This window comes from Siphateles boraxobius, unplaced genomic scaffold (assembly GCF_051911475.1).
Source record: "Siphateles boraxobius isolate OS27281-9 unplaced genomic scaffold, OSU_SipBor_1 48, whole genome shotgun sequence".
Classification (NCBI taxonomy): Eukaryota; Metazoa; Chordata; class Actinopteri; order Cypriniformes; family Leuciscidae; genus Siphateles; species Siphateles boraxobius.
Window position 1 is genome coordinate 14,248,162 of NW_027509119.1, and position 144,179 is coordinate 14,392,340.

A 144,179-nucleotide genomic window follows, 5' to 3' on the forward strand; every position below is an offset into this window, starting at 1 on the left:
AGAGTTAGATCAATACAAGACAATTTGTTAGAACGTATGTCAATTCTTGTGCCATTTCCATTATTTAAACAAACTAGTTGTCTAACATCCATAAATTCTTCCACTGCTTCACCATTACTATCAGTATGTTTACTTCCCCACAGCCTATTATGTGAATTGAAGTCTCCGCACCATATTTCTTTCCCATTTCTCTGTCCCCTTATTATTTCCTCTAAGGTTTCTAGATTTAATGATTTACAAGGGTTATATACGTTGATTACTACTAATTGCCCATCTGATTTATAAATTTCAGTAATTACACATTCTATTTCTGTTGCAGTTTCTATTCTTCTAAATGGTATCCCATCCCTTACAAATGTTGCACATCCTCCACCCTGACTTTCACCTCTATCAAACCTAACAGACTCATAACCAGGTAAATTAAAGTCAAGGTGAGGCCGTAGCCAAGTCTCTTGAATGCAAATAATATCAGGTCTATCTTCAGACTCTACTACAAACTTTTTAAACTCTTGACCATTTGCAATCAGACTCTTAGCATTCCATTGCAAAAGATGGAACACCATTATAAGCTCAAATAACACTCTGAGACCCTCCATCTTCAGCTTTTAAATCTCGGATACCTAAAAACTCCTCTGCAGCTTCTACCACTGTCTTGATCCTGTCACTTTTCCTTTCTTGTCGTGTGGCAACATTCACAACTTTACATATAAAAGCTACAAAACTCTTCTTTTCTACCATCAAGGTATTTTCCTCCACTATACACTTATGCCTACATGCTTGCTGTGTGTTTACTGGTGTTATGTCTACCTGTACTGGCTGAATTCTCCTTATACCTGATCTCTGGGAAAGGCCTACTCCATGCATTCCGCTTTCATTCATGTTTTCATGACACACTATTGGTCTATTTTCCTTGCTTTCATAAGTGCCCATGCTTTTTAAAGCCTCTGCATATGACACCTTATTCACAACCTTGTACCTCTGTACTTCTTTAGCTTGTTTCTGTCCCACACATCCGGCATAGGCAGCGCTATGCTCACCTCCACAATTGCAGCATTTTAGCTTGGTATCCTTATTACATTTGCCATATTCATGTTCTCCTCCACATTTCGCACATCTTTGTCTCCCTTTACATTGTTGTGCTACATGTCCTATTCTCTGACACTTAAAGCACCTTAATGGTTGGGGAATATACTCCCTGACTTTGTAGTTTATCCATCCCAATTGAACTTCACCAGGCAAAGATTTTTCGAAAACAAGCAGTACAGATAAACTGTCAGATTTAACACCACCTTTATTAGTTTGAAGTCTTTCGACCTCTAGTACTTTCCCACCTCTTATCTCACTCTTCACATCCTCCACGGACATTTCCAGAGGAACATTTGAAATCACTCCTCTTAACTTTGCTGCCATTCCTGGTACATGCACTTTAATCTTTCCACCACCAAGGTTACTCATTTTTAAAATCATTTCCTGCTGCTTCTTATTTACTGCTGAAATTAGCATTCTTCTGTTATTCAATAATTTAACATATTTAATTTTTCCCATATCCTTCTCAATTCCTTTGGTCACCTGAACTGGATGAAAGTGACCTTTATCATTACTAAGCTTAATAATAACTTTCCATTCTTCCTGCTTCTCATCATCAGGCCTACTAACGTTACTCCCACTAGGTTTAGCCTTTATCTTTTTATTAACTTGTCTTGTAGTACTTTCTCCTCCACTACTCGCTTCAGACCAAGATTTTTTCCTTGCCTTTTTAGTTTGGCTGATATCCATATCTGAATACAACCCATTGTCGTCACCATCTGAACTATAGCCCATTGCTACACTCACGATACAGTTCGAATGCAATCTGCCTTCGGTCCGTCCAAACTATCGTCTCACGTCACTTCCGCTCCGTTACCGATTCTACTTTGCACTGTGTAAACAAAAGCTGTAATTAAGGCTTCAAGTAAATGATGCTAACTAGCTTAGCCTTAGCTGGATGAATGCTAGGTTAGGTTAGTTTAGCCTAAGCTGGATGGACGCTAGGTTAGGTTAACTTAGCCACCTAGGCTGGTTTGTTTACAAAGAGACATCACAAGTTAGCACTTCCTGTGACCAGTTGTTGTCATGGGAACCAGAGCATGTCAGAACAATTCAACAGTACCTGAAAAATGTCTACACATTTTACTGAGTTATGCATGTTTAAACGGGTTAAAAGGGGGCGCCTATACTTTAAGTCTTTCAAGAACTTGATGTTACATTCAGTAAAATACAAATGTGTTTTGGCATTTGCTAATTTTACTCATGGAACTCTTCTCTTTATTTTAAACAACTTATTATATTTGTTTACAGAGTAAGTAAATAGATTTGCTGCAAGTCAAAGCTTGTCTAAGCCTATATAGTTACGTCCCTCTCATGCATAAATGCTGACTTTTCAGCGAGTGAACAGTTTTGATCGCTAGGTAGCTCTCTGCTTGTAGATGCAGCTAAAAAATTAGGTGAATTACATCAATCTAACAATATTTTGTAAGGCCTTTACATTGTAGAAAGGGGAGCATCACCCAGGTCTACGTATATATAACACTGTCCTGAGCTTTCTTTGTCAGAAACAGGTTTAGCAATACTGCAATTTGGATTTCTTTAACCAAAGCAGGATAGATATCGGTACAGTTTACAAGCTGCTGAGATGAAATTCTTTTGTCAAACAGACTTACGCTTTAATGCTGAACTTACTGATACCAGTTAGAAATCTAACACTCTTTCACTTACAGTAGAGATGTCAATTCCAGCTATCGTTTTATCTGCATTAAGACAAGCCAGCAACCAGTGATCAAAATGCGTATCGCATGTTGTGTTCCAGTTGGACCGCAATGGTCAAATGAACGCCTGTAGGTTAACAGTAGTTTAAAGCTCAGGTGGTTTTCCTACACTCTGGCATCAAGGTGACGTATGCCCTATTTGGAGCTAGTGTTTCCTGTAACCCTTCACTGTCATGGAAACTAATGTTTAGCAGTGCCAATTCAACCAGTATGTAGCAAATGTTTGTTTCAAAAGAATCGTGCATAGTCTGTTGGCAGGTGAGGCTTACACGTCCATTCAAGATTTTCTTTATATCAGTAAAATTCTATTTTTACTAATGCAGAGTCTTGCTTCTCTTTGAGCACACATGTTCATCTACTTTAAAAGTTTTATGTCCTATGCTGACCAGGGACTTTTTAGCAGAGTCTTGCATTGTGTTCATGCTGTGTGCCTTCTGGTTTTGCAGTTCATAATCAATGGGATCTTAGGAACCCTTTCTGAGGAGGCCTTCTGTGTTAGAGGCCTTCTGTATCAGGTCACGCATCGTTGAGTGGGCATTGCGTGGGGGCAGGTGAAAATATTTCGAGTAACTGGTTTTGGAGGAAAAGTTTCTTGAAGCTGGTGTCCTCCTCCGTCACAGGTTCGTTGTAAGTTCCACAGAAAACTCGTTCGGAGTCGGTGGTGGTAGCACAGGCCCTTCTAGGTCTGTCCTGCTTGGTGTCTGGGCAGGGCCCAGCTGGGCTGTATGTGTCCAGATCAGATGGAGTCTCTCTCGTGTGCCACACCGGTTGGAGAAAATCAATGTCTCGTAGATTGGCAGGGATGTTTCTGACCTTTCACTTGAGATTGTTGAGTGTCACTTCATGTGCCATTCCAGGGTTTATCTGAGTTACCTTTTCCTCCAGCTGCAGGGGCTCTCAGGAAACTGGCTGGTGAAGTGTTAAGCCGAGGGCTTTGAGCTGCTCAGAGCTGTCGTCCGCCTTAAACTGATGATCTCTATCAGTTGCTCTGCTCTGTCAGGATCCTTGCATCTGTCCTGTGTCCTCTCACGCTGAGCAGGGTTTGTTCTCTGTGGAATTCTTTGGCTGGCAGCATTAGTTCATTTACCTCCTGTTTGAGGCCTGTGGGAGCGCGGCCAAGGAGAAGATGATTCTGGTCAGCTCTTGGTGGCTCAGGCCGGACGTCCGCTTTCGGTTTCGTCTAACTGTTCCTTTCTCTGCCTTGGCAGGTCGTTGCCTGCTTCAGGCTGAAGGATGTCCATGACACTGCTCTGCCGGGTCTTCAGGTGGTCCTGGTGGCAGGGCTGGGTGTCTGAGGCCTACTGGCACACTTTTGGGAACACGAGAGAGAAAAGGGCAAAGGCAAATGCAAGTTTCTACTGAGGTGGTGAGCTATCTGTGTGGGAGAATGGCTATGTGGAGCAGCTAAAATTTAGTGTTGGTGAGCACACACAACAAAAAAAAAGTTTTGAATATCTTAGTTGACGTGCTTTAAGCAGCATCGACTGATGACTGGGCTCTTACATGTCATAACCTATTACTCAAAAATGCTGATGGTTCTTCTCACATGTTGTGCTACAAGAGTAACAGATAGAGCAAAACCAAAATAAAACAATAGGATGAAACCAGAAAAGAAGAGGAAGAAAGGAGTGTTTTACCTATTTAAGTTTAGCTAGGAGACATAGGTAAACAGGAGTCACTTATGGGTTATGCTGCTGTTAGACTAAGCTACCAGGGACACATCAGACATCTCAAGGTCCAAAAGAAGAAGAAGAAACAATGGGAAGTGTTTCCAGTTCTGTCTGGGGCCTACTGTGTGTTTGTGTTTAGCCGTACTTCATGTACTTAGCTTGGTGCTAAGGAGTGAGGATGGGTAAAACACAGACAGGAAGTAGGATATTAATGACCTGTGTAACTCGCCATGGAAACAACAGTCGCTAGATATTGTAATCCTATAGAGAGAGAGAAGATGAGGATAGTGACTAGTGATCTAAAATAAGGTAAAGGTAAAGTAAGAACGTCCTTATAGCTCTAAGAAAACTAAAAGGAAAGGGAAGCGTATCAAGTAATTCAATTAAATTTCAAATTTAGTTAAGCCTTTTTTTTTTGCTGAATATAATAATTCAGGCTGAAACAAAAGTAAATAACTAAATTGAAATAAAATTAAAACAAATAATTATGTAAACATTGGGTGTTCTTATAGCTCTGGTAACTAGAGAGGAACTTGAATAAGCAAATTGATTTAATTAAATTCCCAATTTAATTCAATTCCACTTAAGTGAATAGGACTATTCAGGCTCAACGGGTGTAAATACACAAAATAAAATAGGGGTAGACTTAAGTCAAAATAAAAGAAACACAAATTAAAACTAGAAAAAAAAGATTGATGAGACAAACTTTAAGTTGGCTTGAGAAAGCCGGACCAGAGAGTTTGAATAAGTTTAAAATAGTTTGAAGTTTAAAGTAGTTTGAAGTTTGATAGTTGGATTAGTCAGAAAGAAAGAATAGTTAGAAAGAAAGAAAATGATTGGTTAGAAAGATAGATGAATGATATATAGATAGAAAGATTAATTTCAATGAAAGAAAGATTAGTTAGAAAGAAAGATTAGTTAGAAAGAAAGATAGATTAGAAAGAAAGATTAGTTAGAAAGATAGATAGAAAGAAAGAAAGATTAGTTAGAAAGAAAGATTAGTTAGAAAGATAGATAGATAGAAAGAAAGATTAGTTAGAAAGAAAGATAGATAGAAAGAAAGATTAGTTAGAAAGACATAAAGATCGATTTGAAAGAAAGATCAGTAAGAAAGAAAGAAAGAAAGAAAGAAAGATAGAGTAGTTAAGAAAGAAAGATAGATTAGTTAGAAAGAAAAAAGATAGATTAGTTAGAAAGAAAGAAAGAAAGATTAGTTAGATAGAAAGAAAAAATAGATTAGTAAGAAAGAAAGAAAGGATTAGTTAGAAAGAAAGAAAGAAAGGATTAGTTAAAAAGAAAGATGGATTTTTTAGAAAGAAAGAAAGAAAGGATTAGTTAGAAAGAAAGAAAGAAAGAAAGAAAGAAAGAAAGATAGATAGATAGATAGATAGATAAATATATAGATAGATAGATTAGTTAGAAAGAAAGAAAGATTAGTTAGAAAGAAAGAAAGAAAGATAGATTAGTTAGAAAGAAAGATAGATAGATTAGTTAGAAAGAAAGAAAGATTAGTTAGAAAGAAAGATGGATAAGTTAGAAGGAAAGAAAGAAAGATGGATTAGTTAGAAAGAAAGAAAGAAAGATGGATTAGTTAGAAAGAAAGAAAGAAAGATTAGTTAGAAAGAAAGAAAGAGAAAGAAAGATAGCTTAGTTAGAAAGAAAGATGGATTAGTTAGAAAGAAAGAAAGATTAGTTAGAAAGAAAGAAAGAGAAAGAAAGATAGCTTAGTTAGAAAGAAAGATTAGTTAGAAAAAAAGATAGATTAGTTAGAAAGAAAGATAGATTAAGTAGAAAGAAAGAAAGAAAGAAAGAAAGATTAGTTAGAAAGAAAGAAAGAGATTAGTAAGAAAGATAGATTAGTTAGAAAGAAAGAAAGAAACATTAGTTAGAAAGAAAGAAAGATAGATTAGTTAGAAAGAAAGAAAGAAAGATTAGTTAGAAAGAAATAAAGATAGATAGATTAGTTAGAAAGAAAGAAAGATGGATTAGTTAGAAAGAAAGAAAGATAGATTAGTTAGAAAGAAAGAAAGATATATTAGTTAGAAAGATAGATAGATTAGTTAGAAAGAAAGATAGATAGAATAGTTAGAAAGAAAGATAGATTAGTTAGAAAGAAAGATAGATAGATTAGTTAGAAAGAAAGATAGATTAGTTAGAAAGAAAGAAAGATAGATTAGTTAGAAATAAAGAAAGATAGATACATTAGTTAGAAAGAAAGATGGATTAGTTAGAAAGAAAGAAAGAAAGAAAGATGGATTATTTAGAAAAAAGAAAGATTTGTTAGAAAGAAAGAAAGAAAGAAAGATTAGTTAGAAAGAAAGGAAGATAGATAAGTTAGAAAGAAAGAGAAAGAAAGATAGATTAGTTAGAAAGAAAGAAAGATAGATTAGTTAGAAAGAAAGATAGATAGATTAGTTAGAAAGAAAGATAGATTAAGTAGAAAAAAAAGAAAGAAAGAAAGATTAGTTAGAAAGAAAGAATAGTTAGAAAGAAAGAAAACAATTGGTTAGATTTATTACACGAGAGTAGATGTTAAAACTTCATGCTGATTTGTACTCGGCTTTCGCCAAGATAATCACCAACTAAGACGTAGCTTTACAGTAACCTATGCTTCTCCATCCATTTACGCTTCTTTCCATCTGGTGACGTGAATCTTCTGTCTGGTGTTAATACAGTGTATTGCGCGTCAGCACACACAACGGCTGCAACCACAGTGCGGTCCCCCCATAACAACCCTCTGGATTGAGCGGAGTAGGGAACATCTCTAGGGTCTTCAAGTGGGCACCTTCCGTCCTCAGTGTTTCGTCGACTAGCCCACGACACCTCAAGAGGGCTCGACAGTGACTCTGGCGTCCCAGAGTCACCCCCCTCCGTCCCCCACTCAACTCAGCCCAGCTTACTGACCTCTACTTCCCTCTTGCTGCTGAGACCTAACCACAATCTCACAATCTCTCCGCAACCCAACCATACGCGCCAACCCGTTTGACTAAGGCTGTCGAGCCCCACTGGTGCGTTAATATGCAGTTTCAGTGGCAACGGTTCCGTATGGCATACCACCTACCACAAAACACAATATCTGCCCAACCACCCGTCATTCACGCAATATACACAGGAACGTAATGACTGTAAATACTATACAACCTATACAAATTAACCAACAGTTGCTGCTGAGACCTAACCACAATCTCACCGCAACCCAACCATACGCGCCAACCCGTTTGACTAAGGCTGTCGAGCCCCACTGGTGCGTTAATATGCAGTTTCAGTGGCAACGGTTCCGTATGGCATACCACCTACCACAAAACACAATATCTGCCCAACCACCCGTCATTCACGCAATATATACAGGAACGTAATGACTGTAAATACTATACAACCTATACAAATAAACCAACAGTTGCTGCTGAGACCTAACCACAATCTCACAATCTCTCCGCAACCCAACCATACGCGCCAACCCGTTTGACTAAGGCTGTCGAGCCCCACTGGTGCGTTAATATGCAGTTTCAGTGCCAACGGTTCCGTATGGCATACCACCTACCGCAAAACACAATATCTGCCCAACCACCCGTCATTCACGCAATATACACAGGAACGTAATGACTGTAAATACTATACAACCTATACAAATAAACCAACAGACCTTTCAAGTTTTCAAGAATTCTACGAAACCGTAGCATGGCGGCCTGTACACAGCCAGCTAGAATCTTTCCGTCTCAACCACAGCCAGTTGCTGCTCCTTTCTGCTGCTTCAGATAAGTTCTTTACTGTACGACGCAACTCTTGGCCACTGAATCCGACGTCTCTGAGGAACCGGGTTGTAGAGTGTGCCACAAAACCACGACAACCCACTTCCACTGGATAAACCTGGACTCTCCATCCTCGCTGTTCTGCTTCAGTGGCCAGATGAGCATACCGCAGTTTCTTCCTCTCATATGCCTCATCTACCGCATCCTCCCATGGCACTGTTAACTCTATCAGTTGAACAATGCGTGCTGATCCAGACCACAAAACAATATCTGGTCGTAGGTTAGTGGTGGCAATCTCAGGTGGAAAAATAAGCCGTTGATCAAGATCAACCAGCATCTTCCAGTCCCTAGCAGCTTCCAGTTGTCCTGGGCGAGAATTGGTGTTAGCACCTTTTCTTGGTGGTTGCTCGCCTGGGCGGAGGAATATTGTCTTCTGCGTGTAATGTTTTGCTAGAACAGGCGGCAATTTATTGGTCATACTACGCTTGCCTTCCAATGCTAAAGCCAAACATCGCAATACTTGGTCATGGCGCCAAGTAAACCGACCCTGGCTAAGAGCCACCTTACATCCTGTCAAAATGTGCCTTAATGTGGCAGGTGATGAACACAAAGGACAAGATGGATCCTCTCCTACCCAGAGGTTTAGGTTCTGCGGTGATGGGAGAACATCATATGTTGACCTAATAAGGAAACTGATCCTACTCTCTTCCATTGACCAAAGGTCTTGCCAGCCCATTTTGCGTTGTTCCACACTCTCCCATCTCATCCACTCTCCCTGCTTGGCCTGGGAAATGGCCTTTATACATCTCATCCTCTCCTCCTGCTTTCGCACCTCGTTGACTACCAGCTTCCTCCTTTGGGCTGGGCCTGCCTTGTGCCATTTAGGAGGAGCTAAACTGAGCCCAAAACCCCCTCTTCCCTGCTGTACCTGTCCCACGATATCCCCAATTTGAAGGTCAGCCTTTGCCTCTACTACAGATTTCTTTGCTGACCACTTTCTACCAGTTTTTACCACAGGGGCTGTCTCCCTTACACATTTGTCACGTGACTCTGCTAAAGTCATTTCCAGTCTGACCTTGGCACACTTAAACTCCTCGGTTAAAGCAGAGACTGGCAGCTGCAATACTCCTTTACTATAAAGTCCCACTCTGCTGAGGCAGCGTGGAACTCCCAACCATTTCCTGATGTATGAACTTATTAACGCTTCCAGCTTATCCACTGTTGTCAAAGAAACCTCATACACAGTCAGTGGCCACAGCAACCTTGGCAGTAGACCAAACTGAAAGCACCAGAGTTTCAGTTTGCCTGGTAGAGCACAGCTGTTTATGCTCTTCAACCCTTCCACTGCTTGTCGTCTAACTTCTCCCACTCGAACTGTGTCCTTTAGATCCCCATCGTACCATCTCCCTAGACTCTTCACTGGCTTCTGAGAAACTGTTGGTATTGCCTCACCTTTAATGAAGAATGTTTTATCTACTACCTTGCCTTTAATTATGGAGATGCTCCTTGATTTAGAGGGCTTAAATTGCATTCGTGCCCATTCAATATTATCTGTTAACTTCCCCAATAACCGATTAGTGCAGGCTACCGTTGTAGTCATGGTTGTCATGTCATCCATGTATGCTCTGATTGGTGGTAGTCGCATCCCAGAAGCCAAGCGCTCTCCTCCTACTACCCATTTTGATGCCCTAATGATTACTTCCATTGCCATGGTAAAAGCCAGTGGAGAAATGGTGCATCCTGCCATTATTCCAACCTCTAAGCATTGCCATGTAGTGCTGAATTCTGGAGAGATAGATAAATAATAGATAAATAGAAAGATTAGTTTCAATGAAAGAAAGATTTGTTAGAAAGAAAGAAAGATTAGTCAGAAAGAAAGAAAGATAGATTAAAAAGAAAGATTAGTTAGAAAGATAGATAGAAAGAAAGATTAGTTAGAAAGATAGATAGAAAGAAAGATTAGTTAGAAAAAAAGATTAGTTAGAAAGACAGAAAGATCGATTTGAAAGAAAGATCAGTAAGAAAGAAAGAAAGAAAGATAGAGTAGTTAAGAAAGAAAGATAGATTAGTTAGAAAGATTAGTTAGAAAGAAAAAAGATAGATTAGTTAGAAAGAAAGAAAGATAGATTAGTTAGATAGAAAGAAAAATAGATTAGTTAGAAAGAAAGAAAGGATTAGTTAGAAAGAAAGAAGGAAAGGATTAGATTGAAAGAAAGATGGATTTGTTAGAAAGAAAGAAAGGATTAGTTAGAAAGAAAGAAAGGATTATTTAGAAAAAAGATGGAAAAAAGATGGATTTGTTAGAAAGAAAGATAGATAGATAGATTAGTTAGTTAGAAAGAAAGATAGATAGATCAGTTAGAAAGAAAGAAATATTAGTTAGAAAGAAAGAAAGATTAGTTAGAAAGAAAGAAAGCTAGATTAGTTAGAAAGAAAGATAGATAGATTAGTTAGAAAGAAAGAAAGATTAGTAAGAAAGAAATAAAGAAAGATAGATAGATTAGTTAAAAGAAAAAATATAGATTAGTTAGAAAGAAAAAAGATAGATTAGTTAGAAAGAAAGATTAATTAGAAAGAAAGAAAGATAGATTAGTCAGAAAGAAAGATAGATTAGTTAGAAAGAAAGAAAGATAGATTTGTTAGAATGAAAGGAAGACAGATTAGTTAGAAAGAAAGAAAGATAGATTTGTTAGAATGAAAGAAAGATAGATTAGTGAGAAAGAAAGAAAGAAAGACAGATTTGTTAGAAAGAAAGAAAGAGATTAGTTAGAAAGAAAAAAGATAGATTAGTTAGAAAGAAAGATAGATAGATTAGTTAGAAAGAAAGATAGATTAGTTAGAAAGATAGATAGATAGATTAGTTAGAAAGAACGATAGATTAGTTAGAAAGAAAGAACGATATATTAGTTAGAAAGAAAGAAAGATGGATTAGTTAGAAAGAAAGAAAGAAAGATTAGTTAGAAACAAAGAAAGATAGATAGATTAGTTAGAAAGAAAGATTAGTTAGAAAGAAAGATGGATTTGTTAGAAAAAAGAAAGATTAGTTAGAAAGAAAGAAAGATGGATTAGTTAGAAAGAAAGATGGATTACTTAGAAACAAGGAAAGAAAGAAAGATGGATTAGTTAGAAAAAAAGAAAGGTTAGTTAGAAAGAAAGATTAGTTAGAAAGAAAGGAAGATAGATAAGTTAGAAAGAAAGAAAGAGAAAGATAGATTAGTTAGAAAGAAAGAAAGAGAAAGAAAGATAGATTAGTTAGCAAGAAAGATAGATAGATTAGTTAGAAAGAAAGATAGATTAAGTAGAAAAAAGAAAAAAAGAAAGAATAGTTAGAAAGAAAGAAAACGATTGGTTAAAAAGATAGATAAATAATAGATAGATAGAAAGATTAGTTTCAATGAAAGAAAGATTTGTTAGAAAGAAAGAAAGATTAGTTAGAAAGAAAGAAAGATAGATTAGAAAGAAAGATTAGTTAGAAAGATAGATAGAAAGAAAGATTAGTTAGAAAGACAGATAGAAAGAAAGATTAGTTAGAAAGAAGATAGATAGAAAGAAAGATTACTTAGAAAGACAGAAAGATCGATTTGAAAGAAAGATCAGTAAGAAAGAAAGAAAGAAAGAAAGAAAGAAAGAGTAGTTAAGAAAGAAAGATAGATTAGTTAGAAAGATTAGTTAGAAAGAAAAAAGATAGATTAGTTAGAAAGAAAGAAAGATAGATTAGTTAGATAGAAAGAAAAATAGATTAGTTAGAAAGAAAGAAAGGATTAGTTAGAAAGAAAGAAGGAAAGGATTAGTTAGAAAGAAAGATGGATTTGTTAGAAAGAAAGAAAGAAAGAAAGAAAGAAAGAAAGAAAGAAAGACAGGATTAGTTAGAAAGAAAGAAAGGATTATTTAGAAAGAAAGATGGATTTGTTAGAAAGGAAGATAGATAGATAGATAGATAGATAGATAGATAGATAGATAGATAGATAGATAGATAGATAGATAGATAGATAGATAGATAGATAGATTAGTTAGAAAGAAAGAAAGAAAGAAAGAAAGATATATAGATTAGTTAGAAAGAAAGAAATATTAGTTAGAAAGAAAGAAAGATTAGTTAGAAAGAAAGAAAGATAGATTAGTTAGAAAGAAAGATAGATAGATTAGTTAGAAAGAAAGAAAGATTAGTTAGAAAGAAAGAAAGATTAGTAAGAAAGAAATAAAGAAAGATAGATAGATTAGTTAAAAAGAAAAAATATAGATTAGTTAGAAAGAAAAAAGATAGATTAGTTAGAAAGAAAGATTAATTTGAAAGAAAGAAAGATAGATTAGTTAGAAAGAAAGATAGATTAGTTAGAAACAAAGAAAGAAAGATAGATAGATTAGTTAGAAAGAAAGATAGATTAGTTAGAAAGAAAGATGGATTAGTTAGAAAGAAAGAAAGAATGATGTATTAGTTAGAAAGAAAGATTAGTTAGAAAGAAAGAAAGAAAGAAAGAAAGAAAGAAAGAAAGAGAAAGAAAGATAGATAGATAGAATAGTTAGAAAGAAAGATCAATTAGTTAGAAAGAAAGAAAGAATGATGGATTAGTTAGAAAGAAGATTAGTTAGAAAGAAAGAAAGAGAAAGAAAGATAGATTAGTTAGAAAAAAGATAGATAGATAGATTAGTTAGAAAGAAAGAAATATAGCCAGATTAAGTAGAAAGAAATAAACATTAGTTAGAAAGAAAGAAAGATTAGTAAAAAGGATAGATTAGTTAGAAAGAAAGAAAGATAGATTGGTTAGAAAGAAAGAAAGATTAGTTAGAAAGAAAGATAGACAGATTAGTTAGATAGATAGATAGATAGATAGATAGATAGATAGATAGATAGATAGATAGATAGATAGATAGATAGATAGATAGATAGATAGATAGATAGATAGATTAGTTAAAAAGAAAGAAAGATTAGTTAGAAAGAAATAAAGATTATTTAGAAAGAAAGATGGATTTGTTAGAAAAAAGAAATATTAGTTAGAAAGAAAGATAGATTAGTTAGAAAGAAGATAGATAGAAAGAAAGATTAGTTAGAAAGACAGAAAGATCGATTTGAAAGAAAGATCAGTAAGAAAGAAAGAAAGAAAGAAAGAAAGAAAGAAAGAAAGAGTAGTTAAGAAAGAAAGATAGATTAGTTAGAAAGATTAGTTAGAAAGAAAAAAGATAGATTAGTTAGAAAGAAAGAAAGATAGATTAGTTAGATAGAAAGAAAAATAGATTAGTTAGAAAGAAAGAAAGGATTAGTTAGAAAGAAAGAAGGAAAGGATTAGTTAGAAAGAAAGATGGATTTGTTAGAAAGAAAGAAAGAAAGAAAGAAAGAAAGAAAGAAAGACAGGATTAGTTAGAAAGAAAGAAAGGATTATTTAGAAAGAAAGATGGATTTGTTAGAAAGGAAGATAGATAGATAGATAGATAGATAGATAGATAGATAGATAGATAGATAGATAGATAGATAGATAGATAGATAGATAGATAGATAGATAGATAGATTAGTTAGAAAGAAAGAAAGATATATAGATTAGTTAGAAAGAAAGAAATATTAGTTAGAAAGAAAGAAAGATTAGTTAGAAAGAAAGAAAGATAGATTAGTTAGAAAAAGATAGATAGATTAGTTAGAAAGAAAGAAAGATTAGTTAGAAAGAAAGAAAGATTAGTAAGAAAGAAATAAAGAAAGATAGATAGATTAGTTAAAAAGAAAAAATATAGATTAGTTGGAAAGAAAAAAGATAGATTAGTTAGAAAGAAAGATTAATTTGAAAGAAAGAAAGATAGATTAGTTAGAAAGAAAGATAGATTAGTTAGAAACAAAGAAAGAAAGATAGATAGATTAGTTAGAAAGAAAGATAGATTAGTTAGAAAGAAAGATGGATTAGTTAGAAAGAAAGAAAGAATGATGTATTAGTTAGAAAGAAAGATTAGTTAGAAAGAAAGAAAGAAAGAAAGAAAGAGAAAGAAAGATAGATAGAATAGTTAGAAAGAAAGACCAATTAGTTAGAAAGAAAGAAAGAATGATGGATTAGTTAGAAAGAAGATTAGTTAGAAAGAAAGAAAGAGAAAGAAAGATAGATTAGTTAGAAAAAAGATAGATAGATAGATTAGTTAGAAAGAAAGATAGCCAGATTAAGTAGAAAGAAAGAAACATTAGTTAGAAAGAAAGAAAGATTAGTAAGAAAGATAGATTAGTTAGAAAGAAAGAAAGATAGATTGGTTAGAAAGAAAGAAAGATTAGTTAGAAAGAAAGATAGACAGATTAGATAGATAGATAGATAGATAGATAGATAGATAGATAGATAGATAGATAGATAGATAGATAGATTAGTTAAAAAGAAAGAAAGATTAGTTAGAAAGAAATAAAGATTATTTAGAAAGAAAGATGGATTTGTTAGAAAAAAGAAATATTAGTTAGAAAGAAAGATAGATTAGTTAGAAAGAAAGAAAGAAAGAAAGAAAGAAAAAAAGAAAGAAAGAAAGAAAGAAAGAAAGATGGATTAGTTAGAAAGAAAGATTAGTTAGAAAGAAAGAAAGAAAGAGAAATAAAGATAGCTTAGTTAGAAAGAAAGATAGATTAAGTAGAAAGAAAGAAAGAAAGAAAGAAAGAAAGAAAGAAAGAAAGAAAGAAAGAAAGAAAGAAAGAAAGAAAGAAAAATTAGTTCGAAAGAAATAAAGATAGATTAGTTAGAAAGATAAAAGATTATTTAGAAAGAAAGAAAGATTATTAGATAGATAGATAGATAGATAGATAGATAGATAGATAGATAGATAGATAGATAGATAGATAGATAGATAGATAGATAGATCTACATATAGAATGGTTGTTTAATTGAATCTAGGGCTTCAGGGAGTTTAGATTTGAGTTTTTGTGGTGTACACTACTGGGCCACCGTAGCCTTGGCTCAATTTGAACTGTTGCAATGAAAGTCAATGGGATTTTTATGGTTTTTAATATTAATTTTTAAGAAAACTGAAAGTCAAATCAGTCTGAAAAGATATAGCAACTCGAGTCAGAACAGTCTGAAGGTCTGACCCGAGTTTGGAGTTTGTAGTGTTAGAGGAGTTAGAGTCAGAAAATTTTGGTTAAGAAAAAGAAGAAGAAGAAGAAGAAGAAGAAGAAGAAGAAGAAGAAGAAGAAGAAGAAGAAAAAGAATAATAATAATAACTAGAATGTACATTTCCAGAAGAAAATGTGAAGTGGTGCTTGCAGTGGCAAAACTCGCCACTCGGTTGCTAGGGCGTTGTTAGGCGGTTGCCAGGGTATTCTGGGCGGTTGCTATGGTGTTGCTAGGCGGTTGCTTGGGTGTTCTGGGTGGTTGCTAGGGTAGTTGCTATGGTGTTGCTAGGAGGTTGCTAGGGTATTCTGGGTGGTTGCTAGGGTGTCGCTGGGCGGTTGTTATGGTGTTCTGGGTGGTTGCAATGGTGTTGCTAGGCGGTTGCTAGGGTATTCTGGGTGGTTGCTAGGCAGTTGCTAGAGTGTTCTGGGTGATTGCTAGGGTGTTGCTAGGCGGTTGCTAGGGTATTCTGGGTGGTTGCTATGGTGTTGCTAGGTGGTTGCTAGGGTGTTCTGGCGGTTGCTAGGGTGTTCTGGGTGGTTGCTAGGGCGTTTCTAGGCAGTTGCTAGGGTGTTCTGGGTGGTTGCTAGGTGGTTGCTAGGGTGTTCTGGGTGTTTGCTAGGGTGTTGCTAGGGGGTTGCTAGGGTGTTGCTAGGGGGTTGCTAGGGTGTTTTGGGTGGTTGCTAGGGTGTTGCTAGGGTGTTCTGGGTGGTTGCTAGGGTGTTGCTAGGCGGTTGCTAGGGTGTTCTGGGTGGTTGCTAGGGTGTTGCTAGGCGGTTGATAGGGTGTTCTGAGTGGTTGCTAGGGTGTTTTAGGTGGTTGCTAGGGTATTCTGGGTGGTTGCTAGGGTGTTGCTAGGCGGTTGCTAGGGTGTTCTGGGTGGTTGCTAGGGTGTTGCTAGGCGGTTGCTAGGGTGTTCGGAGTGGTTGCTAGGGTGTTGCTAGGTGGTTGCTAGGGTATTCTGGGTGGTTGCTAGGGTGTTGCTAGGCGGTTGCTAGGGTATTCTGGGTGGTTGCTATGGTGTTGCTAGGCGGTTGCTAGGGTGTTTTGGGTGGTTGCTAGGGTGTTTTAGGTGGTTGCTATGGTATTCTGGATGGTTGTTATGGTGTTACTAGGTGGTTGGTAGTGTTCACATTTGGTTACTATAGAGTTTTTATAATGTTCATGGCATGATTTAGCACTTAGCTAATCAATATTAGCATGTAGCTATTCACAGCTAGCATGTTTAGCATGTTGAAAGTCCTGTGTGCTAGCATGAGTCAAAAGACCCAGCCCCCATCTCTATACGATGTTCTGATGCAGAGATGTAGGTCTTGCAAAATGGTTGCTTCCCCCATCTCTATACGATGTTCTGATACAGAGATGTAGGTCTTGCAAAATGGTTGCTAGGGTACTCTGTTTGGTTGCTAGGGAGTGGCTTGGCAGCTGCCAATGATGAAACTCCAAAGGCTGCTTGTCAGTATGAATTATATAAACCAACCCCCATCTCTATACGATGTTCTGATATAGAGATGTAGGTCTTGCAAAATGTGACCAGTCACGGAAACTAGGGACACAAGTCGGTTCTGGGGCATTTTGAGTTATTCATAGATTCTGAGAGTGTAATATCCAAGCTTTCCAACGATGTGTAACATGTGGAAATCTGATAATATTTGGAGAAGTTGTGGCCATTTTAAAGTAGGCACTTAAAAAAGCTCAAAGAGGAGAAAACGAGCTAAAGATTGTGCAGTTCTCACCTGTCTCTGCTGCTGGGGGTGACAATAGGGCTCATTTACATCTCATTTAGATAAGCCATACCCCCTGTAAAGCTCCTCCATGTGCTTTACAGCTTTTTTTACACTTCGAATGAGTGCACTTCTGCCGCACTAGGCGAAAAACAATTGTGCTGCCCCTCTATTTGCAACGTACCAGCAACAACACACAAAGACCAATAATGCCATATAGCCTGCATATAACGCGAAACCAGCAACAACACATAAAGACCAATATGCCATATACATATAACGCAAAACCAGCAACAACACACAAAGACCAATATGCCATATAGCCTGCATATAACGCAAAACCAGCAACAACACACAAAGGCCAATATGTGACCCGTCACAGAAACCAGGGACACAAGTCGGCAGCACAACTTTCGAGCAAAATGAGAAAGAAGAGTTTTTTTTCAAAATTGGTGATTTTCAATTTTTTGGAGAATCTGTTAATTGAAATCACGAAGAAGCCTCTCCATGTTTGAGATAGCAGTATTGGTATATTTAAAAGCTTACATTTTGAGGTTGAAATCGGCTTGTTTTCGGAGATTCTAGCATGCAGTAGGGGCGTGGCGTGTCATTGTCTGTGTGTATTTCCATACTGAATAACCCGGCGCTTTTGCCCCCGCCCTCCAAGTCAACCACATGGCTACTTATTATGCTGTGCTCTGGCCAGCTCTCTCTGATATCAAAATTCAATGAAGATGGATGCCGCAAAGATTGTCGCAGACGAGATGAACCGTCTGGCAGTTACACCGAAAATGTTTTCGCCGCACTTCGTGGGCTCGGGAAACTGAACCGGAGGTATGGGCGCAGCGCGCTCGCCCTCAGTGCTTCAATACGGCGGCTCGGCTCGCTGACAGCGGTGGCTGGCTGTTTCATATGTGACGGAGAATCGAAATAGAGGATGCAGTTAAGACCTTTGCTGCTGCGATGAAGGCCTGCCGTGCGTGTTTCTGAAATGTAAGTTAAGCTTCATTTGCTCTTTAGTCGTTATTTAAGATGCTGAACCTGCTGATGATATAATGTGCTTGCGGACATTTCATTTGTGTGTGTATACGCACATAAGAAAGTGGTGTAAAGAGATTTGCAACAGTAATTTGAGGAGGTGAAATGTGATTATTTGGAAAATTGCAGAAATGACTGCTTAAAGAAAAATGCCAGCAGGCATTTGCCTCCTACATAAACTTTAATATTGTTGACATTTTGGGCACACGAGCGTTGCGTACTATTTGCGCTATATGTAGGCCTATGGCTTATTGGTCTTTGTTTGTTGTTGTTGGTTTTGCGTTATATGTATATGGCATATTGGTCTTTGTGTGTTGTTGCTGGTTTTGCGTTATACTGTATGTATATGGCATATTGGCCTTTGTGTGTTGTTGCTGGTTTTGCGTTATATGCAGGCTATATGGCATATTGGTCTTTGTGTGTTGTTGCTGGTTTTGCGTTATATGTATATGGCATATTGGTCTTTATGTGTTGTTGCTGGTTTCGCGTTATATGCAGGCTATATGGCATTATTGGTCTTTGTGTGTTGTTGCTGGTACGTTGCAAATAGAGGGGCAGCACAATTGTTTTTCGCCTAGTGCGGCAGAAGTGCACTCATTCGAAGTGTAAAAAAAGCTGTAAAGCACATGGAGGAGCTTTACAGGGGGTATGGCTTATCTAAATGAGATGTAAATGAGCCCTATTGTCACCCCCAGCAGCAGAGACAGGTGAGAACTGCACAATCTTTAGCTCGTTTTCTCCTCTTTGAGCTTTTTTAAGTGCCTACTTTAAAATGGCCACAACTTCTCCAAATATTATCAGATTTCCACATGTTACACATCGTTGAAAAGCTTGGATATTACACTCTCAGAATCTATGAATAACTCAAAATGCCCCAGAACCGACTTGTGTCCCTAGTTTCCGTGACTGGTCACATATGCCATATACATACAGTATAACGCAAAACCAGCAACAACACACAAAGACCAATATGCCATATACATATAACGCAAAACCAACAACAACAAACAAAGACCAATAAGCCATAGGCCTACATATAGCGCAAATAGTACGCAACGCTCGTGTGCCCAAAATGTCAACAATATTAAAGTTTATGTAGGAGGCAAATGCCTGCTGGCATTTTTCTTTAAGCAGTCATTTCTGCAATTTTCCAAATAATCACATTTCACCTCCTCAAATTACTGTTGCAAATCTCTTTACACCACTTTCTTATGTGCGTATACACACACAAATGAAATGTCCGCAAGCACATTATATCATCAGCAGGTTCAGCATCTTAAATAACGACTAAAGAGCAAATGAAGCTTAACTTACATTTCAGAAACACGCACGGCAGGCCTTCATCGCAGCAGCAAAGGTCTTAACTGCATCCTCTATTTCGATTCTCCGTCACATATGAAACAGCCAGCCACCGCTGTCAGCGAGCCGAGCCGCCGTATTGAAGCACTGAGGGCGAGCGCGCTGCGCCCATACCTCCGGTTCAGTTTCCCGAGCCCACGAAGTGCGGCGAAAACATTTTCGGTGTAACTGCCAGACGGTTCATCTCGTCTGCGACAATCTTTGCGGCATCCATCTTCATTGAATTTTGATATCAGAGAGAGCTGGCCAGAGCACAGCATAATAAGTAGCCATGTGGTTGACTTGGAGGGCGGGGGCAAAAGCGCCGGGTTATTCAGTATGGAAATACACACAGACAATGACACGCCACGCCCCTACTGCATGCTAGAATCTCCGAAAACAAGCCGATTTCAACCTCAAAATGTAAGCTTTTAAATATACCAATACTGCTATCTCAAACATGGAGAGGCTTCTTCGTGATTTCAATTAACAGATTCTCCAAAAAATTGAAAATCACCAATTTTGAAAAAAAACTCTTCTTTCTCATTTTGCTCGAAAGTTGTGCTGCCGACTTGTGTCCCTGGTTTCTGTGACGGGTCACAAATGGTTGCTAGAGTACTCTGTTTGGTTGCTAGGGAGTGGCTTGGCAGCTGCCAATGATGAAACTCCAAAGGCTGCTTGTCAGTATGAATGATATAAACCAACTCCCATGCCTCTGTGACATTCAGAATGGACGATATTCCTCTTTGGATTTTGGTTGCTAAGGTGCTCGACAATGGTTGCTAGGGCGTGGCTAGGAAGTGTTGAGGTGATTCATGATTGGCTGTTTGCTGCCCCGAGTCAAACGAGACCACCCTCATGTTTCTATGACAATTCAGTCCAGAGATATCCCTTCGATCTCTTTCAATGGAAGTCTATGGGAGTTGTTGCTAAGGTGCTCTAAATGGTTGCTAGGGCGTGGCTTGATAGCTTCACAATGATCCTGAGAGACTGATTGGTTGTCTGAGTAAAATGAGCCCGCCCCTTTGTCTCTACGACACTGTGATCCAGAGTTATGTTCAATATAAAAGCGGTTTCTATGGTGTAGGACGGCCCATGAAATGCCTGTCAGCCTCTTCAAATGTGGTAAATTACACGTTTCTGCGACATCCTCGTTCCGAGCTACGACTCGTCAAAGTTTGACGCAATGTTAAGTCTATGGGATTTTTCGGCCGGTTTTTCGCCCCTGGGGCGAACATCGTACCCCCGATCCCTTATAAAAGTCATAGCACACCATTCCCGAACAGGCCGCACGTTTTGACGCCTCATTCGTGGGTCTGTGACAAAAACTGCGGGAGGAGTAGCGCGTCAAAAAGTGGCCAGAAGAATAAGAATAAGAAGAATAAGAAGAATAAGTATGTGAGATAACAATAGTGTTGCTTTGCCATAGGCAAGCACCACTAATAATAAGTATGCACAATAACACTAGTGTTGCTTTGCCATAGGCAAGCACCACTAATAAGAATAATAAGTATGCACAATAACACTAGTGTTGCTTTGCCATAGGCAAGCACCACTAATAAGAATAAGAATAATAAGTATGCACAATAACACTAGTGTTGCTTTGCCATAGGCAAGCACCACTAATAAGTATGCACAATAACACTAGTGTTGCTTTGCCATAGGCAAGCACCACTAATAAGTATGCACAATAACACTAGTGTTGCTTTGCCATAGGCAAGCACCACTAATAAGTATGCACAATAACACTAGTGTTGCTTTGCCATAGGCAAGCACCACTAATAATAAGTATACACAATAACAATAGTGATGCCTTGCCTTTGGCAAGCACCACTAATAAGTATGCACAATAACAATAGTGATGCCTTGCGTTTGGCAAGCACCACTAAAAAGAATAATAAGTATGGACAATAACAATAGTGTTGCCTTGCTTTCAGCAAGCACCACTAAAAAGAATAATAAGTATGGACAATAACAATAGTGTTGCCTTGCTTTCAGCAAGCACCACTAAAAATAATAATAAGTATGGACAATGACAATAGTGTTGCCTTGCTTTCAGCAAGCACCACTAATAATAAGTTTAAATAGGATTTCAGTAAGTTGGCTTTCACAAGCCAACTTAAAAAACCAAAGTATCTGGGTTTCAATTGAAAGTGAAACCAAAAGGAAGGGGGTCAAGCAAGAGAGAGAGAGAAGAGAGTGGCTTAACCCACTAATGGGTAGCTTTGAGACATGCTTCGTGAAGCTCTGAAACGTGTGTATCATGTGACTCAAATCAGGGGTGTGGAGCGTGTATCACTGCTGAGGTCACGTGATTTCCGTAAACAGGGCTTCGTTGCCGCGTCATAGCTGTTTCGAAACTGTTTTAACTTTCAACGGTTCGTTAACCAGTGTGTATCTGGTCTTTATGTGATCTCGTATCACTTTATAGATTCGTACACATTTAATGACGCATTTGATAAAGGATATGATTGACCAAGCTTTCATAAATAGAGCCCTACAGTTTACTAAGATATTGTGCCTCGAAAGACACCTCATATTAAAAGGTATTAGGTAGTTCGCGGATTGCCACTACCTGCTTACACCTTTTGATTAAACCTTTGAGATTGGTTAAAAGGTGTTTCATTGATTTGAGTTTTCGCTACACTTACACTGTTCTGACCAGCAGGGGTCGCAAGTGAGGACGTTTCAAAACAAAGAATCATTTGTGACGCAGTTGACTCATTTGATTCAAAGCTTCGAGGAGCTTTGACTCTCATTACTCGTGTTCAAATCACTCAGTTATCCCTTGGTTCGCAAGGGCCACTGGCCCAAAGCTATAGTCTTTGGTTTAAAGGTTACACTTTATGCTCTAGCGTTTCCAAGTTTTAGGCGGTCATAACTATCACTCGAGGTAGAGGGTTTTACTTGTATGCTTGTAAGTTAGGATTGAGGGAGATAACTTTGGCTACAACAGTCACTTGTTTACACGAGGGTCTGTGAGATTGGTGCTGTTCTCTGATAAATACTAAATAGAAATGCCTGCACGCATTTCGACACAATGCCAACCAACAACACAGATCGGCCGGAGCAGCAGTCGAGCTGTGCTGACAGTTTGCACTGAGTCTCTCACTTAGACACGACGTTGCGTGTGAGTGTCTCTTTTTAACAAATCAAAACAGCACCGTTCTTTCACAGACAATGGCAAATTACTAGTTAGCTAGGCTAGAATTTATACCACTAATCTGATGCGATTGTTTCATATGAGCGCTTCAGCGGTTTAATATCCATACAATGACGTAACGAATAATAAGGCCTTAATCGGTGATTGAGGAACATCGCTCAGATCACATTCAAAAATGCTGAAAATTGAGATTTATTCGTCCATATTAGGTTAATATTTTCTGGTACCATTTATACGCGCGGCTAATCTGAGATTTCTTCGTCAGAGAAGGCTTATACTCGATTTATATCTGAAATTAGGCTTTCTTCGCTAATATCAGGAGTTTTTTTATTGTACGATTTAAATATGCATTATAGCATTTGTGAAACTTTCTGCCATTCGTAGGAAGGCATATTCAAGCTATAGTTTTGATGATTTACTCAGAAACTTGTACGTGCATGTATGAGATGTTAATAAAAACTTATGGGACAACATATGATTGATTGCTGTCTGCTTGCATACAATGTTTAATACGATGCCTTAAAATTCTCCACCATATATGTAAGGAACCTAGCTATATGAAATATTAATTATCAATAATATTTTGTTATGATTAATTATGAATATTTGGGTCAGTTAATTGGATTAACTTGGCATGGCTAAATTAATATTACAATCAATTAATCAGTACGTCCAACGAACTCTTTTGATTATTAATTTATTCTAAGAAAAGGGTATCTTCCCTGGCCACAGAAGAATAATTATTTCTTAGCATGTACAGCGTTTTGAGCATGTAGCAAGAACAAACCGTAAAGGGACTTCGTATTGCAAGCGAATCAGAACCAAATACATAAAGTGCATAAGTTTGATTAACTAAATCATAAACATAAATAAACTAAACACACATATATACAGAAATAGGTTAGTGATAGGATTAAATTGGAAACCGGAAAAAGGGACTATGAGAAGAACCATCAGAATTTGGTTTTCACATTTCATTGAATTGAAAACTTGCATTTGTAGTGGGAACAATTCTTGAAGTTGTTGAAAATGTAAGTCGTTGATGGTTCCAGCAGTGTCAAGTGGAGGTTGGTTGAGAGTTCTCTTTCTCCAGGAACGCACGGCTTGTTTGGTCAAGGCCTGGGGCCCAGTTTGGGGCCATGCCGAGCACCCAGGAGAAGTGAGGAAGTCGGAAGAGTGGGTGATTGGAGTCGTTGTTGGTTGGAGTCTTTGTTCCATAACTCCTAAGATTGTCCTTGGTTCTTTGTGAGAGAGTCTTCTCTCTCCTGCCTGAGCCCATATCTGGTTGGATCGAGGCCTGCTGGGCCCTGGGGCCCCCGTGGAGGGGGAGGGGGTTCCCCAGGATCACCAGAGCAGTGTTGCGGCTGGATGAAAGAACTAAGAGAGGGAGGTCACATGAAGACTGTCTCTAATAAAGCCTGGAAAAGATCCTCCCCTAAGGGTTGAATTCGACCAATCAGAAAGGTGACATGCCTGAGAAGGAAAGTGGCTCTTAGTTGATTTACGAGTCTTTTGTCCCTAGCATGGTTATACCTTCATTAATGCTCAGATAGCTATAACACATCCACACTGCATTCTAGAAGAAGTTGATATACATCAAAGTGTGAGTCATTAAATGAGGATTAATTAGGTATGAGGCATGATACAGGTGAGGTTACATTGATCGTTAGTTGGTTGTATACCAGGATACATACCATAATATATACCTAATAGTACACGAGACAATAAACCATTTACACTGTTTCCTTCACAGTTTTATGCATGTTCATTTATAGATCAGTTAGTCTATGATTAATGCAGCAAAGTCTGTTTTAAAGAGGGTTTCGGTGTTCCCATTGTATCTCTCTCTTGTGCATGTGGCCACATTCCTCTGAGGTCATAAAATCTCCTTGTCAGCCCTGTAACATGACACTGTTTCTGCCCTTGTGTTCGTTTATTTGGGCTGTTAGTCTTGGAGTTTCATAAACCTTTGTATATAATGAATAATTAGTGTGTGTCTGATTGGTCCATACCCTACAGAGTCATTCGTTAAACATTAGTAAATAGTTAATTCATCAGTTATAAAGCATTAGACATTAATTTCAATTTCAATTTTCAATTTCAATTTATTTATAAAGCACAAATAAACACAACTTCCGTTGACCAAAGTGCTGTACAAAGAAAAAATAACAATAAAAACAACAACAGGACAGCTGCTTCAACATTCAATTTGCATACGACAGATCAAATAAAAATGTCTTTAACCTCCCTTTGAAGATGCACAGGGTTGGTGCAGCTCTGATTTCTAAAGGGAGGCTGTTCCAGAGTCTAGGAGCGGCACTAGAAAAAGCCCTGTCTCCTCTAGTCTTAAGTTTTGCTCTCGGAACCACCAGAAAGCCTAGGTTCAAGACCTAAGAGCTCTTGATGGTTGATGAACAGTCAATAGGTCTGTGAGGTATGATGGAGCCATCCCATTTAATGACTTAAAAACTAATAATAAAACTTTAAAAGTGATTCTATGTCACACTGGCAGCCAGTGAAGTGACTTAAGAACAGGAGTTATACGATCTCGTTTCCAAGTTCCTGTCAGAACTCTTGCAGCGGCATTTTGGACTATTTGAAGGCGGTTAATGGATGATTCACTGATCCCCACATGGAGCGAATTACAATAGTCCAGCCTTGTAGAGATAAAAGCATGTATAACTTTTTCGAAGTTAGAGACAGAGAGTATAGACTTAATTTTTACCAGCGTTCGTAGCTGGTAGAAGCTTGATTTTACAACTTGATTAATCTGTCTATCCAGCTTTAGGGAACTGTCCAGTACCACTTCTAGGTTTTTAACATATGGCTTCGCATAGGGTGTCAAGGTACCAAGATTTATATTTGTTGTATCATGTAAGCTGGAAAGTAAGCAGTTTATAAATACAGCTATAAATGCTTTATGTGAGAAGTTAAGCAAGAAGTTATAGCATTCTTTGAAATTCAGCAGATCAACCGCCTTGAGCAAACCATCAGTTTTTTAGTTCTAACACACCCTTCTTTAAAAGGGGTAGGGATACTTAATGTATCAAATAATGAGACTAAGTGTCATACTTGCATGTCTCGCCCCTTTAAATAAAACTGTCCTGATGAAATGTGTTGAGGCTCCAGTTGATCTTTGCTGATGTTGTCTTGATGAGAGAGAACCAGTTGGAGTCAGAGGATCTTTGGTGAATGGAAAGACAAAGCCGCAGCCTGGCAAAAACGTAGGGGTCCTTAGAAGATTTCTAGCACAGCATCATCTTCACGTCAGAATTCGTGGAAAAACCTGGGTGATCTTGTGATCAGTGATATTTTAACAGTAGAACCGCCAATGGGTAATATTGACCCATGGCTGTTTTTCAAATAAAACAGATTTTCAATAAAATATCCAAGTCTTCCGGTTATTTACTTTTAGTAAAATTATGTTATTTACAGTCCCCTGTTGTTAAAATTTAGATAAAACCAGATAAAAAACGGGGCATTTATACCTGCCAGCAGGTCAAGTTTACCTATATAATGCCTTTATTTCCACCCCACTTATGTTTTAACATTCTATGTTACTAGGCAATGCCTTTTGCCCACTGAGATAGCAGTAATCCGTTTTAGTTACAATGGATAATATTACACCACCCAAATATGCATTTATTTCCTTCTAAATGGTCATTGCAGTCTAGCCTGCTTAAATTAGCCTTGAACATAAAACAACAGGACAAAAACATAGTTGATGACAAAAAATTATAATTTCATGACTCTAGACATTACTTTGTGAAGACAGTGGCATAATACAGTAACATAAATATGTTTTTTAGCCATATCAAAACAGTAGTCATGTGCATGGGTAAATTTTACCTGCTGGCGGTTTTAGGTATACAATGACCTCCTGGCGGTTCTAGTGTTAAAGTGTGAAGATGTAACACCCTCTGGAGGTGGGCGAGTCCATAAGTTGTTTCTTTGGAGGGGAAAAATTGGTGGTCATAGATCCAAAACATGCTACACGTGATTTTAGTTAACCATAGTTTGCAATTCTGAAACATTAATCCAAAAGAGTTTGAATTAATATATAGTCCAAACCCAAGGAAAATTGGATACGATTATACATTTCTCAAGTGGTTATATCTAGAAAAAAAATGTATTAAAAGGTTTATTTGTCCTTTTCAACAAGAATTAAGTGAGAGTCACAACTCTCTGTAAATTCCTTCTGGTCATAAACAGTCTTCATATGTCCTGTAACCAGACACCTGGTTCTGCCTGTGTTTTCGCTTCAATTGGGATGTTAGTTGCAGTTTTCGAGGGATGGTTCCCACATAGAACTCTTAACACAGTTTGTTGGGAGAGTGGGTTTACCGGATTGCACATTAAATATAATGAATAATTTGTGTGTGTCTGATTGGTGCAGACGCTACATCATCATGTGTTGAATGTGTCCTGGTGAAGGATGTGTTATCATATTGTGGGGATATACAGTGTATATGAACATAAATATATGTACTGTATATATAATATATGTATACATACCCTTACGCTGGAGATTTTAATAGGTCTGTGATAAACAAATACATAAAAGTAACGATTTAATTACTATATGTGTGTATAAAATGCTTTTAACATACATTTCTTTCATTGTACATATTGAAGGAAAACCTTGAATGAGCCTGGGGACATAATTCTATATTCTAATTCTAATAATGTCTATGGTAGATGCATACAAATATGTGTAAATGTGCAGGAAGAACATGTAGGGTATTATAAAGCCAAACATCAAAATCTTAGAATATTTTGCCCAACATTTAACAATATATATACATTTTTATTTCAAATGTTGTGCTCTTTATGTTTTGGAACTCAGCAGTTACAAATAATGCACTGTTTCAATATTTGCTTTCTAAGATGAGAAACCTGTATTTTATATCCCCCAACACTACCCCTAGCCCTAAACCTGCACCATCACAGAAAACTCTCTGCATTTTTTGATTTTTTAAAACATTAAATTTAGTATGATTTATAAGCTGTTTTCCTCATGGGCACCAAAAAAAAAAAGAAGTCCCCATTAGGTCAAAGTGTACTATCCTTGTGGACACATACTCTTTCTCACACACGCACGCACGCACAAACGCACGCACGCACAAATAAAGATTCTTAATCAGTGACAATTTCTTTATGCTTCTTTAGCACACACACACACACATTCTCATTAGATGTTACATGGGCAGAAAAACTGGTGCAGTGATCCCCAAATACAATGTTTGTTAAGTTTTTTTTTTCTGAAGGATGAGTATATTGGTGCAGAGTAGTTACAATAAACAGCGAGACGAGACAAAATGTGTCTCAAGTCCTCCAGACTGCAAGACAGAACAGCTCAGTTTGAGATGGCATGAATATGGAGAGACTGAGTTCTTAATGTCACAAACATGCGCGTGTGACAGTGAAGAGATGCCTGAGATAAAGGTAAGAATTTATTCATCATCCTCATCATCATCATCATCTTTGTCATCATCATCATAATCCTCATCCTCATCTTCACCATCAGCGTCATCGTCATCGCCATTTTCATCATCAGGGTTGATTTTGCCAGCCATCACGTCTTCGATCCAGGTGTCGAGCTCATCAGCGGTGGGCATGTCCTCTTCATCATCCATCTCCAGCCACACACTGTTAGCCTGAGAACCAGACAGACAAGATGAATCCGAGACAGTTACTGAGAAAGAGACAGACAGACCTTTTCCTTTCAAATCATAGTGCTTTAAAGGGTTAGTTCACCCATTTAAGACATGAAGTTGTATGCAATCCTTACCAGCACTATAGTGCGTACACACTGACCCACTCTGTAGTCACCTCCCTGGTCAGAGTTCTGGCCGCTGGAAGTTTTTCAAGAAAGTACTCCCGGTTACTTTCCGGGGCCTCAAAACTGCATTTTTATGTGAAAAAATTATTTGCCTTTCAAAGCTTGATTAATTTACCACACAAAAAACACGCCAGACAAAATTCATACCTCAGTTTTAATAAGCACTATTTTCTTTCCACTTCTATCAATCCGCGCTGCTGTCAACGTCAACAGTACGCACGTTCCATGGGATCATAATGTTAGTAAATAGAGCTTACCCGTTGTACTTGTACAGCAAAACTCTTTAAAATCTGTTTTTTTCTTTTTCCTCCTTGGTTGGGGATGTAATCGCCTTCGCTGAAGTGAGCACTGCACACACGATAATCCTTGATTCTGGATATATTAGCTCCCGCAGAGTAGCCGATGGCAACCAGGCAAAGCTGTCTCGTAGCTATATCCGAAACAGGAAAACGATGGAATCTGAACGGTGATCCTGGCACATTCTTGTGGTCACAGCCTGGGAATTTACAAGTTCGCACCATTGTTCATTTTCTACTTTTTACGTCGTTGTCAATCGATTGTGTAAACACTATGGAACAGCTGATCGGAACGTGCGCACTGTTGACGTTGACAGCAGCGCGGATTGATAGAAATGGAAAGAAAATAGTGCCGATTAAAACTGAGGTATGAATTTTGTCTGGCGTGTTTTTTGTGTGTTAAATTAATCAAGCTTTGAAACGCAAATAATTTTTTCAAGTAAAAACGCACAGTTTTGAGGCCCCGGAAAGTAACCGGGAGAACTTTCTTGAAAAACTTCCAGCGGCCAGACCAGGGAGGTGACTACAGAGTGGGTCAGTGTGTATGCACTATAGTGCTGGCAAGGATTGCATACAACTTCATGTCTTAAATGGGCGAACTAACCCTTTAACGTCAAGTACATCCCTCTTTGTAATGATGGGAAACAATACATAGTTATTGTTATCAGTGTTTTGTCGATTAGTGATATTTCTCTTGTAGCAAATGGCACCAAAATTAATAAAATGCCCTCAAAATTGATTAGGTGGGGAAATGTCCCTAGTATGAGTACTTTTCATAGTTAAATAAATATAACATACCGGTAGTTAAGTAATTGCAAATGTGTTTTATACAACAGTTCAATTAAAAAAAAGTTAATATTAAGTGACATTTTAGACATAATATTGTCAGTATTGTCTGTTTTTGCTCTATTTCTCCAACTAAAATACACAGCAAAAACGTTTGAGCAGCACACAGTGGTGTTTCATTACTGAACATATCGGTTCAGTGATTCAATGAACCATTCATGAACACAGTATTCCTTGATTTACAGTATTTTTCGTGAAGAGATCAAATAAATAACTAGAATGCAGAAGTTGCTTTAAATAACCTAAAAGCATCTGCCAAATGCATAAAATGCAGATGCAAATAGAAAGGTATTGCATTTCCATTCCATTCCAAGTACTTAGTTGCAATAAACTAGAACTGTGAGTTTTGTCCTTTTGTGTTGTTGTGAACTGTTTTGAAAATGTATATTTGTTTTGTAAACAGCAGTCTCTCTTATCTGACGCACTCAGTTCAGATCAAGTAGTCTCTCCTAACGAGCTATCTAAATTGCACTTTCATGATCACCGTCATTAGAGACATTAAAGAAAATGATGTGCTCACATCCTCAACGTCCACCACACCGATTTGAGGGGACGATAGGTCAATGCCGAAGGTCTTCTCCCAGTACGGCACCATCTGCAGGGATAAAGAGGAGTCAAAGGTCAAACCTCAGTTCATAAGGTACAGTACAGTACTGGTACAGTAGGTCATTGTGAAATGTCATATTTGTAAATGAGCGTTCACTCTTGCTAAACTTTAAAAGGTGGTGACAAAAAAGATGGGAATGGATTTTTTTGTTAGAAATTACACTGCTCCATAAAAATTCCAAAAAGATAAATAGCACTTATTTGATTGCCATATCTTTTTGAAAAAAACAACAAAAAAAAACACAACTTTTTACTAGGAGGTTTTTTGAGCTGATATGTGCTACATACAGTACTCATTAAACTCATTCAGTGGTCACTTTTATCCTATAGAGGGCAGCAGAGTCAAACAAAGATTGGCAGAGTGCCGAAGTACCTGCTATCAATTTCATTTATAAGAGTTCATAACATTATCATGAAATTTTAACAGCTGAACATATTATGCAATGTATATTTGATATAATGTATTGTGAATGCCATTAAATTTATTTTAGGAATTATGAAACTATGTATCCACTAAATCAACAATAGCACAGATGACAAATGTAAGAATGAAAAAATATAGCTCGGTTCAGATCCTACAGAGAAAAAAAAAATCTGCATTTTATCCAAGGCATCTGATCTTTCAAAAACATATTCTTGGAGTTATCAAAGTTATATTTAATGTTCCTGGATACAGTATTATAGTGTTTTTTTTATACCAGTGGGAAGTCGTCAGGATCAATCCAGATTATGCTTAAATCTGGGTTCTCTGTGTTTTCTTGAGCCACTTCCTTCAGGATCTCCAGGAACTCATAACCATCTGGAAAAAGTCAACATTCAATAATTTGGAGTCATGAAAAGTCAATATATGAAATCCTTTAAAAGACTTAAAAATAGTGGCTTCTTATACTCAAATCAGTGTTTACCAGGGTCAGACTCCTCAGCAAAAGCAACAATATGCTGTCCGTCAATATCATCCTCCTAAGGCCAACAGAAAACAGTAACGCTCTTGATAATGATAATTACAGGTGTTACAGAAAATAAATGAGAAGACATCAACATTTTCTGAGCAATCACTGGATGCTGCCATATTGACTCTCTACTACCCTTTTCTAATTAAAAACCATTATAAAAACCAGAAACATTACAAACCAGAAATATTTAAATGTAAGTTTGTGTAAATAAGTGAAAATAATTGTTCCCTTTTAAGGGAACTCGAGTTGCGTTGAGACGCGGTGGGAACATTCTGCGTGATTGTGTCGTGAAGCACGTGTATAATCAGTCCAATGGAAGAGCGAGACGTCATAGGCGGGTGACGTCATAGACCAGGAAGCTATAAAGCACACCAGAAAACAGACCGCGACAGCTTCTGTGCCTTCAGCAAGCGATCTGTGTATTCTGTCCTTGTCATATTTATTGTTGTCTGTCAAGTTGCAATATATATATATATATATATTATGGAAAAAGAGAGCAAGCAGCTTTGTGTTGTTCCCTGCCCACGTTATATCACGGGTGGGGACACACACATCAGCTTTTTGTTACTATTGGCGCTTTTCCACTACACAGTACCAGCTCGGCTCGGCTCGACTCGACTCGCCTTTGTTTGGTTTTCCACTGTGTAAAAGTTGTACCTGTACCTGCTTTCGGGTACTTTTTTTCGTACCACCTCCGGCGAGGTTCTAAGCGAGCTAAGGCGATACTAAAATGTGACGTGAAAACAATGCCGACTGCTGATTGGTCAGAGAGAATCATCACTATTCACTGCGTCATCATTGCACGTACCAGATGGAGTATCCAGAATAAACCCCGCCTTTTTTAAATAGTTTAGCCAGAAATAGTTACTAAACTTACTACTATTATTATGGCAACTCGGAAGAATACGCCGTGGTCAAACGAGGAGGTGCAGACATTCCTTTGTTTGGTTGCCGAAGAGAGGATCCAGCGAGAGCTTGATGGGGCAACGAGGAACGAAAGTCGTCGCTATGACGACCGGGTACTATTTGTGGCGATACTTTCTGCAATGGAAAACGGAACGAAAAGCGAGCCGAGTCGAGGCGAGCCAAGGCGAGTCGAGTCGAGTCGAGCTGGTACTGGTAATGGAAAAGCGCCATATTTGGGAGTAGGGTGACCACCCGTCCCGCGTAGCGCGTGCGCGCACAGCGTTTGAAGCCCAATTCATGCGTCCCGCAAATTGAGACCGTGTCACGCATAATCAATGCTTGCTCAAAAAAAAAGTCGGTCGCTCTATATCCTCGAGCCCCAGGCACTCAAACGAACATTACTTGACAGTTCAGCACGCTACTGTTGCCACACCCACGTGACCTCAGTTGAATTGCTGACTAGGTTGTTGTCAACTTTTTCATTGTTGTCATGACAGCTCAGTGACTTCTCGTTCCGTGAACCTCTGGAGTTGTGAGTTAAGAATTTTTTTTAAACTGTTCCTGTGGTGTTGAGCAACTACAATAGGTTGTTTGCAGTCACGTGACTGTGTTGACGCGCAAAATTCAGATGGAGGGCAGGAAGTGAAGAACGCAATGGACGTGATGGAGGAAAGTTCGTACTGTACTAATTTAGACGCTATTACAAGAGAAATATATAAACAAAAAATCTAAACATATGTTGGACGTGATCCATACGTTATGAAGAGGACCGATTTTCAACTGAATTGAAAGATTTGCCTGCCATTGAGGCGGTAGATATCAGCAACTACCTCGTCTCACAGACATACTTTGACTTTACAAAGTTCAAAAACTGGTACGTTACACAAACAGACACATAAGCTGTATTAACTCAGCTTTGACGAAGTGATCACTGACACACACGGGCATTTTCCCATTCGGCTCCTCCCGACCGGCAATTTTTCCGATGTTTTTCTGTCAATTTCTTGTATTTTCCCCCCTTATGAACAACAAATTTTGGCACACGATAAAAACTACTCGAGGTTTGATCGATTTGAGCAACCATAAACGACGCAAAACATAGGCATTTTGAGTTTGTTATAGTGAGTCCTAAATATAGAAAATCACTTCCTGCCCTCCATCTGTATGTATCGCTATGGCAACGCAGTGACGTGACGTCATGTGAAAACAAACTATTCCTGTTAATCCTATAATTTTATTTCATTATTTATTTAAGGTGAATAAATTGTAATGAAAAATAAATAAAATTAAATAGCTAAAGTAAATCGTAAGTGGAAGTGCATCTGTCAATTCATTGAATGTTCAAAATATTATGAATCTTTATTTAGAAAAAAATACACATTGGTTGGCCTATTCATGAGCATACATCAGCAATTACACATGTTTAGGGGAATAGGGCATTATTAATATACCATGTAAGGTGGTATGTGCTAGAAATGGGTAAACCACTATCAGTGAGTCTGTCCGTGGGGTGGGGGCACCGCCGCACCAGGCAGTGTCCCACATTGTCCCTCAGAAACATACCCCTTGTCCCACCTTGGGCTTATTAGCAGGTGGTCACCCTATTTGGGAGTGGAGCATGCCACAGTCAGTTCTCGAGTGGGCTGACTGTCAGCATTCCGAGAAGCTGTCCGTGAGGACGCTCCGCTCCCGCCGGGCGTTCTTCGAGGAGGACGGTTCGGTTTTGGGACGGACCTGACAGCGGGGGTTGGGACGGGCTCCGCCCTATCTTAGCTTTCACCTGTCAGATCCAGTGCTGGCGATTTTCAGTTCGAGGAATTGGTATCATTAGTGTTTTGTTTAGAAAAAAGAGAACAAAACAAATAAAGACATTAAGAAAAAGGCAGATGTTTGAGTTTTCAATAAATAAATAAATAAGTCAGCTCATAACTCTGTTGAATAAAGAGGAGCTTTACAAGGAGGTTTATCTAGTGATGTTGCTAGTTAAATATTTACTGGCCAGCTGAACATTATGAGAGTGAAAATAAAATGAGTTTATTAGATGAAATATATCTAAAAAAACAGGAAAACTCTGTATCTCAGCCTCCTCGTTGGGGACTGCTGTTTTTCCCTATCTCCACACTGAGGTGTCGAGATCGTGGAATAAGCCGGTTTCTATTTTATGTGTTTACTGCCCAAACGTCTAACTATAGTAATGCTTTGGGTATTAAGTATGATGGTATGACAGTGCCTCGGGTTAAAGAGACTCTTGCGAGCTTTCTCTCTCCCGAGTCGGCGTCATCGTTTTTAACCCCGACGTTACCCACCAGCCATCTTAAATAAATAAATTTTATTAGGCAGCGCTGGTGGGTAAAGTATAAGGACATGGATGAATGTGAGGATGTCAGCACTGACGCTATTCGAGAATTGCGTCGTGCAAAAACAGATAAACTATACTGGGGAGGGATTGTTTCAAGAATTCGTTTCTCCTCTGCGCCCTCTGGGGGGGGCGACTCTCTGAGGGGGGTCGCAGCACGGCCAGTTCGGTTGTTTTCCTGCTGGTTGCCACGAAGTGATATATTTATATATATATATATATTTATATATACATATATATATATATATATATATATATATATACATATATATATATATATATATATATATATATATATATATATATATATATATATATATATATATATATATACGTTTTTCTGATTTAAAAATAAAGAAAAATAAGATAAATTATGTGTGTTCTTCTGGACGCACAACTTTCAAAAAAACGAAGAAATAAACCATCCAGCCGTTCCAGAGGTTTCTTCCTCACCAAACTAATGTTCCCGAGACTGCTGGGCGGGAGCAGTCTCGGTCTACTAAGCTCCTCACAGCACAGACTGCAAAACGTGCATCACCATTTGGGCTCCTCCACAATCGAGGGGGACCTGGGTGGCAGTAGCATCTCTAAAATAGCGTGGACAAAGAGAAAGCCCTGACGCCGAGGCTATCAGGCTTCTAAGGGTGGTCCCCTCCGGGGTAGGGATGGTTTTGAGAAATCGTTTCTCCTCGGCGCCCTCTGGGGTGCGACTCTCTGAGGAGGGTCGCAGCGCTGCCAGTTCGGTTTTCCTGCCGGTTCGCCGTTCAGGGCACCAAGGTGTCAGTGTCCCCAAACGATCCTCCGAGGGGGGTCGTAGAGCAGTCAGTTCGGTTTCCCTGCCGGTTCGCCGTTTCAGGGTGCCGAGGTGCCTGCTTTTTCCAATGATCCTCCGAGGAGGGTCGTAGGAACTAAGCTATTTAGAGGTAGGCAAGATCTGAGGATTATCGTCATCTCTAATAAAACTTAGACAGGAAGTCCTGTCGCAAAAAACGAGGGTATCAGGCTTCTGAGGGCTCCTCCGGAGGAGGGACAGTTTTGAGAAATCGTTTCTCCTTGGCGCCCTCTGGGTTGCGACTCTCTGAGGAGGGTCGCAGCGCTGCCAGTTCGGTTGTTCCCTGCTGGTTCACCGTTCAGGGCACCGAGGTGTCAGCGTCCCCATACGATCCTCCGAGGAGGGTCGTAGAACAATCAGTTCGGTTGTTCCCTGCCAGTTCGCCGCTTCAGGGCACCGTAGTGACTGTTCAACCAAATCCAGAGGCCCGTCTTGAGAGACTGGTTCCCCTAGTAGAATTTCTGCCAGCGTGGAAACTACTGCCAATATTTCTCAGTGGGTCCTGCACACTATAGGAAAGGGTTCAGAATTCGGTTCTTGTCCGCCCAGATTTCTAGGGTTCCTCCCCACTGTGGTGGACCCCGAGCAGGCTTTCGTTATGGAGCAGGAAGTACTGACACTTCTGCAAAAGGAGCTGTAGAAGGGGTTCCTCCTCCCGGCAGACAGTCAGGGTTTTACAGCCATTACTTCATTGTTCTGAAAGAGGATGAGGGGTTGCGTCCTACTCTAGACCTGCGTCATTTAAACAGCAGGTTTCAGAATCTTAAGTTCAAAGTATGCTTACGCTAAATATGATTGTGTCACAGACTCAGTCTGAGAACTGGTTTGTCACAATAGACTTAAATGACGCTTACTTATCTATCCATCCTCATCACAGGAGGTTCTTGAGGTTTGCTTTCAGGGGCGAAGCATACCAGAATCTAGTTCTTCCATTCGGCCTAAGTTATCACCCCGCACCTTTAAAATATGCATGGATGCAGCTCTGGCTCCTCTGAGATTCCAGGCCATTCGCGTATTAAATTATATCGACGATTGGTTGATTTTAGCTCAGTCCGAGCATTTGGCAGTTCAACATCGAGATGTCGTTCTGTCCCACATAAGGAGGTTGGGGTTGCGGCTCAACACCAAAAAGTGTACTCCTCCCAGCTCAGAGGACCACTTTTCTAGGTGTAATATGGGATTCGTCAACATGCAAGCACGTCTGTCTCCTGCATGTATTTCTGCGTTTCTCAGCCGTAAAGAATGTAAACTAGGTCAGTCATTCACTGCAAAACAGTCTCTGAGACTGTTGGGGCTCATGGTAGTTGCGTCCAACGTAGTTACTTTTGGCCTTCTGTACATGAGCCCCCTGCAGTGGTGGCTCGGGACCAAGGGGTTTTCTCCGAGAGGAAATCCGTTTTCGCATGATCAAGGTCACACGGCTATGCCTTCGTGCCTCGGTCATGTGGAAGAAACCTTGGTTCCTCACCCAGGGCCCAGTGCTGGGGGCTTCTTGTCGACGCGTCACGCTATCGACGGATGCTTCCCTCACAGGATGGGGGGCGGTCATGAGTGGCCGCTCGGTGAAAGGTCTTTGGTTTGGGGTCATGGCAGTTGCGTCCAACGTAGTTACTTTTGGCCTTCTGTACATGAGACCCCTGCAGTAGTGGCTCAGGACCAAGGGGTTTTCTCCGAGGGGAAATCCGTTTTTGCATGATCAAGGTCACGCGGCTATGCCTTCGTGCCTCGGTCATGTGGAAGAACCTTGGTTCCTCGCCCAGGCCCAGTGTTGGGGGCTTCTTGTCGACGCATAATGATTTCGACGGATGCTTCCCTCACAAGTCGGGAACAATCATGAGTGGTCGCTCGGCGAAGGGTCCGGAAAACACACTGATGGTCTCGTATATCAGAGCAGATATCCTGTTGAGGCAGGGGCTGTGGCCTGGGGATTTGAGACTTCACCCCGAGGTGGTGGAGCTTCTTAGGGAGAACTTCGGTCAACTCAAGTCGACCTTTCGCATCGTTTGTACAATGCATTGCCCTTTGTGGTTCTCCCTCACGCATCCAGCTCCGCTTGGACTGGACGTGATGTATTAGGTGTGGTTGACGCTACACCCGTACGCATTCCAGATATCTTTGCTCCTGGGAGCTCTGGAGTTATGGATACTGTGGGCTCGGCCTCTGAGGGGGCCCAGCTCATAGATTCTGGTCTCTCGACCAAGGTCGTGGAGACCATACTCCAATCCAGAGCTCCCTCCACGAGAAGACTAAATATGCATTGACATGGAAACTGTTCTCTGCCTGGTGCAGAGAACGCCTTCTGAATCTTGTTTTTCTGCCCTGTTGGTACAGTACTTGATTTCTGTAATGAATGTTTCTTTGCTGGGTTATCTCTGAGGAGAGATCCTTAATTTCGTCTTCTCCGTGGTACAAGAGGCTGAGGCCTGCACGTACCTGGATTTGCACCTGGTTTGGTGGTAGTATTTCTTCACCCCAGGTCGGGTTGTATTTCTTAGTTCCCTACTAAATGTGCGGGTCATTTGTGCTCCAAGCCTTCTGTCCTCCACCTTTAATACCCCAGATCAGGAAAAACTTAATCTGTTATGCCGGGCTTTGGATGCGTATGTCCACAGAGCTGCTCCGTGGCGTATATCAGAACATCTATTTGTCTGCTTCGGGTAACTTAAGTTAGGTTGCCCTGCATCTAAACAGATAATTAGCAAGTGGGTAGTTGAGGCTATCTCACTTGCTTATGAAGCGGCCGAATAGCCTTCACCTATGGCTGTTCAGGCCCATTCTACAAGGAGGATGGCTGCCTCTTGGCTTTAATTTCGGGGTTTCCCTCCAGGACATTTGTAATGCGGCAGGCTGGTCCTCACCACATACATTTGTCAGATTTTATGACCTAGACCTCTCCACTCCCGGGGCTAGGCTGCTTGCTTCTTAGTGTGCGCAAGGACTTCACACAGAACGGGCATTTCTGGCGTAGTGGGTATAGGGTTCCCACCGCGTCTCAACGCAGCTCAAGTTCCCTTGAAAGGGAACGTCTCAGGTTACGTATGTAACCCTGGTTCCCTGAGAGGGAACAAGACGCTGCGTTCTCCTGCCATACTCCCTGCATGCCCTGAACGACTTGCTTCAGGCTTTTTCAGAAGCTGTCGCGGTCTGTTTTCTGGTGTGCTTTATAGCTTCCTGGTCTATGACGTCACCCGCCTATGACGTCTCGCTCTTCCATTGGACTGATTATACACGTGCTTCACAACGCAATCACGCAGAGCGTTCCCACCGCGTCTCAACGCAGCGTCTCATTCCCTCTCAGGGAACCAGGGTTACATACGTAACCTGAGTCGTTTTCAAACTGGGGTGCATTTTGAGGGACAAAAAAAGATGCAAATAAAGTATTTTAGGACAGTCAAAGATAACGTACACTTAAGATATTAAATAAAATAACTGTTACATTCCCATTCATCAAATTAAAATTATTGTAATTTATAATATTATAAAATTAGTAATATTACGGTTTTGGTCTTCTTCCTAAAGACTGATCAGAAACCATGAGCCTAACTGACATTATTTTACTCATTGACATAACTAGTTTATAATGGTGAGAAAAAATGCATATAGTTTTGTACACACACACACACAAAAAAAATTCATAGTATAACACTTATTTTTTTCTCTCACATTAAATGTGTTTTTACTGATACATTAAACTGTTGTTAGGAACATTTGGTCAAAACCTTTTATAATGTCACTCCCTAAATATGATGTCAGTAAGATCAAAACATAATTTATGAGAAAGACTTATATTGTGGCAAATAAGATCAAATAAACTATTTTGAATTCCCATATAGACTTTGTTGAAGTTAGTTTTGGATAATGGTTTGACTTTGTCTTACCCAGATCTCATACATGCTGTGGGCCTCCAATTTTCTCAGAGTTGGTCTAAAATAAATACAAAAATAAGTAACAAGTAAGAAAAATTACTTTATTCAAGCATCCTTCTGAGAGGACTTTTGAGGAAAAGTGTGATTTTATTTTGTTTTTCTCAGAGTTCACCTTTCGTGTTCCTCAATGTAGCTAATGATGTCCTCCTCCATGTAGGGTTTGCCAGGGATGGTGACAGGTTTGCTCATGAAGGGCTCATAGAAATCCACTTCATTCATCTGCAGTTTTAATTTCTTAGCAATCTGGAAACATTCCGAGATTACGCACACCAGACACAATGAATGAATACAGGGCTCATTAAAGTAACCCTATTATGCTTTTTGGGATATTACCTTGATAAAGCTGTTTGTGAATGTAAAAGGTTTCAAAGATCAAAGTGCAGATAAATGGAGTTATTGTTTTCCAAAATTATTGAGTTCTTGTTTTCTGAATGGCCTGAAATGAGTTGTCAGTAATTCCAGTCATCAGCTCTGCCCCAAATGGCACACTTTATGCACTTTCTTGTGGACTTACAAAGTGTAGACTCATGTAAGACCTCAAGTGTTTAGGCTACCATTGGGGACAGTGCCTTACTTCCTGCTTGAACCTTTATAACAAATTTGCATAAAGCCAGCCAACGGTCTTTACTAGCTGCCTGTGAACAGGGTCCACTTTGTCCAGCTATCTACTTTGATCGAGTTTGGTTCATGTTGTCGACATGTCGAGAAGATACTTTCTGCGATGCCAAAGCAAATCTACTTTGATGCACATCCAAAGGAAGAGAACTTGGGCTGAAATTGATAATACTCATTTTACTCTGTATCAGAGCTGCATGATTAGTAGTTAAAAGATCGCAATCTCGATTCAAACACCCATGCGATCTTATCCCTAAATGACAACAATTCGGCTATGTCTATTTAATCTTTGACAAGTATAATTACAGCGAACATTCGATTCTGTGTTGACCTAGTGAGAGCAGTTGTTATGTAGGCTATAGATATGAAACGTCTTTTCAACCACACATTATATTTCTGTTACAATAAATCAAACAATCACAGAACTACTGGAATAAAAGCTTATTTTTTGGATATAAACACTAATGTCTATGGTAGCAATCTTTGACAAGTATAATTACAGCGAACATTCGATTCTGTGTTGACCTAGTGAGAGCAGTTGTTATGTAGGCTATAGATATGAAACGTCTTTTCAACCACACATTATATTTCTGTTACAATAAATCAAACAATCACAGAACTACTGGAATAAAAGCTTATTTTTTGGATATAAACACTAATGTCTATGGTAGCAATCTAAAAAGAGTTAGTTGAAACTAACTTGACGCTTCTCCATGCAGCTCTACTCTGCATAAAAGTGCTGAGGAAGACCCGGAGCTGAAATTCAGATATGGGTATTTGGTTACTGACTCAAGCTGTAAGCAGTAGGAACTTTTAAAATAGCAAAACAGGGACACTATAAAGGTTTCCTGTCTGCTTTCAAGGGTTTATAGTTTCAGATTTGATGTTTTCCTACTTAATCCTAATAATAATTTGAATGTGTGTTGTGTTGAAGCCGACAGTCTTGTGGAAAGCTCTGTGACACAGCAGCATTTATTGAAATTTAAATCTTTTGTAACATTATAAATGTATTTACTGTCACTTTTAATCAATTTAAATTCTAATTTTAATAATTTAAATTTTAATTAATGAGATTTTTACTTGCTCTTTTCGCATAATTTAATTACTTGTCATTTAATAAATGGGGTGTGCAGATACAGGCGTCATAGTCACATGTCAGTTTCCCTTTGTAAATTGATGAATGAATGAATAAATAAATTAAATGAATGAATGCGTGAAAGCACCTACTTTTGGCTCAAAGGTGGCAAAGAACTTGATGAAGGGATGAAATTCCTCAGCTGCGTCATCATACTCAATGAAGTCTGAGAAATAACAAATCTGGCATTAAGGAAATTGCTTGTTAAAAATGAATTTAGAAAAAAGTACAACCTAAGCTATCCTGAAATGATTTGGAACGTTTATCAGTGTTTGTACATGGCAAACACTCAATGGTATACTAACGTGAAGATTTCTGGCTCTTGAAGTAGCCCATGAGTTTAATGTCCTCCTTGATGTTATGAAAGCCTTTGAGCTCTCTGTCATTACTGATGATCTCCACTGGTTCCTCAATCACCTGATAGAAGAACTACTGAATTACCAGTGACATTTAGGTGTGTGATCTATAATCATGATGTATAAAGCACTCACATCATAGAGGAATTCAAGCAGCGTGTCAGCTGCCAACTCTCCATCGTATTCTATAATCTCGTCATCAGCGAAGATGTAGATGCTGTTCACCTCCAGCATGCCTGCAGAAAACAAGTTTCTGATAAATGTTTAAGAGGCGATAGATGGATTGACTTATTCAACAGATAATAGATGGTCTGGATACTATGTAAACATTTGTGCGAAATGATTTGCCCAAGATGGTCTTTATTTATCAACCAATGATAGCCCTAATTTTACTTTTAAAATCAGAAGACAATGTTTTAATGCTTTAATGTTTAGGATAAGAGTGTTGTTCTAGTAACAAAAATGAATATTGATCAAGGAACATGTTCTACTTGTGCAAATTGCATTAAAGATCCTTCAACTACTGTGACCGGGAGGGGACGTGTTCGGCTCAATTCCTTGTTTTGTCGTGGCCACGACATATTAACTCATGCGGAACATGATAATATGTCGTGGCCACAATATATAAATTTGCAGGAATGTCATATTAACTCATGGGAACATGATAATATGTCGTGGCCATGAGATATTATGTTGTGGGAATGTCATATTAACTTTTGGGAGCGTAATAATAAGTTGTGGCCATAAGATAATTTTGTCGAGGTAACAACATGTTGTGGCCACGGAATGTAAAGTTGTGACTTCCATTTTATGTTAAGGGAACGATATATTTTTCTCGTGGCCACGACTTCTTTATGCTGGGGGAACGACATATATTTATCATGGCCACGAGTTAAATGCATAAAAAAACCTGTGTTATCAACGGCTCTGGATAGGCCTATAATCAATTATAAATAAATGATGAAAGTATATGTAAGAACATAAAATAATATAGGCCTACAAGAAATAATTTTTCTCACAGCCTTTTAAATCCATTCACTGATCGTTTCTTATGCTGGGGGAACGACATATATTTATCATGGCCACGAGTTAAATGCATAAAAAACCTGTGTGATCAACGGCTCTGGATAGGCCTATAATCAATTATAAATAAATGATGAAAGTATATGTAAGAACATAAAATAATATAGGCCTACAAGAAATAATTTTTCTCACAGCCTTTTAAATCCATTCACTGATCGTTTCTTTATTTAAGTGAACATCCTGTAAAATGTATGTGCACCTATAAAAAAAGTCATAGGCCTATAATCAAAGCTTTACTTGCACGACGTCAGGCATTTATAGTATTTACAAAACTTTGGCTATATGATACTTTATAAAATGGTTAGTTCCAGTTCTACGATGTTAGTTCCAATGACACTTCAATCATTAAAGTACCAGGCGGTGGATTGTGTTGAAAGCTACAAATATCTTGTAACAGTCATACTTTAGGTTCTAAATTATGGAAGCCCGTTTCCACCACGGTTGAGAAAAAAACTTTCTCATAATTATGACTTAGTATCTCATTATATTGATAAAGTTTCTCATTAGTATCTCATAATAATGAGAAACATTCTTGTAATTATGATCATAGTGTCATTGGAACTAACATAACTATAATGACTTAACATCTCATAATAATGAGAAACTGTCTCGTAATAATGACTTAACATATCATAATCTCATCATGTTAAGTCATTATTATGAGAAAGTTTCTCATTATTACGAGATGTTAAGTCATTATTACGAGAAAGTTTCTCATTATTATGATATGTTAAGTCATTATTATGAGAAATTCTCTCATTATTATGAAAAGTCATTATTATGAGAAACTTACTCAATATAATGAGATACTAAGTCATAATTATGAGAAAGTTTCTTATTATTTTGACTTAAAGAATCTTTTTTTTTTTTCTTAAAGCATCTATTTTGCCTCCGAAAGCTGTCCAGATTTCTCATTGTTAAATCTATGATGACCCTTTTCTATCGGGCTTATATTGAACCAGTCTTGTCATTCTCCCTTGTGTCATGGTTTGGTAATTTGTCTTTGAAGAACAAAAATTCTTTGAACCAAATTGTTAAGTGGGCAAGTAAGATTATAGGTGAACCACAATGTAACCTAGCAGGTCATTACTCCAACCAGCTACAGCGTAAGGCAAGTTTTATTATTAGAGATTGTTCCCAGCCCCTCCGCTGGTTTGTGGCCCCTAGGTGGAGAACTAGATGATATAGGAATACTTTTGTACATGCAGCTGTAGAATTATAAATAAAAATAGCAGGAGATGAGACTCTTTGCTATGTTTTTATTTATTTATTTTTTTACGTTTTTTATACTTTTGGATATTTTTGTATATTTTATATGTTTACATTTTTTATGGATTATTTTATGTATGGATTACTGAATCTCCTGTCTGCACAACAAATGTACCCTTGACATTGACCTTAAGTTTCCTGAATCTGATTGACGATTGATTTATTCACGATAAAGCACGGCTTTGACCACTTCACCCAACGGTTCTGTGTAGCCCACGGTTTCCATAGTGTGGAGGGAATATTATTGTATTTTATAGTTTTCTGTTTCATTCATGATACAATATGTCCATCAGTCCAGAGTTATATTGACTATATAATAGGGTCCCATTAGTTAACATTAGTGTTCTGTGATACAGAGCATTTATTTGCATTTATTGTTCATAAACAGTATATACATCAACAGACTGATGGCTACTGGAAACCGAAGGTAAGAATTGTATTGCACGCTGTAAATGGAGGATTATGTATTTCAGATGCATTCATAGGATGGGATCAGAGATTACCTAGCTTCTTAGCTACAGCTCTGTCTTTCTTTGAATCCACCAGGCCAAATCCAATGTCCTCATCCTCAAGATCATCAAGCACCTGGGCGGCAAGCTGCAGGAACAGCAAAGAGTTTATTGTAATGTATACGAGTCTACATCAGAAACATAGACTACACACAGAGTGTTCAGTCCTTTACTAATTGCAAAATCCTTTAAGAGTAGGCCATTCAGCAGTACAGCCATAAAACACAACCACAACCTCTCTCACACTCAATATATTCAAATCCTAAACGAAACACAAGGTCTTCAATGCAAATGCCAGGAGTGCTGCATTTGCACCTTCTAAATCTGTATGAAATAGGACCTAGAGAAAGACAAGAGATCTGACCAATGCAGAGTCTGATCAGGCATGTCAAAGACTGGACACATAGACACATGTGCAAATACATTTAATGCTGTTGCTCAGGTCAACCGCATACATAAACATCAAGACACAGACCAATGCACACTATGATTCTCAACATAACATTAGCATGTGGCCATTTTATTATTTCAGCTTGTATACACACATGCTTGAAAAAAGTGCACAGGTAAACATAATAGTAACATTCATTACATTAAACATATGAATTAAAATATCATAAATAACTATTTACCTTCAGGCGGAGAACTACAATCTCCGTCGAATTGAAATGTCCTTCACTAAACTGCACTAATACATCTGTGTTGAATAGCTGATTATTAAATCTAATTCCTCCTCCTGTCAGCTTGATCAAATACCTACATACTTACTCAAACACTTTTTGTACCTATCCGTCACACATTTTAAGTACAAAGAAGATAAAGATGGTGGAGGTAGTCCAAAATGGCTAAATAAAGTAGAACGATACTCGGTTACTAACGTAACCACGGTTCGCTCTAGAAGAGGGAACGAGTATTGCGTAAGCTAGTTTACGCTACGGGTAAAGTCATCTTTGCTCGAGATATTGAAGCCAAAAATTATCCTTAGTTTTGTATTTATTGTCAACGCACTGCAGCAGCCAGCAGACCTAGAGCAGGCCATCTTGTGTGCTCATTGGCTGCCCTGCGGCAACTGCTGCAGCCTACCACTGAGCCTTGCGCGTGACGCCACGTCCAATGAGGGCGCTTCGCGCCCTTACGCATCATAGCCCGCCAAAATGGGTGATGGCTTAGCGTATAAAAGCCAGGCTCCTAGGCTGCGTCACTGGTTTCATCAGCTGAAGCGAAAAACGCTCGTGGCGCCTGTACGGTCAGGTTACGCAATACTCGTTCCCACTTCTAGAGAGAACCGAGGTTACGTTAGTAACCGAGAATCGTTCTCTTACGAGAGGTTCTCTCGTATTGCGTAAGCTAGCTTTTGTCAACGCCATTGTCAACGCCGTGCACTCCCAGCTTCCACTTCATAAGTCCCAGGGATTCCCGGGGAACATAGATAAGTGGGAACAGGTGGCCGCCAAAGCGGGCCAGCACATGTTATAAGCACATACAGGGTATACAGAGCGGCGTCGCCGGTCCATATAACTATTCACCATATAGTGCAGCTCAACCAGGAGAGCTAACGTCACGTGAGAGAAGTCTGAGCATGATAATCTAGGCAGGACAAACACACTGCTCACACTGACAGAAGTCTAGCCTGCAAGGTGGGAACTTCCAGGTTATAAAACCTAACAAATGTGGATGGAGAGGCCCAGCCTGCCGCCTCACAAATGTCATGAATGGAAATTCTGCTGGACCAAGCCCACGACGAGGCCACGCCTCTGGTGGAATGCGCCCTGATGCCCAAAGGGCATTGCAGACCTTTAGACTTATAAGCAGATGTGATAGCTTCCACTATCCATCTGGACAGGCTCTGTTTCGCGGCGGCGAGACCACTGGTGTGCCCACTGAACGAGACAAAGAGTTGTTCCGAAATCGCCTGAAAGAGATGGAGCGCGTAATGTAAACCCTCAGCGCCCTGACGGGGCAGAGTAGATTCACATCACCCTCACTATCGGATGCTGGCAGAGCCGAAAGAGAAATGACCTGCGCTTTGAAGGGGGTGTCCAACACTTTAGGGACATAACCATGTCTTGGCTTGAGGATGACTTTAGAGTAATTTGGCCCGAACTCAAGACACGCTCCGCTAACAGATAACGCGTGTAAATCCCCCACACGTTTAACTGATGACAGAGCTGTCAGAAAAACGGTTTTGATCGAGAGGTACTTTAGGTCCACGGAGTCTAATGGTTCAAAGGGGAAAGCTTTCAGGGCCTCTAGGACCAGTGTAAGATCACACATGGGACCCGACAGGGGTCGCGGGGGATTCATCCGTCTAGCTCCTCTAAGGAAGCGAATGACGAGCTCGTTCCTTCCTATTGACTGGCCGCGAGTCGACTCAGCGAACGCTGCGACGGCCGCCACATAGACTTTAAGCGTGGATGGGGACCTGCCCTTATCCGACAGCTCTTGAAGGAAGCTAAGCAACCCCGGGACCCCACACATTCGTGGGTCTAGATCTCTATCAGTACACCATTTGGAGAACACCGACCATTTAGACGCGTAAAGCCGCTTTGTAGAGGGAGCTCTGGATTGCGTAATCTTGTTCATCACTCGTTCTGGCAGTACAACGGGTATACGTTGATTAACCATACGTGCAGAGACCGGCGCTCTGGATGGGGATGCCAGATTGAGCCGCGGGCTTGAGAGAGGAGATCTCTCCTCACCGGAATCGGCCAAGGGGCTGTGTGGGACAGCCGCATCAGCTCCGGGAACCAGGATTGATTCTCCCAGCGTGGGGCTATAAGGAGCACCGAGTGGCGCGTTTCCCTGATTCTCTTGATTACCTGTGGTAACAGAGAGACCGGAGGGAAAGCATAAAGTGGGAGGATGAGCCACACTTGGGCCAGCGTATCCTCGTTCTTTGAAAAGAACAGCGGGCAATGAGCGTTGTCTTTTGATGCAAACAGGTCGACTTTCGCTTTGCTGAAGAGGCGCCACAGTAACTGGACTGTTTGGGAGTGCAGGAACCATTCCCCTGGGGGAACGTAGTTCCTGGACAGTTTGTCTGGACCGTCGTTCAAGTGGCCTGGCACATACGCGGCTCTCAGCGAGCGCAGGCGGCCCTTAGACCATATAAGAAAGGGGTTCCGTCAGATGGCAGAGGTTTCTGGATCTGACGCCGCCATGACGATTTATGTAGGACACCACAGACATGTTGTCCGAGCGGACCAGTACATGGTGGTCCTGTATGAACGAGAGGAAGCGTTTGAGCGCGTTCTCGACCGCTATCATTTCCAGACAGTTTATATGGAAGCGTTTCTCTTCACCGGTCTGCCATCGAAAACAGCGCCCCAGCCTAGGTTGGAGGAATCCGTTGAGATGACCAAACGGTGTGAAACAGCCCCCATTGTCACTCCCCGCTGGTACCAGTCGGCCGCTAACCAGGACTGCAGAGCCGAAACGCAGCTCTGAGTCACTCTGATTGAGTGAGCCACTCTGTCTGTGGCCTGAAACCCAAGCCTGGTGAGGCACTTGGGTGTTCAGCCAGCGTTGTAACGGGCGTATGCGCAGCAGGTCAAGCTGAAGCACAGCCGCAGCTGATGCCATACAGCCTAGCATCCTCTGGAATGTCTTCAGAGGTGTAATGCTGCCCTCCTGGAAAGACGTGGCTAGCTGTCGAACACTGTGCACGTGCCACGTGTCGATAAGCGGGCCGTCATAGCCACAGAGTCCAGTTCTATTCCTATGAAGGAAACTGGCTGACTGGGCAGTAATGAGCTCTTGGTCCAGTTGACCGTGAGACCCAGGCTTTCCAGATAGCTGAGAAGCACAGCTCTGTGAGATAAAAGTTCTATCTCTGACTGGGCTAAAATCAGCCAATCGTCCAAATACTTCAGAATTCGCAGCCTTTTCACTCTCAAGGGAGCCACATCCATGCACTTCGTAAATGTACGGGGCGCTAAGGATAGGCCGAACGGGACGAGGGTGTATTGATATTCCCGACCGTCGAAGGCGAATCTCAAGAATGGCCCGTGACGTGGGGCTATCGGGATCTGAAAGTATGCATCTTTCAGATCGAGAGAGATAAACCAGTCCCTGGTCTGGTCGTGAGCATTTTGAACGGCCGTCTCATGAGAGCTTTGTTCAAATATCTCAGATCTAAGATAGGTCTTAGAGCTCCGTCCTTCTTGGGTACGAGAAAATAACGGCTGTAAAAGCCTGACTCGCTCTGAGAAGGAGGTACTGGTTCTATGGCCCATATGCACAGCAGTTTGGCTATTTCTGCGCGTAGTAGATGCGCTACGTCCGCTTTCACTTTCGTCTTGGTCCGCGCTCGAAAGCAAGGGGGACGGCGAGCGAACTGAAGTGAATAGCCTTGACTTATTGTGTTTAGCACCCAATCTGACACACCTGGAATAGCCTTCCATGCTTCTACATGTATAGCTAGGGGCAGAATGGGCTCCGGGTTCCGTTCGGCGTGCTCCACGGGCTCGGGAAACTGTACCGTGAGCGGGGTGCGCGCGCTCTGTGATCTCGGTAACGGCGGCTCGCTGACAGCTGTAACTGCCTGTACCACTTGAGATGACCCGATTACTGGGAATGGGGAACATTTCGTGGCTATATTTATCACGAGCGGAGCCTGAGGCGAAGTGTTTGTCAGTAAGTATGAGCGCTCGTGGGCGGTCACGTGACTTACGTTCAAAACATGGCCGCTGTGAGGCTGTTGCCGTGTAACAGAGCGGGCAGCGAGTAGGTGTGAGCACAGATTTGTGGGCACATTCTCTACATCTAACACTCGAGCGGCATATGCCAGCTTTATGAGAGCAGGCTCTGTGAGCATGTGAGATACATGGGGCATAGTGGTTATGCGTAGGGGTGAGCACTAACTTGTGGGCACGTTTTCTACACACAAAACACACTCGGCATGAGCCGGATAACCAGAATTTATACTCTTTTTGAGATTTCTCTGGGTCACCGTGAAAACGGCGTTTGTGTGCAGGCGAGCGGGCTGTGTTGCAGACTCGTTGGCTGCATTATGTATTTCTGCAGTAGCCTTCTCTGAGGGGACTGACAGGACGAGATGTTTTGACGGTGGTCCGGCCGCAGCGAGACCAAGGCGTCTTTTCCTCACTGGCGTTGCTAGGAGGACTTTCCCTGATCGGGCTTCAGCACAACCTTGGGCCGGGGTCCCCGTGGGGGAGGCGGCCTGCGTCCGGAAGAGCGTGATCGAGGGCCTGTCGACACTGCGGAGGCTGAAGCTGGGCTGGGCGCCGGCTAGCGTGTCGTGCAGGCGGCTCACGTGGGCGGCTTGCAGAAGAGCTAGCGCGTCGCGGCAGGAAGAGATTCATGGCCTGTGTGGTCTTCTGCACTTCGGAGAAGCGGTCGACGATCCCGTTCAACGCTGGGCCGAAGAGACCAGAAGGGGAGAGCGGCGCGTCGAGGAACACGGACCGCTCAGCTTCCCCCATGTCCGCCAGCGTCAGCCAGAGGTGCCTCTCTGTGACTGTGAGCGAGGCCATTCATCTGCCCATTGCCTGAGCTGCATATTTCGTAGCGCGAAGGGAGAGATTCGTCACGCTCCTCAAATCCGTAATGTCGGCCGGGTCCTTGCTTTTCTCGTCCCACTCACGGAGGAGTTCAGCCTGAAGGATCTGCAGCACGGCCATCGAGTGCAGGGCGGAAGCAGCTTGTCCGGTGGTGGCGAATGCGCGGCCTACAAGGGCTGAGGTGGTCCTGCAGGCTTTAGACGGGAGGGTAGACTTTGAGCACCATCTCGCAGAGGGCGGGCAAAGGTGATCTGCGACCACCTCTTCCACTGTGGGGATAGAGGTGTACCCCTTCTCGGCGGCGCCATCCACTCGGGAGAGCGCCGAGGAGACATTTGAATTGAGCCTCGCGGAGAATGGTGCGTTCCACGATTTAGACAGCTCAGCATGCAGCTCCGGCAGAAATGGTGCAGATCTGGGAATGGGCGGTGGGCGGCGACTGTGCAGAAAACAGCCGTCGAGCCTGTTGGGTGCGGGTCTTCTTAGCCGGTGACCAATCGAGGCCGAGTTGGTCGACGGCCTTGGAAAGGAGGCGCATGAGTTCGGCGTCCACGCCGGCCCGAGTCCTGCTGGATTCCTGGACAGAGGAGGAGGCGAAGTGATGTGAACTCGACCACTACTCGCTGTCCGATGCCGGGATGGAACAGCTGTCCACTGTGTGGTCTCCTTCAGCTTCGTCCCCTGAGGCGGAAGCCAACAGCTGCGCGTCCGGGAGGGGCGGAGAAGGAGAGAGTGAGGCCGGCGGGAAACGTTCCGGCGAGCACTTCACTGTGGCCACAGGCTCCAGCATCCTCTGACCACAGCGCTTCTTCCTGCGCGGTCCAGAGGGTGGAGTGACAGCGTTCGGTGTGAAGGCTTCGAGTCGAGTCCGCAGGGTCGACAGCGGAAGCGCTTCACAATGCTCGTAGCCGCCCGCATCCAGGGCGAGGGCTGCGTGGTCCGGTCCCAGGCAGAGAGCGCAAATCACGTGGCGGTCTCTGCGCTGAGAGCGGCTCTACACGATCCGCCCGGAAAGGCGAGTCATTTTGTATCAAACGCTCGCGCTCTTTTAGTGAGAGAGAGTGAGTGTCGCAGCGGCGAACACACACAGTTTGCAAGCACAAAAAAGGATTCACGCCGGATGGCGTAGCAGGCACGGATGGCTTAAGGTGGCGAAGACGGCCAGCTTCTTCAGGCACTTTCCTCTGCTTGCTGGTCGCTAGATTCGACGGATAATTTTTGGCTTCAATATCTCGAGCAAAGATGACTCTACCCGTAGAGTAAGCTAGCTTACGCAATACGAGAGAACCTCTCGTAAGAGAACAGATATCCAAAAGGGTGCAAACAATACTAAACTGCATGCATGGCAAAAACAACCAGACAATGAACTGAATGAACTAAGAAACTTAAATACTCCAGGATAATGAACTCAAATACATGTGTGCTAATTAATCAAAAAACTAAAGCTACGTTCAGACTGTCAGTTCAAATATTATTTTTGTGCATATCTGATTGAAATCTAATCAGATTTAGCAAGTGTGAATGACAAAAAAAGAATCACATGAAATGCAAAATCTTATTCAAATTGCATTTCTGGATTGCAAATCCGTTTCAGTCTGACTGCTCTGATCGGATTTCTCGTGGTTTTTGTGACTTTCTCACGAGGGCGCCTGCTGGAATCGGAAGTACAATGGTCACAGGTTAAGTCGAGGGGGCGAGCAGCCAAGGCGGACCCGACTGGTCGACGAGCCAAAGTGGAGCTGAGGGCTCGAAGGGATAAGGCAGAGCCAGGGAATCGCCACAACACTGAACAGATTCTGGGTGAGGAAACAGGCTTGGTGTTGGACTGAACCAGTGGCGACAAAGACAACTTTATGCTGGACAGGAATAGTGGCGACGAAGACAACTCTGTGTTGAATGGGACTAGTGGTGACGAAGATAACTCAGAGAAAGATGGGCCCACCAGAGGCAGAAGAGGTTTGTGAGCGGGAATCGATCAGCCACTCCCACTGACACAGATGTTATGGCCAGCCCATGGAAACTCCCCATTGGGGCAACGTCAATGGAAGCGATATCCATATCTTTTGGGTCTGGTATTTTGTCACGCTGTGGTGGATGTAGTAATCGCATGATGCAGAAGAATCCAAACAAACACTACTTTATTAATCCACAAAGAAACATACATGAGAACTAACACAACCACAAAACCATAAATGATACTGGACAATAAAACAAATAAAACTGAGGGCTAAATACACAGGGGAGTAAACAAGGTAAAACAGAAAAGGTGCAGGGACTATTTAATTACTAGGGTGACTAATAATGATCAGGAACACAGGCAAAATGAGAACAGGGAAAGATGGGCAGGGACCAGCGGGGATGGGAGTCTCAAGGGGTGCTTCTCGATACTCAAATTAATGCTTTCCTCATTCCTCCGTCCTCTAGGAAAAAAAACCCCAGAAACCGATCAAACTCAGCCATCTTGAAGGGCATCTCAATTCTCCATTTGCACCCCAAGGAAGTGTGCACACTTCCCTTGCATCATAAGGGGGTGGTGCTAAGATGCAAGGAAAGGAAACGAGCAAGGACCAACTAGAAATAAGAAGTACCCGAAATATCCTCTTCCATTTCCTCCAAATATTCAGAGGCCAGCTGCAGCTCACTCTCAGCGACGAGAGTGTGGGTTGGGCTTTCCTCCATGCACGCGTGCTCCACAAGCAGTCCCACAGCAATGTATCTGGCAAGATATCTCACACTTCGTGTGAGCCATGGCTGGCTGGGCTCTGGGTCTGGAGTGGGGCTGGTGACATATGTCCCTCCTTGGGACAGATGTTGAAAGCTGATACATTGCTCACCAGCACCCACTCCACAAATGCAAATCTCTTTGGGGACTAACACCAGGCAGGTGCTCCTTGGATTGCTCGCTAAGGCTAGTATATTAACCAGATCTAAATAGTCCTTGGTGTGGTTCTCTAATTATTGCTCATTCTGCTCTAGGCTGAGTTGGACGGCGGGTAAGTCCATAGTAAAGGAAGAGGGAAAGGAAAAGGACGCAGCAAAAAATCCTTTCTGTTATAGGTCCAGTTTTCTGTCACGTTTTAAGTCCAGTGAAGATGAAGATAGATCAAAATAGCAGCATGGTTCATTAAATAAAGCAAAATGGATATCTAACAGGATGCAAACACAACCAAATAGTTAGAACAAGGTACAGAAACCTCACTCCAGACCTGGATTGACAGAACTCAAAACGGTGGCATTTATTGAATGGTGCTATATAGATAAAACATATTATTATTATTACTTATTTTGATGTGTTGACTTACATATTAAAGCACATTTAAAGCATGTGATTATAATGTTAACTTTAGTGTGTTATTCAGTATTACATTTAAAGTTGATATATTTTAAAGGGTTAGTTCAATCAAAACGTCTCAGGTTATGCATGTAACCATGGTTCCCTGAAAAGGGGAATGAGACGCTGCGTTCCCAGGAGGGAGCAATGGGAAATGCCTCCGGCATGGCCGGTGTCTGAAGCATGAGTCTAAACACGCCCCTAAGGTGCACACCAGCAATGAGATCATAGACCGGAGCTTTTCAAGAACGGAGGCCTCACAAGTGTGACTCTAAAGAGAGGAAGCCTAACTACGTTCATATTCAGGCCAGCTTCCAAGGAGGCTCACAGAGAGCCTAACGCTCTGAAGATATGTTCTAGACAGCCCTGAAGAGTGAAGGCCTCAGACAAGAGGCCTAGCAAACGCTCCAACCTAAGGGCAGTACTGAGAAAGCTCAGAAAGAGCTATAAACTCAGTCTAACTGGCTCCGAAAAAGTGGAGGCCTCAATACAACAACTATTGAAATGAAAGGAGGCCTGGCAACACTCTACAGGTCAGTAGGTCAGTAGCTAAGGAGGCTCCTAGAGAGCCTAACAATCTAGCATACTACCCTATCCCCTAGCTGAGCTCTAGAAACGGAGGCCTCAGTATGACGACTCTCTAAATCGAGAGGAGACTTAACAATGCCCCATGGCCGGGACATCTTGCAAGGAGGCTCACATAGAGCCTACAATCTGCAATTGCTATCCTAGCGATGCTCTAGGGAGCAGAGGCCTCAATAAGATAACCTCCTTGGCTCACAAAAAAACCTAAGCCCCCCCCCCCCCCCCCCCCTCTCTCTCTCTCGCTCTCTCGAAGGGAGCCTAACAACTTGACAATACTGCCTACTAAAAAGCACGGGCCTCAAAAGACGATTCTCATAACGAGAAGAAGCCTATCAATGCTCCAGACCTAAGAGACAGATAAGGAGGCTTATCTGAAACCGCATCCTGTGGAGGCTCTGTGGAGCGTAATCAATTCGATCCGAATGCAGGTGAAGCCCAAAGAGCGGAGGCCAAAATATCTTTCTATAGCGAGTGGAGGCCCATGGTCCAAAAGGCAGTGGACAAGGAGGCTCAAAAGCCTGACAACTCAGCATTACTGCATGGTGGAGCTCTGCGGACGATGGCCCCCACATGACAACTCTCTAAAGCGAGAGGAGGCCTAGCAACATCCTACACTCAGAACAGCTTACGAAGGAATACTTGATAAACCTTTCTAAGCGGAGCTCTAGGAAGCGGATGCCCAAAAATACATCTATTAAATAAACAGTCAGGGAGGCTCCCAGAGAGAATAACTACCTGACAGAACTATCAGAACATTAGCTCTGATAAAGTGAAAACCTGAGCAAAAACACTACTCATAGTGAGAGGGCATAACAAGTTCCATAGAAAGCAGTAACTATGGAGGCTCACTGAGAGCCTACTACTTAGTAAACTGTCCAATGTCAGACAACGCATTCACAACCAGCCTCTAATGCCAGACCATCAGTAAGGCAGATGTTGGAATAAAAACATTCTGCCAGAAACATAATAGGTCCAGCTTCAGGGTCAGATGTAAAACTGTGTCAGAGTCCCACCTGACCTCAGTCAGGAGATGGAAGGGAGAGCTTTCTGGTCTCGCCTCCAGCCCTCAGACTGGGACGGGCCAGCCCTCTTTGTGGCTTGAGGAGTAGACCTGGACTAGCGTGGTATAAAGGTCTTAAAAGTTGCGGAGCGCCCCTCCGCCTCCCAAAACTTCCTGACCACTGTCTCAACAGAATCTCGGAAGGCGAAACTGGTGCATTGAGGAGGATTTTCTTTGTTCTCTCCGATGTCGGACCGGTTTACCCAGAGATGTCTCTCCATAGCTACCATGAATCGACCAATCACGGCGGCAGTCTGTTTGGTGCACAGAGAGCCAAATCTTCAAGGGGAGCCCCTGGCCCTGGTCCAGGTCCTTCAGCAGTTCATCCTGGTAGGCTTGCAGCACAGCTATTGTGTGCAAAGCCGCCCCAGCCTGACCTGCTGCCGCATATACTCGGCCATTCAGGCGCGATGTAACACTCAGTGGCTTAGTTGGCAGAAATGTCATCTTCAATGTGGATGCCTCACCTACCGAGAGATAGCTGGCCAGCGTCTCTTCAATCGGAGGCATCGACACATAACCAAATTCCTGCTCAGGCATAGTTTGCCTGTGCATGATGGATGCAAGCAGAATATGGCTTTCCCAAGGTCTCCGCCCCTCAGTGTAAAGATCTGGGAGAAAGAGAAGACTCGTTTGAGCTGGGTGATTAAATCCCAACAGGAAGCGTTCATCAAGGCCGCTGCGAGGGAGCTCACACTTCTCATGCTTCTCTGGCAGATCTAAACTTTCTGTGGTGCGAGAAATTGATGTCCAACATCTCGTCATATGTGGGGCAGGTGGGCTGTGAGTGCTGGGCTCATCTCGCTGCTGGATCAGATGATGTGAGGGACAACACATCATCATCCTGCAGCTCGCTCTCGCCGGCTAGCTCCACTTGCGAGCCCCACGATTTCAGTCTCTTAATCACCTCAGCTGCAGTGGGTCCTGAACCACGAGGTAGAGATAGCTGTCCTGATTCCCTCGAGAAAAGCGACAAATGAGAGTGAAGCATCCTCATGGAAAAGAGCTCACAATGCACGCATACAGCACCCACAAGGACTGAGTGTGCACTCTCCTCGCCCAGGCACAAAATGCACATATCATGTGTGTCATCAGGTGTCAGGAAACACTGACACTGATGAACACACTTCCTGAAATTCATAGTGCTATTGCTGGCTATAGTTTGCCTATTTAGACACACGTCTCCTGAAGACAAAAAAGAGGATGACGTATTGCAGGTGCTCTTTTATACTCACGCTTGCACCAATGGTGATTCAATGTCATGTTCATTGTCATGTTTAGACTCATGCTCGTAGCGGCCTCTAGGGGATGCAGTGAGAGTTCCCCTTTGAAAGGGAAATGAAAATTGTGTTGTTTCACCCTCTTGTCGTTCCACACCCATAAGACCTTTGTTCATATTCGGAACACAAATGAAGATATTTTTGATAAAATCCAAGAGCTTTCTATCCCTCCATTGGGAGCAGTGCAACATACACATTCAATGTCGGGAATGATAGGAAAGACATCATTAATGCAATCCATGTGACTCCAGGGGTTTAACCTCAATTTTATTAAGTGACGCGAGTGCTTTGTTTGCAAAAAAAAAAAAATATATATATATATATATATATATATAAATATATAAATATATAAATATATGAAAATATTGACCTGCAATCCAGTAGCGGGTGCACCATGAGGCTTATGTGTTGTGTTGACTTAAAGGGGACATATCATGCTTTTAAATCGTTCCTTTTTACATATAAATCATACATGTGTTCTATATAAAGCAGAACTGCAATACTTGGGTCTGAATTCCTCATTATTATAGCTCCACAGGTCCCTTTTCTACCCCTTTTCTGATGTGCGTCTGAGAGCAACTCGTTTTGGTGCGGTCTCTTTAAATGCAAATGAGACACTTCAGACCCCGCCCCCTCTCCAGGTTGCAGAGGTGACACTCGTTTCCACTCCACCCCGTTTGGCCATTTTTGTAGTTTGATAGCAGAGATACGATTATCTAGCGGCACAGAAACTTTTTATTCACACGTTATTAACAAAATGTCCACAACGGAAGACTTGTCCATCAAGCCTTACATGTTCGAGCCAGAGCCGGACCCGGAGCGAGATGAAAACGAAGACGACGAACCTGCAGAACAACGTCTTCATATGGATGTATCGTAATGGTATGTTACTGTATTTACAGTAACTTCTCCATCCATGCCCACTACTGCATGTTTTATAATGACTATTTGACACCCAAAAAACAAAATATAAGTTATATTATAAACAATTAAAGAAAAGCACTAAAGTAATAGTGAACTTTTTGTGTTAATTTATTGTCTAAAGTTTTGACTAAGGCCTAATTTTACCACTAAAAATCTGTATTGATAATATGCTACATTTAGAAAATCATCAGAAAACACAGCAGCTAAATTACCATTGTCATGATGAAACTCAACTACATTAATACTGCTACAGACGTGTACTTAAAAAAAAAAGAAAGAAAGACAAAGGTACTGCTAAACCATGACCATCGTGTGTTTTAAGAAAGTAAAGTACTTTATTTTTAATAACGTTATTTACAGCTTACCGAAGTAATCTGTTCGTCGTCTCCAAAGATAGAAGGAATTGACCACTCAATCAGACGAAGTCTATCGGCAAATCCTTCTTTATTCTGGCGGAGGTTGCTGATCAAGTACGGTAGTTATCCTTGAAGTGATTTGCGCACACAAAAATGACTTTACCCACAGATGTGGGTACATTTCCATGAAAAATAAAACTCAACCAGGCACTTCGAAGAGGTTCTGATGCTGGGAGACGGTGTAATGAAGCATGTGGGTTACTACATCCAAAAACCGAACATTTTGACTTACCCTCTCGCAACTTCTGCATCCTTGAGCTTGGACTACAAAATCGCAGCGAGAAATAAAAATGGCGGATTGCTGGAAGTGTTGGGACGGGAGTCGACGTCCTTATTTGGCAGTTCTGCTGCAAATACTGTGACGTAATTGTTAAAAAAAACGTCATAGAGAATAGAAAAATCAGAACAAGTTGCAAAATATGACCAAAACAGAAAATAAAGATATCAACGAAGCACCTGAAGAGACTCATTTCAACTTGTCTGTACTTATAAACACTCCAAATATACAACAAAATGCATTTACGGGCTAAAAAAGTGGATTTAGCATGATATGTCCCCTTTAAAATCGGAAGTTGTTCTGTGAACATGCTTTGGATAATATTATTTTGTAAATATAGAGGTATATTATCTTTTTTGTGCAAACAAAGCACTTGCGTCACTTCATAAGATTGAGGTTTAAACCACTGGAGTGACATGGATTACTTTAATGATGTCTTTCCTATCGTTCTGGACCTTGGATGTTTAAGTTTCGTTGCTCCCAATGGAGGGACTGAAAACTCTCGGATTTCATCAAAAATATCTTAATATGTCTTCCGAAGATGAAAACAATAAATCAGCACACAAATGTCAAAGTCACAGCACTCACAACAAGACACTTGAGCTTCATTCTGCCACATTTTTGCTACATCAGAGTTTGTCCTCATCTTCCTGAATAAAATCAACAAGGCTGTGTTTAACGCAGCTCATGATGTAGAGGTTGGGACGTGGTGACAAGCTAGAGAGTGAGTGGCACATTCAAAAACAGATAAATAAGTGGAATGATGTGTTAATGGCAGCAGCAGGTCACTTCTGTGCCTCACAGGAAGTTCTATCCTGTAAAAACTCACTCCGACATCTCTCACCGGCCACATCCAACACGTCTGAAAGAGCATCATTTGTTCTTTCCATGGTTCTTACAAACCGTTCATATCTGTCATAAAACACCTTTAGAGTGGCTCTAGTGAGGGGGGAAGGATGCTATTCAGATATTTTGGATGAAGCTTTAGTGATAAGCCAGACTTGAGAAACACAGAGAGAGAGAACAGAACAAAACACAATCATTTGAGGGCTTGAACATACCTGGTAAGTCAAGGCGGCAGGGCTTGTTAGCAACTGCAGAGAAAGGTCAGGTGACTTTAGATTTGAGCATAAAACAACTAACAGAGCATAAAATAAACCATCCTTGCTCTTAGTCACAGTTAAAGATTTAAAAACTAATTTATTTTAGAACTGAGGGAAATTGCTTTGAACAAGCCTCTATGGTCTCCTGCACTTTTGTTCTGTTATTTTGTCTCAGCATGTCAACAGATGTTCAGAAACCAATTCAAACAAACAACCCAGGCTCACTGGAAATATGTGACTGCTAAAACGTATAGGCCTACCTATACACACATTTCACTGCAGTTTGCAGCTGAAATAGACACAAGTGGCAGTAAAAAAAACAACCAATTGTATTTATTTTCACACAAAATTATGATTACAGGTACAGATTATCGATAAATACATTTTAGCTAGGTTCCTTGCACAATATGACATCAAAATACTCGTAATAGTGCATGGTTTGTTAACACATTTTTTTCAATGTTTGCACCACACAATCAATTCCATATGCGCACTTTACTCACACAATGATTACACACAGTACTCATAAAAGAGTAGGCAAAAAGAAGATGACCACTACTTCCGGTGAGATTCTGAAGTGCGCATCCGATGGACACTTTACTATCCCATGAGGTTGTAGGAGAGGATTTGTGAATGGCGGTGAAGCACACAGCTGGTAGGACACATGACAGTGACAACAATACTTTTTTCAAAAAAAAATATTTTTTAGGGCTCGCAAAGTAAGCACTTATTCAGAATAAGCGAAGTTAATTCCCTTAACACATTCTATTGACTATAAGTGACGTTGCACCTACATCTACTAACTCACATTAGAGTGTTAGTCGAATATTAGTAGACTGATAGGGATACACTGTAAAAAATGATCGTGATTTTAACGGTAAAAGACAATATACGGTAAATAACTAATATATATATAATGGTACATTTACTGTAATTTTACTGTAAAGTACCGTTAAATTTACAGTTTTTGGAAGTGAAAAAGAACAAGTCATTGTATAATTTACAATGAAAAAATGTAAACTGACATTCCCACAATTCCCTGCGTGACACTTCACGGTTAATGTATTTTTTTTTAAATAACTGTTTCTTCATAATTTTCTTAATTTTTTTCTAATCAGTTATGTACATTAGGGTTTGTTTTATGTTACATATAATGTTGTTAAATTAATGCTTATTGCATTTTTTAAATTTCAACATGTTACCATGATGGTGTTTAATGTTTGTGTGAATGACACTGTGCAGCTTCTATATATTAGTATTAACTTTCATGTGGAAGAGCTGCTTATGATGAGCTTTGATTGATTATTTGACTCTCATTACTGCTGTGATTGATGGCTGTCAGTGTATTACAATGGATCAAAACAGATATTAATACTTCAAAAGATTATGTCAGATAATGAAATAGGGTTATTGTTGTAAAATTATATACGGTTAAAAGTCTGTAAAACCTAAAATGTTGCTACCGTATTTTTAACAGGAAAACTCTGTTAACCACAGCCGCCAGTTTTTTCCCATAAATTGAATGGATTTTTTTTTACAGTGTAGGGTTAGAATAAGTTGACATACTTGCAAAGTTACTTATAGTCAGTAGAATGTCTGTTGGAGGACCATCACAATAAAGAGTTAGCAAATATTAAGCAGACAGTCTACTAATACTCTAATGGGAGTTAGTCGACATGTAGTTGCAAAGTTACTTCAACAGAATGTTCAAAAGGGACCATCAAAATAAATGCCCCGTTTACACGAAGGGAAATTTTGGCCTCTCATTTACATGAAAACCCAGTTTTTATCACAGAAAACGATTATTTCTAAAATCTCCAGCCAAAGTGGAAATTTCTGATAACGCTGGTATTGTGGTGCCGTGTCAACTGGGAGAAATGGGGTTTTAGGTTCTCAAACGTCACATTATGCGCCAGAAAATGCGTAACGTCATGTGAGCGCCCAGTTTGGCATAATTATGATGGCGCTCGACGACGTATTTATGCGCGTTGATGTAAATGACAACTTTTTTGAAAACGATTTTGTGTGAACGATGTTATTGTTGAAAATGGAGGGGGGTATTAGTTTCTCTAAATACCCGGCTATGTGTAAATCTGGCCAAAGTGTTACCAAAATAAAGTACCTACTCAAGAGAGTGTATGATTTCAGATGCAGCCAAGGTGGATAAGCCCCCATCTGCAATGGAGAGAAAAATGATATCGCTTATACCCTTTCTTGTGGACATGTCACATGAAAAGTGCAGTGAAATATGTACGCAGAAAGCACCAAATTGTTCAATGTTCACAAATAGAGAATGCATTTTTTTTATATATATTTTAAAGGTATTAAAGGAAAAATAAAATAGGAAAACCATTAAACAATTCTATTGGATCCTGATAACTATCTTGCTTCATAAAATAAATGTTTTGCTGTACTTTTAGCACCAGATTGTTGATGTGAAGTATGCTTATTTGTGAGAATATGACAGCTGAAATGACTCAGCTATGATTCATATCTGACAGCATGTGCTCAGACAGAGAAAGAATCTTATAAAACGAGAAAAAAGAAAAAGAAAAAAAAAACATTTACTTTACCCTTAGGTTGTGTTCGGATAATTTTGACCCGGAGAGGATTTTCCCGTACCCGAAAATGCTTGTTAAAGCCTCAGTCTTTTTTTGGTTAAAAATTATACAAAATAAATTTGAGCAAGAACATAACCAGCCAGTGTTCAAAACGATTTGCTTGCCTTAGCTCAATTCAAAACAGTGAGCTTGTAATCATTTTTTTTTATTCCAGTGGTACTGCTGGATTTCCACCGGAAATTCGAGCATGTCTTTGCATCATTACGTCACATCTGTACACATAACGAAGTTCCCTTTTGAGGGGGCGCTCCCTAAGCGTGCGAGACTAAAGCGGGCCAGACTAAACATCAGCTTCCCGCACGAGAGACAGGAAGCGCTTAGTAAAAGCAAGCTAGACGAGCGCTTCCTTCAGCATCGGTCACAACCTCAGCACCGGGGTTTACCATTTTTCCCGGATCTGCATAAAGATATATCTAGATCTTGGGAAAAACCTCACTCATCTCGCGTCTTTAATCCCGCTGTTGTGGATTATAGCAATGTGTTAGGAGCGAGAGATTTGGTGTATGGGAGGATGCCGCATATGGAAAACTCTCTGGCTGGTTAATTCTCTCCTGAAGCGGCATCAACCCTGAAAGCCCTGGTGTTACCCAGCAAACCATGCAGGGACACCTCTGCATTGGTAGGCAGGGCATATATGGTGGCAGGTCGAGCTGGTTCATGTCTGCACTCAATGGGGATTTTGCAGGCATACCAGGCCGACCTTCTAAAAGATTTGGATGAGGGCGATGGACCAACACCTGAGGATATTGCAGAGTTACGCGAAGCCACAGATTTATCTCTCCGGGCTACTAAGGAGACGGCCCGTGCCATCGGCCGCTCCATGTCAGCTCTGGTAGCTACGGAGAGACATCTGTGGCTGAATTTCTCCCGTATAAAGGACAAAGACAAGGCCTTTCTCCTGGATGCACCGCTCTCGCCTTCTGGCCTGTTTGGTGACGCAGTTAATACTGCCGTCGACAGGTTCCAGGAGGCCAAAAAGCAATCCGCGGCGTTCCAGCAGTTCCTCACTCGCCGCTCTAGATCCAAATCTAATAAGGCTGCACCGAGCGGTCAGCCCCAGCCGTCAACAAGCTCCTCGTACCGCCAGGTACAAAAGGAGAGTGTTGCCTCTAGAGCCCCTTCCTTTGGGGGCTTGGCAACAGAGGAAGTTCTCTCGCTCGAAGTCCTCTGACCAGAAGGGCGACCTGAGAGCCGTCATTCAGGCTAAGAGGGTTTCAGGGAAATGGTCCTAGCCCAAGCAGTAGGCCATCTAAAGGCTGTCCCCCCGCGGCAGAGCAACCAAGGTTGTTCTCCCAGCGGAGCCCTCAAAGAAACGATTTGGGGTTCCCCCGTCCCAGCTCGCTTCGGGCCATATCAGTTTCCACCGAACGCACACCATGTCGTTCGTCCCGAATGCTTGCAAACAACTATGGTCACAAAATCAGTCTCAACGAATTCGTCGTCGAAATCTGTCGTTCTCTGCTTCAGGGAGTCGAGAGCAGTGCTCGAAAAATACCCGAGGCCAGACTCGAGAGGCTGGTTCCCTTAGTAGATTTTGGGTGGGGTGGGGTGGGGTGGTACAGACTGCAGTAGTTCCAGAGTAAGTAATGGAAGAAGGGTAATGGAACAAGAAGTACACTCGCTGCTGGTCAAAGAGGCCAAAGAATGTGTTCCTCCTCCAGACAGGGAGTTCGGATTTTACAGCCGGTACTTTATAGTTCCAAAAAAGGATGGAGGGTTGAGGCCGATTTTGGATCTGAGGCACTTGAATCGTTCTCTGAGGAGGTTCAGGTTCAAGATGCTCACTATCCCCATCATCGTGAATCAAATCAGGTCCGAGGACTGTTTTGTCACGATAGATCTAAAAGACGCATACTTCCATGTCTCCATCCTTCCATGTCACAGGAGGTTCCTAAGGTACGCTTTCGGGGGGGGGGGGGGGGGGGACGTACCAATATCGGGTTCTTCCGTTCGGCCTAGCTCTCTCCCCGCGCATGGATGCAGCTCTGGCCCCACTGAGGCTCCAGGGCATCCGTATACTGAATTTTATCGACGACTGACTCATATTGGCTCAGTCTCGAGAAATGGCAGTTCGGCATCGAGATGTCGTCCTTAGTCATATTCAGAGCTTGGGGTTGAGACTCAACATGAAGAAAAACGTGTTGGTGCCCACCCAGAGAACTACGTTCCTGAACGTGGTATGGGACTCGACTACGATGAGGGCACACATGTCTCCCGCGCGTATCGAGTCCATCCTGGCCATGGTGTCCAGGATGAAGCTAGGCCACGCCATTACTGTAAAGCAATTTCAAAGATTGCTGGGCCACATGGAAGCTGCGTCCAACATAATACCCTTGGGCCTCCTGCACATGAGGCCCCTGCAGTGGTGGCTGAAAGCCAAGGGGTTCTCCCCAAGGGGAAATCCCTTACGTACAATCAGAGTTACGCCCAGATGCCTTTGTTCTCTATCAATTCGGAATAAACCTTGGTTTCTGTCCCAAGGTCCAGCGTTGGGAGCGTCATGTTGTCGGAAAACCTTTTCGACAGACGCCTCCCTCACTGGTTGGGGCGTGGTCATGGACTGCCGCCTTGCCAGGGGTCTGTGGCAGGACCATCATCGCTCTTGGCATATAAATTGCCTAGAGATGTTGGCTGTGTTCAGAGCTCTGAGGAGCTTCCTCCCAGACACCAAAGGCTACCATCTCTTGATACGGTCAATCAATACGTCGGTGGTCGCTTATCTGAATCGACAGGGGGGACTCAGGTCGCGCCCTCTATGCAGACTGGCGCATCAGATCCTCCTCTGGTCCCAAGGGAAACTGTTGTCCCTCAGAGCAATGTATGTCCCAGGGGTTCAGAATCAGTGAGCAGACATCCTGTCGAGGCAGGGGCTGAGCCCGGGGAATGGAGACTTTTTCCTAGATCTAGTGAAGTCGATATGGGAGAGATGCGGCCAAGTGGAAGTGGATCTTTTCGCGTCCCAATGTCCACTGTGGTTTTCTCTCACACATCCAGCCCCATTGGGGTTGGATGCCATGGTACAGGTGTGGCCAAGGCTGTGCCTGTACGCATTTCCCCCGATCGCTCTGCTACCGGGAGTTCTGGAGAGGGTCCGTTGAGATGGAGTCAGTCTACTTCTAGTAGCCCCATGTTGGCCGGCCCGAGTATGGTTCTCAGACATTATAGCACTCCTGATAGGCCCGCCATGGCAGATTACTCTTAGGAGTGATCTACTATCTCAGGCAGAAAGCACGATATTCCACCCTAGCCCAGAGCTGTGGAAGCTGAGGGTCTGGCCCCTGAGGGGGTTCAGTACTTAGATGCCGGCCTCTCAGCCGGAGTGGTCGAGAGTTTACTTAGTTCTAGAGCTCCTTCCACTAGAAGATTGTATGGCCTAAAGTGGAATGTGTTTTCCACGTGGTATAGAAAACATGAGTTGGACCCAGTTAACTGCCCAGTGGCTTCAGTTCTAGAGTTCCTTCAAGATCGCATTTCTGCTGGCCTCTACCCATCCACACTTAAGGTGTACCTGGCTGCTACTCCGGCTTTCCATGCACCACTAAGTGATGGGCCTCCAGGGAGGCACCAACTGGTCATACATTTTCTTCGTGGTACACGGAGGATGAGACCGACGACCAGGTCCAGAGTTCCAACCTGGGACCTGGCGGTGGTTCTTGAAGGGTTATCCCTGGCCCCCTTCGAACAACTTCAGTCGGCATCAGCTAAGGACCTGATGCTTAAGATGACTTTTCTCCTAGCCATTACCTCACTTAAGAGGGTGGGAGATCTCCAGGCCCTGGCAATATCGCCAGCTTGCACGGAGTTTGCCCCGGGAGGAGTCAAAGCCATCTTGCATCCGAGACCTGGCTATGTGCCCAAGGTGCCTTCCAGTATGGCACGGTCTACGGTCTTGCAAGCATTTCATCCTCCAACCTTATGTGTCAGCAGAAGAAGAGAGGCCCCATGTGTTCTGTCCTGTCAGTGCACTAAGTATTTACCTTGAGAGGTCCTTTTCTTGGAGGAGGTCGGACCAACTGTTGGTGTGTTTTGGGTCACCTAAGAAGGGGCTACCTGCATCCAAACAAACAATTAGCAATTGGATTGTACAAGCTATTGCCTCGGCCTTCCAGGTGCCCAATCTGCCTTCACCTTTGGCCGTGAGGGCTAATTCCACTGGCATAGTGGCATAGTGGGCATTCATTCCCCAAAGAGTCCTTTCTAACGACGCAGTTCGAGGTCCCTCGAAAGGGAACGTCTCAGGTTACGTCTGTAACCCTTGTTCCCTACGAAGGGAACGAGACACCTCGTCGCTTTGCCACGCCCCTTCATGCCTGGGAGCCAGGCTTGGGCACAATTCAGAATTGAATTAAGAATGACTCCTGAATTCCAATTCAATTCTTGAATTTGAATTGATGTCAAAAACAGGATCTAGAATTACAATTCGAATTTGAATTAAAGGAAGCAAAATTGCAATTCAAAACAAATTCTAAGAAAATAATATAAATATTTTAAGTGAAGTGTTTAACAATGAAGCTTTACAGTATTATGTCAGATATGATTGCATTACATATTCTATAAATGATATTACTTTGAACTACTTGTACAGATTACATTAACAGGAAATATTTTCCCCCAGCAATGAATGTTAAAAGTTCTAGTCACAGAACAAATAATTAAGTTTGATTTATTGTACTTGTAATTTTGTGGAACATGATAGAACATGACTCCATTTCCCAGAATTAATTTAGTAAATCTTTAGGAAAAAAAAAACAATTTGAGGTGGAAAATCACACATCACACAACAATAGTGAACAGTTTTTGAACAAAAAATATATTTTTCAAAGCCTTTGCTTGACATACATGTGTAATTGTTAAATAAAATGTGTAAAGAACAATGAAAAATTTAACTTTATTTACAAATAGTCCCAGGCGTTTTTCTTAGGAAGGTTTAGAATTTTCTAAGCAATGCTTTCTCCTCGTCACTCTCCAGTAATTTTCCAGAGCTTGTTCCACCGTAAATCGTTTACTGCTTGCCATCATAAAAGTGCTAAAACAATAAATAATGCTATAATTGTGTATATATAAATATATTATAATTGTTCTGTCTCTCTCTCATATCTCTGTGCGCTCTCGCTCCGTAAAGCCTTGTTTATACTCGACGGCGCGTCCGTTCGCTTTCTGTAGTCTCTGCCACTCAACGCTGTTTGCGTAATAGTATATCACCCCTTGCAAGGCTACAGAGTCCTCCGATTTGCTAGAATACGTCATGGTAACCTTCCTCTGATTGGGTAAGAAAAATATTCCTCCATCGGCAATTTTTCCATTGGTTGTTGCTCGTGAATCTGCCAAACAACATCGATTTCATTGGCCTTTGACGTAGTAGTATTGCGCAACAAGGAAGTGTGTATACAAGCCGGGTAAGTTTGTTATCACTGTTTTCAGCGGAATCTGAGGAAGACGGCAAAAAAGACGGCACCTCTCTGTCATTAATAGTTTTTAAGATAATTACACATTTGTAAAAGTATGCCATTTTGGGCGGTACCGCCCAATCCGTCCCCAGAGGGTTAAAAGGAAATTGCTTTACATTGATAAAGTAATCCAAATAAAGTAATCCAAACCACATTTATAATGGGTAACTTATAACAGTAAGCAATTACATTTCCAAAGTAACCTTCCTAACGGTGAATGTATGTGAGATTCAACACATTCTTTCTGTTGTGTGACTGTGTTGAATTTCTTTGAATTGCCATGAATTTAATTCCACTTCTTGTCATTCCAATTCAAATTCAAATCCAAATTCAACTTCCTATGGGGCGGAGTCAATTCAATTCAAATTCCAATTCATGAATTGAATGGAGGCCAATTCTGAAATTCTGAATTTTGCACAAGCCTGCTGGGAGCGGCTTGCTTCATCACGAAGCTAACTTATGTGACGGTGTCTCGGCTAGTAGGCTATATTGTGAGTGAGGATGTTGGAGGTGGAGATTTATAGCCTTTTCTCACAGCACTTGATATAATTAAACGTATTAATTTGATGGCAGATCCAGAAAGGTTCAAACGACAATCACCAGTGAATACTGGAGATTCACCCGTTGTAAAATGCAAAAGACTTTGGACTTCGGCTACAGAAAAAAAGAGACTGCAACCAGGCCCATGCGAAAACAGGGATAAATATCAGAAGGGCATTAAATATAGTCACGCAATGCTGATGTTGTTAACATGAACAATTTGAGAACAAAGAATAATTTGCACGGTTTGACGTGATATAAGCGATCATTAGATTTAATCTGCGCGGTTTACTGGAATGCTTTTTTCCCCTTAGTTGGTCAGAACAAAAGTGGATGTTACTTGTTTAGATGTACGGAAGCCCTGAACCGCAACATAAAAATAAAAAAAAGGTTTTTTTTTTTTGCATTTTGAGAATAAAGTCATTGACCTGAATAAAGACCTGAATAAAGTTGAAATATTTCGAGATTAAAGTCGATTAAAGTTTCGAGAATAAAGTTTGAGAATACAGTCTCCTAAAGATGTTCTTATTTATTTCTTTGTAAAAAAAAAAAGTCGAACTGCTTCTGAAAACTATACTAGTTAGAGTATAGCTATCTAAATATTAGCTTTTTACTTTTATCTGGGCTTTCAACAAAATTAAATTCTACAGGTACTAATCTAACAAGGCATTACCATTTGTTTGAAGAACACCTATAGACAAGCGCGAAGACTCCGCTAGAGTAGATACCACAGTACAGACCAACGCTACTTTTGCGTCATCGAAGGGTAACACCCCTTTTTGGGGGAAAACAAACGGATTCCTCTGAGAACAGAACTTGCTCTAGATCTGCAAAGTTTCTTGATTGCAAAAAGGGCACAACATACACACTCTCTTTGCCGGACTATTCAGACATCTTCCACTATCTTGTGGAATCACCAAGTAAGTAGTCCATTTTTTTGTCCTTAACACACTCACAGTATGACAAACTAGACGATGAGGCCGTGAGGGATGTTCCATTGTGGTCGTTTGTATTTTGGTGAAGAATTTTTTTTTCTGACGGATATTTTCTTCATCTTCCGAGAATTCAACACCGGTAAGTACACTATTATCTCAGACCATGCCTCTGTTCATTCAAGATAGCTTGTGAAATGATTAAAGATGTTAACCAAACCTAATGTGATGGGAAAAGATGAGATGCCAGGAAAGATTAGGCTATAATAGTTTTTGCGTTTACTTGCATAACTTTTGTGTTGATATAGGCTGTATATTTCCTCCCAGCTCTTTATTTCACTCTCCAAAGTTTCTCTGGGGAAATTTTTCGTAGAAATTTTATGACCGAATAAAACTTTCTCGGGCAATTCAAAAGTTTTGAAAGTGAACGCAGAATCGAGATATAATTTGTTAGGATCATATAGACCAACGCTACATATTTCGCCGTACACTGTAAACCTTTTTACAACTTTCAAAGTCCTAGCACTTTCTAGACACAAGCAGAAACCAGCCAAGTCGACTTTAGTCCTAGCCTGCCACTATTTCAACAGTAAAATCAGTCAACAGCCAAGGAAGCGTGCCTAGTGAGAGCAGCTTCGTCTTTCTAACTAGTATAGCTATCTTAGTCGTCAACAAAACTATGTCAATAGCTTAAATCAAGTTAAATATGATCCAAGTGACATGGCCTCATCGTCTAGTAGTTTGTCATACTGTGAGTGTGTTAATGACAAAAAAAATAGGCTACTTACTTGGTGATTCCATGAGATAGTGGTAGATGTCTGAATAGTCCATATTTTGCCACTGCGTGGGGTCATTAATCCAGTTTTCGACCATTTCAAAGGGACACCTCTGTAACCCCGTATCCAGTAGCTTCTTTAAATACCGCTCACGGTCCTCGGCCGGCAAAGAGAGTGTGTATGTTTGAGCCATTTTTGCTATCAAGAAACTTTGCAGATCTAGAGCGAGTTCTGTTCTCAGAGGAATCCATGTTTTCCCCCAAAAAGGGGCGTTACCCTTCGATGACGCAAAAGTAGCGTTGGTCTATAATGGTCCAAACTTTATGTGACACGTTGACTCTCACACTCACACTCAGACAAAACTCAGACTTTATTCTCGAAATAGTTACTTTATCGTACCTCGAGGCACAACCCATGTAAAGTTGATAATTCCGTGAATAACTGCAATTGCAGATTTCCAACAGATATGGCAACAAAGAGAAAAAACTATAGACTGCAGCGTTAATGTTAATGGATTGGACTTTACTCCAATGAGTCTAACAACTTCCCAAAAATGATTTTATACTTTTTGTAATTCTTTGTGTGGTTTCTTCCACATTGTGACAAAAATTGCTTGCCTTGCTTTTAAGTTTCCGCTAGAAAAAAATGGTGTCGGTCAAAGTGACCGGCAGAGGTTTCATTTTACGGACATTTTGATGATATGCGGATCAAATATCGCCTCTTAATTAGTCGGGTTGAGGAAAACTGGAGGCAAAATGACATAATCAGGTTGTATAGAATGCAACATGTTTGCAGTGGTGGCTGGTGATAATGATTTTTTGGGGTGCGGGGCGAAAATAAATTTCAGATAGCTTTTTGAGGTCTCTTACCTCCGTTATTGTCCACAAAACTTCAGTGCCGACACGTTTCTTATGACAAGCGTGGGTGAAGCTCCGGGTGAAGCTCGTCCTCTGTCACTGCTGGCTGCTGCCGGATTTGTAAATCGGGTTGGTCCGATCTGAGATCCTTTATCCTTTTTTTTTTTTTTTTCAGCGAACACCTTGTGAAAGGGTTTTTTTTTAAATCAATGACGGGTTAAATTTGCTTTAACTGCTGCCATTATCTCTACGAAAGTGATCAGCCTAGCAAGGTTTTGTCGAAGTCGCCTGCGCACTCGCAGTAGTAACCCGAGAGCGTAAAGTTGAATGACAGGTGACGAGAACCAATCAGATTGGATAAAATAACATGTATCAAATTCTGATTCGCCAGGGACGGCGGCGCCCCAGCGCCCTCTATTGACGAGCAGCCACTAGCCTAACTTTCAAATAGACGGAAAAAACATGAACGTCCGGTGGTGCTGGAGCTGTCTGGCTCTGGACATCCGAGGCTTCAGGCGTTCCTGATTCACCATTGTCGGTGAATGGTGTGTCGTGTCGGACGTGTCGGATTCTGCAGTCGAGCGCAGTTGCTCTCAATCAACTGTGCTGATCAAAAGCACGATGGGAAACGACTTACTGACGGCACAGCTTAATGCTGATTGGTTTAAACAATCATGATGTATTGTTCTCTTTATCATGTTTTATGTATACATTGTGTGTGGATATTCCCAATCTCTCTGACAGTGCAATCTCTATGGGTTTTTTGCAATGTAATTTTTATATAAAAAATAAAAAAAACGGTAGCACGCTAACCGTCTAGTGCACGTTTCCCATAAACGTCACGCCCCGTACCTTTACCGGTAGTTTGCTATGGTAGTTTGTGCTTTGGTGTATTATAAACAATGGCGTAAACCAATCGGACCCGGGGAAACGTTAGTGAAGATGATCGAGCAGAACCTGTTCAAGAACTGCTGTTAAATGACGTTTCAGAAAGGTTTGTTTTTTGTTGTTCTCTCATTACTTTTTAGATACGCTGTTATTTAATTGTACTAATTATTATAGAATTACAAAAAATAAGCTTCATAAACAAGAATTTCATATAATTGTTCTAACAAATTATACTACAGTCCTCAAAGGGATTTTTTTTAGTAAAGACTACGGATCTATAGTGATTGTTTCTGAATGTATGCCACCGTTACTTTTGTATTTTTAGAACGATTGTAGACAAATATCTGTCGACAGAACTATTAACCCAAAACGAACACTAAACATCGGCTGCCAAATCAAACACAGAACCATGTTTAGCATGCCTGTAGATAAACAAGCATGTAGATAAACATAAAAGCTCTAATCAAAGAATAATTTACACTAATACACTAATAAGTTCGCTGTTGAGATTAAAAAAAAGTTTGTAACATTAGGTGTTTGTCAGATAACGTTAAGTATGAATGAGCATTTAACAAACCAGCAGAGCCAAACAGCGTTGCATTTGTTTACTTCCTTGCTACAACGTACAATTAACAATATGAACTATTGCAGGAAAACGTCTCGGGTTACAACTGTAACCCCTGTTCCCTGAGAAGGGAACGAGACACTACGTCGTTGAAAACGACTCTTTGGGGACGCTCCCTTAGCGTGCGCCTCTGAAGTATGAATGAAACTAATCCAATCCTGATTGGTGTTGTGTCGTGACGTAACATGTGTTCATGCGACGAACAACCGTATAAGTAAAAAAAAATAAAAATTGAGATAACCATGTGACTTGAATGTATGTGTGCCACTTTGTATACAGAATCACTTTGGGGGTGTGTTCGCGCGAACAAAACTCTGTATTTTAAATTTTAAAATAGTCTCATGCGGAAAAAACGTTTATATCCACTAACGAAAAATTGAGACGCCGGCTGCTTTCATGTCCGCTGCGGACATTAAAAGGCAAAACCTCTGCAAAAAAGGAGAGCGAACATGAATGAATGGAAGGACAGAGCAAGGAAGTCTTTGAGGGATGCTGGGAAACCATATGTGAACCGGAGAGGAGAGCAAAAACAAGGAAAAAGTCCACCGAAAGAGGTGAGTGAAAGAACCGTATACAAAGTATCTACTTAACGTTAGCTGTTACAGTCAAAGGGGCGTGTAGGCTACTGGGCGTCGTCTAATAGAGTTCATTCAAATAGCTCACTCTGTTTAACGGATCAATTCATGAATGGGTTGAAATGAATGCTGTAGGCTACTCCTTATAACCACGGATAAATTAATCGAAACATTTTAGCTGCGTTTGATGTCTGGCTAGCCAGTTACTTTGTAACGTAGCTGTTTACAGTCAGGGGGCATATTGATGGGCGTCCAACGTTACTAATGTTCATACAGCTCGGACTGTTTAGCGAATCATGTCATGAATAGGTCTAAATGAAAGCTGAGAAAATTAGACTTTGATTGCTTTATGTCTTCACTGAAATTGGTAAAAAAAAAAAAAAAAAAAAAATATATATATATATATATATATATATATATATATATATATATATATATATATATATATATATATATATATATATATATATATATATATATATATATATATATAAAAGTCATTGACGTGTTTAAAATATTTTGATATATATTTTGGATCCCCTGTTACCATTTAATGCAACACTTTGTTTTGTAATATTGCATGCTATGTTTGTTTGTTACTCATTATTTAGTAAATAAAATAAATAAATAAATAACTAAAAGGTAATAATAAAAAAATGCATTGATTGTGTAAGCTGTTATATATTCTAGCTAGTAACCTTAATAGCTGTTAATAGCTCTAGTGTTCTATAGCTAAAGAAAACAACAACCGCTAATGTGACTTTGTTTTTGTTAAGGGCAATGTGTGCAAGGAGACGTGTCCCAGGCAGTGTTCAAGTCTAACAGAACAAAGAAAACTCTCTTCACAGAGTTTTATGCTCTCTCTTATGAGAGGCAGCAGGCTATCATTCTCTCTGGTTTGGAGCAGGTAGGCTAACTTAAGCAATTCATGACCATATCATCTCAACAGTATGCAATGCATCACAATGTAGGCCCATGAAATAACCAGTGAATTGAATACTAAGTTAGTGAATTCACTAAGACTGCACATGTGCCTGATCACTGTAAATGTTAAATTCTGTGAGGATGGATGAAGGATGATCGGCATCAAGTAGGCCACCAAGTGCATTACAAACCACAGCGCTTTGGTGCCCTAAAAGGCATACACATGGCTTATTCATTCTCCTAACCAAAGCCTACTCACATACTTAATGACCTTAACTTGACAGCTCTACACTACGGCTAGCCTGCTACGCTATGGTAAATGTCTTTTTACTTCATGTCTTTTTACTTCTAGCACAAGGTGAGTCGCAGACGACTACGTCGGCCTGACACTGAGATTACTAAGAGGAAGTACACCTTCAAGTACCATGTGCAACAAGGAGGGCAAAAGACTTGCTGTTTGTAAGCTCACATTTATGTCAGTCTTTCAACTGACCAACAGTCGCCTACAGGCAAGTTGTATATAGCCTAGCGTTTTCCGTTTGTTAACTTTTTATTACATGCATGATTTTAATTAGATACATTGTCCATAACATATTTATTTAAAGTTACTTATCTTTGAAAAGGTTATTCAAGAAAAGTTAGGCAGTCAGTCTGAGGGAACAGAGCAGGTAGCTAAAGTCAGGTCTCCATTAGAGGACTTCAGAGGAAAACATAAGAACAGGTAAGTAAAAAAAAAAATTCTTGAAGGACCTCATGCTCTCGCCCTGTTAGTTTTTAAAGCTGCACCATTGTCAGCATCCACTGCCCTACAACATTCCCTGGTCTAATGGTGCACTGGATGCTGGCATTATAGGGCGTTGGGTGCCTTGCCACCCTATAACGCCAGCGTGCACATACCGTAATGGTTAGGATTCAGCTCACAGTTGTTGTCCAGTCAGGAAACATATTTTTGCACTTTGAGATCGATATCATCAGGTAAAGTGCTATGCAAATGTAATGTATGATTATTCTTTGTATCATTACAACATGTGGATCTTAAAGGGATACTTCAGCTCTGGAAAGATGAATGTGTATTTAAAATGGGTCATTTATGTAGTAGAAATGTGAAATTATTTTTTAATTTGGAGCCTTCTAGACTGAGAAAAGTCAGAAAATGTATTTTTGATTTATGGGGATGAAAGACAACAACTCCCAAATTGCAATGCTAAAACGCACACATCAATGAATCACATGTTTAGCATCCATGTAAACACTACATTCAGATTCACAAATCGGAATAAATTCAGTTAGATTGAAACAAAAGGTGTGCATGTAAACAATGACGATTTTTGCGTCATCAGAGGATTTTTCCAGACAAAAAATACATAAATCTCTCATCTCAGGGGGATATGAGGGAGGAAAGCATGGTAATTCAACATCGATTTTCCAACACATTCTCACTCTCATACTCTCGATCTGCTCTGTACGGTTGGTATTGACAATGTGAATGTCCAGGGTCATAATCTGGGCATCTCTGATCAGAAACTAATTCTCTTTGATTTCTTACTACCCATTGTAAAACCTATAACTAACACTATTATATCCTACCGAAATCTGAAAACTATAACTGTTGGAAATTTCTCCACTGCCATAGCTGTTTCTGGTCTTACTTCCTCGCTCAATCAGCTGTGTCCTGATGAGATAGTTTCTACCTATGATAAATCAATTGGTGATGTACTGGATGAGCTTGCTCCTTTAATAACTAGGACTACCCACTCCTCTCCTTGGTTCACCCCTGAGCTCAGAGTTCGGAAAACTAAATGTAGGCGTCTTGAAAGACTCCACAACAAATCCTCCCTTCTTGTTCATGCAATAGCCTTCTCTGACTCAGTAGTGAAATACAAAAAGCACTTAACATCGCACGCTCTAACTATCTCTCTACTGTTATTAACAAAGCTAAATGCAAACCTAAAGCACTTTTTACAGAAATAAATAAACTGGTCAAACCGTCCACCTTAGCTCTTACTGGTTCTGCTGATCTTTTTGAAAGTTTTCAGTCTTTTTTCCTACAAAAAATTGTCAACATCTATCAGTCATTTTCCTCTACTGCCACTACCCCCTCAACTCCATATTTGATTGGTTGTCCGTTAGACACTTTCTCACTTACAAATACATCTGTGGTTGTAAATATGATTAACAAATCAAATTCAACTTCCTGTACACTTGATCCTATTCCAACATACCTTCTAAAACTAATTTTTCTTTACTCACTCAACCCATTACTCACCTTATTAACAGGTCTCTTGCCACTGCCAGTGTTCCGCTTAATCTGAAAGTAGCGGCCGTTACCCCAATTCTTAAGAAGCCCGGCCTCGACAACGCCACTTACAGCAATTATAGACCAATATCAAATCTTGCTTTCGTTGGCAAGCTACTTGAGAAGGTAGTTGTGGCACAACTGCAATCACACTTAGAGAAACATAATCTCTTTGAACCCCTTCAATCTGGTTTCCGGACATATCACAGCACAGAAACTGCTCTTCTAAAAGTACTAAATTACCTCCTTCTGGCTTCTGATTCAGGTGCACATAGTATCCTGGTTCTTCTTGACCTCTGTGAAGCATTTGACACTGTGTGCCACTCTACACTTATCTCACGATTGTCTGCAATAGGCATTACGGGTGTGGCACTTCAGTGGCTGACCTCGTATCTATGTGATAGACAACAATTTGTTAAGATAGGTAACAATCGCTCGCGCTCTGTTCCTGTTTCTCATGGTTTGCCCCAAGGCTCTGTACTTGGCCCGCTTCTATTTCTAATCTACTTGCTACCGTTAGGCCAGATCATCAGACAGCATGGTCTCAATTTTCATAGCTATGCTGATGATATTCAAATTTACTTCACGATCGATCCGAATTCATCCTTTCCACCCTTTTCAGTTATCTCCTGCCTTCACGAACTTAAAACATGGATGTCCTCTAACTTCTTACAGCTTAATGCTGGTAAAACTGAAATCCTGTTGATTAACCCTAGATCACAGAGCTCACCCAGACATGACATTTTTATTGATATAGATGGTACTGAGATTAGGCCTTCAAAAACTGTACGGAGTCTGGGAGTTCTGTTCGACCCCACGCTCTGCTTTCACTCACACATTAGTTAGACTGTCAAATCATGCTTTTTTCACCTGCGAAATATTGTTTGTATATTTTACTTTTATAGATGCGGAAACTGTTATTCATGCTTTTATCACTTCCAGATTGGACTTCTGTAATTCATTATACAGTGGATTACCCACCAAATCAATACACCGACTTCAAATGGTTCAAAACTCTGGTGCACGTGCCCTGACATATAATAAAAAATCTGCCCACATCACTCCTATCCTTCACCAACTGCACTGGCTTCCTGTCATAAACCGCATCCAATTTAAACTGTTAATTCTAGTATTTAAATCTCTACATGGCCCAGCACCCAAATACCTTGTTGATTTGGTACAGCCATATGTTCCAACTCGGGCCTTTAGGTCTAGCACTGAAAACCTACTCGTGGTACCCAGGGTCAGACTCTCCACAGTGGGCGGTAGGGCTTTTAGTGTTGTTGGCCCTAAGCTGTGGAATAAGCTGTCCTCGAATTTTCGTGCGACCGACAACATCCGGACCTTCAAAAAACAACTTAAAACTCATATCTTCAAGCTTGCCAAATAAATCTGTATCCTCATCACTGCTTTCTCTGTTCTTCACTCTTCACTTTTTCCAGCTCTATTTGCTACACTTTGTCGTAATTGTATATTTTGATCAATAATACAATGTCTTTGTTATGATTCATGTCAATCAGTGTATGCTTGTTTCCATCTGTTCAGTCTCTCAAAAGCAAATGGCCTTTGTATTTGTTTGCTTGTTGTTTGTTTGCTATTTGTATTATATTGTGAAGTGACCTTGGGTTCTTGAAAGGCGCTATAGAAAATAAACATATTATTATTATTATTATTATAACCGGATGTATAAAAGGAGACGCCGGACACACACACATTAGCCTCGCGACGAAGCAAGCCGCTCCTAGGTGTAGAGGGAAGTGGCAAGACCACGCAGTGTCTCGTTCTTCTCAGGAAACGGGGGTTACAGTCGTAACCTGAGACGTTCCCTTTCGAGGGAACTCAACACTGCGTCGTTGAAAACGACTCTTTGGGGAACGAATGCCCACTAAGCCACGCACCGAAACCTGTCCTAGAGTGAAACTGAAACATGCACTAGCTAGGACGAGAGCACTTGTGCGCCGGGCGTACTAGGGAGGTGCAGACTATAGAATCTAATGAAAGTGTGAGGAGAGGCCCAACCGGCCGCCTCACAGATTTCATGAATGGGGACTCCTACATGAAGGGCCCTAGAGGATGCTATACCTCTAGTAGAGTGAGCCCTAATAGCCAAGGGTGAAGGTAAATCACGCACCCTATAGGCCTAAGTAATAGCCTGAACTATTCAGTTGCTAATAGTTTGTTTAGAAGCAGGTATTCCCTTCCTAGGTGATCCAAAGCACACTAGAAGTTGGTCCGACCTCCTCCAGGAAGAGGACCTCTCAAGGTAAACTCTCAAAGCCCTGACAGGACAGAGCAAATGGAGCCTTTCCTCTTCTGCCGACACATGTGGTGGAGGGTGAAAAGCCTGAAGAACTGTTGACTGTGCCACATTAGATGGCACCTTAGGCACATAACCAGGCCTAGGATGTAAAATAGCTTTTACTCCGCCAGGGGCAAACTCCAAGCAGGCCGGCGTTACTGCCAGATCTCCTACTCTCTTTATAGAGGTAATAGCTAACAGAAAAGCCATTTTAAAAGTCAAGTCCTTCGGTGAAGCCGACTGAAGTGGTTCGAAGGGGGCCAGGGATAACCTTTCGAGAACCACTGCCAAGTCCCAGGAAGGAACCCTGGACCTGGTTGTCGGTCTTATCCTCCAAGTACCACGGAGAAAACCGTATGACCAATTGTGTTTGCCCAAAGGCCCATCGTTTAAAGGTGCATGGAAAGCCGCAATGGCAGCCACGTATACTTTTAAAGTGGATGGGTAGAGACCTGCAGAGAAGCGGTCTTGAAGAAATTCCAGAACTGAAGCTACCTGGCAGTTGACTTGATCTACATTATGTACTCTACACCAATTAGAGAACACATTCCACTTGAGGCCATACAATCTCCTGGTGGATGGAGTCCTAGAGCTAAGTATGGTTTCAACTACTCCCACTGATAGACCAGCATTTAAGTACAGAGCCCCCTCAGGGGCCAGACCCACAGTTTCCACATCTTCGGGCGAGGGTGGAATAGTGTGCTCTCTGCTTGAGACAACAGATCCCTCCTCAGAGGAATCTGCCATGGTTGGTCTATCAGGAGTGACACTAAGTCTGAGAACCATACTCGGGCCGGCCAGAACGGGGCTATCAGGAGAAGACTGATGCCCTCCTGGCGAACCCTCTCCAGGACTCCCGGGAGCAGAGTGATCGGGGGAAAAGCGTACAGGCGAAGCCTCGGCCAAGCCTGTACCATGGCATCCAACCCCAGTGGGGTTGGAAGAGTGAGGGAAAACCAAAGTGGACAATGGGATGTCTCTCGAGACGCAAATAGATCCACATCCATTGGACCGAAATTTTTGCCATATTAACTTCACCACTTCCGGATGGAGTCTCCATTCCCCGGGCCTCAGCCCCTGCCTTGACAGGATGTCTGCTCCCTGATTCTGAACCCCCGGGATATATATTGCTTTGATGGATAACATTTTCCCTTGTGACTATAAAATTATCTGATGCGCCAATCTGGATAGAGGGCGCGATCTGAGTCCCCCCTGTCGGTTCAGATAAGCTACCACTGATGTACTGTCTGAACGTATCAGGACATGGTAACCCTTGATGTCTGGAAGGAAGCTCCTCAGAGCCCTGAAAACAGCCAACATCTCTAGGCAATTTATATGCCAAGAATGATGATGGTCCTGCCACAGACCCCTGGCAAAGCGGCCGTCCATGACCGCACCTCAGCCAGTGAGGGAGGCGTCTGTCGAAACGGTTTTCCGGCGACATGACGCCCCTAACACTGGCCCTTGGGACAAAAACCAAGGTTTCTTCCATATTAATAGGGAACGAAGGCATCTGCGCGTAACCTTTATTATACGGAATGGATTGCCCTTGGGGGAAAACCCCTTGGCTCTCAGCCACCACTGAAGGGGCCTCATGTGGAGAAGGCCCAAAGGTATTATGTTTGATGCCGCTGCCATGAGGCCCAGCAGTCTTTGAAATTGCTTTACAGTGATGGCCTGGCCTAGTCTTATCCCAGAAACCATGGTTAGGATAGACTCGATGCGTGCGGGAGACATCTGTGCCTGCATCGTAACTGAATCCCATACCACACCCAGAAAAGTAGTTTTCTGAACTGGTTCTAACACACTCTTTTTCATGTTGAGTCTCAACCCTAAATTCTGAATATGACCAAGGACGACATCTCGATGCTGAACTGCCATCTCTCGCGACTGAGCCAGTATGAGCCAGTCATCGATGTAATTTAGTATACGTATGCCCTGGAGTCTCAATGGAGCAAGAGCTGCATCCATACACTTCATGAATGTTCGGGGAGAGAGTGCTAGGCCGATCGGAAGGACCCAATATTGGTATGCTTTGCCCCCAAAAGCAAACCTTAGGAACCTCCTGTGACATGGTAGGATGGAGACATGAAACTAGGCGTCTTTTAGGTCTATTGTGACAAACCAGTCCTCGGATCTGATTTGATTCACTATAATGGGAATGGTGAGCATCTTGAACCTGAACCTCCTCAGAGCCAGATTTAGATGCCTTAAGTCTAAAATCGGCCTCAGTCCTCCATCCTTCTTTGGAACTATAAAGTAACGGCTGTAAAAACCCAACTCCCTGTCTGGTAGGGGAACGATTTCTAAGAGTCTGTACTTCTTGTTCCATAACCCGAGCCTGTTCTGGAACCACTCTAGTCGGCACCACCCCCGCAAACTTGGGGGGTCTGTGACCGAACTGCAGTCTGTAACCATCTTTTATTATATTCAGGACCCACATAGATATATTTGGAAGATTTTGCCAATTTCCCAAAAATTCTGTTCCTGCTGGTGGAGAAACTGATGGAATGCCGCAGATTGTTTCTTCGCCTCCTGAAACCTGTCGACGACAGTAGAAACTGCGCCGCCGAATAAGCCAGAAGGCGAAAGCGGCGCATCCATCAGGAAGGATCTATCTTTATCCTTAATACCAGATAAATTGAGCCACAGATGTCTCTCTTTAGCCACCATAGCTGCCATAGAACGACCGATAGCGTGTGCCGGTTCTCTAGTGGCCCGGAGAGACAAATCTGTGGCCTTCCTCAACTCCGCAATATCTGATGGATCTTTAAGGAGGTCGGCCTGGTACGCCTGCAAGATAGCCATCGAATGCAGAGACGCACCAGCCCGACCAGCCGCCATATATGCCCTACAAACCAAAGCTGATGTTTCCCTACATGGTTTGCTGGGCAGCGCCAGGGTGTTAAGCGAAGATGCCGCTTCAGGAGAAAGATAACTCGCCAAGGCTTCCTCCATCTGCGGCAAAATAACAGAATCAATGATGAAATTTGATCATAATATGAGACAAAATCAAATTCTGCTGAAAAGCAGCTCTAAAGGACAATAGTGAGCAAGTCAAGTCACCATTATTTATATAGCGCTTTTTACAATACATATTGTTTCAATCCAGCTTTACAGTGATAACAGGAAAAGAAAGCAACAAAGTTTTTTGTGGCTGTTCAGCAGCTCTAGAAGAAAATAGTGTTGTAAGACTGGAAAAACTAGTTAAGGAACGATCACTCCTCGAGTGGACAAAGGGCCCTGCTGAAAATTACCATTTGAACTCACTCTCGTGCATTCGAGACGCAAGTCTCACTCCAGAATCATTCTAATCTACATCTTTTACCTTGGCCCCCATTCTCCCCCCACTTCTTTTCCTTCATGCTGAAATCATCTGAAATTCATCAAAAATATATATAAGGTTTTAATGTGAACTATTATCATACAGTTTTATATATGTTTGGTATCATTTGAAATATCTCAGTGCGACTGGTACAAATGTCTCGTTCTCAAAGAAGTAAACCAAAAGGTAGTAAAGTTCTTAATAGTTTAGAAATATCTTGCACACAGAAGGGTGTGTCTTCCAGGCAAATGGCCCTCTGCTCTCAGAAGGTGTTAACAGTGTCCCACTGTTGACAAATGGTTGCCCCCAGTAAGTCTGGGACAGTAATTAAGGTGAATTTCCACTGTGAACTCATGTTTACATTTGAAATGAGGTCTGTCTATATAATGAAATGCAACCAGACCTCAGGGCCTTTTCTGTATCTCAGATCAGCCCGTGAGGCTGGGAGTTGCCAAACTCTCAGCTTCATATATTACTTAAATGTCGGGTTAACATTTCTCTTCTTTATTCAAGAGCATTTGATGTTTTGTATTGATTATCTTTGAACTGATTATGAAATTGTTATGATACATTTACCTGACATAATAAATTGTTACATTTGATTATTCTAACTGACTTTGACATTATTTACATTAGAGTTAAAATGAATAGTCAAACATTCGCTCACATTTAATGATGCACGGATATCATTAAAACCTTTTTCATTTATGGAGTCAGATTAAATAACAAGTTAATACATATGAGAAAATGTATTGAATTTAATCAAAAATACTTTGCCACGAGAAAAGACAGTAACACGCAGAGACCTTCCGTGCTGGTTGGATGCCGGACTTTGAGCAGATCGAGTGCGAGTTTACAGTGTCATTGTCCATCTTAAGGAAGTTCAGTGTTGATTTATTTCTGTTGTAAAAAGTTAGTAATTTAGTACATTTATCTATACAGCAGCTTTGGAGAAAACAGTGATGTCATCATCCAGCTCAACCCAGTTCTCATACAATGGTGTCAATGCAGGCAGATCAATAATATTGTAGAATATTAAGTGTCCCCAATTAAGCAAGCCGAACAGTGCATGATCATGATTCAGGCTGCATTAAAGGTCAGAAGCAAGATTGGATCAGAACATTCCAAATATTTATCCAGTTCCATCTGGTAGAAGATCACACTGGTATGGAGACGGGTTTGTTGAGGATCTGTGCAACTGGCTGTTGTGTCGATGAAACCTTTACAGGGGAGAATCTAGTTGTACACAATCTCTGCTGGCATTTCAGGGCTGTCATTAAGTTCAATGTTGATTCAATATTACTGAATATTAATATTAACTTCATCAATCCAACATTCAAAATGTGTCTTGGCTAACATTACTTTTTCTAGTTACATTTTTGTGAATTTCTTTGAATTCCAAATAAATTCATTTTAAATGGCTGCTGAGAGCTAAAATGTGCAGCTACTGTTTGTAATTTCTTCTGTTGCGATGCACAATACATTTTCTTGGTATTTTTATGATTGTTTTGGTTTGGGCTGGTGGCTCAGCGAGTGAGTTTGCTATGATGACTCATGTGAATCAGCACATTCACCACTGACTCATCACCACTGATGCTTTCATCACACTAAACAACAGTGCCTGTTTCTGTACCCTCTACACATAAAATAATCCAGCATCTTCCACCCTCCAAAACCCGCACAAACCACAATGGGATGTTCTGACTGCAGCTTGCTGTTTATGTGGACAGCAAAAGGCCAATTGAAAAGAATGATGCTTTTCATTTGATGAACCCCAAATTTAGTATCAACATTTTAGTGAAGCCTAATTTTCTATCTTGCCATTTGAGATCACAAGGGAAATATGAAACAGCTATGATTACAGAGCAAGACTATTAAAATCATAACTACAATCCTAAAGGCACCAAGACAATATTGAATGAAACTTGATCGTAAATCATTTTCTCTTTCTTAATCTCTTCCGCCAACCACTAATGTATTTGTTTTACATGATAATTACATTATTATACCAGATGGTCCTATTCATACATTTCCTAATAGTGATCATTGCTGAAATTTAAAACTAGTTTAGTTGTAGTAATGACTATATTAAAATATATACACAAGATGTTTTAAAGATATTTAAAAGATATTAGTTTGGGACCAGTATGGGCGTGACTTATAGCTACATAAGCCCCCATCTTCGCCATAGAGTTCAGATTTAATTTCCTTCAGCAAGTTTCACTTCGCTGACCTCCAGTTGAGAAGCCTTCACCGCCGCCGTCGAAAAGCCTTCAGCGGAACAAGCCACCTGCTAAGCAGTTCTGAGGACGCCTGCTTCCTGGTTTTCACTGGCTGCCGCCTTCAACCTGCTGTTCTGCTGTGGCATCCGGCGCGCATATATCCTTTTAAGCAAAGCTCAGTGTGTTCGCCGCTGCGACTCACTATCTAAAAGAGCATTTTCTAGGCGTTGTTTCAAATGCCTCGAGACACATGCGCCTCGTGCTGAGGCCCTCTCTTTGGCGCAGATCGTCACATCTTGTGCACTTCTTGTCTGGGCCGTGACCACGGCTGAAGCTGCACTCTCTAAGGGCAGCTGCCCGGAGTGCCATGAGATGGCGCTCGCCACCCTGCGGACTCGACTGGCCAGCTTCAGCGTCGACGACCCTGCGTTTTATGTATAAGTATATGTGTATGTGTTGCAAAGTATATGTGGCGGCCATAGCAGCACTTCACACTCATGTGGCCGGGCAATCACTGGGAAGAAACAACCTAGTCGTGCACTTCCTCAATGGGGCCAGAAGGCTAAATCCGCCTCAATCCCCCTCTGTACCTATCTGGGACCTCTCCATGGTCCTGGAGGCCATGAAAGAGGCCCCGTTCGAGCCGCTTCAGTCTGCTGACCTGAAGCCTCTTTCACTCAAAACTACTCTCTTGCTAGCACTGGCATCATTCAAGCGACACTGAAGTCTAAGGCTTCTCATTTCACTGTGCAAATCTTGCTCTCCACCAGCAATGATGAGAAACATAGAGAGAAAGTTAACGAAGCACGTGAAGCTGTGCTTCATAAGTGATTACTCTTTCATAAAGCCTCTATGGAGTCCAGATGCATCCAATTTTTATCTGTTTTGTATCTATAGTTTGGATGAATATGAAGACTCACATACAGATGTGAACAGGAAAAATACTAACGGGTAAGAGCATGGGGTTAAAAGAAAATATATGACATAATTAACAGGGGAATTATGTAAAAGTCCTGATTGCAGCTAATTTGTCACAATGAAATACACTTTGTTAAGAAAAGGTGCCAATACTCTAGTATGCTGTCCATTTTAATAAATTGGTTAAAAACTAGGATTACAGGTATGTTTTTTCATAATCAAACATATATTGCACTGTGTAACACAATGCTACGGAAAGCAGACACAGGAGCGAAAGATGGCAGATGAACAGTGAGGTTTATTTACAACAATGGGGCAGTGAAGAAATGAGCAGGTAAATGGAGTCCGAATGATGATCTTGACGGAGACACAGAGGAAAGGAAGACGCTGGAGACAGGAAGATTGCTGCAGACAGGGAGAATAGTCCAGAACAGACAGCCCTTCAGGAGACCAGGGCGGAGCAGGCCCTTCAGGCAGCCAGGGCGGAGAAGGCAGCTCAGGTGGCCAGGGCAGAGCAGGCCCTTAAGGAGCCCAGGGCAGAGCCAGAAGCTCGGGAGACCCATGCGGAGCCGTCAGTTCAGGGGACTAGGGCGGAACCGGCAGCTCGGGAGACCTGTTCAGAGCCAGCAGCTCGGGAGACCTGTGAAGAGCCGGCAGTTCAGTGGGCCAGGGTGGTACCGGCAGCTCGGGAGACCCGTTCAGAGTCAGCAGTTCAGGTATATGACAGGGGAGACAGGGGGAATAGTCCACTTTGTGAAAATGAGATCGGACCCTGAGTTGGGTGAAAATGTGTGCTTAAGTAGTGGTAGTGATGAGGGTGATGATGAGGTGCAGGTGTGAGTGATTGGGACGATGTGCAGGTGGGAACCAAGGAGAGTGATGGGAAATGAAGTGCAGAGGATGGTGACTAGGTTGATATGTGACACGATGATAAAACACTTATTTTGCAGCAAAAAAGAAAGGACTCAGACTTCATAGGCCACGCCTTCGAAGGCCGGATTGAGTGTTGTTAAATGAGACGGTCTAGCCTACGGAGGACTGTTCTTGTCACCTAGCAACTGTGACAGCTGCTGTTGATGATTGACAGTATAACGATTGTACTAGATTTTTTGGAAAGTTATATTAAACTGTCTGAAAACAAAACAGGGTTCACAAACTATCTAAATATGTCCACGATGGTGCATTTATTTATATATAAAAAGTATTTACTATATATAATTGCATCTTAGTAAGATATAAGTCAACATTTGAACCTCTTTAAAGTTTATTTGATTTTTACATTTGTATTAGATATTTGAGTGAGTTGAAACCCAATACCTATGTTTAAAATGGTAATTCGGCAATTTCTCCAAAAAAAAATCCTGTCGTCACTGGTGTGCAATGAATTATGGGGTAGGTAAGGCCGCGAAGGATCCATCCATTGTATCCTTAATTTAATGAATGACGCATTTGGAGGCCGCATTTGAAGGACCCTTCGATTTGAGACAGCCTTAGTTGCGCCGCAGCGACGCAATCGGCCTTCGATCAGCCAAACAAATCTGTTTCTGTAGAAACAGTAATTAGCAGATGAGCACATGTCTGACAGATTGGGCCACCCACATGAGTTCACTTACAAGGTACAGAAAAATAAGATGAAGATCATCTTTTCCTCTAAAGTGTTTATTGTGTGTTCTTACCATAGAGCTTAGTAATTGTGTATTTTGAACTACATTCATCCATTTATATTACTTTTGAATACAATACATGTATATTAGTTGCTAAAAGTCAAAATTAATGTATCAGACCTTGCTAGCTGCCAGTTATCTGCAATATTAGAAAAAATGTAATTTACACAACATGTCTTTACCACAGTTGTCACGGTTAAGACCAACATTAAAATCACCAACAGGTGAAGTGCACATAATTTGTATATCTGTCACGGTGTGGGTTCTGCCATGATTCCTGTCTGTGTTCCCCTGTCTTTTTCCATGTTTGGTAGTTCCCCGTCATATTTAACTAGTCTACCCAGGTGTTTTAGATTAGCCACGCCCCCATGTTATCTTGTTTAGCTTGTTTTCCTGTCTATTTAAGCCCTGTGTCTTGTTTAGTCATTATGGGTTCTTATCGTTGGATATTGGCTGTCCTGTTCCCGAGTCTTGTTACCGAGTCTTTGTCTGTATTTGTTTATTTTCAAGTTTATTTAATTAAAAACACTGCTGCACATGGATCCTGCTTCTGCATCTGCTTCAGCCGAATCGTCACAATATCATTACATTGGCACCTGTCAAGGTATGGAATATATTAGGCAGCAAGTGAACAGTCAGTTCTTGAATTTCTTGTGTTGGAACTGAACCGGCATCAGGGTCATAGGCGCCTAAGGCTCACTGATACATATAGGGAGAGAAGGCTAGCTTGTCTGGTCCAATCACACAGAAGAGCTACTGTACCTTTAAAAAATCTGCTGAAAAATGTAATTCTGCCCATGATAGAATCAGAAAAAATATCAGACCACACAGTGCACAGCAGTTTATTGCAAAGCCGCAGACCACACAGTGCACAGCAGTTTGCTGCATAGCCGCAGACCGGACAGAGTGCCCATGATGACCCCTGTCCACTGCCGAAAGTGCCTTCAATGGGTACGTAAGTGTCAGAACTCAACCACTCGGCCAAGAGATGGCAGAAGGATGCACTATGGGAAGAAGGCAGGCCAGTGGAGGCAGCGTGATGCTCAGGGCAGTGTTCTACTAGGAACCTTTGGTCCTGGAATTCATGTGGATGTTACTTTGACATGTACCACCTACCAGAACATTGTTGCAGACCATGGCAATGGTGTTCCCTGATGGCAGTGGCCTGGTAAAGTAGGCTAATGCACCCTGCCACACTGCAATTGTTCTGGAATGGTTAGCGGAGCATGACAAAGACTTCAAGGCTTTTGCCTCAGCCTCCAAATTTCCCATATCTCAATCCGAATGAGCATCTATGGGCTTGATGAAATAAATCTGATCCACGGAGGCCCCACCTCGCAATCTGATACCACAGGACACATTCAGAGGTTTTTTGGAGTCCTTGCCTTGACATTTCAGAGCTGTTTTAGCAGCATGAATGGTACCTGCATGTTACCAACAGGTGGTTGTAATGCTGTGGCTGATCAAGTGTATATTGCAAATATTAAGTCTATTGTAAAAAAAAAAACAGTTTTCTCTACAGTAGCCTATTGCTAAGGTTACATTAACATGTGCCATTAACATTGTAACATGAGGAATAAAACAGCCATGATTGTCTGAAATGAGGTATAAGGCTCTGTTGGTGTCTCGTAAAAAAACAGCCTATGCTGTGAGCCTGTACTTTCTGCATTAATAAGTCAGATGTGCCATGAAGCACACAACGATTATTATGCAAGACTCCACTGGGCGGCCATAAAAAATTCACATGGCAAGTCTATATATGCAAACTACAAGAGAACAACACACTCTCAGAAAAAAAGGTATAAAAGCTGTCACAGGGGTGGTCCCTTTTCAAAAGGTACACTTTTGTACCTTATTTACCAGTAAAGGGTGCATATATTTGTACCTTATAGGTATGTAGTAGTAACTAAATGGTAGCCTGGGTTTCCCAATGCTGCCTTGCGCAGCGCGATTTTATTCACACTGCCAGGCAGTCTGGATTCCATGGACCAGATTTTCACCTCAGTGAGAGGACCAATCACAGAACGGGGAGAGAGCAGCAAGACGATGACGACGACTATGCGACACACCGAAGCAGTTTGTTTATACCTAGGGATCCAACATGGCAGCAGACGCGAAGTTACCTTTTGATGCAGCCTTAGATATTGTTCTAAGTAGTTTAGTTAAATCTCTGACCCATCGTCTTCTTCCTCATCTAATTTATGTCGCTCTACATACATCATCTGGTGTAATTGAATTGATTGGCTATGAGCTACGTACAGGCACATTTGATAGTCATTCGTAGCACCCAATAAACGGCTTTGGGCATTCGTAAACCACGCCTCAAATATGTGAAAATGAACATGTGGTTCCCAGACCGACGTCTCAATGAGACTCGGTCTGACGTTAGCCAGGCTAACTAAATGGTACACAATAGTACATTTTGAATGGTTACTGGCGCGTAGTCTTTCTTTACAAAGTGACATTGACAACTACTAACCTGGCATGCATAATATAGTGTTTTTAGTCTTTTTCGCGGATCCGTGTGAATGGGGATCGTTTTATTATATTGTCATCTGTACAAAGAAAAAACTTTTCCATTTTTGTACATTGTTGTCGTGTAAACGTACCCATAGTCTGCGTCAAAATAGTCCTCAGTTTCAGTTGATCTTTGTCCCTCATAAGAATTGATTCTCATCTGTACGGCAATGTGGAGGATTACCCCCTAGAGCCGGCTAACATTCAATTCAGGGGAAAAATGCAGAGATTAAAGGTGGCTGTTAACTCCCACCTTAGGCATCCGCTAATTAAGGAATGGATAGGCCTGCTTTTAAACAATTTAATTCTTTTTTAGAAAATGTCTGATCGTTTCGCTAGATAAGACCCTTATTTTTCAACTGGGATCGTGTCGAGTCTTTGAAGCTGCATTGAGACTGACATTTGGACCTTCAAACCGGTTGCCATTGAACTCCATTATGTGGAGAAAAATCCTGGAATGTTTTCCTCCATAACTTTGTGTGTACTGTAAGTGAAGCACAATAAGACACGAAAGAGAACGTCTCGGTTACGTATGTAGCCCTCGTTCCCTCGAGGAGGGAATGGAGATGTTACGTCAGTGAATGACGGAATGGGGGATTCGCTTAGAAGCCTATCACCTTTGAGTTTTAAAAAAAAACTAGCCAATGGCATGAAAATGCCTTGTTTCTGCGGAATTTGTATGTCTTGACTCCGACACACTGCATGGGTATAAAAGGAGGAGTGCTGTCAATCTCGCATTATGTTTTCCTGCTGAGGAGCCGAGACTGAACTCCAGGCCATTCCAGCAGTACATCGGTTGTGGCAGAGGGACGTAACGTCTCCGTTCCCTTCTCAGGGAACAAGGGTTACATACGTAACCGAGACGTTCCCTTACGTTCAGTCACTGTGAGTTACATCAAATGACGAAATGGGGGTCCCAATCTAATCAAGCCACAACGACTGTCTTCCAGTGCCCTGCGTAAGTCTGAACTCCTTGTCGTGAGACTAGCACGAAGGAGTCCTAATTCACACAGGAATACCAAGGTACACAGGGAAGCCCATCTCAGTAGAATATGCAACACAATTCCTACCCGAAGGGAGGACTTACAGAATACACATATGACCCGAGTATGGGATGCATATGGAAAACTCAGAGGTATCCAGCCCGCAGGGTGGAATGTTTCAACCTTGAGAGAGAGGGAAAGACACAAGCTCGATGGAGACTTACCGTGGAAATACACATGTGGGGGTCACCCACCGGGGGATCCACGCACAAGGAACACCTAGCCAATGAACGAGGGCTGACCAACAGGGGGTTACCCGCATGCACTCTGGTGACGGCATCATAAGTGTAGGAGGAACTCAGGGTCTTGGGAAGAAGAACTCACCTGAGTGAAATATCACAAATATCCAGTCCGAGGAGTGGAATAGCGAGCAAGCGATGACACCGAGCGGGCCCTATTACCGGCCACTGTGGGCGAGTACATGAGAGGACACTAGCTCCATTCGGAGATTATAGAATCTTGCGAATGTGTTGGGTGTCGCCCAGCCTGCAGCTCTGCAGATGTCTGTCAGCTAGGCGCCATGCACTAGAGGCCAAGAGGAAGCCACACTCCGGGTGAAGTGTGCCTTCACACCAAGGGGACATGGTTGACCTTGCTGCTGGTATGCCAAAGCAATGGTGTCCACTATCCAGTGAGACAACCTTTGCCTGGAGAGAGCCTTTCCCTTCAGCTTCCCACCATAATAGACAAATAGCTGATCTGAGTTCCTGAAACACTGCGTTCTGTCTACGTAAGCACGGAGGGCATGTACTGGACAGAGCAGTGCCAAGGCTGGGTCTGCCTCCTCTGAGGGCAGCGCTTGCAGGTTCACCATCTGATCCCTGAAAGGAGTGGTGGGAACCTTGGGCACGTATCCAGGTCGGGGTCTCAGGATCACGTGAGAGTTAGCCGGTCCGAATTCCATTCAGGCTTTGTCAACCGAAAATGCCTGCAGGTCCCCTACCCTCTTGATGGAGGCCAAAGTGACCAGGAGCGCTGACTTCATAGACAGGATTTTAAGCTCCACTGATCATAATGGGCAGGACAGATAACACCACTGCGAGGTCCCAAGAGGGTACAAGAGGAGAGCAAGGAGGATTTAGTCTCCTCGCTCCTCTAAGGAACCTGATGACCAGGTCATGCTCCCTCACAGACTTACCGTCAACTGCATCATGATGAGCGGCGATAATGGCAGCATATACTTTGAGAGTGGAGGGAGACATTCTTCGCTCCAACCGATCTTGCAAGAAGGAAAGCACGACACTGATCGGGCATTTTTTGGGGTCTTCTTGGCGAGAAGAACACCAGGTGATGAAGAGGTCACACTTCAACGCATAGGCGTGTCGAGTAGACAGGGACCTAGCGGAAGTAATGGTAGCCACCACCGGAGGTTCCATAGATCGGGACGTGGGTGCCAGAGGGTGCCCTGTGTCTGAGAAAGGAGGTCCTTCCTCAGAGGAATTGGCCAGGGAGGGGCTGTTGCGAGGTCCACCAGTTCGGAGAACCAAGTCCGGGTGGGCCAATGAGGTGCAACCAAAAGGACCTGCTCCTCGTCCTCCCTGATCTTGCACAGTGTCTGACCATTTCCCCGGAAGTGGCTGAAACCGTGAAAGCTCGTCAGCTGCACGGTTCAGGTCTCCCGGGAGGTGAATGGTTCAAAGTGACCTCAGATGCTTCTAACCCCTTAGGAGGAGATGGCAGGAAAGTTGCGACATATGTTGGGAACGTAGACCACCTTGTCGGTTGGTGTACGCTATTGTGGCCCTGTTGTCTGAATGGACTAGGACGTGTTGGTCCTTGAGCAATGGCGAATGAACGAGTCGACCATACAGAGAAAAGAGATCCTCTGCACAGGGGAGGGTTTTCTCTTTTCCCAGTGGACCCGAAGGCCCAAACGGGCGAGGTGCCGGAGCCCCAGATCCCTGTATTCGCAAACCTAGGAGCAGGATGCAAACCCAATGTTGGCGGAGTGGCACAAGGGCTGCCTCAATGACTTGCATGAAGACGCGAGGGGACAGGGCTAACCCGAATGGGAGAATCGTGTACTGGTATGCCTGCCCCTTGATAGCAAACAGAAGAAACGGTCTGTGTCGACGAAGAATGGAGACATGAGAGTACGCGTCCTTCAGGTCGATCGCTGCAAACCAATCCAACGGACGAACACATTCAAAAATGAGGTTGTCAACAGCGCAGGTCCAGGATTAGCCGTAACCCACTTCTCTTCTTGGGTACAATTAAGTAGGGGGCTGAAGAAGCCGGACATCATATCGGCTTGAGGGGCGGTCTCGATCGTACCCTTCACCAGTAGGGTGGCGACCTCCACACGCATGACAGGGGCATTGCCACCCACCACAGTATAGCGGATTCCCCGGAAGCGGGGAGGAGACCGTGCGAACTGAATCGCATTGCCAAGCCTGATGGTTCTCAGTAGCCAGTGGGACAGATTGGGAAGCTCCAAATACTGAAACCGCGGGGTCATGTGAACCACAGACGTACCCACGATGGGGCAGCAAGGCGGAATGACCGGCTCAGACGTGGGTGGCGGAGTGTCCCACTGTGGGGGCACAGTCATAAGCCGCTATCCTGCAACTACCTTCTGGGCGGCCGAGAACTGTTGGGCAGAGTCCTTGACCGTGCCGCCGAAGAGGCCAGCCTGGGATATGGGAAAGTTGAGGAAGCGGGTTCGCTCAGCCTCGTGCATATCAACCAGGTTAAGCCAGAGGTGTCTTTCCTGGACCACGCATTTGGACATCACCTGTCCAAAGCTGTGGGTACACAGATAGTGTAGCCTTTGGCCACAGCCTCATCGAGGGCAAAGAAGGCGGAAGAGGCCGCTGAGTATTCGTGAGAAGTCTCTACAATCTCTACAATCTCATCAATCAAGTTCTACAATCTCATGACCTCCTCATGCACCTCCTGGAAGAAAGGTATTGGGGCGGATACTGACAGGTGTCAGCACTCACTGCCCCTTAAAAATAATCATCCAGCCACGAGAGCTCGGGACAGGGTGGAGGATTCCATTCCAGCCCGATGCTCGCGGCTGCCCGGGAAAGAATGGCTGTCAATTCCGGATCAGGCTTGGGCAATGCTGGCACACCCGAGGGCGGCAGCACAGCCGAGTCTTCATCTCTGGAAGACTCCAGCCCACCTTGTGATGCGGCGATCGACATCGTCTCATCATCTGGAGGGCCGAACGAGACGCGGGGCGGGTCCGAAGATCAGTTGGCAATCTCATCCTGCACGCTCACGGGTTGCAGTCCACAAGAGGGGGGTATGAGCCGAGGAGGAATCTTCTGGGTTTTGTTCCACACCGTAACCCTCAGGTCACCCTGGCCACCAGCCAAAGTATCACCCTCTCGCGGATGGGATAGAATGGGGTGTGGCAGAGGGGACTCTACCTCCACGGAGGTCACTGAGTCTTGACCGAAGCACCGCAATGGTCATGTTCCCGCAATGAGAACATGAGTCATCTAAAAAGGCTGCCTTAGTGTGATCTAAGCCCAAACACGCAAGGTCCATCAGTGCCCATCAGACGACAAAACAAATCGACCGCGCCCAGAAGTGCACGGGCGAGACATCTTTAAAAAGATGCGTAAGATCTTTTTGTGAGAGGAAAAAGCTCAGCAGAGTGAGGAAGCACCCAGAGAGAAGCACACATGGCAGATCACTGTACATACCAGCAGCAGGCAATGTGATCACACTGGAATGCCCCGTTGCACCAACACACTGGAGAGCCGCTCGTCTCGTAGTATCGAAGATCTCAGATACAGGCTTGCAGAGGAGTGAACAGATGCTCTTGGCTCTGAAGCAAAAACATAATGCAAGATTGCCAGCACTCCTCCTTTTATACCCACGTGGTGGGGCGGAGTCGAGACATGCAAATTCCGCAGACCCAAGGCATTTTCATGCTATTGGCTCGTTTTCTAAAACTGATAGGCTTCTAAGCAAAACCCCCATTTCGTCATTCACTGACGTAACTCACAGTGACTAAACGAAAGGTAACTTAATTTAGAATTTGCATAGATGGGGGACTCGAGTCACATGACTTGACTCGAGTCACAAATTTAAGGATTCGAGACTTGCTTGACTAAATTAAGGAAATGACTCGACTTGACTTTGACTTGAGATCCAATGACTTGAGACTTGACTTGACTTGAACTGTATTACTCGAGAATGACTTGATATACATTTATCATCGCAACATCAATTGATGAACAAAATGAAAGCAACGGAACCATTGACGCCAGTCATCAGATTCTGCGCGATTGCGTGACACTGCACAAGCCCAGAAAAAAACATACATCGCGGTGAGCGCGCTAAATACAAAAACATCTCCCAGCATCGTTTCTTTTTGGATATAAACACTAGAAATTGACTATATTCATACAAGAAGATTTGCTGTATGCATAATAACTGGCAAGGGATATCGGACGACCATCACAACCTCGAACAGTCGAACTTCATTCACCACGTCTAAAAGTAAGCTATGGCTTGTTTAACCTGTTTGTTATAGTTAATTTGACTATCTTTAAATCGAGAATGTTGGTCAAAACAGCATGCCTCTTTATACACAATTATGTTTTCAAATGTAGCTTAATGTTGTCAATATTCAAATGAAAATCAATGATGTCATATGTTTTGTATAACATTTGCCACATTTCTTTTTAAATCATGCTTTAAAGCCAAATATGTCGTTCTTTCCAATGACAAAAAACAACATAGAAAACTGTTAATGTTTTGTTGTGTTTTAAGTTTCTCTTAAAGCAGGGTTAGTTGTTATCAGGGGTTACATCTATTAGATGTTATCAAAATGCCAGCAGAATTAATATTGCACCTAAAATTAAAAATGTGGTGGAAAAAATGTCCTAGTATGAGTTATTTTCATAATTATAACATATGATATTAAAAAAATATTTCCAGAATATTGACGCGATTGCAAATGTGATAATGATTTTATAAAACAGTTCTGTAAACAAAGAGTGAATGTTGTGATGTGACATTTAGACATAGCCTAATATTCCAAATATTTTCTGTTTTTGCTCGATTTCTCCAATGACAATAGTTCCAAACAAGCCACAGAAAGAGTTATGCGTATTTGTGATTCAGTGACCAAGTTGCTTAGTTCCAGAACGAATCTGCCATTTTGAACATAAGTTAAATGAATGCTTCTATGACTCGTACATTAATACGGTAATTTGGCGCCACCTATTGGTGGTTTTAACTTCATAATTAAAAATATATAACTTGTATTAAGGGGATGCCAGTTTGAAGAATGCCTTTGGTCGCATAGGAATTATACTTGAATTGTGAATTGTTTAATACCTTTTAATGGTCTTCTGCAATGTTTGAGGCATATTTATTTTTTCATGCTTTAATGTTGGCCTAACGTAAAAAAAAACGTTGCAAATAAAAACATAGTCCACAATTTCTGTAGATTTAACTTATTTTAATATATAAATTCAATGAAAACGTCAAACGTTTGTATGACTTGCCAGTGACTTGTGACCCAAGCTACGACTTGACTTGACTTGCTTGACATAAGGCAGTGACTTGACTTGACTTGACTTGCCTTTATAAAAAATTGACTTGGACTTGCTTGAGACTCGAAGGTTAAGACTTGAGACTTGCTTGTGACTTGCACATGTGTGACTTACTCCCACCTCTGAGAATTTGCATGCTGACTGATTGGGACTTTCTGTGAGTGTGAGTGTGTGTGCAAATAAACTCGTCTTAAGACAACTTGTATTGAACTGATTGTATAAAGAGGCAAGACTTAAAAACACATGCGTAAGCCACCCAAAGTACAAAGAAGGGGTTATTGTAAGTGGTGGGCGTGGTTTTGGATGCTGCCTGTAGGTACGCAGATGAGCAGTCTCAAGAGCAACAGTGACCATGTTATGAGATTGCTGCTTCGAATTCTCCTGTGGAAAAGGTTATTTCTGTTGAGTATTTAACAAAATATTGTGTTTTTTCCTTCCTAATCATGAACTCTGGTGAGTTACAGTTTGAAGCATTTCTATATTATTTTAGTGTTGATGGGATCATCATTAGTAGATTTACTCTTTAATCAGAGTGATTTTAAGCTCTCTTTAAAGCTCAGGAATTTAAGCTCAACTGATTGCAGGGGCTCAAATGGAGCACTCTTCAGGGCAGTTAGAACCACTGAGAGGTCCGAAGAGGGAACGAGAGGAGGGCGAGGCGGATTTAGTCTCCTCGCTCCTCTCAGGAACCTGATAACCAGGTCGTGCTTCCCCACCGACTTACCTTCGATGAGGTCATGATGTGCGGCAATAGCGGCAACGTAGACCTTCAGGATGGAGGGAGACAGCCTTCGCTCCAGCCCCTTTTGAAGTAAGGAAAGCACAACGCTGATCGAGCATCTCCGGGCGTCTTCTCGATGAGAAGAGCACCAGCTGACGAAGAGGTTCCACTTCAACGCATAGACGTGTCACGTGGACGACGCCCTAGCGGAAGTGATGGTAGCCACCACCGCTGGTGGTAGGGTACTCAAACCTGCCTCGTCCCATCGAGGAGCCACACGTGGAGGTTTCAGAGATCGGGACGAGGGCGCCATAGGTGGCCCCGTCCCTGAGGAAGAAGGTTCTTCCTCAGAGGAATCGGCCAGGGAGGTGCTGTCGCGAGGAGTACTAGTTCGGAGAACCAGGTCCGGGCGGGCCAGTACGGCGCAACCAGAATGACATGCTCCTCGTCCTCCCTGACCTTGCGCAAGGTCTGCGCAAGAAGGCTCACTGGGGGAAACGCAGACTTGCGGCCCTGCGGCCAGCTGTGCGCCAGAGCATCCGTGCCGAGCGTGCCCTCGGTCAGGGAATAAAACTGGGCGCAATGGGTCGAGTCGTGGGAGGCAAACAGATCTATCTGTGCGTCCCCGAACTGGTCCCAAATCAGCTGGACCGACTGGGGATGGAGTCGCCATTCTCCAGGGAGTGGCTGAAGCCGTGAGAGCTCGTAGGCTGCACAGTTCAGGGCTCCGGGGATATAAATGGCATGAAGCGACCTCAGATGCTCCTGACTCCATATGGGGAGGTGGCAGGCGAGTTGCGACAAACGGCGGGAGCGTAGACCACCTTGATGGTTGATGTACACTACAGTGGCGGTATTGTCTGAGCGGACTAGTACGTGTTGGTTCTTTAGCACGGCCCGGAAGCGGCGCAAAGCAAGACGTACGGCCAGCAACTCGAGGCAATTGACATGCCAGAGGCGACGGGGTCCTGTCCAGGAGCCCGCGGCAGCACGTCCATTGCACATGGCACCCCAGCCCGTGGAGGAGGCATCTGTCGTTACAACAACATGCCGCGAAGCTCGTTCCAGGGGCACTCCGGCCCGTAGAAAACTGAGGTTCGACCACGGGGTGAAGGTCTGACGGCAGGTCGGAGTAACTGTTACTCGGGGGTGGCCGTGTTGCCATGCCCACCTCGGGACTCGGTCGCGAAGCCAAAGCTGAAGCGGTCTCATATGAAGCAATCCGAGCGGCGTCGCCGCGGCTGCAGAAGCCATATGCCCCAGGAGCCTCTGAAAAAGTTTCAGTGGAACCGCACTCTTGCCCTCGAACTGTCTCAGGCAAGTCAGCAGTGACTGTGCGCACGCTAGCTCTTAAGCTGCGCGGACATGGCGACCGAGTCGACATCCATACCGAGAAAAGAGATCCTCTGCACGGGGCAAAGTTTGCTCTTCTCCCAGTTGACCCGAAGGCCCAGACGAGCTAGGTGCCGAAGCACTAGGTCCCTGTGTTCGCAACCTGAACTGTAGAGTGAGCTATGATCAGCCAGTCGTCGATATAACTCAGGATGCGAACCCTGTGTTCCCGAAGGGGAACAAGAGCAGTCTCGACGACCTTCGTGAAGATGCGAGGAGACAGGGCTAGCCCGAAAGGGAAAACCGCGTACTGGATGCCTGCCCCTGAAAGAAAACCGAAGGAACGGTCTGTGTCAAGGAGAATAGAGACATGAAGTAGGCGTCCTTCAGGTCGATCGCTGCAAACCAATCCTGGGCCGTATGCATTAGAAAATTTGAGCATCTTGAACGGCATCCTGTGAAGGGAGCGGTTCAGCACGCGCAAGTCCAGGATTGGCCGTAGCCCACCGGTTTTCTTGGGGACAATGAAGTAGGGGCTGTAGAAGCCGGACCTCATCTCGGCTGGAGGGACAGTCTCGATTGCACCCTTCGCCAGCAGAGTGGCAATCTCTGCTCTCCTGATGGGGGCATAGCCACCGACAAAAGTGGAGCGGACTCCCTGGCTTGGGGAGGAGACCGTGCGAACTGAATCGCATAGCCGAGCCTGATGGTCTGCGCGACCCAGCGGGACAGACGGGGAAGCTCTAGCCAGGCTCCCAGGAACTGAACCAGCGGGATCATGCGAACCACAGGCGTCCCCCCGGAGGGGCAGCGAAGCGGAGTAACTGCCCCAGACGTGGACGGCATAGCGGCCCGATGTGGGGGCACAGTTAGCAACCGCGCCCTGGCAGAGGGGCCAGGGGAGGACCAGGCTGGTCGTCCCGCGGGGGCCTGCTCTGCCAGGGGTCTGGCGACAGAGAAAGACAGGGGCGAAGCGGTCCGTGGACGGCACGCCATGTCAACCACCTCTGGGACAGAGGGGGACAGGGAGGGCACGGCTTGTGGGCGGCGCTCTGTGACGTCCGAGAACTCTGTGCTCAGAGACGGGAGAGTCAGCTCTTTGGAGAATAAGGATTCTTCCCCGGCCCTCCCCCGGGGAAAGGAGTGGTCCTGCTACCAACTCCTGGAAAGAACTGAGTCCCATCTCTGAGGAGCCCAACTCAAGAGCGCCGCTTAACCCGGCGTGTAGCGGGGTGCGGGGCTGGAGAGGACTGTGGCGTCCGCCCGCGGCCCCCAGAGCCGGCCCGTGAACGGGCGGGGTGGGAGCCGCGGGAGGGCGCCTTCGGCGGTGGGCAGACCGAGGGATCTGAGCGGACGGCGGGGCCGTCGGGACAGAATCAACCTCAGTCTGCTCATGGGCGGCTGAGAGCTGTTGGGCAAGCCCTCAACCGCACCGCCGAAGAGGCCGACCTGGGATATGGGAATGTCGGACAGACGGGTCCGCGCGACATCCAGCACATCAGACAGGTTCAGCCACAGAATGGTGAGCATCACCTGACCCAGGGAGCGTACGGCCACTTTCGTCGCTCAGAGAGCAAGGTCAGTGGCGGCCCGCAGCTCAGTGAAGAGCCCTGGGTCAGTCCCGCCCTCGTGCAGGTCCATGAGCATCTGGGTCAGGTGGACCAGCAGAATGACCATGGCATGCAGTGAGGCGGCTGCCAGTCCCGTGGCGCTATAGGATCTCGCCACAAGCGTAGACGAAAAACTACAGGCCACGGGCGGGTGCTTGGGATTGCGCCGAGAAGAAGCACTCTGAGGACACATAGCATCGCAACAGAGCGTTCAGCCGGGGGGACCCCAGTGTACCCATGGGCAGTGGCCCCATCAAGGGGAGGAAAGGAGGATGAGATCAGCGAGCGGTCCCGAGAAGACAAGGGGGTCTTCTTGGACTTCGAGATCTCATCATGCACGTCCGGGAAGAGAGGTATTGGGGTTTGCCGTGGACGAGGGTCGGCGGCCTTACCCAAAACCCATCGTCCCAGGAAAGCATGGTCGTCATCTCCGGATCAGACTCAGGCACAGCCGTATGCACACCGGAAGGTGGCAGCTGTGACGAGCCCTCACTTCCAGAAGACTCAAACCCACCTAGTGATGCTGCAACAGACATGGCATCTTCCTCTGTAGCTTCAACTGAAACACGCGGACCACCAGAAGGTAGACTCGCGGGAATCAGCAGTTCACTAGCGGGCACCGTCATTGAAGAGGGGGGCAGGGGTCACGGACACATAGTCGGCGCCTTGATCCAGACCGTAACCCTCAGGTCACCCTGGCCACCAGCCGAAGATCGGGGGGTGGATGAGGGGACTCTCAGTATTTTCAGCACTTTGTGCTTGAACACCTTATTCCGTTTTCTTTCGTTGCTCCCTTCACCAAGTGCGTTCCAAACGGCTACATAATGACACAGAAGTGCCCTGCTCCCTCCAAAGTGGCCACTTCAAGGGCTCTGCCCTTCGAAGGGAGTAGGGCATAGGGATGCTCACGAGCAATAAGCATGTCTCAGCCGGACATGTCACATATTGGGGTCCCCTGGAAACATTTCCGTTGTGGTCTGTGCTATTTGCAGCGCGTTTCTGTATTTGGTTGTGTTGTGAGTATTTGGAGCACACATGTGTTGTGAAACTGATGAAGATGTTTTCTTAATTTGCGGGTGTTTTTCTATTTGCATGTGTTTTCTTTAGTTTCTCGGCCACCATACTGCCTCCTTGTTACACGTCACGTGAATGACAGCGGAACGTCGTAAACGAGGAAGAGAGAGGAGAGAAGTGATCGGGATTTATGACTGCATCATTCGCTAATCTCTGGCCTGATTGGTGTTTGTTAATAGTGTTATTAATTAATAGTGTTTTGTTTTACACTGTCTGGTTGTGACCAAGTTTAACTGATATCGCATCTTGGATTGTTGTAAAGTAAATAAGTGAACACGTGAATTCAGCGTGATCACAATACAGGGAAATACATGCAAGTGAATCGCCGTCATTTAGAAAGAAGATTGCATATATGTATGAATCGATGTCGTGATTTTTTTCAGATTAATCATGCAGCCCTATTAAGACCCAATAAACACTTGTCTACATGCAGATTTTGTTTGAAAGTATGGACAAATGCAGTGACCGGGAAAGACATTACAAGCCCTGCATGAAAAAGGAAAGGGTTTTTTTTTTTATAATAACTAAATAAGATTGTTGACGTTGTAAATTACAAAATGAAAGCTTTAGCGTAAGTTCTGCCAGGAAGACTCAATTGTTACGTCACTTATTACCTTCTCATCTAACCAATCGTGATCTAATACTCGTAGTATAAAAGATCGGTACTTACACAGGTTCGCAGATGCTGACGCCAACATTCACCTCCATCATCCCACCACCACCAGGATGGTCCCTTCCTATACCTCCCAGGGTGTCGGCTGCGCCCCTGCCTTCATCTTCAGGGAGGATAAGCAGATCCCGTTACCCTCGGATTGCGAGCTACGGACGGGGCCTATGCCAAAGAACTTTACAACTCAATATTTGCTTGCTGGGCTGTTAATAAATGTGTGCTTTGCTACGTCATTTTGCCTCCCGAGTCTTTCTGGTAGAAGTGTATTTTACCAGTAATAAATTTACTTGTGTGTTTATTTGTGTGTTTGAGGAGCTGCCAAGGCCAGATTCTCATTTATGTTTGACAGCAATGTCAAGTCACTGATTCTGCAAAAGTTAAACAACACAGCCAAGAACAAAAATAAAAAATAATTGAATGCCTTTTTAATAACAAATAATTTGTCGGGCCTAATTATGGTGGGATGTGTTAGGTTGCGGCTAGGCGGCACTTAACTTGAAGAAAATCTATACTTTTATGAGGGCTTTAGCGGGAGTGGGACAAATCATGAATGTTGAATCTTATTATGAGCCCTAATATGGTAATAGTTTCCTGTTTACACTCAGTGCTTTTGGGGTCAATATGACCCCAGACATGTTTAGAGCTATTGTACAAAAAATATACATTTTAATAATACAAATTATATATCTTTTTTTTTTTTTACTTCTCATCTATATTTGTATGCTGTGTTTTGGGGGATATGAAGTACTTTTTTACCTATTTACTGCAGAATTCCTCAACAACACCATTAGCATAAGTATGAAATATTAAATGACATTTAATACAAAAAAAACACATTAATGATGATCAAATTTAAATAGGAATTGTTTCTGGATATTGATCTAGGTGTTAGATGCATAATTCTGCCATCTGCTGGTTAGATGTTTTTTTTTGTAGATAATATATTTTAAGCTTGAAAGTGTAATTACCATATACTTCCAGAAGAGGCCCCATAGAGATCCATTCATTTTTCTGGATGTGACTTATTACAGTTTTTATTATGAATATATATATTTAAACGTTTAAAATACATTAAATCAGTATTTTGTCAAAGTTTAGAATTATTTTTGTTGTTGTTTGAGGTCTTTTGAAGTATCTTGTTATTGCAATAATGCTATATAAATTTGCAGTATTGCCACTAAAATTTGCAATAATGCCACATAAGTTACCACTAAAAGAAAATACTTGATTGCAATTTCATATTATTTCAATAATCGAAATGTATAAAATGATTAACTTTAGAATAAGAAATTAATTTTTAAAAGTAAATAAAAACAAAAAACAAACAGCTATAGGCGGATATGAACAGGAGTGAAGAGTAAACACACCTGTGTGTCTGTGTGTGTTCTGTGTGTGCATGCGCGTGTGTGTGTGTGTGTGTGTGTGTGTGTGTGTGTGTGTGTGTGTGTGTGTGTGTGTGTGTGTGTGTGTGTGTGTGTGTGTGTGTGTGTGTGTGTGTGATCATGCTCATTCCACATTGTTTTTTTCTCTAATGCCAGGCCTTCGTTTATGTGTGAACATTTTTAGATTTGTGCTGGAATTATTGATTTTATTTCCCAATCTCTATAAAAATGCTCTCTTTTGCTGTCACCCCTGTTTGTTTGTTTGTTTGTTTGTGTGTCTCTCTGTGTGTATGTGATGTGTGTGTAGTCATGTTCTTTCCATATTGCATTTGTGCTCTCATACCATACCTTCATTTGTGTGTGTGAACATTTTTAGATTTATGCAGAAATTATTGATTTTATTTCCCAATTTCTATAAAAATGCTCTCTGTTGCAGTCACACCTCTCTCTATCTGTGTGTGTATTTGTGTCTGTGTGGGCACACATGTGTGTGTGATAATGTTCATTCCACATTGTATTAGTGATCTAGTACCAGGCCTTCATTTATTTGTGAGAATTTTCAGATTTATGCTGGAATTATTGATTTTATTTTCCAATTTCAATAAAAATGCTTTCTATTGGAGATAGACGAGGACGAGGACGAGGACGAGGAGCCCGGACTGGCTCGAGTTGAGGCGGACTGGTCCTGTCGTTCTACCCGCTCGCGTCAGATTGCCAACACAAGCGGGTAGAACGACATGACCAGTCCGCCTCAACTTGAGCCAGTGCGAGCTCCTCGTCCGTGACAGGCAGGTCATGGTCTCGCGTTCTACCCGCTCGTGTCGGCAATCCGACTGAAATATCCAGCTCCAGATTGCCAGTACTGCGGGCACCAGTAAGTTGAGGAAGCTCAGGAGGAACTATTGTTGTTACTATTGTATTGTTGAACTTTTGTTGTTAACATAATTATTTTTGTTGATATCATTATTGAAATAAATGGTTCACATTTACGTTGTTTTCCTTATTAGTGTTTTATTCCACGTGCATGTTAGATAAATTTGGACGACCAACATTCCATCAGTGGAACTAATGTTACTAACCTACTGTTACCTTACATGATAATAGATAACAAAAATGGCCATGCCTACATATTTTTAATCTTATTTTGCAAATCCAAATTGCATTACAATGTTCGGACTGAACATTCAACATAAATTGAAACGAGGAGTAATATACTGTCTGTCTTTACTTGGTCAAGAAGGCACCAAATTCGAAAATTGTATTATATTTCGACTACATATATGACCCACTTTCAATAAAGATGAATGTTTCCACGGGTGAAATGCTCCTTTAAAGTTGCATAACCATGGGGTAGTTACTCAGGGTCAAAATGGACTAGGAATCACTTTGAGAGTCCCCATAGGAAACCTAGTGTTTCCTGATTTAGAACAGGAAAGAATTAAATTCGTTTAAATTCGCCTCACTTCCACTGCTATAGTTTTACTGCCAGTTCATAAGAAACATCCAAATCATAACATTAAATGATGTTTTGTTGACAAAGTTCGGGAGTAGCACGTTCAAATAATTGATCCAATTATCACATCATTCCAACCAGCTGGCGACAATCAGTAATCAAGATGTCTATCCAATCAGCATGAGTGGAGACCTATATGTACTCATTTGACTCACCAATGTTCCTCGACAGTTTTTCAGCATCCCTCCACCACCCCGTCTCCCCACACTCGCCTGGTTACTTCTTAACCAACAATACGGGGGGAGTACTCTGGGTTCGGGCCCAATATCCGAGCTCGGAGCCCTCTCCCCGGACAGCACACCAAATATGCATACCGTTTATTCTATCTAACTTATTTGTAAGTGTGAACTAGTGAATGCCTTTTCAGTGATAGAGTATTAGCAGGTAGTGTCTCAGATGGTAACCATGACAGATCTGCATGTGATATCTTAAGAGATTAAACAAGCAGTGTTTTCAGATGTCACATCCTGATGAAGAGGAAAATCAGGAATAACACAATGAAGCACTGCAAGCAGCAATAGAATTGTGGCTCAGTGGGAATAAGGGGGCTGTAAAATAAGTACTGTTTCCTTATTTCTGAAGGCTGTACCTTTTATATTGACATCACAGGGGTTATCAAAAGGTTTAAGGTAAGAAACAAGTCCAAAAATCTGAGGGTAAATTCTAAAAAACGTACTAGTTTACTAACGTAACCTCGGTTCCCTGAGAGTAAGGGAATTAGTATTGCGTAGCTAATACGCAGGGGGGGAAACTCCTTTCCTTGAAATACTGAAGCAATAATTTAAAACGCAGTGCAACTGCACATCCAATGGCCAAGCGCCTCAGACGTGCGACCCAATCAACTGACTTGGCGTCAGAGCGTCGTCAGAGCGCGAATATGTCAGAACAGTCACAGAAGTCACAGAATATGACTTGGCTTAGGCCATGCCTAAATGGGCGTGGCCTAAGCCTTTAAAGATCACTCATTTCGCCCAATATATCAGGTTTAAATCGACTGAAGCGACACATCCTGACAGATTGCAATAGTGTGGCCGGCTACGCAATACTCGTTCCCTTACTCTCAGGGAACCGAGTTTACGTTAATAACAGAGTACATTCCCTTTCGAGAATGGTCTCTTCGTATTGCGTAGTTAATACGCAGTGGGTACGCAATGTAAAACGCCGCACATTAGCAACTGGCTGAAGCAACTGGAGCCTAGGGAACACCCTGACACTCAACAGAACAAGCCATAATCAGTCTCCCAGTATAGTGACACTAACCAGACAGAGTTGGGTTTCATGAATAAAAACTGGGGCTTATAACTGTCCTATGACTACCTGTGCTTATGGACAGTAATATTCTAGACAGATAAAAATCAGACACTGTCGGGTTTAAAAATCTTACTGAGAGGACCCTGGCCTGCAGGCAAGATACCTCCAGATTATAAAATATAACAAATGTGGACAGCGAGGACCACATGTGTGGACACCACTGGACCAAGCCCACGAAGAGGCCATGCCTCTCGTGGAATGGGCTTTAGCGCCTATGGGACAAACCTGGCCCACAGAGGCATAGTGGGAGGCCGGGGGGGTTCAACCTCCTGGCTCCTTTGAGAAAACGAACGATAAGATCGTTTCTCCCCAGCGACTGGCCAGGCACAGGAGCATGGTGAGCTGCCATGGCTGCCACATACACTTTGAGCGTGGATGGGGAGCGACCCGCATTCAAAAGCTCTTGTAAGAAGGACGGAGCCACTGACACTTCGCATGAGTGGGGCTCGAAGTGTCTGGCTGAGCACCAGCCAGCAAATACTGACCACTTCAGAGCATAGAGGCGTCTTGTAGACGTTGCTCTAGCCTCAGTGATGGTATTTAAGACTTTTTCTGGGAGGTCCCCGGATACCCGTTCTGGGGCCATACATGGAGGGCCCATAAGTCGTGCGAGGGTGCCAGATTGTCCCGTTCGCCTGTGTGAGGAGGTCCTTCCTCATTGGCACTGGCCAGGGAACAGTGTCCATCATCCGTGCCAGCTCTGGAAACCACGCTCGGGTTTTCCAGAGAGGGGCTACTAGGAGGACTGAGCATCCGCTCTCCTTGATCTGTCTGATGACCTGAGGGATCATACAGAGAGATCATCATGGGAATGCATATAGAGGGCTTCTGGGCCATAGGTGGGCTAGCGCGTCCCTGTTCTTTGAAAAGAACATTGTGCAGTGAGCGTTGTTCATTGAGGCGAAGAGGTTGACCTCTGCCCTGCCGAACATACTCCATATCAGACGAACCATCTGTGAGTTGAGAGACCACTCGCCTGGGGGGGTGTTGTCTGAAAGACAGCATGTCCGCGCCCACATTTTGGATTCCCGGGACATGCGCAGCTCTCAGGGAGCACAAGTTGGCATGCGACCAAAGGAGGAGCTTTCTGGCCATGACATACAGACTGCCTGATCTGAGGCCACCCAGACAATTTATATAGGATACCACCTACATGTTGTCCGTGCAGACCAAGATGTGGTATCCCCTGAGGTCTGGCAGAAAATGTATTCAGGGCTAACCAAACTGCTCTCATTTCCAGGCAGTTGATTTGTAAGCTCTTCTCCGGGCTCAGCCAGAAGCCGGAGACAGGCTTGCCCTCGTGCAGCGCTCCCCAACCATGGTTAGAGGCGTCTGTGAAAATTACTTTTCTCCTGGAGGCCACACCCATAATTACACCCGACTGGTACCAGTTCTGGGCTTTCCAAGGGACCAGAGCTCTCACACAGCGATGGTTCACCATAATGTGCAGGTGGCCTGACTGCCATGCATGGGCTGGCACATGGCGCTTTAGCCAGTGCTGAAGGGGGCGCATATGCAGTAACCCTAGTCGGACTACTGATGATGCGGCGGCCATGAGACCGAGAAGCCTCTGAAACTTCCTGAGGGGCGCGCCCCTACCCTGAAGGAGGCTATCAGCTGTTGGATAGGGAGAGCGCGCTCTGGTGTGAGCTGCGCTCTCATCATTACAGAGTCGATACCTGTGCCCAGAAACATTTCATTGTGGCTGTGTAACAGTTTGCTCTTGGAATAATTGATCCTGAGACCCATACATTCCAAATGGCTGAGTATCATGGATCTGTGTGTCAATAATTCGGTCCTTGACTGAGACATAACGAGCCAATCGTCAAGATAATTCAGCAAGTGAAGCGCTCGTGCGAACTGAGTATGGTGCGTGCCATGACTTCGCGAGTTCGTCGTGAACTTCAGGGAAGAAGGGCGCTGGTTTGTGGCGGGGGGCCTGCTGGCACCCTGGCAGAAATCATCCATCCAGCCGACTCCTGGGCGGCTCCTCCGGCGAGGCCCATTCCAGGCCGAGGTCTGAAATGGCCGCAGTGAGGATGCGCAGCATTTCAGCATCCGAAATATCCGGATGATCCGAAAGAGCTGAAATGGGAAGGCTCTCGCAGTGACAACTGCAGAGAGTGCAGTTTCAGCGTGGGTGGGGCCCAGACACGTGGCGCACTCCGCGTGCCCATCATCCTCATGTTGACGAACTCCGCACGAGGTGCATGAAGAACGAGGCATTTGCAACAACGCCTCGGAAACTTGCTCTTTCACAAAAGCTGATTGTAGCAGAGCGAGCACAGCAGCAGCAGTAAAAGGATATAGCGTTCTCTCGCAGGATGGCCACAGGAGAGCAGCAACAGAAGAGGAGTGGCCTCCGGGTGAGTTGAAGGAGCTGTCCGCTGTTTTCAAGGCTTGCTCTAGCTGATCTGGCTTTTGTTTCGACTGCAAAACGGCTTCAGTGAGGACTCAGAGACGTGAAGTGTCGCTGAAGTTGAGTAAATCTGATATATTGGCCGAAATGAGCGATCTTTATAGGCTTAGGCCACGCCCATTTAGGCGCGCTCTGATGTATTTGGCGCCAAGTCAGTTGATTGGGTCGCGCGTCTGAGGCGCTCAGCCATTGGATGTGCAGTTGCCGCAGCACAGCCAATGAGTGAGCTAGATGCTCTGCTGTGTTCACTGTGCAGCTGCACTGCGTTTTAAATGATTGCTTCAATATTTAGAGGAAAAGGAGTTTCCTCCATTGCGTATTAGCTACGCAATACGAAGTGACCGTTCTCGAAAGGGAACTATTCTCAATCTCTTCTCAATGGCGACAAGATCCATGACAAATATGAACTAAATAGACCTTACTAGACCTTAGTCAGAGTATACAACCTAAAGTTTTTGCTATCTTAAATGACACTGCAATTGATTAAAGTACCGCCCATTCAAATTCTTTACCATTTTGATGCTAATAAAAGTCAATTAAGCATTGCTTGTTACAAATTTTCGATTATTTTGAAAATTATGGTTTGTGAGGATCATATTAAACAGAATTTCATCTCTCACAGCCTCATGTTCATTCACATCATGTTAAATTTCATTATGAAATATGGTATGTACTTGAGCTAAATTCTATATATGTGATTACCAGGTAAGCAGCATATTCAGGTCTTTGTGAAAGCTTTTTCCACACATGAAGAGACATTGGTGCAAATTTATTTTGCACGATTGTGTAGGAGTTTGTGAACAACAACTCTATATTACAGAAAGATTGTTTGATAAGGTTCCCTTTTGAGGGAACTCGCACTGCGTCGATGACAACAATTTCGTCCTGGAAAGAAAGACTAAGAAAGACTGGGGGTCGAAGCACCACTCTTGGCCGACGCTTTCCAAAGAGAAAACAGGTCTGAGGACTGTTATTTCTCAAAGGCGGCTTCGGACAGAGGTCCTGACACTATGCGGAGACCTATGAATGTGAAGTTCTCGCTCCTCCATGGAGGAAATTAATGTTTGTATCCCGCTGCCAAGTGCGCTTCGAGACATATTGGTTTCCAGAGAATGCAGTGTCTAACCCAATGGCTTGTGGCCAGGCAGTGTTCGCGTCCACACACCGGAAATCATTTTCGATTATTCCTTGCCGGTTCTCTGCTTCAGGGTATCAAAAATGAGACAAAAATAGCAGGGCGGTCCCCCCCTGGGAGAGACGAGTGAGAATCAATCCTCTGCAGAGCCCTCAGGAAATCAATGTTTGTATCCAGCGTCTTTTGCGCTTTGGGACACATCGTTTTTCAGCGAAGGCACCCTGCTGTCTCCGACTCAAGAGCTTGCAGCCAGGAAATGTTTGTGTCACCGAAATTCATTTTAGATTATTCCCTGCGGGTCCTCCGCTTCAGGGTGTTGAGAACAAAACCGAAGGAGCCTCCCCTCTGGGGAGCCCTCTGGAAATCGATGTATGTATCTCGCCATCAGGTGCGCTTCGGGACACATCGGTTTCCAGCGAACACACGCTGCACTGTCTGCCCCACAGGCTTGCAGCCAGGCAGTACTCGTATCAGCACACAGAGAATCATTTTTGGCCAAACCGTGATGGAGGGCCGCTTCAGGGGGTCGAGAACGAATCTCGAACGATACCCCAAATCAGCCTCGAGAAGCTGGTTCCTTTAGTAGAATATAGAAAAATCTACCAAATATTTATCCTTTATCCATACTATACAGAAGGGTTACAGACTGCAGTTCGATTTACGCCCCCCCCCCCCCCCAAAATGCAGTGGGGTGGTATGGACTGCAGTCGACCCAGAGCAGGGTCGGGTATTGGAACAAATAAGTAAACTCCCTGTTGATAAAGGAGGCAACAGAACATTTTCCTCCGCCAGACAGTCCGGGTTTAATAGCAGCTACTTCATAGGTCCCAAGAAGGATGGAGGGTTGCGTCCAATTTTAGATCTAAGGCACTTGAATCAGACTCTAGGGATATTCAGGTTCAAGATGCTCACTATTCCACATCATTATCTGAGGTTAGGTTTGTCACGATAGATCTGACGGACGCATACTTCCACATATCCATCCTTCCATCTCACAGGATGTTCATGAGGTTTCGCCTTCACATTTGGGGGCAAAGCGTTACAATATTGGGTTATTCCGTTCGGCCTAGCCCTCTCCCCTCGCACATTTACCATTTACATGGATGCAGCACTAAGCGCCGCTGAGGCTTCAGGGTGCTGAACTATATTGACGGCTGGGACTCGGTTACGATGTGGGCACAACTGTCGCCTGCACGAATCGAGCCCATCCTAGCCATGGTGACCAGGTAAAGCTAGGCCAGGCCATCACTGTAAAACATTTTCAAAAAAGAGAAGTGTTAGGGCTCATGGCAGAAGGGTCCAACATGATTCCATTCGGCCTGCTGCACATGAGGGCCCTGCAGTGGTGGTTGAAAACCAAGGGGTTTTCCCGGAGGGGGAACCCATTCCACCTGATTAGGGTTATTTACAGATGTCGGCGTTCCCTATCTATGTAGAAGAGACCTTGGTTCCAGTCCCAAGGTCCCATGCTGTGAGAGTCATGTCACCGGAAATTCAAGGGTCACCACGTTCTTGTCAGAAAAGACAATATGTCAGGGGTGTCCAATCTAAATCATCATGGGGTCTGAGGTAAACATACTGGCGTATCAGATCCTCCTGTGGTCACAGGGGTGACTGTTGTCTCTCAGAGCAACATACATCCCAGGGGACCAGAATCAGGGAGTAGACTCTGGGTTTGGCCCCTGAGGAGGCACAGTACCAAGAGGCTGGTCTGTCTGCAGGAGTAATCGAGACCATACTCGGCTCTAGAGCTCCATCCACGAGGAAATTGTACGGCCTAAAATGGAATGTTTTCACCACTTGGTGTAGAGAGCGTGAGGTGAACCCAGTTAACTGCCCGGTGGTTTCAGTGCTGGAGTTCCTCCAGGATCGCTTCTCGGCTGGTCTTACCCTGTCCACACTCAAGGTGTATGTGGCTGCCATTGCGGCTTTCCACACTCCTCTGGGTGATGGGCCTCTGGGGAGACATCAGCTGGTCCTATGTTTCCTCCGTGGGGCTCGGCTGATGAGACTTGCGGCTCGTACCAGAGTTCCCACTTGGGACCTGGCAGTGGTTCTCAAAGGGCTGGTTGAGGCCCCCTTCGAACCTCTGGAGTCGCCTGAGGCCAAGAACCTTTCCTTCAAGGAGCTTTTTTTTATAGCCATTACTTCTTTGAGGAGAGTAGGATATCTTTAGGCCCTTTCTATATCTCACGGGGACCTGGAGTTTCCTCCAGGCTATCTTTATGGCCTATCAGGTGCGCAGCTTGCCTTCACCTTTGGCTGTAAGGGCTCATTCAACCAGAGGCATGGCGTCCTCTAGAGCCCTCCTTTCAGGGGCGCCGATCCAAGAAGTGTGCGATAAGCAGCAGGATGGGCCACCCTTCATACTTATATCAGATTCTATAGCCTGGACATTCCTTCTACGCCAGGCACTCTAGTGGTCTCATCCTAAGTGTGCCTGTGCGCAGCTTCACACTGGGACAGGCAGGACTCATTGTGGCATAGTGGGCACTCTTTCCCCAAAGTGTCGTCATCAACGCAGTGCAAGTTCCCACGAAAGGAAACGTCTCAAGTTACGACTGTAACCCTTGTACCCTGAGAAGGGAACGAGAAACTGCATCCCTTCACCACGCCTTCCCCTGCCTGGAAGTGACTTGCTTCATTGCAAAAGCTAACTCTGTTGTGTGCCGGCGTCCCTTAGTAGCTTCCGTTTATGCCATCACATGTTAAGACAAGATGCAATGCCAATCAGGATTGGAATAGTTTCATTCATGCTTCAGATGCGCTACGCTGTTGTCATTGACGCAGTATCCCGTTCCCTTCTCAGGGTACAAGGGTTACAGTTGTAACCCAAGACTATTTTTATGTATTAAGGTTAATTAAGGCCATTTTTTCCCAGTCATCTCAATGGCGAAAAGTCCAATTTGAGCAGAATTCACCCTACATTAGAGAGGTAATGTAGATATATCAACATATTTTACTTTATTTACAGCCTTAGTTTCTGGTAGTTGAAAGTTTGACCTCTATCATAATTTCAAAGGAAATGTCAAATCCTTCACAGGAAAGCATCTGAATGTTATTTTGCAAGAGGGATGGGAAACCTTGGAGTTACAAAGACTGAAAACCAAAATAAAAAATAAATGACAGAGAGAGTCATAAAAGCACTAGGGTTAACCAAGGGTTAACCCTTGATAGATTTTTCTTTTTCATGGGTGCACTACAGTAACTCACTGAGGGACTAACAGTAGCTCAGCTGAACTGTAAGAGGACACTTACAGCAGTGATCTAAAAACGTCAACACCGACAACAGCTGCGAAGAGCTAGCTGATCTTCTTCAGTTAGCATTATCACCTCTATCAAAAAATCACAGCATGAAACACGTTTGTAAGTATATTAATAATAAATAATAGACCACATCAGAGAGATATCAGGTATAAATGGCAGAGCTTTCATCATTCCAGGACAGGACAGAGTCCAGAGCCTCATTCATAAAACGCATGTACAATTAAATACCATGGAAATTATCCTACATCAAAAAAGAGGAACATACTGGATTTATAAAGGCAGAAACTGACATGAAAACGTTCTTAAGTGTACATAAGAGTGTATGTGGGAGTTTACATGTGAACTAAAGAGCATGTTTTTTTATTATTATTTTTGTTTAAAAACATTTTACATTACTTATTAAAATGTAAAAATCTTATTTGACTTGATAGAATGTTCATACAAATCTTTTGGTGCTTTTATAACGTTAATTCAATTAATTCAACATTGTTTATGAAAATATAGATAAATGTAAAGATAAATAGGTGATCACAATATGCATTAATATAATTATATGCACAATTGAGCAATATATATTTATATATAGTGAGTGCTGTACTTATGAATGAAAATGATAATTTTGGCATCTGTAGCTGATGCACTTTGATTGCACTTGAATTTAAGATGAACTTTGTTATATAAAAAGAGATTAATTTAGAAACATTTCACAGACGTTATCACAACTTAAAATTTAGAGTTAGAATAACTTTCCTGGATTTAACATATAAAATAGCTGTCATTTAATACAAATTAATTTTAATACAACAACATTTTCAGGCAGCACAAACACTTACTTTTTTATTTATTTGTTTATTTATTTATTTATTTATAAATGAGGCCCCAGAACCTACTCGCCTCTCTGGGATTCAAACCCATCACCCAATGGTTCACTGAAGGTCACTTCATTCCTTGAATCTTTCCCAATTTCATTCATGTCTCATAATTCTCCACGCACCTCCAAAGCAAGTTCTTCCACTTCAAACTGCTTTCTGGACATGCGGTCGTCGCCAACAGGTTTGTGGTAGTAGATCACCATGACATCATATTTCTTCATCACAGACCTGTAATTTTTGCTGGTCAGTTGATGGACACGGTCCTTCCCATCATATTCAGGGAACTCCAGGCCCTTTTTGCTCCAACACAGATAAGCAAAAGATAGTAGAACCCCTAAAAGCACCCAACTCCACTTCATGTCACTGTTATGTCTCACTTGAAAAGGTTAAAAATGAGTTGCTTGTTTTTACTTTGTTCCTAACTAAAGTCAAAATATTAGGAACAAGGTCCAATCCATGTGCTCACCACCCAGAGAAGAGCAGGTCTCAGTCTCTACACTCTCTTTTAAAAAGACACATGCACAAGTTGACTAGCTTATGGGGAGGGTGGGGATGTCACTCAGAACACGGGTAAGATATGGGTTGGGGCAACTAGTGTGAAACTCGAATTACATCCAGACCAGTCAAGCAATCCGCTTGTTAAGTCATGACGTAAAGAATGCTGTTTCCGGTTCCAAGCCTCTACTCATTTCACTTGAGAAAACAGCCATTTATGAGCACTCACTCCTGCTTAACTTTTACTTTTTCAACTTGTACACCCCGGAACAATAAATCAGTTGATACCATTATGACTAAAAGTTTTCTAAGAAGTATTTCCTTCAAAAGCATATCCCAAATATAAACAATCAAATATGACACTCCCATACAATACATATTTTACAGTCAGTGTTATGCAAATTGAGAACCCCTATATTGTAATGATCATAAACAACTCAAATTAAGGCTCTCCGTGGAAATCCTTAACAAGACTTAACATCTAACACAGTTTATCTTTGGTAGAATATAAAATATTTAATTGCCAGTATTTAAGTCAAATATAATATATGCAATATGTCAAAACTTTTAACCTGCAGGGGGGGGGAATCAACCCTCAGTAACAGTTTAAAATTAGTCCAATTCCACTGGAAAACAATGAACTTGGCAACCCTGCAAGGAGGTTTTTGACTGTGGTAAGCATATCCATAACAGACTGGTGGGAGTGGTTTGGACGGCAACATGCCCAGTGGATTATTGGCGTTGAAGTTCTCCAAAACTTCTAAACTTCAAAATCTATTCGGCAAAAGGGAAAAAAAGGCTTTATAATATATAGGGAATATAATTCTGTAACTCCTCCTTTCTCAGCAAAAAGCTGCCAAGTTTTATTGAAAGCCAATTTTGCCAGTGGTGAAGTACCCCTATAAGCTAAGGATTTAAAAAATTATGGTATACACTACAGTCTCCGTTTTCATGGCGTCTCCAACACAAATATTTTAATGATTTATAAAAGATACATAATTGTCTGGCCATCTGGGATTTTAGTATGAGATAAAGTTTATGATCATGATTTTTTCAGTAGTATTACATTATAGTGTGAGATTATTAGCACTGTTTGTTCTTTTGGCATCTGATAGAGCGTTTGGACCCATAAGAGGTGACGCATGATATCAGACTTAGTGATCGGATTGAAATGTTCGTCAAATTTGACAGTTTTGACCTGCTGCTAAACTTAGGGTGCTTTCGTTGAAAGACGACAAAGTGGGCAACAGGATTCCATTGCCATATTAAGTTTTACAGGACTTTGACCCTTTCTAAAAATAAGATGATGTTTGGACACTGAGAACAAGATGACGTTGAGCCATTACATGGTCAAGCTGGGACAACTGTAATGAAGTGTCTAGTTTCACTCTGATTTTGTTGGCCAAGGCAAACACTCTCAAAATGTATGTTCTTCTAGGTGACATGAATCCATAAAAGAATACGGGAGGAATTGTCAGAAAATACAAACAAATTGGCCATTAATGACTTTAGAACAATGTATTATAAATTTAGCATTACCTACATACAAATTCAATTTACTTTAATGCATTGTAGGTGCCTGGCAAGTCCATTAATATAAAAGTAATGACAAATTAATGATCATAAAACGAAGGGGGGGGTTCACGTGGCCAGGACCTGGATGGCAGCTTAGCGGAGAGGCTCCGAGAAACCGTGCACAATTTAATATAAAAACCCCTTATAAATACGGCCAATATTCGAGCAAAGTATCGGCGTTGATATGTCTAAACCTCTAGCAACTAAACAGTGTGACATCTTTACTCGAGCACGCAAAGGCAGCGTTAAAACAACTTCGTTGAGTTCACCAGGTGAAGTGGAAGCTAACCACATGGATAGCTTAGCCGAAGTTTTAAATGAACTGAAATCACTTCGAGCAGAGATCGGAACGAAGTTGGACAGCATAGATACCCGTTTGACTGATATGGCGAACTCAATGGCCGCGTTGGAAAGCAAAGTGTCAGATGTAAAACGAGATGTTTCTTCTAATGCAGCGCGTATTGAAGAGGCTGAAGGCCGCATACACGGTGCAGAAAAGGCACTTGAGATAACAGAAGCCGCACTCGATTCAGCCATCAAACGAATCGTGTACCTCGAATCAAAGACGGATGACTTGGAGAACCGGGGCAAAAGGAAGAACCTCCGGCTCTATGGTATTCGAGAGGGCGCAGGGTCAGAAAACTCTCCTCGAATTTGTAAGCGAGACCAGACAAATCATTCACCCTAGAGCGGGTTCATCGCACACTCGCATCGGGGAAGCCCAACCAAAACAGAGCAATACTCATCCGCTTCTTAAAGTTTCAGGAGAAAGAATTTGTCTACCGTGAATCAAGGCGGCGAGACATCATGCACGACGGGGTCAAGATATCCTTTGCACAAGATCGCTCAGCGGAGACGGTACGGATTCGACGGGGATTTAATCCAGTCACGAAATTGTTTGTTGATATCAACGCTTTCCGTGGATTTCAGCATAACCCTTGCAAGCTTCGAGTGCTGCACAATGGCAAGATTCATCTCTTCTCAACGCCGCAAGAAGCTGAAAAGTTCTACAAAAGCATCCCACAGTCAACGTAGAATATACACAGCTGGGTGATCTATACGGTATTAAACCAACATGTAACCATGTTTAAGCAGCTGTGGATAACGGCGGACAATCGAGATGTACAGTATGAGTGAGATTAAATAACTCGAAGTATGCTTCAGTTGGAGTGTGCGAAGTTTGAAGTATGCCTATTGTAATCATTTTCAGCGCGACGCGTCGGATACAACTGTGGTAACTTTGTTCTATATAGTTCTTATGTTATGAATATTAGATAAAGAAGAATTGTTTTGAAATGGTCAAATTATATAGGCTATTCTTATAGTTAAAAGGGGAGATTAATAATTAAATTGAATGTGCATGGTTGACAGGTACGGACTGTTTTGTTGGGATCTTGGGCTGAGCTACGCTGGCTAGTAGCTCCTCAAATATTGTGGATCAGCGTCCCTCAGATTCTCATTCAAGGGGAGGGGGGGTGGGCACTTCAGTTGGAAGTACCGGGGTTAAAACTCGAACAGTTCGATGTTCTAAGTGTGAGTGTGGGTGTGTGCATGGGGCCGGGGGGCGGGGGGTTCGTGTACACTTGCTTCCCTTTTTAATGATCTATTTTTTTTTTTTTTTTTTTTCCTTTTTTTTTTCTCTCATTTATATTTCAAAATATGCTATGATAATTAATGGAGGAAACAAAACTAACAAACAATCTGGACATTAAAATTACAAGTTGGAATGTCCGTGGAATGAGAAAATTGGCCAAACTGAAGCAAATATTGAATAGGGTAAAATATCTCAAATCTAAAATAGTCTTTCTACAAGAATCACACTTGGTTGCAACAGATATACACGACTTAAATAAAAGATGGCCAGGCCAAGTGTTTCACGCAACTTTTATAGCCATGCAAGGGGTGTAGTTATCCTCATTCATAGATCATTGCCATTTCAAGTTACAAAAACTATACAGGACCATTCAGGAAGATATATTATTGTTCAGGGGAATATTTTGACACAAAAGCTAAATCTTATTAATATTTACGGTCCAAATGATGACAGCCCATTATTTTTTGAGAAATTATTTTTAACTGTATCTGCTTTGGAGGGATTTAATATTATCGCCGGAGATTTTAACTGTACCCTTGACCCTGTTTTGGACAGATCCACTCAAATTGATACAACTCACATACAAACTAGAAAAACAATAATTGATTATATGAAGGATCTAAGATTAATCGAAGTTTGGAGAATGCTAAACCCGAATAGAAGAGAATATTCCTACTACTCAAGTTCCTATAAAACACACTCGCGCATAGATTATTTTATAATCTCAATGGAACTACTGTCTAATGTAAAAAAATGCTGGTATAATAGTATAGTAATTAGTGATCATGCTGCTGTATCTATGGAGATACATTTGGGTGGATTTCAGCAGTGTTCTAGATGGAGGTTGCAAACTTATTTGTTACAAGACCCAGCGTTTATTAAATTTGTGGAGAATTGTATTGATAAATATTTTGAACTAAATACGAATGAAACTACGGCAAGTATTAGATGGGAAGCGTTTAAGGCTTAAATAAGAGGAGAAATTATTAGTTATACAAGTGCTAAAGCCAAACGAAATAATCAGGAATTACAAAAACTAGAGGATCAAATTAAAAAAGCTGAAATTGAAATAAGTATTGATAATAATCCTGAAAAATTACATGACCTGTCTGTTATGAGAGCTAACTATGATAAATTAACAACCGATAAAGTGGCTAAAAGCTTAATGTGGACTAGGCAAACATACTATGATCAGGGGGGAAAAGCAGGTAAGCTATTGGCTTGGAGGATAAAGAAAATGCAATCTGAAACAACAATTAACTCTATAAAGCTGAAATCTGGTCATTTAACTATGGACTCAATAGAGATAAATAATCATTTTAGAGACTTTTATCAGCAGTTATACAAATCAGAATATAAAGCAAATAATAAAACAGTTCAGAAATCGTTTCTTGATCAGCTGCAATTTGAGACTATATCAGAAGATGAGAAAACAACACTAGATAGTCCATTAACTATACAAGATCTTAGTGAAGCTATAGGGGATATTAACAGTGGTAAAGCGCCAGGGCCAGATGGGATTCCAATAGAATTCTACAAAATATTTAAAAGGCAGCTTATAAGACCCTTACTTGACATGTATGAGGAATCATTTATTACTGGAAGGTTCCCAGATTCATTAAGATTAGCTATAATAACTATAATATTAAAACCAAATAAACCCCCAACTGAATGCTCATCATACAGACCAATTAGTTTAATGGGATGTGATACAAAAATACTTTGTAAAGCACTTGCTAGAAAATTAGACCAATATCTTCCCCAATTAATTATTGACGATCAACAAGGTTTTGTACAAAAAAGACAAGGTTATCATAATATCAGAAGGGTCTTGAATGTACTATATGAGAGACATAATGAAAAAGACACCGCAATGTTATCAGTAGATGCATGCCAAGCATTCGACAGAATAGAATGGGACTATCTCTTTGATGTTCTTCCAAGATTTGGATTAGGTGAAACTTTTGTGAAATGGATTCGGCTGTTATATACGGACCCAGCTGTTGAGATACTAACTAATAACACCATTTCAAGATCATTCAATCTACAGCGATCCACCCGTCAGGGGTGCCCTTTGTCCCCGTTGTTGTTCGTGCTGGCAATCGAACCCCTAGCTATGGCAGTGAGAGCACATATAGGAATATCAGGCATTAAAATTGGGGAGAGGGATCATCGTATCTCTTTATTTGCAGATGATATTATATTTTTTCTCACTAATGTGAAAAGTAGTATTTTCAATTTGACAAGATTAATCGAAAACTTTGGAGATTTTTCTGGATATAAAATTAACAACTCTAAATCAGTATTATTATTTCTTAATAAGGAAGAAAGACATAGACCCATAATAAATACCCCCTTTATGATCACTACGGAAGGATTTAGGTATTTAGGTGTTGAAATTACTCCCGACCTTAGTAACATCCTCTCAAAAAATTACGATCCCCTGGTGGAAAGAACCACAGAAGCATTGAAAAAATGGTCAAATTTACCAATATCCATGATCGGACGAATTAACATAATTAAAATGTCTATTCTACCCAAATTCTTATACTTTTTTCAAACACTCCCATTGCCATTGTCAAACATGTTTTATGATAAACTAAACAAACTAATTGCTCAATTTATTTGGAATGATAGAAAAGCTAGACTTCGCCTTAAGCTATTACACCTGCCCTATGAAAGGGGAGGGCTTCAACTTCCAAATTTTAAATGATACTATATGGCTGCCCAGCTGACTTCAGCATTAAACTATTTCTCTATAACAGTGCCTCCAGCTTGGGTAGGCATTGAACAAGAGACCATCCCAGATATACCATTAAAAATGTATCTATACTCCTCAGATATTAAGTCATTGAAGAAGAAAACAAAAAATCCTTTCCTCAAAAATACTGTTTCAGTCTGGCACGCTGCACATAAGCATATTGGTGATATGCCGAGATTATCCCAATTTACTCCTATTTGGGGTAATGAACAATTTATACCTGGTAATAAAGATGGAGGATTTAAGTTATGGAATATAAGAGGCATTCAGAAAATTATGGATCTATATGAAGATGGTGTTTTACTTTCATTTGATCAGCTGTGCCAGAAATATACAATCCCCAAAAAGCATTTTTTTTAAGTATTTGCAGTTGAAAAGTTACATGTTATCAAAAGAAGAACGGATAATCTGTATGCCATCTTTATCAAAATTAGAAGAAATAACTATTGGAAATTTAGAAGGCAAGGGTCACGTATCTGTGTACTATAATTTAATGGTCAAACACAGTACTGAATCAACATTGGACAAATTACATGCCTGGAAAATGGATATACAGGAAGATATAGATGAGGCAGACTGGAAATATGCATGTCTTAAAGCACAAACACAAACAATAAATACAAGGTTTAAATTACTGCAATATAAATGGTTAATGAGAACCTATATAACACCTGTCAAACTTCATCAAATGTCCGGTAATATTCCAGATGTGTGTTCTAAATGCTTGGATAATAAAGGTACATTATATCATTGCCTCTGGGAATGTCCAAAAATTAAAAACTTCTGGAAGGAGGTTTTAAAATGTATGTCAAACATGTTTAACATAAAAATTCCTCTGAATGTAAAACTTTGTATTCTTGGAATGTATCCGATGGACGTTATACAAACATCAAGACAGATTCAACTTATAGACTTTGGTCTGCTTCAAGCCAGAAGAGCTATTGCATTATGCTGGAAGAGTATGGATGCTCCGTCCATGAAAATGTGGATAAAGGAGATATCAAACTGTATCGGACTGGAAAGGCTAACTTAATTGTTAAATGTAAGAGGAAAGACTTTGATCAGCTGTGGGAGCCATACATAAATATCATGTGAACTAGGAATGTAGACCTTACAGATAAAACTTACAGATTAAGACTTTGTAAACACTGAACAACTTAGTGTACTGTTTTTTTTATTTATTTATTTATTTATTTTTATTATTATTTTTTTATTATTATTATTTTTTTTTCATTTCTTTAAGAAGTGTAAATTGAAGATGTACATGTAAAGGGTTTAAGCGTGTACTTGTTCTGTGGTTTAAAAAATGAGAAAAGGACAATAAACATATTTGAAAAAAAAAATGATCATAAAACATATACATGTTGCAAATCAACAGAGTCAGAGAGATCCATTTGCAGTTGATGTTTATTAATAGAGTGGTCAAACAGGCAAGGGTCAAAGTCAGCAGGCTCAGCAGAGAAGACAAGGCTAAATCATAGTCAAAATACCAGGCAGAAGATAAGGCCAGGCAGAAAACAGGCAGAATCCGATATCCAGGCAAAGGTAATGTAGGCGGGCAGCAAACAGGGAGAAATCAGGCAGAAGGGGTGTTCTCAGTAACGCTCAGTAATGTTCACAATAGTAAGACAAGACTTCACACTGAGAGCTGCGCGTGTCGCAGTCAAAAAGGCTGATAAATGGGCTAAAGCTGGGCATGGTGATCAGAGTCAGAGAAGGGGCTAGTTGGGAAATGTAGTGTGAATATGAAAGTCAATATTCGGGCGAGGGTGCCCTCTGATGGCCAAAGAGAGAGGTTACGGAATCCGGGATTGTGACAATACATTTGTGCATATTTTAAAGATAAATATTATATTGATTTGATTTCTACCAGAAAGACTTGGGAGATATAATGATGCAACAAAGCATTAATTTATTGATAGCCCAGCAAGCAATTATTTATAAAGTTCTTTGGCGTAGGCCCCGTCCGTAGTTCATAATCCGAGGGTAGCGGATCTGCATTTCCTGGCTGAAGACGAAGGCAGGGGCGCAGCCGACCCCCCTGGGAGGTATGGACAGGACCATCCTGGTGGTGGTGGGGAGGATGGAGGTACTTGTCGCGACAACACCTGCAAACTCAAGCGTAAGTACCAATCTTTTATACAGAGTGTATAAGGACGTGATTGGATAGATGTGAAGGTAATAAGTGACGTAGTAATTAAGTCTTCCTGGCAGAACTTTATGCTAAAGCTTTCATTTCTTATTCATTTTTATTTCTTTTGCATATTCGCGCATGCGCTGATTTGCGATTGCGCATGCGGTTTGTGTTTTTGTTTGGAGCTCCGTCGAATTGATTCATAAATCCTTGATTTTCTTCTTTACCACTCATTTATAAACAAGCACTTTCTATTTTTATAGCATGTGAACTTATCTTCGATACATTTCCTTATATACCTTCACATCGGATTGCTTTGATTTCGCTACTTAGATCCAACTTTTCGAATCTCCGCTACTACCCTTTAGCCCGCTAACATCGCACGCGTGGCCTCTCGCCTATTGATCGTCTTATTTACATCCGTTTCACTGAAAGGATACGGGTTATATCCAGGATTTCAGTCCTAAATTAGTAGTGATATTGGTAGTATCACTTCTAATTTACTGTTCATCTGTTATAATGGCGAATATATCGGATGTGTGTCTAACGTTACCTCTGAGTGCAGGTGAGGACACATTCGAGCTGCATTCGGTGCTGTTGGAGCTGGAGTCCGTGGAGAAGCAGATCCGTGATCTGCTAGAGAGGCAAGCCGAGCTGCGAGATCGGCGTTCAGCGCTTGAAACATCACGCGCCGATGCTCACATGCATCTGTGGTTAGTAACTTTTTGACTCCGACCTCGTCTACTCCGTGTGCTTCTCTGCACAGGACGCAAGCACCCAGGACGCGATCATCCCTGGCTTCATTCACTCCGGCACCGACACAACACCATGGGCCCTGGGTGATTCCTCAGCGGAAGACACGAACCAGGACCAGACCAAGAACCTCTCCGCCTCTCCCGGTCTTCGAGATCTCCACCCGGAACCGCTTATCCCCTCTTCGCGAGTCGGAACGCAACGACGCCGGCAGTTCATCGGCAGTTCCATCGTCCATAATGTCCGTGCTACCTCAGGTAAGGGTAAGCTGCGAACACTCACTGCTTTCCTGGTGCTCGTGTTCTAGATGTCGCTGCACAGGTTCCCGAGATCCTGAACGGTGATGAGTGCGTCGGAGCTGTTGTGCTGCACGCGGGAGTGAACGACATCAGGCTGCGGGAGACGGAGGTTCTGAAGAAGGACTACACGAGCCTGATTGAGACGGTACGCAGCACATCACCTGAAGCAACGATCATCGTGTCTAGACCGCTTCCCACGTACCGACAAGGACAGGAAAGGTTTAGTAGATTATTTGCACTAAATGAATGGTTAATGTCATTGTGTAATGAACAGAAACTGCTCTTTGTAAATTATTGGAATCTGTTCTGGGAGCGACCTAGGCTCTACTGGCTGATGGCCTGCACCCCAGCAGAATCGGAGCGGCTGTTCTGTCGGACAACATCTCCAAGACGTTACACACCATATGACTAGTAAGTCAAAGTCCAAATCACAGTCTTTGCTGTCCCAACTTAATTGATATAAGTAGTGTAGAACATTATATAGTAACTGTGTCTATTCCTCGTTTAGTGACGCCAAACAATAAATCTACTGTAGGATCTAGGAAAAATCTTATTGTAATTAAACCAGAAAATCTCAATATCAGTGAACAAAAACAATTTCTAAAGCTAGGTCTTCTAAAAATTAGATCGCTCACACCTAAGGCAGTTATTGTAAATGAAATGATCACAGATAATAGTTTCGATGTATTCTGCCTTACTGAAACCTGGCTTAAACCAAATGATTATTTCAGTCTAAATGAGTCCACTCCACCAGGATACTGTTATAAGCATGAGCCTCGTCTGATCGGTCATGGCGGCGGTGTTGCAACAATCTATAGAGATATTCTAAATGTTACTCAGAAAACAGGTCACAGGTTTAATTCGTTTGAAGTACTTTTGCTAAATGTTACACACTTAGATGTATTATCTCTAGCCTTGGCTACTGTATATAGACCTCCAGGGCCCTATGCCGATTTCCTAAAAGAGTTTGCAGACTTTCTCTCAGATCTATTGGTCAATGTCGATAAAGCAATAATTGTTGGAGATTTTAACATACACGTAGATAACACAAATGATGCGTTAGGGGCTGCGTTTACAGATTTATTAAACTCCTTTTGGGTCAAGCAAAACGTCAGTGGTCCCACTCATCGTCTAAATCATACACTAGATTTAATTATATCATATGAAACCAATCCAACCAATATAGATATTGTACTGCAAAGGGATGATGTCACTGATCATTACATGATAACTTGCATAATACGTACTGCTGAAATTTGTCATGTTGCGCCACGTTATCGACCAGGCAGAACAATCCTTCCAACCACTATAGATAGAGTCTCAAATAGCTTACCTGATCTATCTCAGCTGTTTAGTGAACCCAAACAAACAGATGAACTAGAGGAAATGACTAGCAGTCTAGTTACACTAGAAATTGTTGCACCAATTAGATTAAAAAAGGTTAGAGAGAAAACTAAAGCACCATGGTACAACAGTGCTACGCATGTTATCAAGAGAGAAACTCGTAACTTATAGCGTAAATGGAAACAAACTAATTTAGAGGTCTTTAGAATCGCGTGGAAAGACAGTATGTCACGTTAAAAAAAAGGCTCTAAAAGCAGCCAGGGCTGAGCATCTCCGCAAACTAATAGAAAATAACCAAAATAATCCAAGGTTTTTATTCAACACCGTAGCTAGACTAACAAATAAACAAACATTACCAGAGCAAAATATTCCGTTACAGTATAGTAATAATGATTTTATGAATTTCTTCAATGAGAAAATAGAAAGCATCAGAAACACAATTGTAAATGTACAATCTTTTATGGTGTCTTGTGATTCAGCCTCAATTATCGCCCCTCAAGAACAACTACACCGCTTTACAACTATAGGACAGGAAGAGTTAAATAAACTTATCATTGCATCTAAACCAACAACATGTTTATTAGATTCAATACCCACTAAACCACTGAAAGAAGTGTTACCTGTAGTGGAAGAGCCTCTTCTCAATATTATTAACTCGTCTTTATCTTTAGGTCATGTTCCAAGAATATTCAAACTGGCAGTAATAAAACCTCTCATTAAGAAACCGCAATTAGATCCAAATAACCTAGCAAATTACAGACCCAATTCAAATCTTCCATTTATATCTAAAATTCTAGAAAAAGTTGTGTCCGCTCAATTGTGCTCTTTCTTGCAAGAAAATGATATCTATGAAAAATTTCATCAGGATTCAGACCGCATCATAGCACAGAAACTGCGCTAGTTAAAATTACAAATGATTTACTTTTAGCTTCTGACCAAGGCTGTATCTCAATACTAGTTCTACTCGATCTTAGCGCTTAAATACTCTTGGATCGACTACAAAACTACACTGGTGTTCAGGGACAGGCATTAAGCTGGGTGAGATCGTACTTATCAGACCGCTATCATTTTGTCTGTTTAAATGGGGAAAAATCGAAAATAACGTCAGTAGACTATGGAGTGCCGCAAGGATCAGTGTTAGGCCCTCTGCTATTCTCAATATATATGCTACCACTTGGTAATATTATAAGAAAACATGGAATTAATTTCCACTGTTATGCTGATGACACTCAATTATATATTTCGTCACGACCAGATGAAAACACTAACTCATCTAAATTGACAGAGTGTCTCAAAGATATAAAATGCTGGATGACGTGTAATTTCCTGCTATTGAATTCAGATAAAACGGAGGTATTACTTATTGGTCCAAAAAACTACCCCCAAAACCTTGTACAATACAACTTTAATTTAGAAGGATGTCCTGTTACTTTATCCACTACAGTAAAATACCTGGGTGTTATACTAGACCGCAACTTGTCTTTCGAAAATCATGTTTCATATGTTACAAGAACAGCCTTTTTCCACCTTAGAAACATTGCTAAGCTACGTAACATGCTATCTGTTTCTGATGCAGAAAAGTTAGTTCATGCATTCATGACCTCAAGACTATATGACTGTAATGATTTATTAGCTGGCTGTCCTGCATCCTCAATAAACAAGCTACAGTTAGTGCAAAATGCAGCTGCTAGAGTTCTTACTAGGTCAAGAAAATATGATCATATAACACCAATTTTATCATCTCTACACTGGTTACCTATTAAGTTGCGTATCAATTACAAAGTATTACTACTGACCTATAAAGCCCTAAATGGTCTAGCTCCTGTGTATTTAATGGACCTTCTATCGCCCTACAATCCATCACATTCTTTAAGATCACTAAATTCGAGGCTTCTGGTCATTCCTAGGATATCTAAGTCCACTAAAGGAGGGAGGGCGTTCTCGCATTTAGCTCCTAAACTCTGGAACAGCCTTCCTGATATTGTACGAGGCTCAGACTCGCTGTCCCACTTTAAAACTAGATTAAAGACGCATCTCTTTAGCCAAGCATTCACATAATGCTTACCTTTTATACCACTGTTGAATCAGATCGAATGCATTAATATTATGAACAGCAGCTATGCTAATTATTTCCCATCTGCTCTTCTGCTGTTATCTCGGGACGCTAGTCTCGAGGTAAATAGCGTTCATCAGCTCCAGTTTGTATCCAGCCTCTCACGGAGACTTCAGATCCCCCAACACCTGCGATGAGATGACTAAACGCCTGTGAAGAGACGACTCGACGCCTCTGAAGAGACGACCCAACGCCAGCGATATGTTATGCCATAAATTACTACATGATTAACTAACTGTATTTTTTTTCTATGTACATTTCTGAAATGCACTTTCTGTAAAGCTGCTTTGAAACAATATGTATTGTGAAAAGAGCTATACAAATAAATTTGAATTGAATTGAATTTAATATTTTACGTTAATCTGCCTAGAATGAGATTCATAAAAAGCAGTAGATGGATTGAAAAAAAGATGAAGCATTGAAACAGTCCCTCAAATATTAATTTACAAAGTAAAATCATTCAGTTGGGATATTACTTAAGTTTGACACTTGACCTCAGTTCTTTCGTGTTTCACTTATTTCATGTGCTACCAGCTAAAACAGATTGAGGCATTTTAAGGGAGTTATGTTTGGGCAAGTGAAGTGTATGGACTGTAAAAATTTATTTTTTCTTTATTTTTTCTTTTACAAAAAAAAACAACTAATTATCAGCTAATAATTTGGATTGCAATGCTTTTGCTTTCAAGTTGACCACAGTATCAAAATCTTATTTTGATCATATTTCTTATCAGCAATTCAGAATTTGTTTTCTAGATGACTTTGTGTGCTGTTTATTTTTGTTTTGTATTAAAAGCTTTTTACAATATTTAACATAAAAGTTTGAAAATCTCATTTGACTGATAGAATGGCTACGTTCACATTTTCAGTTTTTGGGATTGACAACCAAATTTACTTACAGCTGTGAGTCTCAAAATGTTCTGTTCAAACAGCAACGTACAGTATTCCCTCGAATACTGTAAATTTTTTTGGCACCGCCTGCTTCTTTGCTTCCAGAAGCCTCTAAACGACGTCAAAGACATAAGAAAGCACATCTACCTCCTCAAATCTGGATAGCATCAGCACCTGGCACTCACTTGGGATGGAAGAAACCGCAGAGCATACTTCCAATTCCCTAGTGAAGGTGCTGGATCTAGGACAAAGCCTGTATCAAGCTCCTCCACTAGATCCATTTGCGAACCCCATGATCTGAGCCACTGGATGACTGGAGGTGGAGGTGCATGCGCTGCTGAGGACCCAAGACTCCGGCTTCAGAATAGGTGATAAGGCGGCCCTAATTACAGTGAGGGCCAAACTGTCCCGGGCCATCAGAGAGGCAAAGCGCACACAATCCTTGCGCACGCAAAGCCCAGAGAACCCACAGTCATTCCCAGGACAACGGCGACACGCAGCGCATGTGGCAGGCCATCCAGGCCATCACCAACTACAGGACAACATCAGTTGCCTGTGACAAAGATGCCTCCCTTCCAGATCAGCACGACTTCTATGCTCGGTTTGAGGCACAAAACGATGCGGTGGCGAGGAAGACCATCCTTCCTCCCAATGACCGGGTGCTCTGTCTTACCACGGCTGATGTTAGGAAATCTCTACGTAGAGTCAACCCACGGAAGGCTGCTGGACCAGACAACATTCCTGGCAGGGTGCTCAGAGGATGTGTAGACCAGCTGGCAGATGTTCTTACAGACATCTTCAACATATCTCTGAGCAGCCCCGTCGTTCCAACGTGCTTCAAGGCTACCATCATCGTCCCCATGCCAAAGAAGTCTTCATTGTTCTGCCTCAACGACTACCGTCCCGTCGCACTCACATCTATCATCATGAAGTGCTTCGAAAGGCTCCTCATGAGGCACATTAAGACCCTGCTGCCCCCCTCACTAGACCCACTGCAGTTTGCGTATCGTACCAACCGTTCAACAGATGACGCCATTGTCACCACCCTCCATCTGGCCTTCACCCACCTAGATAAAAAGGACTCATACGTTCGAATGCTGTTCATAAACTTCAGTTCAGCATTAAACAAAATCATTCCTCAGCACCTGATTGGAAAGTTGAACCTACTGGGCCTGGACACCTCCCTCTGTAATTGGATCCTGGACTTCCTGACTGGGAGACCTCAGTCAGTCCGGATCAGTCCCCTTTCATGTGCTTGTCCTTCGAACAAAAATAGCGTTGCCCAAGCCGGATCCAGAAATGTCAGCTATGCTGAAACGGGCCGCCGAGACATTCCTCGTGTCCCGAACCGTCTCGGTTGGATGATTGCTATCTCGGGGTGGGCCGTGCTGGTCCTCAGCGCACCTTCCCAGGGCCCTTCTTTCCCGAAGTGCATAAGAAGGTTACGAGGTCGTTTTTCTGCCCGAAACCAGCTTAGTTCCTCCGCCCCCCTCACTACCATTGATGGAGGAACGGCAAAGGGGTACGTGGCTATCCCTTCAGTGGAGCGGTCTGTCGCAATGCAGATGTGTCCGGCGACCGCTACTTCTAGGAAAGGTGAACCGCGTATCCCCTCCAGGGCCTCTAAGTTCTCGTACGTTCTCAGTGGCAAGGCTTAAAAAGCCTGTGGGCAAGCCGTTTCCTCCCTGCATGCCATGGCGCTGCTACGGGTCCACCAGGCCAAGGTACTCATGGACATGCAAGAGGGTAGTCCAGACCGTGAGCTCATGAGTGAGCTCCGCACCGCAACCGACCTCGCCCTCCGGGGCACGAAAGTTGCGGATTGTGCAGTCGGTCTGGCGATGTCCACCTTAGTGGTCCTGGAGTGCCACCTCTGGCTCAACCTGGCCGATATGAGGGAGACCGACAAGTCTCGGTTCCTGGACTCCCCATTTCCCTGGTTGGGCTCATCGGCGAAGCGCTTGAGATCTTCGCCTAACAGTTCTCCACCGCCCAAAAGCAGACGGAGGTGATCCGGCACAACATGTCCCGGCGGACCGCTGCTGCCTCCACCCGTTTGCTTGTCGCCACAGCAGCAGCCTCCACCCAGGCCTCAGCGTGGAGCCGGCCGCAGGCAGGCCTCTCAGCAGCTCCCAGGCCAGGTGGCAAACTGACGATCAAGTATCCCTGCGACAGGCAAAGCCTGCAAAGCCTTGACACCCTACGTTCCCTCTTGTATCGCCAGCTGGCAGCCAGGTGCAGTTTGATGACCCGACTACACCTTCTCATATGTTGTGTTGTCTTGCACCTCACCCACTTCGGGCCGCCCCCGGGCCTTCCGAGTCGGGTCCCTGTCATCCACTTCGCTGCCCCATCCCGGGTGTGTCTGTGGTGCCCCTGGTCCCCCTCGCTCAGTTTGTGGAAGCCTGGAAAACGCTTCCCAATCTGTCCAGCGTGCTCCTCCGTACTATCAGACTCGGCTATACGATTCAGTTCCTTTGGCACCTAATAGAAAACCCTTAATACGATCCGGCCGAACATTTGCACAAAACAGTGCGTGGTTGCTTGAGAACGCAAAGTATGAAATAGGTTCCAAGGTACAAGCCTTGAAAAATGTATAAACACAGAATTTTGTATCGCTTCCGCGTAGCCACGTGAACCGGAATTATCCGCCGTGGCTGCCCAAAGGGTCCTCACCGCCGTGGCAGCCCGATGGGTCCTCACCGCCACGGCCACTCGAAGGGCCCTTACCGCCACGGCCGCCCAAAGGGCCTGCTCCGCCCTGGCCGCCTGCTCATCCTGCCCCACCCTGGGTCCTTCTTCGGCGCGAGGTCACGCTTTCCGGAGGGGGGTAGTAATGTCACATTTATGTCTGTTTTGATCTTCTGTTTGTCAGTTTTAGTCACATGTCCTTTGTTTTCCCACCACTCATCTATCTCCATGCCAACCGTCATTAGTCTATCACCTTCATCTGTGTCACCTGGTTTCTGTTCATCAGTGCCTGTATTTAGTTTGCTTGTGTTCAGTCTGTCTTTGTCGGTTCTTGTAAATGTTGCGTCAACGTTTCTTGTTCATATTTCAGTGTTTTTGTGAGCGTTATCCAGCCTGTCATCCTGCCAATCTGTACCTGTGTGAATTATTGGAGCAAGCATGTGCGACTGTTGTGTACATCAACCTTCAAGGTGGTCGACGCTCCCCTCGCATATCACAACTCGCCCGCCATCACCTCCTATGGAGTCAGAAGCATCTGAGGTCGCTTCGTGACACTTATATCCCCGTCCTGCTCAATCGTGCCGCCGACGAGCTCTCACGGCAGCCTGTGGCCCCGGGAGAGTGGAGTCTTCATCCCTAGGCAGTCCAGTGGATCTGGGACCACTTCGGAGCTGCACAGATAGATCTGTTTGCCTCTCCGGACTCGTCCCATTGCCAGTTGTTGTTTTTCCCTGACCGAGGGCACGCTCGGCACGGATGCACTGACACACAGCTGGACCCCGGGCCTACACAAGTATGTGTTCCCCCATTAAGCCTTCTCGCACAGACACTGTGCAAGAGGACCAGGTCTTGCTAGTTGCCCCTATTGGCCTAACCAGACCTGGTTCCCCGAACTGATGCTCCTCTCGACAGCCCCTCCCTGGCCCGTTCCTCTCAGGGAAGACTTCCTCTCTCAGAGACGGGGCACCGTATGGCACCCGCGTCCAGACCTCTGGAAACTCCATGTCTGGTCCCTGGACGTGATCTACCACAAGCTGTCGCAGACACCATCACTTCTGCGAGAGCACCCTCTACGAGGCATGCTTACGCTGTAAAGTGGAACCTGTTCGTTGAGTGGTGTTCTTCTCACCGAGAAAACCCCCGAAGATGGGCTCCTGTATGGATTATCTTCATTGTTTTGTTTATTAAAAAGAAATACTGCAATAGATCCATCTTGTCTTCATTTGTTTACCAAACTATTTAGTAAAGATGTATTAAAAATAATGGTAATGCTTAACAATAAGGTCCCATTAGTTAACCAATATTAACTAACAATGGCAATTCATGTGTATAGTATTTATTATTTTTTATTGATGTTAGTTAATAAAAAATATAACTGTTCATTGTTAGTACAGGTAGGGCTGTCGCGATAACCGCAATATCGCAGTACTGCGCTACTGACAGGCCAACCGCAGAGGAACGCAAGTAACCGCAGCAACCGCGAACCGCGCTTTCTTTTTTCATAAGGCCACCCTTCGGAGTTCGTACCATGTGTATTGAATGTTAAATAAGTTAATAATGATAACAAGACTGTTTATCATGGTGATTTGTACAGAGGATTCGTGGATTTGGACTTAAGCCTAAACAGACAGTGAATGTGTTCGACTGAGCGCGTGCGATTACCTGCGTCTGTCTTTGAAGTCAAGTCATGTATATTCGTGGGCTAATATTTGTCGTAGGCTATCATCCTTTTAACGTTTAAGGGTATTTACCATGAATGGCGTCAGCGCTGGTCAGCATTACACAGCGCGAGGAAGCCGTGGGGGGAAAGCAGCGAGTCACGCATTGAATCAATGCCATTGGTCTCTATTAAGTGAAGCATTGCTTCAGCTTTGCCCAAAAGTGAAGCATTGCTGGCCAGCTGAGCCTTGAAAAGTGGAGCTCAAAGTTAAAAAATAATTAACACCTTGTTTCATTACATCTATCATTTAAGGAATCAGCTTTTTTGAACGTTTTCGTTGAATGAACGCTTTAATGACTCACTCAAAGACAGTCCGTTGGCGTAACAACTGCGCGCTGAGTGACAGTCTTTCAAATGCGCAGAGACGCTGTTTAGTTTCGGTTACATTGGTTACATTGTTTTTGTGTATGCTGACCACATCATAACACGTATTTATATAGCAACAAATAAATATAAATAAATAAATGGCGGTAAAACCGCATATCGCGCTATTGAGCCACTCAAAATTACCGCAAGGGAAATTCCTTCACCACGACAGCCCTAAGTACAGGTTAGCTCAGGTCCATTAAATAATATTAAGATATAAAAATGTTGTATATTAATAATGTGTTAGATAATGTTGAAATAAATGTAGGTAACTAAGTAACATGTCTGATCAGACAGGTCAATTTAGCTCAAAAGGAATTATCATTGAATTTATAGGGAATCTTATATATATCTTATAGCCGTAACTATAACCTCTGCAGCGGATATAAATATCCAGACTATAGTGAAACACTATTTATTAGCAAGGTAACTTAGATCAGCAGTTTAAGACATTAAATCTGTAAGCACATAACACAAGACAATTATCTGTAAAATATAATCAAGACTTTATTTATTATTCTAAAACACAAACTAATATCTAAGACAAACCCACACACACACACATTCATACGAGTTGCAGGAAGAAAGAGAGTGAGGAAAGAAAATTAGTTCAAGAGTGAGATAGTGAAATCCCCAAGTTTCTATATGCACTTATAAGACATGACCTGAACGAACCATCAATCATTAATTTAACCCTTCTATCGTTTCTTAGGCGGGATTATTAAATGTTATATCAAAGCACCAGTTCAGTTAAGAGTCTGGAGGCTACTTGCTTGTCTTTGCGTTCCTTTTGGGATTCCTTTTGTCGGCGTAAAAGGGTGTTTCCCGGGTTCGTTGACTGGCTGGTGGTCTCCTCGTCCTCGTGCCTGAATAGATGTTTGGGCTGCCAGGTGTGTTGGCGAATGGATGGAAAGTCTTTCAAGCTGGAAAGCGGGCTTTGCAGTCAAAGCTTTTATACGAAACTTTGCAGCAAAACTTAAAATAGAATCGAGACTCAACTGAAAAGAAATATAAAGCAAAGAACAGAAAGAAAAATGAGATGAGAGTAGTTATAGATGGCTTGAATGAAGCTGTTTAACCCATGGATGTTCTTCTGATCTTGTTTGGGTTCTTTTGTCTGCTGGTCTACATGGTTACTCGTCTGTCCGGTTCGTCATGGCTTCTCCATGACTTCTGTAAATTTGCTCTGGCGAACAAATTCACAAACCAAACCTCCATTCAACTTAACAAAACTCTAAAAAAAAAACTCTCTGGCTTTTCGGGTCCTAAGATTTTAAACTCAATGGTTTTTCCAACCTCTTGGATAAGTTCTGACCAATTAGGCACTGTCTTTATTTTAGAGCTGGCATTCTCTTCACCTCTCATCGTAAATCATGCGTTATCTGTGATCTCCTTACTCTTCAGCTCTAGCAGAGAGTTCGGAGGGAACAGTTTAGACATTATTCCTATTATAGACACAAAGCATTTTACACAGATTTCAATCAAGCCATCTTCTGAATTAAGAACATATGATCGTATTGATAGGAATCAAGACACACTTTCATTCATACGTCTAATAGTTATAACAGTTACATGACTTGTATGTGATCTAAGCATAATAGACACATACAGAGGTTGTAGATACAATATAGGATTATGTAGTTGAACAATGTTTGATTAAAAGTCCGTCAATAATTGTTTTGGGATGATGTTATGTATTTTTAAATGTAAAGTCTCAATCTCTGTGGTTTTAAGAGATTTCAACCCTGGGGTCGTTCAGTGGTCCTTAAGAAGGAGGTGGTCTGTTTTAAATCCTTTGTCTTGGGATCAAACAATCTCTGCTGTTATCTTGGTGGGTCCCAAGCCGTGCCATTACTGAACCAATCAGTCTTTTCCAAACTATCTAACGTGACACGTTCTTCCTTTAGTTGAGCACATCTCTTTGAAACTTTCATGGTCGTAAAGTTTTTTAGCCGGGACTGGCTGGAGCCCACTCCATTTATGGCCCAAGATTAGACTGGTGTTTTGGGGATCTGGAATGTTGAGTTTTGTGTGGAATTGTATTTGAACGAATCACCTGGAAGATTCATGTTTTTGGTTCGCCATCAATTCCTACATAAACATGAAATAAAATTAATTAAAGCTTTAGAAGTAATTGGAATGTCAAATTTCACCACATCCCAAGGTGTTCTATTGGATTGAGATCTGGTCACTGTGGAGGATTTTTGAGTATTGTGAACTCATGGTCATTTTCAATAAACTAATTTCAGATTATTTGAGCTTTGTGACATTATCCTGATATTGTGAGTTATCCTGCTGGAAGTAGCCATCAGAAGATGGGTACACTGTGGTCATAAAGGGATGGACTTGGTAAGCAGCAATACTCAGGTATGCTGTGGCATTTAAACGATATTCAATTGGTACTAAGGGGCCCAAAGTATGCCTAGAAAATATCCCCCACACCATTACATCACCAACAGCCTAAACCATTCATAAGGTAGAATGGATGGTTTTCATGTTGTTTATGCCAAATGTGTACCCTACCATCTGAATGTCACATAAGAAATTGAGACTCATCCAACCATACAATGTTTTTCCAATCTTCTATTTTCCAATTTTGGTGAGCCACTGAGCCCGTACGAATTGTAGTCTCAATTTCCTGTTCTTAGTTGAAAGTATTGCCACCCAGTGTGGTATTCTGCTGCTGTAGGCCATCTTCTTCATGGTTTGATGTGTTGTGTGTGCAGAGATGTTCTTCTGCACACCTTGGTTGTAACAAGTGTTTAAGTTGCTGTTGCTTTTCTATCAGCTTGGCCAGTCTGGCCATTCTCAACTTACCTCTGGAATCAACAAGGCATTTTTGCCCACAGAACTGCTGCACACTGGATATTTTCTCCTTTTTGGATCATTATTGGTAAACCCTAGAGATGTTTCTGCATGAAAATCACTTAGACCAGCTCGTCTGGCGCCAACAACCATGTCACATTCAAAGTCATTTAAATCTATTTTTTTCCTCATTCTAATGCTCAATGTAAACTTCAGCAGATTGTCTTCACCATGTCTACATGCCTCAATGCATGGATTTTCTGTCATGTAAATGGCTGATTAGATATTTTCATTAACAAGTATTTGAACGGGTGTACCTTTAAAGTTGCCATTGTGTATAAAACTTTCTAAAACTTTTTGGTTCAAATCTATCATCATCATAAAGTTGACTCTTGTCTGCTTTCACTTTTTTTAACCAACAGCTATTACAAAAAAATATATGAATGATATCAGAATAATAGTTTGAATGCTCAAAAATGTTAGACCTCCCCCAGGTGAATGGATGACATCTGCCCTCACATAAGCAGTCTTTTTTCCTGTTGATTTATCTTTGTGTCTGATGAGGCACAGTTAAACTGTGGCTCGGCTCTGGGCCTAATTGGGTGGGTAATTATGGTTTGACACAAACGGACAGCCTAAGAGTTAATTAACCACAGTCTGGCAAATGACATTGATAAGCATACTGGGAATAACTTTGCCTTCAAGTTATGTTGGAATTATGATATTTACAAGATGAGAAGCCATGAATGCATTTTCAAGTGGGAAACTCTGGATTTCCAACTTTCCGTGCTTGGGGCATGTCAGATAAAGAATCATGTCAGAAGCTAATTGGTATTGACCATAATAATAAAAGTTGTCATTATGAATGTTGACAGTAGGCTATAACTGATTTTGTGCACTGTTGATGAAGAATAGTGATAGAGTTTGCAGGCTTTTTTTTTTTGTTGAGAAACATACTTCTGCATGTTGGCCTAAGTAAAAAATATTTCTTTGTAGGACAGCTGTGATTACCATTCTGCGACATTAGTTTTTAGTTGCGGTAGTTTTATAAAAAATATTTTACAGGGAAGCAAGAGAGTGAGAGAGAAACAGAGAGCGAGAGAGGTAAAATGACTCCGCATTTTCTTTGTTTCTTTGTTGACTCACCCTCCATTTACACGCGCATGCACGCACACACTCACTCTCTCTCTCACAAACTCACTCTCTCTCTCTCTCTCTCTCTCTCACACACTCACTCTCTCTCTCTCTCACACACACACACACACACACACACACACACACACACACACACACACACACACACACACACACACACACACACACAAACAAACCAGTTCCTTTCAGCGACATCACAGCATGAGTCCAGCGGAACAGAGCTTTCCAGAACCATCAGATGACACACAGGCATGTGCTCTCTGTCGGTGAATGGTGCTTTCCACAAATAGGGCACCAAACAGGGTTTCTTAAAAAGTGTTTTCTTTCGGGACTGTTTCGCAACACACTTAAGTACACTACTGGTTCTATTTTCACAAGTAAGGTGTACATTTTAAAAACGTGTATTACAAAAATCAAAACTGATCACACTTGTTACACAGATAGTCATTGTTTCAAACACAATATTATTGTAATAGCCTATGTAATGAGAACATTTGGTTTAATCAACGAAACACAACAGTATGATCTTCTTTCAATTTAGTACTTTTAACAGTCAATTAATTTAATAGCAAACACTTTAAGATACAAGTTTCAAATCACCCTTGTTGCTAAAATAATTACACAATACAGGTCACAGATACCACATTAGAAAATACACTCACATTATATAATTTATGTAATTGAATCCTTATTGTTTGTAATAGTATATATCCAGTGTGTTATCAAAATGTGTGATGAAGTATGACACATGAGGTTTTAGGTAGAACAGAGTTTGCTGCCAATACACAAATCCGCCGCGAACTCTATGGGCGCCGCCATCTTGCCTGCCACCATTACTGCGGGCCTGCTAAGGATGACGGTGTGACACTTGCCGGTGCGCTCATGACATTTCAATGAAAGCGGATCCTGCTCATGAAAGAAAAAGTCTGGTGAAAGGGAACATTGGGTAGATGATGTCAGGTATAGTGGCCAAAACTTACAGATAAAGCTAATTTATTGACAACACTATTAATGTATTAATGTAAAAATGCGTCAGCCAAATGTAATGTAATTAAGACGTGTATTAATTGATGACAACAATAAAACCGAACGCTGTCATTACTAGCTGTGTTGCTAATATGTTCACAAGCTTCACAAGTTGCAAATAACTCAGTGTTTCCCCTATTGTTTTGTAATAATACTATAACGTTACCCCGCAATAATACTATTTAAATACGAATCCTACGTGTTCTGTGTGAATGAATGGTGCAGTCGACGCGCAGTTTCATTTAACACGCACACACACACACACATGCGCGCTGAAGCATGTGTGACGCTCGAGCTGTTTATTTGCCTACATGAGGACACGACTGCATGAACTTCCTCGAGACGCGCTTGATTCCTGCCGGTTCCATAGTGAGAGCGGCGCGGCCAGAGAAATGTTGGGCGCTGCGGGATATTACATATTATAAATAGTTTTTCAGCGTGAGAAACGTGTCGCTACCATACACATCAGCGTAAATACGCCTGATAAATTATTTGTTATTAAAGCATTAACACACCACTGTTATAAAAGCAAGCGGGCTACTGCGTGCATGGTCTGGTATGTCTGAATGCGCGCAAGTGCGCTCCCTTAATAATTCCTAAAAAGCTGACATCAGTTCATCGCGAACTCACACATCTCTATTATTATCAATGAAGCTGACTGCACAATGAATATTTCATAATATGGGCAGTCAATGCGCAACAAAGGTTTGTGAATTTTACAAACGGTATTATTTGTTGTTAAAACAGCCAACCACACAACACGCTCTTCCCGGCAGGACAGCATACGTACTAAAAAAACTACACAGAAATAACATTTCGTACAGCTAACATCTGCTACAGCCGCCTACGGGACCAACGCTACTTCCGCTAGTAGCAAGGCCCGCAGTAATGGCGGCGCTGCTTTACTTCCGTGTTTCGCCGGATTTGTGTATACTGTCATGAATTATGTGGCTGTTGTTCCTTTTTTGGCCATGTGAGGTCCTCAGTGTTTTTCTTTTGTTGTTTTATGCCTGCCACATGTTCTCATTATTGATTTATTAGTTTCACCTGAACCTTGTTAAGCTGCCTATTTAAAACCCTGTTGTCTTAAAAGAATCCAATCTGTGAATAGAGTACAACTCAAAAAATAATAAAACTCAACATTAGGTTACATAAACTTTACACAAATCCTCACAACCATATACATGGGCAAAAGTAAATAAATAGAACAGCCTTATTTATACAAATGCAGAAGTATATTATTTATATAATAAATTGACTGCATTTATATAGCACTTTCAACAGACCCATGGCCACCAAAGCACTTTACATATTGCCTCACATTCACCCATGGCGTCGTCAGCCATGCAAGGCGCCATCCAGCTCGTCGGGAGCAGCTGGGGTTAGGTGTCTTGCTCATGGACACCTCGACACTTGCTCGACACTTCCAGTTTGTTGACTATCTATATGAACCACTGAGCCACTGCCGCCCCATAAATACACAATTAATTAATATAATTTTATTAATTAAATACAACAACAATAATTTGTATCCACATCCTATTAAATTTACATAGCAGCAGTTGCAGTAAATATTGATGAATAGACAATATAATATCATATATACATACTTTCTGTTAGAAAGCTACTTTTTCAAAGGATACCTTCAGTTTAACTAATTTTGTAAATTGTATGAATCTTATAAAAACAGTTTATAATAGCTTAATTAGTCCAGAGTTATTTTAGTATTAATTATTTATATATAGTCTATTATACATTTGAGTAATATTTTATTTACGTTGCTATTTATATTTATGTTTTTTATTTAAGAATGTTTCTGGATGTCATGACGTTTTGTCACTAACTTCTGTAAAGTCTATCTTCATAAAAAATACATACATTAGGCCTAAACACTAAATTTAATTTGAGACTCATAGTGTTCACTCTGCTTGACACAAAATTCAAGAAATTAGCCAGATTGTGCCACACAACATTGCAAAACTACAAGATATTTGAAGAAAAACACCATCTATTTTATGTTTCAGACAGCAAGAAAACTCTAAATCAAATATCGTCACAAGCTCTTGATATTATGAGAAATTATCCATAAGAAACAGTTACATACCGTGTCCGGGTTGCAAATTGTGCATACACCAAAATTATTTTTATGAATATGGTCCATTTAGAAGTGTTTAAATCCAAACAAACAATATTCGTAGATTCTCCTCTACTCCTGTATTGTTCTGCTTGTTGCTTGCACAGCGTCATGCAGCACTTAGACTCTGATCGAGGCGCTGGCGCCGCTGGTTCCGTGGCTTGCAGTTTGTAAATTAGCTAATGTCGCAATCATTTTTTTTAATTGATTTTTTTTAAAGTTTAAACACAATTCTTATAAAGTCATTATCAAGTCATGCGGTATGACACTGGTTTAATTTAGATTATTCGTTCTCAAGTCAGAGCCAAGTAGGCTAATTTTCTTCATTTATTAGAATTATTTAAATTCACGTGAGATAAGTTGATGCAAGATGGCGCTCCTCTGTGTGCGACATAGCGTAGCTCTCCGAGTCAAGTTTTACATAGTTTTTGTAATGATAGCGTCGTTATTATCCTTTCATGTGAGGTATGTTAGAGCTCATGTTAAGTATGATAGAGGGACTCTGTTACAATTAGGAGAATTGAGTTATAGAGGACATTTCGATATAAATGTTCTCTACTGCTTCCCGGAGCTACATCTCCATGCTGCAGTGAAGCCAGGCCTGGCCACAACAGGGGGCTTTCCTGGCACCGGGAGGCCGACACAGAAGCGTGGAAGGCAAGGAGGAGGGGGATGAAGACACCAGACATTTTTAACACCTCTCTACTACAAGAAACAGTCCCACGTATCTTTAAGTCCTCTATTATCGTGCCTGTTCCGAAAAAAAACAAAAACAACTACAATGAATGATTTTAGACCAGTGGCACTTACATCGGTTGCCATGAAGTGTCTGGAGAAGTTGGTCCTACAACATATACATTCTGTGGTTGCAGACACAGTTGACCCTCTTCAGTTTGCCTACCGCTCAAACAGGTCAGAGGATGATGCGGTGGCATTGGCACTTCATTATATCCTGCAGCACTTAAACACAATACATATGTATTATTGTTTCTTTTATACGATCCGGCCTTTAATACGATCCGGCCAATGAAGCTGACTGGTAAGCTGGCAAACCTGGGGGTACCAACAACCACTTGTAACTGGATAATGGACTTCCTCACAGACAGGCCACAGGTGGTGAGGGTGGGAAAGAAGGTCTCAGCTGAGCTTACAGTGAGTACAGGAGCCTCGCAGGGCTGCTGTCTCAGCCCCAAACTCTTTTCATTGTATACACATGACTGTGTCGCCAACCAGGACAATAATAATTCAATTCAATTCAATTCAAATTTATTTGTATAGCGCTTTTCACAATACACATTGTCTCAAAGCAGCTTTACAGAAATTGCATTTCGGAAATGTACATAGAAAAATACAGTTAGTTAATCAAGTATTAATTTATGGCATAACATATCGCCGGCTTTGAGTTGTCTCTTCACAGGCGTCGAGTCGTCTCTTCACAGGCGTTGGGGCATCTGAAGTCTCCGTGAGAGGCTGGATACAAACTGGAGCTGACGAACGCTATTTACCTCGGAACTAGCGTCCCGAGATAACAGCAGACAGGCAGATGGGAAATAATTAGCATAGCTGATGTTCATAATGTTAATGCATTCGAACTGATTCAGCAGTAGTATCAAAGGTTAAGGATTAAGTGAATGCTTGGTTAAAGAGATGCGTCTTTAATCTAGTTTTAAACTGGGACAGCGAGTCTGAGTCTCGTACAATATCAGGAAGGCTATTCCAGAGTTTAGGAGCTAAAAGCGAGAACGCCCTCCCTCCTTTAGTGGACTTAGATATCCTAGGAATGACCAGAAGCCTCGAATTTAGTGATCTTAAAGAGCGCGATGGATTGTATGGTGATAGAAGGTCTGTGAAATACACAGGAGCTAAACCATTTAGGGCTTTATAGGTCAGTAGGAATACTTTGTAATTGATACGTAACTTAATAGGTAACCAGTGTAGAGATGATAAAATAGGTGTTATATGATCATATTTTCTTGATCTAGTAAGAACTCTAGCAGCTGCATTTTGCACTAACTGTAGCTTGTTGATTGAGGATGCAGGACAACCAGCTAATAAAGCATTACAGTAATCTAGTCTCGAGGTCATGAATGCATGAACTAACTTTTCTGCATCAGAAACAGATAGCATGTTGCGTAGCCTAGCAATGTTTCTAAGGTGGAAAAAGGCTGTTCTTGTAATATATGAAATATGATTTTCGAAAGTCAAGTTGCGGTCTAGTATAACACCCAGGTATTTTACTGTAGTGGATAAAGTAACAGGACATCCTTCTAAATTAAAGTTGTATTGTAAGGGATTTTGAGGGTAGTTTTTTGGACCAATAAGTAGTACCTCCGTTTTATCTGAATTTAATAGCAGGAAATTACACGTCATCCAGCATTTTATATCATTTAGACACTCTGTCAATTTAGATAAGTTAGTGTTTTCATCTGGTCGTGATGAGATATATAATTGAGTGTCATCAGCATAACAGTGGAAATTAATTCCATGTTTTCTTATAATATTACCAAGTGGCAGCATATATATTGAGAATAGCAGAGGGCCTACCACCGATCTTTGCGGCACTCCATAGTCTACTGACGTTATCTTTGATTTTTCCCCATTTAAACAGACAAAATGGTAACGGTCTGATAAGTACGATCTAAACCAGCTTAATGCCTGTCCCTGAACACCAGTGTAGTTTTGTAGTCGATCCAAGAGTATTTTATGATCGATAGTATCGAACGCAGCACTAAGATCGAGTTGAACTAGTATTGAGATACAGCCTTGGTCAGAAGCTAAAAGTAAATCATTTGTAATTTTAACTAGCGCAGTTTCTGTGCTATGATGCGGTCTGAATCCCGACTGGAATTTTTCATAGATATCATTTTCTTGTAAGAAAGAGCACAATTGAGCGGACACAATTTTTTCTAGTATTTTAGACATAAATGGAAGATTTGAGATGGGTCTGTAATTTGCTAAGTTATTTGGATCTAATTGCGGTTTCTTAATGAGAGGTTTTATTACTGCCAGCTTGAATATTTTTGGAACATGACCTAAAAATAAAGACGAGTTAATAATATTAAGAAGAGGCTCTTCGACTACAGGTAACACTTCTTTCAGTAGTTTAGTGGGTATTGGATCTAATAAACATGTTGTTGGTTTAGATGCAATGATAAGTTTATTTAGCTCTTCCTGTCCTATAGTTGTAAAGCGGTGTAGTTGTTCTAGAGGGGCCATAACTGAGGCTGAATCATAAGACATCATAGAGGATTGTATATTTACAATTGTGTTTCGGATGCTTTCTATTTTCTCATTGAAGTAATTCATAAAATCATTACTACTATATTGTAATGGAATATTTTGCTCTGGTGATGTTTGTTTATTTGTTAGTCTAGCCACGGTGTTGAATAAAAACCTTGGATTATTTTGGTTATTTTCTATTAGTTTGCGGAGATGCTCAGCCCTGGCTGCTTTTAGAGCCTTTTTATAACGTGACATACTGTCTTTCCACGCGATTCTAAAGACCTCTAAATTAGTTTGTTTCCATTTACGCTCTAAGTTACGAGTTTCTCTCTTGATTGCATGCGTAGCACTGTTGTACCATGGTGCTTTAGTTTTCTCTCTAACCTTTTTTAATCTAATTGGTGCAACAATATCTAGTGTACTAGAGAACATGGTGCTCAAACTGCTAGTCATTTCCTCTAGTTCATCTGTTTGTTTGGGTGCACTGCGCAGCTGAGATAGATCAGGTAAGCTATTTGAGAATCTATCTATAGTGGTTGGAAGGATTGTTCTGCCTGGTCTATAACGTGGCGCAACATGACAAATTTCAGCAGTACGTATTATACAAGTTACCATGTAATGATCAGTGAGATCATCACTTTGCGGTGATGATCCGCAAAGTGTCTTCCGCTGTGTGATCACCCAGGGTCCATGGTGTTGCCTCGGTGCCGGAGTGAATGAAGGCAGAGATGATCGCGTCCTCCTGGGCAGAGAAACGCACGGAGTAGACGAAGTCGGAGTCAAAAAGTTACTAACCACTGACTTGTGAGCATCGGCGCGTGATGTTTCAAGCGTTGATCGCCGATCTCGCAGCTCGGCTTGCTTCACCAGCAGAACGCGGATCTGTTTCTCCACCGACTCCAGCTCCAATCGTACCGAAACCAGCTCGAATGTGTCCTCACCTGCACTCAGAGGTAACGTTAGACACACATCCGATATGTTCGCCATTATAACAGATGAACAGTAAATTAGTAGTGATACTACCAATATCACTACTAATTTAGGACTGAAATGATGGATATAACCCGTATCCTTTCAGTCAAACGGGTGTAAAATGAGAGGGTCGATAGGCGCGAGGCCACGCGTGAAATGCTAGCGGGCTAAAGGCTAGTAGCCGAGATTCGGAAAGTTGGATCTAAGTAGCGATATCAAAGCAATCCGATTGTTTTTTATAAGGAATAGTGTCGAGGATAAGTTCACATGATATAAAAATAGAAAGTGCTTGTTTATAAATGAGTGGTAAAGAAGAAAATCAGGGATTAATGAATCAATTCGACGGAGCTCCAAACACAAACACAGATCGCACGCGCATCAATGTGCATTTGATGTGGCCTAATGCTGTGTAATATCATCATCATTAAGTATGCAGATGATACAACTGTCCTTGGCCTCATCAGAGGGGTTGATGAGTCATCATACAGGGATAGGGTTCACAAGATCACCGTCTTTGGGGAGGACAATGATCTTGTTCTTAACAATGAGAAAACCAAGGAACTCATTCTGGACTTTAGGAGGAGAGCTCCCGTCCTACAGCCTCTCACCATCAAGGGGACTGAGGTGGAGCGGTCTGATAGTTATACGTTGTGGCGAACAGGACGGCCGAGGGACGTGAGAGAACGGCGCGCAGCCGTTGGTGAGATTGCTAATGAGCAGCACCTGTGAAGCACACCGGTCTCGCATCTCTCACGGAGGAGCGGAAGCATAAAGGAGCGACGACGTTGATGATCGAGAGAGGAACAGGCCTGTATTTTAGTTGTGTTTGGTTTTTGTATTTGTATTTTATTTTCTTTGCAGTTCTTTATGTTTATTTTTGGTAGCCAGCAGTCGTCCGCGAGGGGCTGCTGGCGGTATTTTTGTTTGTTTGTTTTATTTTAAATAAAGTTTATTTAATTTGGTCGCCGGTTCCCGCCTCCTTCTTCCCTGAACATTGCTACATACGTTTTTAGGACTTCACATCTCAGAAAATCTCAGCTGGGCTAAAAACATTGTGGTAACAGTGAAAAGAGCTCAGCAGAGGCTCTATTTCATCAGAGTGCTGAAGAAGGCCGAACTTCAATGTCAACCCCTAACCCATGTCTACAGAGGCCTTGTTGAGAGCATCCTCACCAGCGGTATTACGGTGTGGTATGGCAATACCACCCTGGCTGAGAGGAAATCGCTGCAACAGGTCATAAAAACTGCAGAGAGGGTTATCGGCTCTAACCTCCCCTCCATGGACACTATACCCAGCGCTGCAGGAGGAAAGCACAAAGCATCCTTAGGGACAAACACCACCCAGCTTATGCTTTGTTTAAGTGGGTGGACACAGGCTATAATCTCAGACACTGCATCTGTTACATTTTTTTACATTTTTATTCATTTAGCTGACGCTTTTATCCAAAGCGACTTACAATTGCTATATATGTCAGAGGTCGCACGCCTCTGGAGCAACTAGGGGTTAAGTGTCTTGCTCAGGGACACATTGGTGTCTCACAGTGGATTCGAACCCGGGTCTCTCACACCAAAGGCATGTGTCTTATCCACTGCGCCATCACCACCCCTACGGCGTCCAGTCTCCCTGAGTCCACCATCTCTCAACGACGAGCGCCCTCTCCTGAGTTCTAGTGTGTTGCATACTCTCTTATTAGTATGCATCATTTGCGCTGTGACTACCATCACCTGTTCTGTATTATTAATCATTGCTCAGCCTTTATCTGCCTCATTAACTGAGCGTTCTGTGCGAAGTATTGCCTCTCTACGTGTGCATGTCCGAGCCGTTTCTGTGCATCAAGTCTTCCCGTATTTCTGATCCTCGCTATACTAACCTTCTCTGATTGTCTGCAGCCTGCCTCTCGACCCACAGCCTGACCTGGATTCTGATTCAAGACGCCTGCCCAGACCTTTACGCCTGTCCCTGTTTACCAAACTGACATCGTCTACCTTCTTCTTCAAGCCTGGTTTCTACCCACAGTCAGCGCGTCCTTATTCAAGAATTCCTGTGTTTCTCTCTGACTGTCTTTGAGTTAATAAAGTTGTTGCATAATGATCTGCCTCAGCCTTCTGATTCGTTACAGCAGGCCTGTGAGTATCAGCACTCACAAGGCCCGTCTGTTTAACAGCTTCGTTCCAGCCACTGTTAGGTTTGTGGAACAGGACATTAAGGAGGGCAAAAAGTACCCCATTACATGTTTTTAATCCAGGTGCATTAACATTATCATTG

At 42.2% G+C, this 144,179-nt stretch overlaps 1 protein-coding gene and 1 long non-coding RNA gene across 3 annotated transcripts in view; one reads left to right on the forward strand and one right to left on the reverse strand.

Annotated features, from left to right (window-relative positions):
* Positions 1-27,330: 27,330 nt before the first annotated feature.
* On the reverse strand, positions 27,331-112,403 carry casq1b (calsequestrin 1b). 2 transcript variants are annotated; one of them, XM_077202058.1, is made up of 12 exons: positions 111,989-112,373; positions 58,531-58,563; positions 44,069-44,162; positions 41,349-41,449; positions 41,163-41,274; positions 40,950-41,023; positions 39,220-39,350; positions 39,060-39,105; positions 31,040-31,094; positions 30,833-30,933; positions 30,049-30,123; positions 27,331-28,201 (listed from the first exon to the last, which is right to left on the reverse strand). In XM_077202058.1, exons 1-12 carry the CDS (start codon positions 112,223-112,225, stop codon positions 27,998-28,000), a joined length of 1,263 nt encoding a protein of 420 aa, XP_077058173.1. In that variant the 5' UTR covers positions 112,226-112,373; the 3' UTR covers positions 27,331-27,997. The 2 variants fall into 2 exon arrangements, with proteins under 2 accessions (XP_077058173.1, XP_077058175.1); XM_077202060.1 differs by lacking the exon at positions 58,531-58,563 and having other exon boundaries at positions 111,989-112,403.
* Positions 112,404-142,788: 30,385 nt separating this feature from the next.
* LOC143710834 (uncharacterized) overlaps positions 142,789-144,179 on the forward strand; it is a 146,471-nt gene continuing 145,080 nt past the window's right edge. The window contains exon 1 of the long non-coding RNA XR_013194655.1: positions 142,789-142,839. This is a non-coding gene — a long non-coding RNA (uncharacterized LOC143710834). The remainder of the gene's footprint in view (positions 142,840-144,179) is intronic.

What these genes read in the sequence shown, in the direction of transcription:
- casq1b (XM_077202058.1), bottom strand. Translation starts at nt 112,225, where the DNA reads ATGAAGTGGAGTTGGGTGCTTTTAGGGGTTCTACTATCTTTTGCTTAT. An exon ending in AGCTGTAGCTAAGAAGCTAG is followed by an intron (nt 41,450 to 44,068) that starts GTAATCTCTGAT and finishes TGTTTTCTGCAG; the next exon opens with GCATGCTGGAGGTGAACAGC. An exon ending in ATCCTGACGACTTCCCACTG is followed by an intron (nt 30,124 to 30,832) that starts GTATAAAAAAAA and finishes TTATCCCTGCAG; the next exon opens with ATGGTGCCGTACTGGGAGAA.